Source organism: Phoenix dactylifera, chromosome 13 (assembly GCF_051530095.1).
Source record: "Phoenix dactylifera cultivar Ajwa chromosome 13, Ajwa_hap1_PhDact_Kaust_v1.1, whole genome shotgun sequence".
NCBI classification, from domain to species: Eukaryota; Viridiplantae; Streptophyta; class Magnoliopsida; order Arecales; family Arecaceae; genus Phoenix; species Phoenix dactylifera.
This window is the reverse complement of record NC_143202.1, coordinates 22,616,574-22,759,632: the sequence shown is the minus strand read 5'-3', so window position 1 is coordinate 22,759,632 and position 143,059 is coordinate 22,616,574. Positions and strand designations below refer to the sequence as shown.

General features: G+C 40.0%; 10 protein-coding genes across 17 annotated transcripts; 5 read left to right on the top strand and 5 right to left on the bottom strand.

Annotated features, from left to right (window-relative positions):
• The first annotated feature begins 3,802 nt into the window (after positions 1-3,802).
• LOC103714760 (inactive LRR receptor-like serine/threonine-protein kinase BIR2) lies at positions 3,803-6,305 on the top strand. Its single transcript, XM_008802150.5, has one exon. The coding sequence runs from the start codon at positions 3,989-3,991 to the stop codon at positions 5,843-5,845; it is 1,857 nt and encodes a 618-aa protein (XP_008800372.1). The 5' UTR covers positions 3,803-3,988; the 3' UTR covers positions 5,846-6,305.
• Positions 6,306-23,825: 17,520 nt separating this feature from the next.
• LOC103714759 (uncharacterized) lies at positions 23,826-27,958 on the bottom strand. Of its 3 annotated transcripts, XM_008802145.5 has the most exons (4): positions 27,871-27,958; positions 26,024-27,466; positions 24,945-25,026; positions 23,826-24,190 (listed from the first exon to the last, which is right to left on the bottom strand). In XM_008802145.5, the coding sequence occupies exons 2-4, from the start codon at positions 26,815-26,817 to the stop codon at positions 23,978-23,980; spliced, it is 1,089 nt and encodes a 362-aa protein (XP_008800367.2). In that variant the 5' UTR covers positions 26,818-27,466; positions 27,871-27,958; the 3' UTR covers positions 23,826-23,977. The 3 variants fall into 3 exon arrangements, with proteins under 3 accessions (XP_008800367.2, XP_088566078.1, XP_038986813.2); XM_088709952.1 differs by having other exon boundaries at positions 26,024-27,943; XM_039130885.2 differs by having other exon boundaries at positions 24,087-24,277; positions 26,024-27,944.
• Positions 27,959-35,109: 7,151 nt separating this feature from the next.
• LOC103714758 (succinate dehydrogenase subunit 5, mitochondrial-like) lies at positions 35,110-41,417 on the bottom strand. 2 transcript variants are annotated; one of them, XM_008802143.6, is made up of 4 exons: positions 41,141-41,417; positions 37,550-37,863; positions 37,239-37,424; positions 35,110-35,369 (listed from the first exon to the last, which is right to left on the bottom strand). In XM_008802143.6, the coding sequence occupies exons 1-4, from the start codon at positions 41,304-41,306 to the stop codon at positions 35,313-35,315; spliced, it is 723 nt and encodes a 240-aa protein (XP_008800365.2). In that variant the 5' UTR covers positions 41,307-41,417; the 3' UTR covers positions 35,110-35,312. The 2 variants fall into 2 exon arrangements, with proteins under 2 accessions (XP_008800365.2, XP_008800366.2); XM_008802144.6 differs by having other exon boundaries at positions 37,550-37,854; positions 41,141-41,415.
• A 3,297-nt stretch (positions 41,418-44,714) lies between these two features.
• Positions 44,715-65,011, bottom strand: LOC103714778 (DEAD/DEAH box RNA helicase family protein). Of its 2 annotated transcripts, XM_039130886.2 has the most exons (22): positions 64,033-65,011; positions 63,658-63,777; positions 63,519-63,572; positions 62,527-62,639; positions 62,108-62,320; positions 61,887-61,965; positions 58,848-58,901; positions 58,677-58,751; positions 58,448-58,501; positions 58,243-58,287; positions 58,049-58,143; positions 57,832-57,961; positions 54,961-55,059; positions 50,407-50,462; positions 50,194-50,296; positions 47,447-47,575; positions 47,015-47,193; positions 46,846-46,870; positions 46,605-46,720; positions 46,060-46,143; positions 45,047-45,256; positions 44,715-44,931 (listed from the first exon to the last, which is right to left on the bottom strand). In XM_039130886.2, the coding sequence occupies exons 1-21, from the start codon at positions 64,975-64,977 to the stop codon at positions 45,193-45,195; spliced, it is 2,832 nt and encodes a 943-aa protein (XP_038986814.2). In that variant the 5' UTR covers positions 64,978-65,011; the 3' UTR covers positions 44,715-44,931; positions 45,047-45,192. The 2 variants fall into 2 exon arrangements, with proteins under 2 accessions (XP_038986814.2, XP_038986815.2); XM_039130887.2 differs by lacking the exon at positions 44,715-44,931 and having other exon boundaries at positions 45,083-45,256; positions 46,067-46,143.
• Positions 65,012-72,390: 7,379 nt separating this feature from the next.
• On the bottom strand, positions 72,391-82,276 carry LOC103714757 (uncharacterized). 2 transcript variants are annotated; one of them, XM_008802141.4, is made up of 7 exons: positions 81,718-82,276; positions 80,918-81,261; positions 80,695-80,800; positions 80,202-80,325; positions 79,360-80,100; positions 74,382-76,350; positions 72,391-73,347 (listed from the first exon to the last, which is right to left on the bottom strand). In XM_008802141.4, exons 2-7 carry the CDS (start codon positions 81,114-81,116, stop codon positions 72,926-72,928), a joined length of 3,561 nt encoding a protein of 1,186 aa, XP_008800363.2. In that variant the 5' UTR covers positions 81,117-81,261; positions 81,718-82,276; the 3' UTR covers positions 72,391-72,925. The 2 variants fall into 2 exon arrangements, with proteins under 2 accessions (XP_008800363.2, XP_026663343.2); XM_026807542.3 differs by having other exon boundaries at positions 72,391-73,256; positions 81,718-82,190.
• A 6,467-nt stretch (positions 82,277-88,743) lies between these two features.
• LOC103714756 (Lojap-related protein) lies at positions 88,744-92,635 on the top strand. The gene is made up of 4 exons (XM_039130889.3): positions 88,744-89,168; positions 90,340-90,427; positions 90,687-90,784; positions 92,329-92,635. The coding sequence occupies exons 1-4, from the start codon at positions 88,866-88,868 to the stop codon at positions 92,398-92,400; spliced, it is 561 nt and encodes a 186-aa protein (XP_038986817.2). The 5' UTR covers positions 88,744-88,865; the 3' UTR covers positions 92,401-92,635.
• Positions 92,636-99,794: 7,159 nt separating this feature from the next.
• Positions 99,795-101,667, top strand: LOC103714755 (uncharacterized). The gene has a single exon (XM_008802139.5). The coding sequence runs from the start codon at positions 100,064-100,066 to the stop codon at positions 101,006-101,008; it is 945 nt and encodes a 314-aa protein (XP_008800361.2). The 5' UTR covers positions 99,795-100,063; the 3' UTR covers positions 101,009-101,667.
• An 11,177-nt stretch (positions 101,668-112,844) lies between these two features.
• Positions 112,845-122,766, top strand: LOC120112174 (3-oxoacyl-[acyl-carrier-protein] reductase 4-like). 2 transcript variants are annotated; one of them, XM_039130891.3, is made up of 11 exons: positions 112,847-113,233; positions 115,002-115,144; positions 115,473-115,526; positions 117,782-117,862; positions 117,963-118,008; positions 118,086-118,180; positions 118,268-118,300; positions 121,160-121,294; positions 121,374-121,467; positions 121,997-122,079; positions 122,287-122,766. In XM_039130891.3, exons 1-11 carry the CDS (start codon positions 113,071-113,073, stop codon positions 122,317-122,319), a joined length of 960 nt encoding a protein of 319 aa, XP_038986819.1. In that variant the 5' UTR covers positions 112,847-113,070; the 3' UTR covers positions 122,320-122,766. The 2 variants fall into 2 exon arrangements, with proteins under 2 accessions (XP_088566014.1, XP_038986819.1); XM_088709888.1 differs by lacking the exon at positions 115,473-115,526 and having other exon boundaries at positions 112,845-113,233.
• Positions 122,767-131,004: 8,238 nt separating this feature from the next.
• On the top strand, positions 131,005-133,789 carry LOC103723306 (TLC domain-containing protein At5g14285). Its single transcript, XM_008814187.6, has one exon. The coding sequence runs from the start codon at positions 131,388-131,390 to the stop codon at positions 132,129-132,131; it is 744 nt and encodes a 247-aa protein (XP_008812409.2). The 5' UTR covers positions 131,005-131,387; the 3' UTR covers positions 132,132-133,789.
• Positions 133,790-135,430: 1,641 nt separating this feature from the next.
• On the bottom strand, positions 135,431-141,891 carry LOC103723307 (uncharacterized). Of its 2 annotated transcripts, XM_039130892.3 has the most exons (4): positions 141,492-141,891; positions 140,430-141,250; positions 136,518-137,898; positions 135,431-135,879 (listed from the first exon to the last, which is right to left on the bottom strand). In XM_039130892.3, exons 2-3 carry the CDS (start codon positions 141,141-141,143, stop codon positions 136,564-136,566), a joined length of 2,049 nt encoding a protein of 682 aa, XP_038986820.2. In that variant the 5' UTR covers positions 141,144-141,250; positions 141,492-141,891; the 3' UTR covers positions 135,431-135,879; positions 136,518-136,563. The 2 variants fall into 2 exon arrangements, with proteins under 2 accessions (XP_038986820.2, XP_008812410.3); XM_008814188.6 differs by having other exon boundaries at positions 140,430-141,891.
• Between the last annotated feature and the right edge of the window lie 1,168 nt (positions 141,892-143,059).

Here is a 143,059-nt window from a genome sequence, read left to right as displayed (position 1 = left end):
AATCTCCGAATTGCAGAAAGCTCTCTTTTCATTGAAACAATCATTAATAGTGGGTTTAATTGCTCGAAAATTTCATGTTCATTATTATATTAGCCAAGAAAACAATAAAGGGGTCACCATCATCTCTCCATAGTAGAAAAGAGCTGCCTCATGGGATCCTCGTGCATGATAGCTTGCTGAAAGGATGCGGATGGAGTCTTAGCATCTAAGCACGCACGATCTAGGATCATATCTTTTTAATATCTTGAAGTGGTCCGGTTCGATAAAATATTTATGGGCAACAAGAATTTAATATAAAACTTGTTCTATTTATCCTACTCGGAGAGTTAGAGACAACAATGATAGTAGAGCTACATTTTAGTTGACTTATAAATACAGTAAAATCATCCTCAAAGTTAGGGTACATAATTTCCATAAAAATGAAAAGTTCTAATCATGATGGAGGTATTTGATAAAAGAGCAATCTTTAGGTTGGGCTTTTTTTTTTTTTCCTTTTAAAAGCTTTCCTCAATTCATTAACTATAGAAATCTAGAAATGCCAAGTAGAAACCAAAATAGCAGTTACTTTTCTTCATTATAATAGTTGCAACTTGTAAATAATTGTTTGTGAAATATAGCAGTTGTAACACGTAATTAAACCATCAAAAGAGAAGGGTAGGCTTGGCCGTATTCAAACCCGTTAAGTGTGAGCCGCCGTTGTACCAAAAAAAATAAATAAAAATAGAAAAAGATAGGAGTGGCATAGACACAGCTACCAATATAGGTATCAAAGAGTAAAAGCCGATTTTGGTTATCAAGCATGTTATTGTATTATAGCAGGTTATCAAATGAAGATGGCTAAGAAAGCAAATGAATTATAGTAAGTTAGCAAATCATAAAACCTACTTTTATAGTCCTTCATGAACTTCACATGCATGAAAGATGAAGCCAACCAAAATATGTCACACCAACGAGCGTAGTAGTTCGATAAGTGTACAGTAAAATATTTTTTTAAGACATTTCTAATCAAAATTTTAAATTTTGTAGGATGGAGCTGTTTCGATTTTTTTGTAGAACGGAACATGTCACGATCTCATCCTATCCTGACACTTGAGACAATGAATGTCCCATGATGTGCCGATCGGGATGCTGAACTGATAGAAGAAAAATCCTATTGTTGTGACGTATGGGATAGTACCTTGTTTCGGTTGAACCCTTGATCAATCATTTGGAAGCTCATCCTACAAGCACCACCATAGCCATTTAGCAACTGCGGATGAAAGATCCAAGAGATTCTCTTATCTTACCACAAAGAGAGCAATGTGCTGATAAACTTGATAAAACTGGCATTGTATTTCTCGAGATTTCGTTTATTGCATCTAAATTTTACTCATAGCTTGGTGGCTAAGACTGTGGTCACCTTCATCTAGAAGATGGTTTGGGGCTGTCTTCCAACCAAAAGTTTGTTAACTCGGCGTGGCATGCAGATCTCTCAATGTTGTGAGGCTTGTGCAGATATTGAGTAGACCACCGAGCATGTTCTTTTGCAGTGCCCGAGAGCCCGAGAGATATGGAGGAGGTCACCGGTTCCACTACCCGATGCGGTGGTTTCGGTGCATGACGTGACTCGCATGCCGAGAGATTTCATGCGGAGCCCTTGGTTTGCAGGGGCAGGGATTCTGATGGTATACTTGTCCTGCTACATTTTGTTGGACAGGAACGCTGGTCTGTTTGAGGGGAGGAGGATGTCTCCAAGGATGGTGGTGGATAGAGCGGTGATACATGCGAGGGAGGTTTTGGTGGTTGCCGATGTGTTTTCTTCTGGAATGGCTAAGAACACCTAGGGTACTTTTCACGCTGTTTCAGCACTCCGGTTTGTCCTTGTTTCTTGGGTACCCCCACCCCTTAGCTATCTCAAAGTAAACTTCGACGGCAGTAGGTCAGTGGATGGTGTGACTGGAGGGATTGGTTTTGTGATCAAGGACCATCTTGGTAGGATGATAGCAGGAGGAGGACGGCACACGCCAAGGCTTACAATAGTCGGGGCTGAGCTGCGGGTAGCCTGAGAGGATATATCCTATGCGAGGTTGGTACTTGGTGCCGAGCGGGTGTACCTCGAGGGAGACTCCTCCATGGTGATCGATTGGATCCGAGGGGCGGATAGGTTTGGTGATGGTCATCCCCTTATCCGGGAGACTCGCAGGATGGCTTAGATGTTGGGCGGCAAACAGGGCAGCAAACTGGGTCGCCTCCTATATCGCCCGGCACTCCGGGGATTTTCTTTGGACGTCTGCTTCAGATGTTCCCTTTCTTTTGTATTTCTTACTTTTCCGTGATTTGGTAAGATGTACTCACGTTAGAGTTATATGATATGAGTAGCCGCTTTTATCAAAAAAAAAGAAAAAAAAGAAAAAGGATGTGGATGGAGTCTTAGCATCTAACGCATGCATGATCTAGGATCATATCTTTTTCATATTTTGAAGTGGTCGGGTTCCATAAAATATTTATGGGCAACAAGAATTTAATATAAAACTTGTTCTATTTATCCTACTCGGAGAGATAGAGACAACTGCATTTTAGTTGATCTATAAATATAGTAAAATCATCCTTAAAGTTAGGGTACATAATTTCCATAAAAAAGAAAAGTTCTAATCATGATGGTGGTACTTGATAAAAGAGCAATCTTTAGGTTGGCCTTTTTTTTTTCCCCTTAAAAGCTTCCCTCAATCCATTAACTATAAAAATCTAGAAATGTCAAGTAGAAACCAAAGTAACAGCTACTTTTCTTCATTATAATAGTTGCAACTTGTAAATAATTGTTTGTGAAATATAGCAGTTGTAACATGTAATTAAACCATCAAAAAAGAATGATAGGCTTGGCCGTATTTACATCTGTCAAGTATGAACCGCCATTGTACCAACACAAAAAGAGAGAGAGAGAGAGAGAGAAGGGTAGGAGTGGTATAGACCCACACAGCTACCAATATAAGTATGAAAGAATAAAAGCCCATTTTGGTTATCAAGCATGTTATCCTATTATAGCAGGTTATCAAATGAAGATTGCTAAGGAAGCAAATGAATTATAGTAGGTTAGCAAATCATAAAACCTACTTTTATAGTCTTTCATGAACTTCACATGCATGAAAGATGAAGCCAACCAAAATATGTCACACCAACAAGCGTAGTAGTCCGATAAGTGTACAGTAAAATATTTTCTTAAGCTATTTTTAATCAAAATTTTAAATTTTGTAGGATGGAGCTGTTCCGATTTTTTCGTAGAACGGAACATGTCACGGTTTCATCCTATCCTGACACTTGAGACAATGGATGTCCCACGATATGCCGATCGGAATGCTGAAATGATGGAAGAAAAGTCTTGTTGCGATGTATGGGATAGTACCTTGTTTCAGTTGAACCCTTGATCAATCATTTGGAAGCTCATCCTCCAAGCACCACCATAGCCATTTAGCAACTGCAGATGAAAGATCCAGGAGATTCTCTTATTTTACCACAAAGAGAGCAATGTGCTGATAAACTTGATGAAACCGGCATTGTATTTCTCGAGATTTGGTTTATTGTATCTAAATTTTACTCATAGCTTGGGCCTTGGTGGCTGAGACTGTGGTCACTCTTAATCCAAGAAAACCACCATTACCATCCCTTCGCTCATACTTCATCTCTCTCTCTAAATTCATAAATTTCGCCATAGAGTGGATTCCTGGGTGCGACTTTCTTGGTCTTCCACCCTATTTCACGCAACTTATATTATAAATAAATAAATAAATAAATAAAAGCAGCAGTGGTTCTCCACCTCTCTCATTCTGCCATCAATCTTCCAGCCAGAGTCAAATTTGACCGCCGGCACGAATCGTAAAGCCCAGCTGTCTCCCCAGCCCCTTCACAGCGCCGGACGCCCTTTCTCCCAGGCTCCCAGCCCTTCTTCCAAGTTCCTGCCAGCGTTCGTCTTCTTCTCTTTTTCCGAGTCCAGCAGCCTCTCTCTCCAGCCTCCATGGCGATCCCTCGCCGCCGGGCCATCTCTTTCCTCCCGCTCCTCCTCCTCCCGCTCCTCCTCGTCCTCTCCGTCGCCACCGACGAGGACGACGTCCGCTGCCTCCGGGGAGTGCAGCAGGCCTTGTCGGCTCCCGACGGCGGGCTCAACTGGAACTTCTCCAACAAGACGGTGGGCTTCGTGTGCAACTTCGTCGGCGTCTCGTGCTGGAATCCGCAGGAGAATCGCGTCATCGCGCTCAGCCTCCCATCCATGTCCCTCTCCGGCACCATCCCCTCCGCTCTTCAGTACTGCCGCGCCGCCACCACCCTCGACCTCTCCTCCAACTCCCTCTCCGGTCTCATCCCCTCCGACCTCTGCGACTGGCTCCCCTTCCTCGTCACCCTCGACCTCTCCTCCAACTCCCTCTCCGGCCCCGTCCCTCCCGAACTATCCAAGTGCCGGTTCCTCAACGCCCTCCTCCTCTCCTCCAATTCCTTCTCCGGCCCCATCCCCGCGTCTCTCTCCCAGCTCAACCGCCTCAAGAAGCTCGATCTCTCCAGCAACCAGCTCTCCGGCCCCATCCCCAACCAGCTCTCCTCCTTCGATTCCTCCTCCTTCGCCAACAACCCCTCCCTCTGCGGCCACCCCGTCTCATCCGGCTGCGGCCGCCGCCTCACCCGCACGAGCCTCATCATAATCATCGCCGCCGGCGTCTTCGGCGCCGCCGTCTCCTTGATCCTCGCCTTTGCCATCTGGCGCTGGTGCTTCTCCGGCACGCCCTCCTCGAGGAGGAAAAAGAGTGACGGTCGTGATGCGGAGAGGCTTGATGGGAGCCGGTGGTGGGCGGAGCGGCTGCGGAGCTCGCACAACCGGCTGGTGCCGGTCTCGCTGTTCCAGAAGCCGATCGTGAAGGTCAAGCTGGCGGATCTGATGGCGGCGACGGCGGATTTCCACCCGGATCACATCGTCACCGCTGGGAGCGGCCGGACGGGGACCTCTTACGAAGCGGTGCTCCCCGACGGCTCGGCGCTGACGGTGAAGCGGCTCCATGGCTGTATCCTGCCGGAGAAGCTGTTCCGGGTGGAGATGGGCCGGATCGGACAGCTCCGGCACCCCAATCTGGTGCCCCTTCTTGGATTCTGCGTTGTGGAGGACGAAAGGCTTCTTGTCTACAAGCACATGTCTAACGGTGCCTTGTCGGTGGCTCTCCGGTCGGCCGGCGAGGAGATCGACTGGCCGGCGAGGCTCAGGATCGGGGTCGGAGCTGCCCGGGGTCTTGCCTGGCTTCATCATGGATTCCAGGTCCCCTTCCTCCACCAGAGCATGAGCTCCAGTGCTGTGCTTCTTGATGAGGATTATGAGGCCAGGATCACCGATTTTGGGTTGACGAGGCTTGTCAGGCCGTCATCCGGCGACGGCCACAACACGAGCCCCTTCATGAATGGGGATTTCGGGGAGTTCGGGTATGCGGCGCCGGAGTATTCCACCAATCCTCTGGCCACCACCAAGGGGGATGTGTATGGGTTTGGGCTTGTTCTACTGGAGCTCGCTACTGGGCAGAGGCCGACGGAGATCACCAGCAATGCGGCCGGGGAAGGGTTCAAGGGGAGCTTGGTGGATTGGGTTAATCAGCTCGCTGCTGCCGGTCGAATTGCCGATGCCATCGATAAATCAATCCGCGGGAGGGGACATGACGGTGAGATCGTGCAGTTCTTGAAGGTTGCTCTCGGGTGCGTCGTTGCCCAGCCCAACGAGAGGTCTTCCATGTATCAGGTGTACCAGTCTCTGAAGGCCATCGGAGAGGACCATGATCTCTCGGAGCAGTTTGACGAATTCCCTCTTGTTTATGGCAAGGACGATCCGGATACTATGTAGTTGCTGCTGCTGCTGCTGGTGTGTATTCACGTCCCTCTTGTGTTTCCTGGAAGCCATGAAAATGGTATCATTACGATTAACGAATGGATGGTAGGCTCTGTCTTGCTGTTGTTTAAAAGTCCTTATATAACTTTAATCCATATGTACTATTGCTGTTGTATGATCATATGCTACAACGCCCTTTAGCTTTCTCGATTCCTTGAACTGTAATCCTGGTGGAGGAGGAGGCTTCGGGTACGGCCCGGGGGGGGGGGGGGGGGGGGGGGGGGGGTGCTCCCTCGTTGATGTTGTGACATGCCCTTTGCCCTCATAGCGAGGGAATTCAAATTAGTTTTGTCAAGAATCTTGTGTTGAACAGTGCTCTCTCTGTAGCTTACTTTCTTGGTAGATAGCAGCACTCACTGCTAGTGCAGCATGTAACTTTTTTTTTCCGTGTGATAATATGCTACTTCTTTGTTAATTGGTTATCACAATCACCTGTTCATAGTCTTACTCATTATATCTGTCAGTTGCTGATTGTCTTGTCTTCTTTTTACAACAGACTGTTGCTATATAGACCACTGTTTGAATGCTTAAGTATCAACAACATGCACTATCTGCTTTCTAGGACTGCTTCAAGCAAGATTGGTGGATTTTAATGTCTTATACTAGTTATAAACTTTCCTGTTCTGTTGTTCCATTGATGCTTGCTTTTCTTGTTAAGCAATAAATCGAGTCTCAATGTCTTTTGTACTTTTCTTATCGATTATTGGCTTGTGAGTTGGGATTGTCTGGATAACAGCTTTTAATGTTAGTTTGTTTTCAATTTTTTCCTTTTTTTTTTTTTTAAAGTTTAGGCTATTTTTCCTTTTGTCACTTTGTGGGACAGCTTTTCTTGGCCTGACGTATCTTCTGCATTATGTTACTTCAACATGATGACATTGCTGAATCTGACATGTATTTGGTGTTATGTTACTTCGAAGTGACTGATAGGCAGGAGTTTTTTTTTTTGGTAAAAATAGGCAGGAGTTTATCAGTTACTGACTTATTACCATTTTCCTCATTTAGTGCGACTTCCATCTCTAACGTACTCGTTCCTCATGATTCTATGTTAATATTCTCATCTCTGCAACATTCATTTCTTTTGCTTGAATCCTCGTTATTGCTCAACATTTTGAGCCATATATTGTTGAGCCTTATTGTTACTTTATTAAATTTTCTCCTTAGTTGTCTTAGTTTGCATTGGTCATGTCACTACCTGAAAGCGCTTTGCAATTTCTTCAATCTATAGCTTTAATTCTACTACATGTGATTTCATTATCTCTCCACTCTGCTGTGCAAAAATAAAACTGTTCGCACTCTGCCATCTCTTGTCCATTAATCTTGATTGGTTCCTCATTTTCATTTTTTGTTGAAGTTGCGCTCGATACACTCAGCTTCCATTCTATTGATATTAGGCCCTTATTATCTAAAGCATATAATATGTTTTTCTAGTACAAGATGATGCTACTAATGATCCGAAGCTAAATCCCATGACATTCAAGATCCTAAGCACTCACTCAACCAATTAAGCAATGTATCGTGGACTCATATTCTCTTTAACAGTTCACCTTCAGTTCTACAGGTTACCATGCAAGTTTCTTTTAGCATGAGACACCCATACCTGGTGCTTGTGCTTTTAAGGTAAACAAGTTCTTGATTACCTGTATTCTTGACTTTCAACCACAACAGGATACGGACACACATTTCAGATTAAATAAACCTACTCTTGCTTAATTTTTAATATTTTGTAACATGAGAATCTTTGTTGGCCCAGAGATGCAACATTCAAATAGCAAAGGCTAGTGTCCTGACTTGGCTTAGTCAAAGGTTCTAACTTCCCTTCATCCACCAAGACATGAGTTTTGCACGATCCAATCAGTTTGAATTCAAAGTAGCGATCTCACATAAGTTCTCTTGTTCACTAGCTTGTTAGCTGACATATAACATTACTTTGTCAATGTATCAATTCCATTCACAAAGTTCTAATACCTGCTTCATCATCCATCACGAAATACATGTTTTCTTGATGGTTCATGCTCACTACCTTTCTACTTGATGTTTATTTCTTTATATGCATTCAATTGTGAGCGTTATTCATCTATTTGGTGTGCTATATTAATTTGTCCTAATCATTTAGTTCTCGCTTGTATGCTATTGTAACTCCCTCAACAGTGATTTTTGATGTCAGTTTGGATGTCCATTTTTATCGTATTATTCAGTTTATAATATTGGAATATTGATCTGCTATAATGGCATTGCAATATTAGCATTTAGAAATGTTGGACACATATATCTTCTATTTTTGTGTTTTTTGGTATTTTAGAATTTATCCATTGATAATATTGTGTCTTATCTGCTATTTTGGATCAGTTTTATCGCCGCACTGTCATAACAGAACAAGAAGGAAATATCCACATTATTTTTTTCCAAAAAAGAAACTGATAATGTTTATCGGCTTAGATCCTTTGACATAGAGTATGAAGCTAGATGCTAGGGATTGAGACTGTTACAGTCAAACCCACTCTAAGGCACAGAGACAAGTGCTGACAGAATTGAGTGCTTTCTATATTGCACAAGGTTTCTACAAAGTTAAACCATACTCTTATTGTTTATGAAATAAGTGGCTAAACTCATCTATACCGATCAACATAATATACTGTTTCCCTTATGTGCAAAGATCTGTCCAGAGAAATGTAGGGCTTTCTGTATTTTCTTTCAATTTTACTACAATTTCACAAATATTAGATTATTCCCTGCCCATCGTGAATCCCCTTAGTGAATTATAGAAACTCTAGGTTCTTTTGTCAGTTCACTTGGGATTTCAGAGCAAACTCATGCTCAGCTTACATTGTGATATAAGGGTTTAAATATATGTTCATTGCGGACTCTCCGAAACTCTTTAGTTGGTATCGGAAGTAATTCTAGGAGATCACAATGTCAAGAATTTAAGTTTTGGTTTAGTCCAAAGAACCAGCTTGTAACCAGTAATTAGATTTGTTAGCCGAAAAAAAAAAACTTGTGATTAGATGTTCAGACTACCATCAGGCCAACTTAAATTGGTATTGATATTTTCTTTCTATAAGTTTATTTCCCTGTTCTACCCTATTTTATATTGTTTATGGCTTAGTCCTCTAATACTTCTCTACTACCACAACTTGATGCCTGCAAAGAACAAGAAGAGAGACTCACTTTCAACATGAAATAATGAAGGGAAGCTCCTTTATGGCAGGTGGGATCAAACATGTAAATTTTGCCCTTGTTCAAACTGTGCTGATATCTCACATCTGTTTCTTAAAACAAAACTATCTGATAGACCATCCATTCAGGAGGTTCATTTTTCATGCTTCTGCCTCCTGTCACCATTCCATCATGATAGCTGCTTATTTGTTAAATCACTGTTAATTGAGTTTCCATCCTGAGAAAATAACCGAGGTAAGCAAGCTCACGAAACATTATCCTGTGTGACATATCAGGTTTTTTCCCCTGGTTATCCGTATTCTCTGAGAAATCCCATTGGCCTTTCCAGGGTGCATCCCGGATTTATGATAGGATATACTGCACACATGCTTTATAAAGTTTCGGTTTTAATAATTCCTTTCTGATTATATTAATAAATTTTCAGATTGCTCATGACTGTTGAGCAAGTTTGAAACTTTGGCTATTTGCCTTGTTGTATTTGTGTTCTCATGTTTCCTGGATGCGGACTGCAATGCTGGCCATATGGATGTGTAAGTTTGCCTCTAGAAATATGTTTGTGCAGCGAGTTAGTGGTCTGTGGTGACTGTTCCTACCAAATCTTCAATGCTACGTTGCAATCACAGTCATGACCCAAATAAACAAACTGTGTTCTGTCAATTAAACGTTCTTTAGCCTGTTCTCTAGTCTTTTGTTTTGCTTGCGCTGTGACTTTGAATTGGGACTTAAAAAATATTGGAGTCAGACGTGGAGGGAAGGAAAACCTTTTGGATTGTTAGAAGGGTACAGGGCAGCTAGCAAACATCAACCATCTTGAATCTGTGTTCCTAAACGCGGTCAAGAATAAGGACTTTTCTTTGCAGGGAATTTCAGAGAAATGACATGGTTGAACTGATCACAGGTTGACGATACGTAAGGCGCTTTCAGTCAGCTTTGAATATTCATAACCCATAAAAAGGGTTGGAATATGTAAACCGAATCGATTCGCACATTGTTTTCATGAGGAAAGTCTTTACAGTGGGCTCCACTGAATTTCTTCTTATATGAAAGCGGATGGTCTTATCGTCATTCTCTGATTCCAAATACTGATGCATAAAAGCTTCAGGCCTGGAGTGGAGGACCTGAGGTTCTCGAGTAGGGGCCTGATGGAGCAAGAATTATTGACTCTCTTTAAATTGTTATCCATATCACCGCTGTAGTCCGGTGCTTGTCATCATGTGTGGTGATGCATCCATCAAGATGGAAGGCAGAAATTTGTGGTGATATATATATATATATATATATATATATATATAACAGCATGGAGGGGAAAAGGAACAGACTCAGACTCTTTTAAAGAAATTTTTCTGAATGGTGTGCAGCATAGAAGTTAATCTAGTCAGCAGCACTGTTCGTCTTTTGATGGACATAAGTGGCCTGTAAGAAGCTAAAATCTCTTATGAGCCTACAGATATCTCGAAGCAGTGGATGCCGGCCAACATGGCTAGGTTTGGATCCTTTTGCCGGACTCGATATATGACCCTTTTCGGGATAGGTTTGGATATAGGGTTCTTTCAGTTTGGGTGGATGCTGGCGAGAGTTTTTGATCTAGAGTGGTCAGTCACTTTATCATTGGTTCTCTGGTTCTTTTGGTAGACACCAAGGTTTGTGCAGTCATTGGGGTATGAATGTAGGTTAGGTCAAGTTTGGTCATGTGAAAGTATGCTATGGTTAGGTCAGGTGGGGGCTTGGGATTTGACCTATTGGTGGCTCTGGGCCGACTTGACCCAATCAGATGAGTTAGCGGCCAGCACGGCATCTATTGTTGTTCTAACTTCAACCGGACCTGACTCATCATGATGGCAAAATTCTGTGATCATTCCATGCGATCGTTGGGTTCTGGAACCACAAAAAGGTCGCACCAATTAAGGGGTATTGGAGAAAAATGAAGATGTAGTAGTGGGGTTTTAACTCCCCTAGAATATTAAAGAGTTGTCTGCTGATTAAGACCGAAAAAACAGCTAATAATGAAGAAAGAAGTTGCGTTCAAGTTAGGTTTTGGAAGTTCCATGTCAGAATCACAGGATAAGATGAAAGTGATAGACAAGTAGTTTAATTGATATGGATGAAGATTGAGTAGGTAGTATACTTGAGGGAGGAAGGATCCGTGTGGTTCATGGGGTTGGCTGTGATTCACGAGGGGTGGGTTGGATCATGATGAGCCTGCCACCTTGGTGCTTCATCAGAAGAAATAACATTGTGTGCAACTAAACAATGACCCATAGCTTTTTTTCTTGAGGGAGTGGGTTCGTTAACTGTGCATGATACTTGTTAAAGCATGATACTTGTTAATTTACTTCGTGACATAGTCCTGAGTGGGTGGCCATGCATAGTGTTGGGGGGAAAAAGTGTCGCAACGCTTTGGTAAGCAGACCCCTCCGAGCAGAGGCCCACTGAGCAAACCTCCTCCGGCTTGGGGACACTCAGTCTTACCAACCTGAGGACGCCTGAGTTGCACACTGAGATTACGTCCACCCGCAGCACGGCCGTGCAGACAATTAATGTGTAAGGGTCGTGCAGACACCCGGTTCACTCAACAGTCAAAACGCATGGCCCTTGCAGGCCCCTGGGCTTACTCAACAATTAAAGCGTATGGTTTCCGTCGCCTACGGACATCGAGTCTCTCACGACAAATCCGCATGCCTACAAATGATGGCGACTCCGTGATGACAGGCTCCGGCCTAATCTCCTACCATGATAGCATTGACTTACATGATCAAGCATTAATGACCAATTGTACGACAACCAATTTGCTCTGTCACGTCACAGGTAGCCCGATCCTCCCTATAAAAGGGGAATTCCTCCACTTAGGGAGGGGGGTTCTTTCCGTCTCACTTTTTCTTTCCTCATACAGACCCATGACTGACTTAACCATCGGAGGGCCGGCGCCGGAGAGCCCGGCCACCGGCATCTTGTAGGTCTCCAGAAGGACGCCGCCCGCCGACGCGCCGCCACCCAGGCAGCGGAGCTCCTCTTCTCTAGCCGACGGCCGCCCCAGGTCCAATTTCCAGCAACAGTTGGCGCTAGAGGAAGGGCCCGAGTCGCGACCATGAAGCTGAGAAGCAAGGGAGCTTCCAATGCCTCCCGACGTCCTCCACCTAGCCCCGGACACTCTGTCCAGAACTCGGCACCTCCGGCCGATTCGACTCCCCAAGTTCGGTCGGAGCAGTTTGATGCCCTGGTGCAGCAGGTTCAGGCCTTGGCCGCCGCTGTCTAAGGCCTGCAACCTAGGGGCATCCCGGCGGCACCACACCCTCCGGCCTCAGTTCAGCCGGTGCCTCCTGTAAGCGGACTGCCCCTCCCAGGCCAAGATCCCTGTGCTCGGGCCTCCCCCTGGGGGGAACACCCGGTGAGGGGTCCTGGTGACTGGCCACAATCGTCAGAAGCCGAGTCAGTCCTAGGGCAACCTGCACCAGAGCGGACCGCTGCGGCGATCCCCCCGAGTGATGAGCTCGACAAGAAAGTCGAGAAGCTGGAGCGCCAGATTGAGGCGCTCCGCGGCAGGAAGTCGGGACGTGATGGTGACTTCGAGTTCACCACGAGGTCCCCCTTTTTCCAGCAAATTGAAGATGAGCCGGTCCCGCCAAGGTTCAAGATGCCTCAGGTGGAGCCTTACAACGGCAGGACCGACCCCCTTGACCACTTGAAAAGCTATCGGGCCTTAATGGCCCTGCAGGGAGCCTCGGAGGCTATGCTTTGCAGAGCTTTCCCAGCAACACTCCGAGGAGCAGCCCGGCTTTGGTTTACCGGGCTCCTTTGAACAGCTCGGCAGGCAGTTCGCCAGCAATTTTGCTGCCAGCCGACCCCAGCGGCGGACCTCCGACTCCCTCCTCGACATAAAACAAAAGGAGGGAGAGTCTCTCAGGGAATATTTGGACCGGTTCACCGTCGCAACATGGGAAGTCCGGGAGCTTGACCAGTCAATTGCCATGTCAGCGCTGAAGACGGGGGCCCGGTCTTATCGATTCCTCTTCTCCATCGAGAAGAATTTTCCTGCTGACCTCACTGAGATGCTGGTCCGGGCGCGGAAATACGCAAAGGCCGAGGAAGCTGTCGCTTCCAGGTGGGGCGGGGCCGAGCAGGCCTCCAAAAAGCAAAAGAGGCGCCAGAAGCGAGGCCATCCCAGAAGCCCGTCACTGCGCCGAGCCAAGAATCCGCCTCGTCTGAAGAGTCCGCCCCGATTGCGGGGACCACTTCGTCAGAGGTCTCCGCCTCGCCCAAGGTCTCCACCACGGTCCCGCATACCCAACGGGAGGTACGAAAATTACACTCCCCTTACTGCTCCTCGGACTGAGATCCTCATGGAGATCGAAGGCCGGGACTATTTCCGGCCCCCGCCCCCAAGACGGGATCCCGGGGCCTGGCGCAACTCCCGGAAGTACTGCCGCTTCCACCGGGACCACGACCATGATACGGAGGACTGCTTCCAGCTCCGGGACGAGATTGAAGCACTCATCTGTCGAGGAGTGCTTGACCGGTTCGTACGGAACCGGCCCGCAGGAAGGCCGGCGGAGAATCCCACACAGCCCGAAAATCCAAATGCCAACAGGCCCATCGCCGGCACCATCAACACTATCCAAGGCGGAGCCTCGGTTGGAGGAGCTCCAAAGGAAGGAACCACTCCGAAGCGCTTGCACGCCTCGGAAACTATCTCATTTTCGGATGAGGACTTAGAGGGAGTTGAAACTCCCCATGACGACGCTGTGGTCGTCTCTATGGTTGTGAATAGGTTTGATGTAAAACGTGTCTTAATTGATAATGGGAGCTCGGCGAATGTTTTGTACTTTGACGCCTACTCCAGAATGGGGATGGAACAGCAGCAATTGCGAAGGATGAACGTCCCGCTGGTCGGATTTACTGGAAACTCAGTCCTAGTGGAGGGCGAGGTTGATCTTCTGGTCAAAGTCGGGCTCGCCCCACGAGAAAGTACCGTGAGGATGGGTTTCCTCGTGGTGCGTCTGCCCTCGGCTTATAATGCCATCCTCGGACGACCAGGGCTCAATGCACTTCGAGCCGTGGTCTCGACCCGCCACCTACTCATGCGATTCCCCACCAGCCAAGGAATCGGCGAAGTCCGTGGGGACCAGGTGGTAGCAAGACGATGCTACATGGCGACCCATGAGGCGAAGCAACCAGCCAGGGAGCCAGTTCCGACAACGGACGACAAGCTCCCGGCCGAGACCTTAGAGGCGTGTGTCGGCCCTCAAAAGAATCGGGTGGAGGCCGGTGAGCTGCTCATTCAAATTCCCCTGCAAGAAAATTTTTCTGAGCTAACCGTGCAGGTCGGCTCCGGCCTCGACGCTCGCGAGAGGAATCGCCTCATCAGCTTCCTGCAGAACAATATGGATGTCTTCGCCTGGTCGCCCGCAGATATGCCAGGGATAGACCCGGAGGTCGCGGTCCACCGGCTCCAAGTAAAGCCCTGCAAACCCGTGCGGCAAAAGAAGCGAAGCGCCGCCCCAGAGCGACAACGGGCGATAGCTGAGGAAGTCGACAAACTCCTCAAGGCCGGCTTCATCCGGGAGATATCCTCTCCAGAGTGGCTCGCCAATGTGGTCCTTGTCAAAAAGGTCAGTGGAAAATGGTGCATGTGCGTGGACTACACCGACCTGAACAAGGCCTGCCCAAAGGACAGCTTCCCACTCCCTAGCATCGACCGGCTCGTGGACTCCACCTCGGGACACGAGCTACTGACATTTATGGACGCCTTCTCCGGGTACAACCAGATCCAGATGGCACCGGAGGATGAGAAAAAGACGGCCTTCATCACCGACGGGGGTACCTATTGCTACAAAGTAATGCCCTTCGGCTTAAAGAATGCTGGAGCAACTTATCAGAGGCTGGTCAGCCGGATCTTCAAAGACCAAATAGGCCGAAACATGGAGGTCTATGTTGATGACATGTTGGTAAAAAGCAAAATGGCGCAAGATCATATGACCGACCTCAGTGAAGCATTCTCCACACTACGAAGGTACCGAATGAAGCTCAATCCGGCCAAGTGTGCGTTCGGAGTCACCTCGGGCAAGTTCCTTTGCTTCGTAATTACACAGCGAGGAATCGAGGCCAATCCTGAGAAAATCCGAGCGCTCCAAGAAATGACGCCCCCGAGAACAGTCAAGGAAGTGCAACGGCTTACGGGCCGAGTTGCAGCTCTCGGAAGATTCGTCTCCCGATCGGCCGAGCGCTGCCTTCCGTTCTTTGCGGCTCTCAAGAAGCCAAAAGACTTTTTATGGTCGGCCGAATGTCAGCAAGCCTTCGAGGAGCTCAAGTGTCTTCTTGCCTCTCCTCCGCTGCTCACGAAGCCTCAGCAGGGTGAGCTCCTCTACTTGTACTTAGCTATTTCTCCTGTAGCGGTGAGCTCGGTCCTGGTCGGGAGGAGAGCAAGCTCCAGAAGCCGGTATATTACACAAGCCGGGTCTTGAGGGATGCCGAGACTCGATACTCCAAGCTGGAGAAGACCGCCTACGCCTTGGTTGTCTCAGCCCGGAGGCTCCGGCCCTATTTTCAAGCTCACACGGTGGCCGTGCTGACCGATCAACCGGTGAAGCAGATCCTGCAGCGATCAGATCATGCCGGTCGGGTTACCAAGTGGGCTATCGAGCTTGGGGAGTTCGACCTCGAGTATCGACCCAGGCCGGTGATCAAGGCACAGGCACTCGCCGACTTTATAGTCGAGTGCACCGTGCCGGACGAGCCCGAGCCCGGGCTAGCGCCAGTGGAGCAGACCCCGAGCCCGACTTGGACCCTGCATGTTGATGGTTCTTCGAACTCGAGGGGTAGCGGAGCGGGCCTCATCCTCACCAGTCCAGATGGAGTGGTCGCCGAGCAGGCCCTACGCTTCGAGTTCCCCGTCTCTAACAACGCGGCGGAGTACGAAGCACTCATCGCCGGGCTCAAGTTGGCTAGGGAGCTAGGAGTGAGGGACCTAAAGGCCTTCAGCGATTCCCAGCTGGTTGTGAACCAAATCTTGGGCGACTTCGAGGCCAGAGAACCCACGATGCAGGAGTATCTTCAGAAAGTGCGGGATCTTACTTCGACTCTGAGCTCCTTCCGCATCCAACACATCGCCAGGACGGGGAACCTCAGAGCAGACCAACTATCAAAGCTGGCGTCTTCTCGCATGAGCGAGCTTCCAAAAGCAGCGGCACTGGAGTACCTCCAAAGACCCAGCACAGAGGAGCCCGAGCCAGCCCTTTGCATTGAAGTTGAGCTGAGCTGGATGGACGAGCTCATTAGCTACTTGCGGGATGAGGTCCTCCCCGGCGATGAACGCGAGGCTCGTCGAGTCAAGCGTTTAGCTGCTCGGTACATACTATACGAAGGTAAGCTTTATCGAAGATCCTTTACCTCTCCCCTCCTCAGGTGCCTTCGTCCGACAGAGGCGGATTATACGATGCGCGAAGTCCATGAGGGGATTTGTGGAAATCATCTGTGGGGACGAGCGTTAGCGTACAAGATTTTGCGCCAAGGATACTACTGGCCGACACTCCAGAAGGATACCCTGGACTTCGTTCGGAGATGCGACCGATGCCAGAGGAACGCCAATATCCAACGACGGCCCTCGGCCCCGTTGACCTCGATCAGCTCCCCTTGGCCATTCGCCCAATGGGGAATTGACATCTTGGGACCGTTCTCTCTGGCGACCGGGCAAAGAAAATTCCTAGTTGTCTCCATCGACTATTTCACTAAATGGGTGGAGGCCGAGCCAGTTGCCCGGATCACCGAGGAGAAGATGCGAGACTTCATTTGGAAGTCGATAATTTGCAGATTCGGACTCCCCTGCGTCCTCATATCAGACAACGGTCGCCAGTTCGATAACACCCGTTTCAGAGAATTCTGCTCCGAGCTTGGCATCGATCACCGCTTCACCTCGGTCGCGCATCCCCAGACGAACGGAGAAATCGAGGGAACGAATCGTACTATTTTGTAGGGGCTCAAGGCCAGACTCAACCACTCCAAGGGACAGTGGGTCGAAGACCTGTACAACGTTCTGTGGGCTTATCGGACCACGTTCCGTGTGCCCACCGGCGAAATTCCTTTCAATCTGACGTACGGGACAGAAGCTGTCATCCCACTGGAGATCGAACTCCCTTCTCCATGGGTAGAGTATTTTGACGCCAGCACCAGCTCCTCACAGCTTAGAGGTAACCTGGACCTGATCGAGGAGACAAGGGAAGCCGCCCTAGTTCGTATGGCGAAATATCAGCAAAGGACGACGCGATACTACAACGCCAAAGTCAAAGTCAAATCCTTTAAAGTGGGGGACCTCGTCCTCAGAAGGGCAGAAGCCTCCCAACCGACCGAGCAAGGAAAGCTGGCCCCGAACTGGGAGGGGCCCTACCAGATCGCACGCGTCCAGCGGCCCGGGGCATACAAGCTGAAATCCCTTGACGGGACCCCCATTCCACGAACCTGAAATTCCGAAAATCTCCGAGTGTATTACCAATAAAGCCCCGAAGGGTCTCCGCTTCAATCATAAATCTCACCTTTCTACAATGACTTGCTCACAATTGCTTAATTGTGCTAAACTTCTCCTGATGTCTAAATGCTGACTCCCAGACGACCCGGCCCAGCTCGTATATACGACCCTGCTCGGATACAGCCTGAACCGAGAAGCTGGACGCCTCGGCAAAAATTTGGAGCGCCGATATCGAGCTCGGCTCGATCTCCACCGACCATCGAGCTCGGCTCGATCTCCATCTGTCGAGTTCGGCTCGATCTCCATCAAATGCCTCGACTATGGTCGGGATGCCCCGATCCCTCGGGATGACGGGAGTACCCTCGCGGTCTCCACCATCCATCGAGCTCGGCTCGATCTCCACCAACCATCGAGCTCGACTCGATCTCCATCGACCATCGAGCTCGGTTCGATCTCCATCAAATACCTCGACTACGGTCGGGATGCCCCGATCCCTCGGGATGACGGGAGTACCCTCGCGGTCTCCACCATCCATCGAGCTCGGCTCGATCTCCACCGACCATCGAGCTCGGCTCGATCTCCACAGACCATCGAGCTCGGCTCGATCTCCATCAAATACCTCGACTACGGTCGGGATGCCCCGATCCCTCGGGATGACGGGAGTACCCTCGCAGTCTCCACCATCCATCGAGCTCGGCTCGATCTCCACCAACCATCGAGCTCGGCTCGATCTCCATTGACTGTCGAGCTCGGCTCGATCTCCATCGATCATCGAGCTCGGCTCCATCTCCATCTATCGAGCTCGGCTCGATCTCAATCAAATACCTCGACTACGGTCGGGATGCCCCGATCACTCGGAATGACGGGAGTACCCTCGCGTTCTCCACCAGCTATCGAGCTCAGCTCGATCTCCACCAGCCATCGGGCTCGGCTCGATCCTCGCCGACCCTCGGTGCCTGGTTCCGATGTCAGACCCAGGTCGCGATTCGAGCGTCTCGAAGCCAGCGGTAGCTCCGTGTATGAGCTCAAAGGTCTACGACCCCATGCTTTGGATTAAGCTCGGGGCCGTCCTCCACGAAGAACAGTTCGCGGCACGGGGCATATAACCCCGAAAAGGTACGCTCTGATTGGCGTCTGTCTTGCTCGATACGCGTGTTCCATTCATTTTTACGTTGGATACTTTTAGCGGAAAGCACCCCGGCCAATATTGGGGTCCTCCGCCGAGCCGACTACGAACTGAAATCTAGCCGAACACGCCTACTTGAGCCCTAGGTCGGTTTTTCGGCCGCTCGGTAAAATTTAATCCCGAGCTCGGGGGGTGCGATTCAAGCTACAAGCTGGCTACCTAATACGATGATTAGAGCACGGCGCCCCGCAGCTGGGGCCCCGAGATCTGCGGCCGCGAAACTGCGACTCAAATCTAAGAGCTCGACAAGCTCGGGCATTTTTTCGGTCTGAAGCGCCTTAGCAACTCGGAAATCCGCACAGCAAAGCCTTGGAGAAACATTAGCTAGAAAATGAGCTAGAGTTGGAAAAGCGAAAATTAAAGAATATTCTCATTCAAAAAGCCCGAGGGCCAAGTACAAAATTAAGTCTCGACCGTGCGGTAGACACGGGCCGACCTCATGTTACAAAAGGAAAAGAAAAAGCACAAAGCTAAGAGGCGGCTGTTGCGGCGTCCCCGGCCGAGATCTCCCCGGGCTCGACTCCAACACCCTCGGCTTCGGCCCCCTCGGCTTTTGTCCCAGGCTCGCTGCCTTCAGTGCCTCTAGGCGCGACCTCGGGAGTGGCTCCCCGAGCGGCCTCTTCCGCGGAAGCCTTCGGAACTGCCTCTCCGGTCGCCTCGGCTGGCTCCGCCCCGAGGCCCTCGACTCCAGCTCCGGGCTGGAGTAGACTGAGATCAAAATCGGGGCAGAGCTGGCGTAGTTGGTTGCGGAAGTCGTTGAACCCCTGGATAAGGCCGTTCACGGCCTCCTCCTCGAGCAGCTCTCGAAACTCTTCCGATTCTCGGAAGAGTCGGACGGCATCCTGAGCCCGTTCTTGGGCCTCTTTTTCCCGAGCTTCAAGTCGCTCGGCCTTCTGCTCTGCTTCTTTTGCTCTCTGCTCGCGGATAGCGAGCAGAGACTGCGCCTCGGCCAGGCGAGCCTCGGCGGCCCGCAACTCTGATCTGGCCAGAGTATGAGCGGCCTTCTCCTCATCAAGCGCCATCGATAGGAGCTTGACTTCGTCCTCGGTGACGCCTACTCTGAGCAAGAGCTCCTTCTTGTGGAGCTCGAGCTCCGCCAGTTTCCGATCGGCCTCCTCCAGAGCCCGTGAACTCCGACGGGCCCGCTCTTTGTAATCCGCCCCAAGCGTGATCAGCGTCTCGACCTCGTGAAGATGCTGCGATCAAGGCAGAAATTAGGTCGAAAATAGAATGGGAGCACCAGAGTTAAAGACGTAGGGAATAAGTGACAGCAAAAAAAAAAAACTTAAAACTTACCCGAACAGCGGAGAGGCGAGCCGACTCCAGAAATTGGTTCAGGCTCATGGCCTGAATCTTCGCCCTATCGGCTGGAAGGAGTGCGACGCGGAAGAGTTGCCGCGCCGTCTCAATATTCTCGAGGGCTGAGTCGCCCTCGGACACCGTCCACTCCACAACATAGGACCGCTTTTCTTGTTGGCCCTCATTCTCCGGCGGGTCGGGGAGGCTGGGCCTCGTCGCCCCCGGGGAAGGCGGCCTCGCAGCCCCTTGGCTGCTGCCCGGCTCGGATGCCGAGCCCTCCGGTCGGATGGGAGGCCGACCAGGGATCTGTGAGAGCGGCGCCGGGCACGCGAGCGCCGTAGTCTCCCCCCCCCCCCCCCCCCCCCCGAGCTTCCGGGCTCCGAGCTCGGACCACCCCTCCTAGCAGCTTCAGAGGGGTCGGCTTGAGGAGCAGAAACCTTCGCCTTCTTCTTTGGTTCGAGCGGCTCCCCTCCGAGCCCGGCAGCTCTCTTCCGGAATCGGGCATACAGAGCTTCGCTTTTGGTTACCATCTTTGCGATGTCTGCGAGGACGAGCAGGATTAGAACGCAGAATGATAAAAAAAAAAGAAGGGGAGAGGGAAAAGAGGCTTCCTATTGTTCTTACCCTGAGGACGCGCCGAGCTCAGGCCTACATTCACTAGAGCGTCCTCGCTTATGAGGCCACTCAGAAGAATACCGTCCCCAAGGCTGCGAACGGCGTCGAGGACCCTCTGCTCGCGCGAAGAAAGCCTAGGGATTTTGTTGACAGCCCTGAGTCGGCTCGGCCTCCACCTAGGGTCAAACCCCTACGTCCGTTCGGAACTTAAAAAGAAAATTTTCTTTTTCCAGTCGTGAATGGACGACGGGGCGCCCTGAAAGAGTGACCGACCGCTCGAAGGGCAATATAAAGCCACTCTCCGTCTTCCGGGTTCGACTTCAACATAAAAAGTCGCCGGAAAACATTCACGGAGGTCGGAATCCCATACGCCAGGCACAGTGACAAGAATCCAACGATTGTCCTCTATGCGTTCGGAGCGAGTTGCGCCGGGACCAGCTGGTACTCCACAAGCAACTCGTTCACGAACCCATGGAAGGGAAACCGTAGGCCGGCCCAGAGTGCCTCCAGGTACACTCCGATCCGACCTAGGGGGGTTCGTTACCCGATCCCCCAACCCGGCGGGTTCCAAACGGAACCCCCGCCGAGGAAAGAACCACTCCTCGACCATCTCGACCTCTAACTCACTCATTGTGGACTCGATATCATTCGGACCGGGACCCATTAGGAGAGAAGGAAGCGGAGAGAAGGAAGAAGGGGTTCCGGGCGGATAAAAATGACACCTGTGGAGTTCGCCAGGGGTAATGGAGGATCGGCTGCTTCGGACTGGGAAGGAAATAGGAAGAAGATGAAGGCAGTAGGAGAAGACGAAGGATATATATATGAACCCCACTGACGGCCCAGATCTGCGAAACGGAGCGCTGCTCCCCGCTCGGATCACGACGCGCGTCAACCCTAAGAGTTAAGGGCGCCGCATTTAATCCGAACCGGCACTTCGAATACGGAAGCGTCGTGTCGGATCGTGTGGTCTCATCATGAGCCCACGACGCGAGGACGCTTCGAAAAACGAAAAGGGGATGATAAAACGTCTCTGGAGAAAGAGGCGCTGCCCATTAAAAGCGTCTCGAAACGCGCGATAATTCAAAATCCCCTAAACCACATTAATGCTACTTCCCGCGCTCGAACTTCCGAACAGCTCGAGCTCGGAAGTCGGGGGTAGTGTTGGGGGGAAAAAGTGTCGCCACGCTTTGGTAAGCAGACCCCTCCGAGCAGGGGCCGACCGAGCAGACCCCTCCGAGCAGGGGCCAGCCGAGCAGACCCCTCCGAGCAGGGGCCGACCGGACAGACCCCTCCGAGCAGGGGCCCACTGAGCAAACCTCCTCCGGCTTGGGGACACTCAGTCTTACCAACCTGAGGACGCCTGAGTTGCACACTGAGATTACGTCCATCCGCAGCACGGCCGTGCAGACAATTAATGTGTAAGGGTTGTGCAGACACCCGGTTCACTCAATAGTCAAAACGCATGGCCCTTGCAGGCCCCTGGGCTTACTCAACAATTAAAGCGTATGGTTTCCGTCGCCTACGGACATCGAGTCTCTCACGGCAAATCCGCATGCCTACAAATGATGGCGACTCCGTGATGACAGGCTCCGGCCTAATCTCCTACCATGATAGCATTGACTTACATGATCAAGCATTAATGACCAATTGTACGACAACCAATTTGCTCTATCACGTCACAGGTAGCCCGATCCTCCCTATAAAAGGGAAATTCCTCCACTTAGGGAGGGGGGTTCTTTCCGTCTCACTTTTTCTTTCCCCATACAGACCCCTGACTGACTTAACCATCGGAGGGCCGGCGCCGGAGAGCCCGGCCACCGGCTTCTTGCAGGTTTCCAGGAGGACGCCGCCCGCCGACGCGCCGCCACCCAGGCAGCGGAGCTCCTCTTCTTCCGCCGACGGCCGCCCTCGGGTCCAATTTCCAGCAACACATAGGATTTTGAGATGGTAAATACACCTACCTGAAGGACCTATCGCTTGTCATTTCATTTCCATATGCTTCAACGTTCAGTTCCAAGCACATATTTCGAGGAACCGGATTTTTCATAGGATGATGCACTGAACTACAGAGACAAGTGACAACCCATTTTTTATTTGTCTTTCCAAACTATTTAACTTAAAAAATATTTTTGGGTCTAAGAAAAATGTAGGTCAAATGGGAATAAGTCCTTGTCAAACGGTATAAAAACTATCCATCAAAGTCTGAAACTAATTTACATATATAAACTAATAAGAAAAACTTTTGTTTTTTTTTCCTTTTTATAAACAATTTTTTGGTGTAGCGGAAATGCATACAGAAATTTGAGTGCTAATGCAAGAGTACCATGCTATGGCAGACACTACTACAACAGGGGATCTTATTGATACGGCTACCTCTCTATATTGTGACAACTAGAGCAATATTCAAATAGCTAGCAATCCAGTATTTCATGAGTATACCAAACATATCTAGACTAATTATCATTTATATAGCATCATCACATTCCTTGGATGCTCTCTCAACCATTTTTCTCTTCTACGCAGTAGATTGCCATTTTCTTTACAAAGTAGCGACCAAGCAAAGATGATCTTTTCTCTTTAACAAACTCACGGCGTATAATCCACCATGAGATCGAAGGGGCTGTTAAATTGTATATGTAACCTGGTATTCTTACCATAGTGTTGACTATGTACCTTGTTGCATGTAGGGACCTCAACCCATAGCTTGACAATAATTGCAAATTTTACCACAACTTTTGGCACATTCTCTTTGAGCCTAACAGAGTCATGCATAATTCATTGGACTTTACTGAAAAGATAGCACAAGATTCTTTGTCATCCAATGGACTTTTTGAGTAGTTTTGTGAAAAATTTCGCATCAAATCAAGAGTGGTGTTTACAGCAATTGCTCTGCTTAAGAAGATTCAATTTCACCCTAGTTTTAAAAAAAATCATGAGGATCTGATCCTTCTGTAGCAGTAGCACTACCATAATCAAATTTTACATGTCTAGATTCACCAAGTTACCTATTGTTGACATCTTTTCCAACCGTTTTGTACTGCTATTTTTCTTCTTCTTGAGGCTCTTCCTCCCTGTAATCAAAAAAAGATAGAAACTTATCCAACCAAGATCCATAATTCAGTCTTCTGCCATGCAGCACACTGATGAATTCAGAAGTTAGTGCTTCAAGAAGCTGAAGAGAGCAATAAAAGCACATGAATCGGGAATGGAACGCAATACCAAACTAATCGATGCATTTCCATCTCAGAAGCATAATCGAAATGCTTACAATGGCACAACCTGAAAGAATTATAATAAAAGAAGATACAGCTTGAAGAAGACACGAGCATGTATTGTTCTTTAGTACATCACATTGTTCTCAACTACAGAGTGATGGCAGCTTGAAGGAGAAAAAGTAAGATGGCAAGTGCCCTGTCCTTCTAATGTAGTCTGCTTTCTCCGACGTTCTAGTAGTCCTCTCATTCAGTTTGGCCTCTGCATTAGCACGCTTCTCCTCCGATATTCTCCGTGTCGCGGCCAACTTGTTTGCTAGCTTTTCTTGAGCCCGAGATTTCATCCTTTCAGCCTTCAACTAGGAGCAGCAGCGTGGTTAGAATTAGCTTTAGCCCAGAGAAGAGGTCATAACATATAATGATGTCGAGCAGAATTGTAATATGATCTGTTGTTCGCATCAAAAGAACAGCTTACCATTATGATTTGCCAAAGCAGAGAGGTGAAGGCAATTAAATTCTTTTGCCTGTTCAGATATAAACACATACAGTTTCCTTTATTTACTTGGGCTTTAACTTGTTATGTAACTCATTATGGGTTTCCCAAGGCTAATAAGAAACAATAAAATTGTGATGATATGGAAAAATAATAGTCCAAATCTTAGAAAAAGATACTTGGCTAGCAATACTGATGACCATCATAATGGCGTAAGATTCCAATCTAAGTTTTTGTTTACGGAACGAAGATTTTTCATGACGACAAACAAAAGAAATTGTAACATTTTTCATGATTTTTTCAGCCACTTTGTTTGAGTGTCAGATAAGGGCAAACTTTGTTCATTAACTTGGAAGATTATATATGGTTATTTCTTGGCAGCTACTTGCAAGCATCAGAAATAATTGTCTGCTACCAATAGGACGTTTTTTGCTAGGAGAAGGCATCACTGTGATACCTTGAACTTTTAAAGTGTATACCAGTTTTTAGCTGTATCGGAGATTTGGCATACCAGTTATTGCAGGGAAATCTAAAATTCTATCAGAAGGATATACTAAACAATAACGAAAAAAAATCTTAAATAAATAAAAATAATAGACAAAAAGGTGGTGATTCAGTACCTCCATCCTCCTCATCTCCATTTCAGCTTTTCTTTTCTCATGATTCTCCCATGCTTGTATGTTCACTTCTTCCCGCTTGTATCTGACAATACATAGCCTAGATGTTTAGTGAAATTGATGTAGTGTAATTGCCATCACATATATATTTAAAACCTATGGAGATCAAAGTTACTGACAAATCAGAGGAACTTTTTACTTAACCAAGACAGTAGAGACTGGTATGCTACCATCCGATACTTCAGCTGTCAATGTTGTATGTTAAAAATGGAATTGTAGAAAGTAGAAGAGAACATCAGAAATGCTTGCTTGGTATAATTAGATATACAGTGAACGGTCTGTCTACCTCTGTATTATATAAAGATGCAGCATTCAACATATGATTCACCAATGAAGGTCGAAACATCTTCTTTCAATCATGTTTTCAGAGCTCTGGCAGCTAACTTCTTTAATATAGCTCAGGACATATCAGAAATGTATACTAAGGTGCATCACATCTACAGATCTTTCTTAGAATACTCCTTTCACCTTGTTGTATTAATTTGTCTATCTCGTCCTTTATTATATATATGTATATATATATATATTATCATGGATTTTAAGACCCTGATATGACATAAGCAAGGGAAAGCACCTTAAGATGATGCTTCAGACAAAGTTTTTACCACCAATGTTTTACTTAAATCCAGAGAAGGCCCTTAAGTGCTCCAAGGGTAAGGTATGTGAATGACTTGTCAGTTAAAAGAAGAGCCTGAGTATCCTTCAATCCTTCAATCCGCATTCATTTTTGGTCTACAAAAAATGACATGAATTCCACATTGAGGGCAGGTAAACTCTGAGAATCTCTTTATTTACAAAAAAAAAAAAAACTCTGAGGATCTCCTCCCAGAGAAAGCAAATTATAGAGATGATTAATGGCACAAGCTTATAGGCAAGCCACTGTCATTGAAATGCATTCAATTCATGCAACAAAATCTCTAGTCATGACGAGGAGTTCATTATAGAAATTGGAACAATAAACATGGCAAATCAGAAAAAAAAAGAAAGACTAATAGTATGAGGATGAAGACTCATAAAATTACCTTGCCTTGTACTTGGCGCATTCAGCCTCATCCCAAGCCATGGCTCGGGACTCGAGAGAGTCGAGGTTCCTAATTTGCTCTGCAACCTTGTTCTCAGATATCTTGCTGGCATCTAATTCACCACTTACCTTGCCAAAGAACACTGGCTCACCTTTCCTCTCCAAATTCTTGATACCTTCTTGGTAGCTCTCATGGGTTCGGGCGCCTTGCCGGCGCCTTGCCGGAGTGGATGGTCTCGAAGAAATGGGACTTCTCAATACAGGAGTTGCAGCTCCTAATGGTGTACCAGCCCTGGAGGGCTCCTTGCTAGCTATGGGGGTCATCTCCGTACCCATATCCCTCACACAAACTGACCTTACTTCCATAGCAGAATCCTCAACTGGCTTATCGATCCTCCAGAATGGCTCATGACATTCTATTTTCTTCATTTCTCCTTCATCTTGAACAGGGATTTCCAGTGCTGCATCAGCTTCTAATGCCCCATCTGCACTGCTGAAAGAATCCCTTCCCTTCGGAGGCATCGGAGCGAGCAGTCTCCTATCATCAGCATTAGAATTCCGGGGCTTGCTGTTGCTGTGACAGTGATACCCTCCACCAGATAATCCAACCAGCCACTTTTGGGCATCATCCCACTTCGAAGGGGTCGGCTTGGTACGAGAACCTACGACCTTGCGATGGCTGCGAGCCTTGTTCATGGCATTTCCATTCTGAAACTCCAAGTTATATGAATTACAGATGGGATTATCCTGAGCTGATCCATAGATGTAATGCGCCTTATCATCCACAGGCCTCATTCTGTCAGTATGATGAAATAGGCCTTCTGCTTTCCGTTTCTGAACAAATCAAGCTGAGATCTAAAGCTCCTGAGGTCCTTGAACTGATCTAATGAACAGTCCTTTAAAACTTACAATCTACAGGTGTTTCTGAGTGGCATAAACCACTAGAGTACTTGTAGGCCTGTTAGAAGATTGATGAAATGTATACAAAATGCAGCAGCAGCAGTCATAATATATCAAAGATAGTGAAATCTGAACGTATGAACCATAAGCTTTCTCATGTACTAGACATCAAAGAGAAGAAACCAAGGGAGAATCGTATCGCTTAAAGAAACTTTGCTAAACTAGATTCAAAAACCTTTCAATATAGGCATGGAACCATGGAAAAAGAACATCTAAACTTTCAAAAGAGAAGTGTTCTTCTCCCAAATAAATTCAGAACCAAATGTATCTCTTGTTTTCCTGTTTTGTTTCGTTCCCTCAGCCAAGATAGTTTGGTGAAGCTTACTCAGAGGTGCACTGGAAAGCAGATCCTTCTATTGCCGCAAGTCAACACTGGCGCAGACCCCAAAAACCTACAGTCGTGATCTCAACTTGGTATCCAAAAGCCAGCTGCAAGTCATCTGAAGCTGAAGGCACAAAATCCAGCTGGCTTTTTATCTTTTTTCTGACAAAAGAAAATCCCATGAAAGCCCCCCTCTCCTCAGTCAGAAAGAAGGAAAAAAAAAAAAAGACAGACAACTCCAGGTCTAAGATCAGTTTCAACAGTAGAATGCTTAACTCTCAGAGTATACAAGACTGCAAATCCACCAACCTAGTGTTTTTTTTTTTTTTAATGTTCTTTAGAGCCAAACAAGGAGAGAGAAGAATAGGTGGGAAGAAGGGACACGAGAGATGATGGCCAAGATCGATCTGGTGGTTTTAGAAAGGACGAAGTGTGCAGAGGAAAGAGTTATGGTAGTTTGTGTAGGAGAGAGAACACAGGGAATTGAAATGGCAGTGGCTCCGATGGATTGGTGTAAAGATGGAGTTATACTTTTCACCAAAAAAAAAAAGATGGAGTTATACCACCTTGGAAATGGTAGCCTTTCTTCCTTTTAAGAAAGCCGATGATGCAATGCAGCAGATATTCATGGGAGAAGGAGAATCACTGGGAATTGAGTTGCATCAAGACATAAAAAAATATTCTGGCTCTTTGAACCATGCACTTATGAGATCCATCAGCTGTGGACCACTCCAATCAGGAAGCAACACAGCCACACCTACATTACTGATTTATTTCCAATTTTTTTTCCTCCATGCTGCTGGTATTGCTTTATGATTGGACTGATCCACTGCTAAACTAGTGGATCCGATCCAACCAGTAATTCTTCCTACTGATAGAAAATTAGCTGCTGAGTTAGTAGAAGCTATTCCAATAGCTTTTTATAGCAGAGTTAGTAGAGAAAAAAAAAAAATTATAGTCACAAATTTGGCATTTGAAAATAATTCAGCTAGAAGTTTTGATGTTGGATGCAATTTGAAAAATCTTCAAAAATTAAAAAAATATATTTGAGAGAGAACAAAATATTATTAGAATACTTGTATGAGTGTTTATATCATGGTAAGCCATAAATAGGTAAAAAATAAAAAATGGTAAAATAAACCAACGGATTGTAGAATATAACATTACTAGTTTGCATTCATAAAAATTATCTTAGCCATAAAACATTTATGAACAATCAAAAAATCTTAAATTACACAAACAATAATTTAATATTTTTGGAAATTTGGTTATCAAAATTACTTTGAAACTATTTAGTTAAGAAAAATTAAAATTAGTAAAAAATTATAATCATTAAAGCACTAATTTGTTAATTAATGCGAACGTAGTAGCACAAATCAAATGGTCTCACAATGTAATATCTTTTGTTTTGTAATTCATAAAAGTGGTTTTTAATAAGTCATGAACAATTCATGAATGATTGTGGAGCCAATGTATAGATAAGGAATAGTTTAATAGTTCCAGATTAGTTTATTTATTAAGACTTTTGGAATTATTTTCATGCAGAATGAGAAATTTTCAAAATTCTGAGAATTATTTTTTTAGCTACTATATATAAAGAAAACCGCGAGTTCCGTGTTGTGGTAATTTTAAATTATGATTGGACTTTTTTAACGGCTACTGCCATCTTCAGTAATTTCCTTTGTAGCTGCCACTGAGCCTGGACACGTGGAAGGATGCAATTGGGAGGGTGGCGAAAACAGCCTCGTCAGTGAATCACGTGGAGACCATAAAGTTTTGGATGGTGGGCGGCACAAAAGATTCTGGGAATCTGAGGTGGCGAAAGCCATGGTATCATTTATTATATCATTATTCACTTCTCTTGTTATTTGTTGATTCTTCCTTTGTATTTATTTCTAGGGCTTGCTTTATTGAAAAATGAAATTATTATGATTACAAAAATGTTATTCAATTTCTTTTCTTTTCTTTTAATTCAATGTAAAGTGGTGGTGATTGACATAGTAGGACTGAATAAATCTGAAAAAAATAATTATTTTTCCTTTTATTTCAATTTATCATTCAACCAAACAAGAACTAAAGTTTTGAATTTTCTTCTTTTTTTGATAGTATTTTATTTTCCCTCCTTAGGCCTGTGAAAGTTTTTGGAAAAGATAAGAGTGGGATGTACCCTTATACAAAAACAAGCTCAATTTGCACAGATCATCTGGATTACTCAAATCTGATGAAGAATATAGTGCAATTGCACGTCCGATATTATCGAGTTAGGGTTTTCGCAACCGGTATGGATATGTCTATGGTGTAGAAATATATCGAGCATGTTCATCCTAGGTAGAACACCCAACTCCACACTCTTGGCATCGAATAAAGTGGCAGATGTGTGGGTTAGGCTTTATAAAAATAGGGGCAAATCAAATGTAAATTATGAGAGGAAAGCACATGCATGCACCATGGGTCATGCGCAATGGGCCCACATCACTCCTTTTATTGATCCACATAAGTGTAGATCTAACAACCCTTTTAATGTTGCTCCTTGATTTTTATATAATTTTAGTATCTATATGTACCAATGTTGAATGTTTATTTATGACCATGCCGACTTAACTAACAACAATGACTTTAAGTTTTGACATCCAAACTTCCTATAAGAATATCATTTTCCTGAAAGAATCTTAGCCTTTTTTCTTTAGGCCAGTCATGGAGAAATACAACATCCTTCAAGTAATATTAGACACTGTATATAACCAACAATAAAAGGCCACCCTGATAACATGAAAATCATTATTGTCACTGCTCGAACTAAAATTCGTCATCATCATTGATCGAATACATTCATAGTGCACTTGTGCAAACTCTATCACTAATGAGTTTTACAATTCATTTTATGAAGTTGATGTCCTACACATTGAAGGAAGAAAATTTTGTATCCCAGAAGTTCTAGCAATGGTATGCTCTTGCTAGGTAGGGACACCAGTGGGCTTTGGATGGTGATGGTTAGAGAGAGATGAAAGCAACTCTCCCTAAGAGCAGGCCATTACATGCAGCAGAAATGGCTTTATTTGTTGTGCTTTAGAGCAGGGCAATTCTCAAGAGATGGCCTGCAGGAACTCAAGGATAGGCAAAGTTACTATCTTGTCTTGCTTATTGGTTCTAGTACCCATATGCCTCCCATGTTCAATCTTACAATCTGCTTTACAATAAATAATAGTTCTGTTAAGATCCAAAAAAAGATTTTTTTAGGAGTTTGCGACTCTAACTAATTCGATCCATCCAACAAACGGGGATTCATAGTAAAATAAAAAAAATGGGGGTTATCGATAGATATAGAAATAACTTCTATTCTCTATTTTATATTTATTTATTTTTATTTTGATTTCGATATTTTTTTTTATTGTCTATATTAATACGTAAGAAGGCCAGAGAATTTTTTTTTTCCCTAATTCTAATTCTTCGGAGGGAAAAATTCACTTTTTTATCCTGTTGATATAAATATAGCACTAAATTCAGTTATTTGTAGCGAACAAGTATTTAGTTCATCGTAATCAAAAAAAAACTCAAAAGAATGGTGTTTTCTTTGATGACATAAGTTCTACTTGCAATAAGAGTTAGAAGTTTCGGATAATAACTTTTTATTTTTTTCCTCCAGATCTATTTTTTTATCCTACCTCTATTCATGATTAGTAATCACAAACCTTCTATCAACAGGATAAAAAAGTGAATTTTTCCCTCCGAAGAATTAGAATTAGGGAAAAAAAAATTCTCTGGCCTTCTTACGTATTAATATAGACTAGAGAGCCTTCATGGAGGTGACAAGTGTCATTCAATTGGATACATACAAGGACTCACAAGACTGACATCTAGACACATGGCAACTGACTTGGGAACTAAGGCAACCCTTGCCCTTGCCTAGGACATTTAAATGGATGGGCTCAAGAGTATATAAGTACCATAAAAATTCTTAATCTATATGATCTGGTATTGTTATTCCTCAACACCCCTTTTCATGTGCAAAGCCCAAGGGATGAAGCTCCGAACAAGGGTCAACACGTGGATTAGTAATGGGGACCATAGAGGTTTCAGTAGGCAAAAGAATCATTGGACTTTGATATCGTATTAAGATCCTATCTAAAAATTCGGACTTTAGATGGATGGGCAAAGAATATATAAGCACCACAAGAGTTCTTAACATATCTGATGTGGCACAATTATTCCTCAACAAGTTCTTTCCGGATGATCCAGATAATTACTTTTTAACACATAAGAGGACTAATCTCCATATAAGTTCTTAATAGTTTCCTTTCAAGTGATCGTTCCGGTCTAAGCAACTAAGAACGATTTTGGATACCACAACCCAGGATCTAATCAAAAAAGCTAGCCAGAAAATATTATTTGGATTCTGCATAAATGCTCAAGATCTATCCAGCGAATAACCAATGTAGAACTAAACACACATCCGCACGGGTCCTCACATACTCTCCCCAATTAAGCACTGACGTCCTCGTCAGAATAAGAGTTCAAATCTATTCAAATCTAATCACAAGTATCACGATTGGCCCGTGGTCAGTCCCAATAAATTCGGGCTGCAGTGTCTCCTAGTCTACATATGTTATGGGATAGGTTCGCTCTGATACCAATTGTCACAACGCAGGACCTCACCTAAAAAGACTAGCTGGAAGGTATTATTTGGTTCCTTGATTCTATATAAGTATGCAAGATCTACTCAACGAATAACCAATGTGAGACTAAACACAAACCCCCACAAGTCCTCACAGGATATGTTACAAGTCTAAGTTCAGTTGTCTATTTCATTGGTTTAATTTGATTGAGTAGAGGCGGGATTCAAATTTATTACATGTTCAACAGTACCAAAACCGATTCATGTTTAGCACACATTAACTGAATATAGATATCTGGTAAAATAGTATTTCAAAATAGCTCTTAAATCCAGAACCGAATCATATCTTCTAAGCGGGTATGTGCTCCACAAGCACCAGGACAGAACTCTATGTTGCATTATAATCACAGTTTTGCTCCACTTATTTAAACTTATTCATATTATTAAACAGATATTGTTATATTTTACATTTTAATAGCTAATTCTTTTGATAAACAAAAAATCAATCATGTTCCCTTTGATATTTTATAGTATGGTAATTAAATGAAGGTAGTTAATTCATAAATTCACATGTTTCCATTTATAGCCCGTCGTTTCTTTTTTTTTTTTAATGTAATGTTTATAACCATCTTTTGATGGGCAAAATATGTTAGAGTGAAACATAACGAGTAAATGCATTTTTTGTTCATTGGAACGAAGTTTGAGTATTAATTTCTTACCCTATATTACCAAAAAAACAAAAAACTAATTTTTCGCCAAAGGCAATGAACAAGAGCATGGAATGAGAAATGTAAATCAATAATTAAATAAAAATTCTATACCATGCACATTACTACACATCATGATTTCTTGATTGCTTGGTAGTTGATCTCACAATATAGATTAAATGCATTTTAGATTTTGCGTACCACAAGCACATGTTATCATAATTGTTGCTAAAGTCTCCTATAAATGATGCATGTGAGCTTTGTATATATTAGTTTGTTTGCTAGTCCCTGTGACATTCTGTAAGTAAATAAAGTTTCATCTATATGTCTACTTGCATTTATCTCTCTCTCTCTCTCTCTCTCTCTCTCTCTCTCTCTCTGTGTGTGTGTGTGTGTGTGTGTGTGTGTGTGTGTGTGTGTGTGAGAGAGAGAGAGAGAGAGAGAGAGGGGTGAAACCCCACCAAAGATATGTGCAAGTCCCTATGAGAGGGGAAGAAAAAAATGCCATATGATTTTGTTATCAACACTCATTAAATGTAGACCACCACAACTGTTTAAACTTATGTTCCACTCTACTATTTGTTGCACGCTTGTAATGTCCAAGGAAGATGAAAATAATGAACCCTTGGGAAGGATGATGGATGGCTTCAGAGGTTTCAAGGCATCAATTAGGCTTCCTAAGCTTGCTAATTAGCTGCTTGCTAAACTTGTTTCCCAAATTTATTTGTAGCTGGCTAGTATGAAATCCTCATTGGTGTAGAACTTGAAATGGTGGCTTTTGTTTCAGAATTCAGTTTTGTGGTTGGTGATGGATTGTATAGAAAGGAAGGCCCAAGACTTTTCCTCAGGGAGTAGGATAGCTGGTTAAAGCAAGCCTCATTTGATTAATTGGGAAAGTGGAGCTAAATATCAAATATAAGTAGATATAGGTGGAACATTCTTTATGGGCAATAGATCACAAGAAGTTTTTTTATTATTATTATTTTAAAGTAGATGCAGCAAGATATTTTAAACATGCAGTGATCTGGGATGATTAGCAGAGATAAACATCCTAGTGACTGTCAGAGGGATACAAGAAGGCATTCATAAATCTTCTAGTGCTTTGGAAGGATAACATATTCCAAACAGAGCTTAGCCTAAATATTTGGTACCTCTACTGCTTAGAGGAGGCCTTGTGCTCAAATCTTATTGAAGTGATCTAGGATTTTTATAGTGTTGTAGACTTGAAGGTGGAGTGGCCTATGTTAGGCTGGAGGTCCTTTGCATCCAATAACCTTCAAGCCTTGCTAAACGGAAAAAGGAAAAAAAGGAGTTTATTTAGTATCATGAGAGCGGAAAGGAAGATCAATCGGAGTGACCTAGTTATATCCAAATACTTGGGGATGCATCATTCAGGACAACTTTGAGTGTTCTAACTTCTAAAAGTGAGGACTTTCACATGTTTAAAGAGAAGAAATGTGATTTTAGATCATGTTGTTGAGTCCTTTGCATCAATCACCAAAACTAAGGATAGATATGGGTGTGTTAGCGAATTCGATGAGAGGCAACCGAATATATCCTATTTTTATCCTTGTATATTAGAGAATTTTCTATCATTATTTTCTTCTGGACTCACCTTAGGCCAGCCAGTTTATGCCCTAAGAACTGCGGCCAATTTTGCTTGCAGTTCTAATTACAAGATTTCGACTGTTTTTTGTGATACCTACAATTTGAGTGCAGCATTCACAATTACAAGCTGCTAAACAAACAGACCCTGCAAATTGATCATCTACTGCATTGGGTTTCTTGCCCTTGTCAAAAGATAATATGACTCAACCACCATGTTGCCCAAGTTGGAAAAAAGTGAAGAAAAAATTTCAAGAAATATTCCACACAGAACTAGCAAATTTTTTGTTTTTTGGTTGGATAGGAAATTGTAAGAGGTCTCTAAACAATAGTTGTAGCCCGTTCGCTAAGCTGGTAAAGACGTTTATTTAACTCATCAAAGTCCAATCCAGAATCCACACCTTCCAATATAAGTGTTTAAAGTTTCATTGAGAAACAGAAAAGGTGGCATGAAAGGAAAGAAGATTTCGCCAAATAGACCATGACTCCAAAGTCTCTGGAAGAAATTGATTGGAAGATTAACTTCAGACTCACCTGCTTAACATATATTCTACATCATGCAGTCTTGCTTTACAGAGTTGTGCCACTAAATAGGGCTCAAGGAAACGTTAAATTCCAAAATGTTGGTTAAAAGTAAGTACTTGTTATGACTCCCACTTTATCGACAGCATGCCTGCATTACCTTCAAATAAGAGTTATGCTCAAAATTAAGAGCATTCTGGTCAGCCCCAAACAAAGAGCTTGGAAAAATAATTCCAACCCAAATAGACAACGAAAAGAAACCATTATCTAATCTTTGGCAACAGAAGAAGATAAGTTGAAAAGCCTTATGTACCATCATTAGCATCGTGTATATACTCCATCACATGACAACAACAAAATAATGGAAGCCTCAAGCGATCGATTGAAATTATGGGTTCCAGAAGTAATGTCATTTCCATCCCAGAACTACAAAAAGCATATTTATTACTCGAAAATACATTTTCTGAACTTGTAAGCACAACTCAAGATGAACTGATCAATTGTCAGCATGGTTTATAGATATCCGTAAGCATCCAAGACAGCCACCCTCCCAGCATCTTTCTCATGATCTAAGCTCCACATAAGACCCGGAAAGCCCAGAAGTGCCGAGAAGTGTAACCTGAAAATCAAAATAGGTGAGCACGAGTTGACTGAGTAGGTAACATATCCATGTGCCAAGAAACATAGTAGACAAACATGCATGCTGATCATCCTGATCCTTATCTGAACAAGAATGTTGATTCAAAGTTTTAGAGCAGGAAAAAAAACAATTAAAGAAATCATCCAACTTTGACAGAGTCTGTTCATCATTGAAGTGTTTCCTATAACTAGGTCAAGGACTTCCATGATTTATCACAATCCATGATCATGTTTCTAAGGTTACAAAAATTCGAGCAGAAAAAGGAAAAAATAACTCAAAAGACGCAAGCAAAATTCATCATCTCGGTACTAGACCCTGTTCTCGGGACCATCCCATTACGATGTCCGTATGCTGTATGGTGCAAGACGGCAAGACATACCGAATGTCGGTATGGTACAAGACTGCATACCGGTTCAGTACCAGTACACTCAGTATGGTACGGTACCAAACAATACAACAAACATCAGTCGCAAGTATTATCGTATGCTCAGCCTTAAATAAGAATGTTCTCTTCAAGCCAATTTTAGAGCGGCAAATTCGTGACAAATTGGTTTAGAATCAAAGGTTTTACATCAGGGTACCTGGTCCCATGTTGGTGCCTTAATTGGTACTCTTTGGTATGGTATGACAAGCCTCCAATTGACACATGATAAATGTGCGAAGTTGGAACATTGAACCCATAGTGTGTTGGTACGGTACCATATTGAGTTACTTCGCTATGAAGACTTGTGCAGGTGTTTAGTCCCACATTGTTGTGTGCTGGGGATGTCCTAGGTATTTAAGCAAGGCCAAGGCCCCCAATTGTATATTTTGGGTATCACCAAGAGCCAATCGTGGTTGCTCCTGACAGGATTGTTTGTGGTTGGAGTGTTCATCCAGCAAAGATGCCAAGGCCTAAATGAGGGAGAGTGTACGAGGACCCATTCAGGTAAGTGTTTGGTCCCATACTGGTCATGCATTGAGGATATCTTGGGTATTTAAGCAGGGCTAAGGACCCCAACTACAACTTCTGCCTAGATTTTCCAGATAGATGTCTGGATATGGAGATCCTTTGAATTAATCTGGGGGTCCTGGTAAATGCATATCCTAGGTAACTTTATTATTTTACGACTATTTGCAGTCCCAGTTCCCACATCAAGAAAATAATCCAATATAAAGACAATAGTAAATTTCTTAGTTAGGGACTTATTTTGCATTAATACTGGATCTGAAAAATTCTGAAAATATGCTAAAACCTAGATCAAATATATTCCTGATGACCACTTCTTAAAAAGGCCCTAGTACTAAGCATTCCCTGTCCTCTGGAAAGAGAAGAATTGGTATTTATCAGCTGATGGTGTATTAGAAAGATAGAACTATAAGTAGCATAAGCAGTATCTTGCAAAATAAAGAACAAATGTCCACAGCAATGGAAGTTTCAAAGACCATGGAATTATGAACACTGGTTCTCTTCACAGATGTATAGGAAAGCCAATGCATTCAAACTGGAGTAGCGGCAAATGCGCTTCATGACAGGCACGCACTAGAATGAGGAATATGTAACAGAGAATTTTGTTAAACGGTATAACTAACCAACAATATCACAATCACACTACCAATGACAAGGAGCTTGCTTACTATTATTATCTTCATCCCAGAAGCATGGTGTCTGACGATTTTCCTTTTGGAGTTCTAAGTGGCAGTTTGATCCTTAAAAAGCATTTGCATTCAAAATACAATCACGAACTTAAAGCACAAACACAATACCATATACTATATATCATTCATTAACAAAAAAAGTTCAATTTAAAGCATAAAGTATAATATCTTAAATACTATCTATCATGCATTAACAAAAAGTAACTTTACCTTTCCCCACTCAGCACCAATGCCGCTGCATCTCATCTTCAAGTGTATCATTTTTGTTCCCAACTCTGTTTCAACCTTTTTCCGCACATAAGCCTCACCAGGGCCAAAAGAATCTAGATATGCCATGTAGCGTTTATATGCAGCTCTTATGGCATCTTCAATATAATCAGGTAAGCGTCGCACATTCTGCAAGACAACCCTGATCACAATATGGGAGGGCGAAACCCAAAAAGCAGGAAGATGAAAATTGACACTAGTAACTTATTTTTTCATACAAAGTGGCACAAATAATAGAGATAAAACGTACAGACCTCACCAGTTACCCCGTTCAGATCATCAAGCGCCATTCTGAGGGAAACTAGAACCCCACCAAACTCCACTGAAGCCTCAGCTGCACGAAAGACATTTGCTAGAGCCTCTTGGCCAGCCTTATCATCAGTAGCTTTAGATAGCGCCTTCTTTGTCTCATTGACAACAGAATCTGGAATTTCGTCCCAGTTCAGAGCCATTAAATCCTTGAATGCAGTTTCTATGTCAGCGTCAGATATGGCAGGCAACTGGCTTACATTTGAACAGAATGCACGGCTAAAGTTCAATGTGAGAGGAAGACTGCAATCTGAGAATCCTTGCACAGAAGGAAATCCAATATCCAGTTAAAACCAAAATTTGAATAGAAAATCAAAAGATTGAGGGACAATATAATACAACATGAGTGATGTTGCTTAGAATTTTATAAGCCATGTGCAAAATGATAGAGAGAGCAAGTTAAATGGAGGCTTGCTTCAGACTTAGTAGAATAAATGAATTGCACCATCAGAACTGGAACTATAAGATCACCAAAGATAACAGCAGGAAGATAAATCATTCTGCATTAAATAATTTTTCCAAGAATCAACTATGGACTAAAAAATAAACAGTGGTAGGTTATTTTCTTCCAAATGGTGGCAACGTTGTAAATTTTTAATTTATTCCTTTTCTGGGACTCTACCTAGACCTATCAGCAGCTATCTAAAAGATCTTGTGGTTAAATACAGAAATACGATCAGCGTAAGGTTATCTAGACATAACACCCAGGTTTAGCAGAAAAAAATGCCACTTTAAACCTTCCAGCCTCTGTGAGACAGCTAGGAATGTTTGTCATGATCAAGTGAAAGTCAAAGTAGACACAAGTTAATGGGGACTGAAATTTGTATGGTTAAATGTAGATAATGGTAAGATTTGTCAATGCCTAGCAGATGAGGACCATTTTCTTTTAAGCACCTAAAGAAAATTTGTTACTATCCAAAATCAAGAGCACAATTTATCAAAACAATAAAAGAAATAATAATAGCATCATAATAAAACCATACAATAAGTTTAATTATGAGGTTTGTTTTGTTCTAAGGAAACTGATGTAAAAGGAAAAGGAAAGGAACTTTGTTCAATTTGGGAAGGGAAGCTTTTTTTTCATTTGTTCAATTTGTTAGAAAAAAACTGACAATTTGTAAAATGAAAAAGATGCCATTGTACTCTGAAAACTAGTTGATCTTAACCATCAGGTACCTTCTTCTGGAAAACAAAATCAAGTTTTTCAGCAATTATGGAAACTGATTCCTCATAACTTAAGTTCTCTTGAAAAACAAACAATAGCAAAAAAGCCTTTCCATGCCTTTCCCTTGCAACCAAACAGACCCATAGACCATGGACCCATCTCTTATTCCTGCTTCTTGACTTCCTCCCTTAGGGTCGATCAAGTTGGTTACATATGTGCTATTAATAGGGTTCTTTCTCTAGGGAAAATCACCTTAAAAAGATTTTTTTTTTATGAATAGAATCCTCTCTATTTTTCTTACAAAAATTGACAAAAATAGTTGAACAAATTGGGCGGGGTTAGCAAAGATTGCTGCCTGACCCAACTTGTGTTTTGGAGTGGTTGGAACTATATCTTCAGCTTGAGTTGGACTTGGATCAAGATAAGGGCTCAAACAACCCAATCCAACTTGACTCTTTATGAGAGGACCTCAAAATGGTCCAACCTCAACCTAACCCATAGTTCTATAGAGGGCTTCAACCCAACCCACCATGTGGCCAAAATATATTCTAGAACTATGATCAAAACCATATTACAATATGTTTGAAATAACATTACCCTTCCTACCCTAACACCCAAGCATAATTCTATTTGGGTTGAAATTTTGGGAGGGAGACAAGACTTAGGCAAGGGATCCATACTTCAATGGCAAGTTGGCTAAGGCTGGTAATTAACCAAATCAACCTGCTCCATTTGCAAACATCGACAAAAATCTATATGAACTTCAAGCTTGATTACATGGCCTTGGGGGTCCAATCCATAATCATCTTCCTAGGATTCTCATTCTAAATAATATAACTAAACCTACTAGCTCTAAGGAACAACAAATGGAAAGACAAATTAAACTTGATATCTAGGCAGGCTTAGAGAAGGTTCATCATCCAATAAAAGAAAGACAAGAAGAACATGCTCTAAGTTTAAGAAAATTGTGCAAGATTAAAGAGGAAAAATAGAGGAATCAAGCAGGTTTTTCCTGCCAGCGGAGAAAGATTCAACTTGGCCTTATCAAACAGGTCTCATAGAAAGCAGGCCTTTCCTCTATAAGATTTTGCTAGAAAACAAACATGAACTTGGATGAATATATATATATATATATATATATATATATATATATATATATATATATATATATTCTTGTTGCAACTAGATGAGTTAACATTAACCATAGAACAAAAATTCTAGGACAATTAAATAGTACATCTAACATAATTTTAAACAGTGGTCCTCTTTACTTTCAGATCTTTCAATGGAATTCATCAACTAAAGTTCATAACAAAGATGACCAAACTGATCCATCGATATCCTAGTTGAGGCTTTAATGATAAAGGTCCAGAATATCTAAAATTTATATCCAAAGTACACCTTGAATCCCATATTAGATGCTTAAGGCACAATTTTTCCATTGCATGAGGGTTCAAAATCTACAACAGAACTTGTAACGCACCTCAGCCAGATGCAGATTAGCTTTCTTCAGGCCAAAATTTTCACTTCTTCAATAGTTGAAATTCCCCTACGTGAAGTAATTCTTTTCCCCGCCTGTCTTAATGTTTGACTGAAAGCACTTAAGCCTAACTCTAACAAAAATTTCTTCGCATGTATGTTGCTAACACTAAGCTGTCCATCCACTCATTTGGCATCCTTCTAGTCCTCAAGATCCGGCTGATTAGTTAAACTGGTCACACCAGCTCAGCGATACCATTATTCCCATCAAGTATCTCATCAATTCCAAATCTCTGACCTCCTCCCATCCTCAGCAAAAGCGACATCCACTTCCATAAACCTAACAACATAAGTTCTACAATCTACTAGCCCTAAAATGTTTATAATGTTGCTGGATAGTTCAGAAATCTGATCTCCCAAGTCTGCTACTCCTTCCATCATACAACCCCTCATCACCTCTGCATCAAAATTTTAGCCAAGAAATCAAACAGTGAAGCACTATACTTACAATCTTCTCTTATCAAATGCCAAATAGCCGAATTTCTCTTCTACGTATATTAATTTTTCTCCTTCCTCCAGAAACTGCAGGAACATAAAACCTCTTCCATGCTTCTTCCTGCAGCTTACCAAAAAAAAGAATCCAGTCCAAAAGAAAATCAATAAATAAACCACTTCTATCTGGAGATCCTACATCTGAGTGAAGTAAAGGTTTGCCATTTTTTTATCAAAAGAAAAAAAGAAAGAAAGAAGAAAGAAAGAAAGAAAGAAACTGTTCAAGATCAACACACTAGGGATTCCAAGAAGAAGTTCTATTTAATGGACTGTGAAGAAGTCAGAACCAATTCTTCAAATTAAAGAGGGGATGGAGAAGGTGGAGGAGGTGGATCACAACCTGATATCCGATTGACGGTGGTGGAGGACGGACGAAAGATGGCGGTGGTGGTGGTGCTGCGGGAAGCTGCAACGGCGGCGGCGGAGAGGGAGGAAAAGTTCGCCGTCGAGAGGAAGCGAAGCCTCCTGCCAGCGGCCGAGGATATAGACCGGAGAATCGTCGTCATCTTATTGCCCTGTCCAACACCGCCTCCAGAGAGAGATCAAGCAAAGATTGAGACCGAATGAGACACAGAGATCAACAGCTAGGGCTTGTCCACCCACACACACAAAAAAAAAAAAGGTTCAGGAAACGGGAAAGGATTCTTCAAGAAAAGCCTGGAATGCGGGAAACGAAGGAGAAACGTGGTGGTAAAATAAACAACTTATTTATTCTGTTTATTTGCATGCTTATATATTTTATTTTTTTGGCAGCTTTTCTATTTAAAAAAATAAATAGGTGAACATAAATCAGCAAATATAAGAGATTAATTTGAGAATAAATGGCTTTCTTTGCGCCGTATGAGTGTTGACAAAAATACTTACTTTTCAATTTAGACTGTTTTTTTTTTCGGGAACAAGGATCTTGAATTTTCTCATATAGCAAAGGTATTATTGACAAATTTGCTCCAAGAAAAAGAAACAAAAATGGAGATAGGAAGAGTTTCAATTGATATATTATGATATAAAGAAATAAGTCATCATGTTTCAATTGATAAAAAAAAAGAACAAATACATGTTATGAATCCTTTTCTTTTTCTAAATTATGTGTAAAATTTTTACAACTTTCAGCAGCAAAAAATTTTGGCTTTCATAAAAAATAAAAATAAAAGTAAGAAATGTCAAAAGCTCTATGCAAATGCTATCTCAAATATAAATTTCAATTTGATAATTCGTTTACTTGTTGACAAACAAAAACACAAAAATAACAATAATATAATACAGGCATAAAAAATGTGCGGAGATCAAAGAGCTAAAAATATCACGAAAAGAATAGAAATTTCGCAAATCGCATCAAGTAAAGTAAAAAGAACATTACTTGAAAGAGAAAAAAAAGGAACACATAAAAAAATATACTTAAATCTGCTCAATATTTTCATCTAAAAGTAAAAAAAAAAATACAAAAGATATTGCCAAGGCATGAATCACCAATAAGGAACAGAAACATTAAATTTGGGGATCGAATATATTTCAGTTTATATATCAAAAGGAAAAAAGAAAAAAAGAAAATTTAGGCAGAAAATTTAGTACTAAATCAAATAACGCATATGACTACATATTCATACAAATGCAAGATTATTCCAATGTTACATTCCACAAGAAACCAAACCATAGCCCACATGCAATTGACTCAGATCAACCTATGCATTTGTGGCAGTTTATGGCTTCATTGGGTCTGCGGGTGGTTGCTCCACTAGCTACTTGTTCATGAAGGCTAACGTGAAGTTAATTGCGCTGTCCTATGGCTGGGTTATGTTGCTTGGACCAATTCAGGTATCTTGGTATATTTCTTTCTTCTTTTTTTTTCTTTTCGTCCTGTTTTCTTGCTTGTTTGTATCCATTTCATTACCTGTCTTGTGGTTGGGTTATGCTGCTTGGGCTAATTTGGTTATCTGGTTATCTTTCTTTTTGTCCTGTTTTCTTTGGCGAGGACAAGACTGGTGCATTTCATGGAATGGTTGGGCCATTCGTGGAGTACCCCATAATCTGGGTATTGGATTGGGTAAATTGGTGGCTCTCCATAGCATCTCGCATATATAACTATTACCAAAATTTTAAGTAATGGTTGTTACAACATCCAAAACAGTGATAATAATATTATATGTGGAATGTTTAACCAATAACTGGAATCATGAGTGGATCTGGAAGGCACGCTTGGCGCCTAGGATTCGTTTCTCCTGGTGGAAGGTGAGTTGGAAGCACAGTAGAGGTCTTCTAGCCAAAACAACATCATTTGTGACTGCTGTTCTGATTCTCAACTGTGCATTTGGATCGCATTCTCCTCCAATGCTCGCAACACTTGGGAATGGCATTGCCCAGGAAAATCAACACATGCAGGTGCCAAATACTAATGGTCATCTTCTTCAGAGCATCATGTGTTATGTCGGGCGATCCATATGGAATTCTAGAATTAATGCTCGCCTATTCCAATCTACACCCAGGACCTCACCAAAAAAGACTAACCGAAAAGTATTATTTGGATATTTTGATCCTGTATAAATATCCAAAATTTACCTAACGAATAACCGATGTGGAACTAAATATACGTCCGGACGAGTCCTTATAACTATTTTTCAGGTTGAAGAGTTTCCTTGCACCTCATATGTTTTTATTTATTTATTTGGTAACCGTGATAAAAGAAAAAGAAACTTACCCAATTCGAATCCAAGTAGGTATGAAAGACTAGGAGTTGCAGGAGCCCCAGAGCCAGGAGTTGCTGAATTCTTGATATTCTGTCACCAGTCTAACAACTTGAAGTGCAATGGATTGAGGAACAGGATTACTTTGCTGAAAGACTTCTGCGTTCCAGGAAGACCGCAACAGCCAAGCAATATAAGCCACAGCTGCTTTAGCAGTGGGTTGAGATCCACCGAAAAACCAATTAACAAATCAGCAATTGATTGGAATGAGAGGTTCATCGCAGCGTAAATGGATAGAGAACTCCTACTCCGATCCACGACACAGCATCTGACCAGCTCGATATTTTCTTAACTCATCACGGACTCCACAAATGCCTACTTAGAAGGCATTCTAATGCATGAGGCTCCTGTTACAGCCAGATCTAGAAAGGGTAAGATATATAGTCTTGTTTCTGCCTGCTAAGAAACTATTTCTATATTCTGAACTTATGACATCCAGATCACAATAAAATAAACTTATTGTTGAGCTAAGGTCTATTCTCGTGGTTTGCTTCCCCATGTTTCATACAGGCTATGTTAATGCTCCAAGTTAACTTGTATTGGCCCATACTAGTTGGTTAATTGAGTAAAAATCACTACAGAAGCATATTTGCCGCCATTAGGAAAAGGTAAAAAAAAGGAATCTCACGAAGTCTTCACTAGTGGTGACGGACCTGTTGGAGAATGAAGACCGTAATATCACATATAAGAATTTCTTTTTTTTCTAAAGAAGGAACTTTGTTTTCTCTCTCCAGAGAAATGGGGAACTTCCTTTTTGCAGCATCTTCTTAGAGGATTTGAATCCCATAAGGTGCAGCTAAACATAGGACTCGCTCATATAATTCAATGAGTTAATAATCTCTTGCTGAATTCAAATTACAGTACTTAATAAAAGGACTAACGTTATTGTACTTGCAATTTTCCACAATTTGATGATTTTTGACACAGACCTTGGACATTTCTTGTACCATTCCAGATTTCAGACATCCTTGTTTCAATGTCTCTCGAATATTTGGAAGGTAACAACATAGTTGCATTTGATTTCCGGGATCTGCTACAAAATTTGAGACTATGATTGGTAACAGGTGCCATATCTCTGAATCGGTGATTCTGAAGCTTCTCTCGCTAGCTAAATGTGTTAGAATAATTTATGTTCATTTATGTTTCATTCATCTGATATTGCTCAAGAAAACAAGGTTGGTTGAAGTGGAAATTAAAATGATTCAGAATGCCATCTTAAATATACAGAGGACTTCTCTAATTTGTAAACGATACTGCCTTCCAAAATAGCAGTAGAGGTTGCAACATGTAAATATTGAGTTGACATTTTTTTATTCTCTTCTCAAGAAGTTGGATTCTGCTACATGCCTTTGTCGACAGGGTAGAAGCCCGAAATAAATTCTCTTCACATTGCCTGCAAAAAACAGCATAAAGAAAACATGAAATTTGTAATAAAGAGCATGCAGAATGAGCATAGCTATCTAACAATTATTTCTCAAAAATTAGCAACTAGTAAACAGAAATATTACCTTAACTTGTCTGTCGGATGATTGCAAACTGACTCATTCCTGATGATGGGTAATTGATTGCAAACAAAGAAACAAATTTAAGGCAATTGATGCATGGGTGTAGTGTGCTCAGGAACCTGCTTCATTTTGAAGAGCAGGCAAGCTAACTAGATGGTTTCTTGTACAGTCATCTTGCATCTCAGAGACATTTTATTGCCATTTTTATTAGATCTGCACAAAGAATGACTTGAAAATATAAGGAAATTAATATGAATATTTCTGTTCTACTACCTCCTAACCTTACTCCATAATGTAATTCAATTTTGTACTTAACTCATGAGTCAAAATAATTATCATATGCAATCACATAGAGTGGAGTTATGGAATAACACTTTGTATACTTAGGTATTTAGTATGAATGTGTAGTTATGAGATTTACTGTCCGTAAGAATGAAATGAAAATGGGCCCCAAACAAATTTATGGCCAACAGAAATGAAAATGCAAGCAGTCTCTTTACTTACAAGTAAATGGAGAGATAAGTGAAAGAATAACTATATTATGAGATCTAAAAGTTCAGATTGAGGTGTTGTGTCACTTTTATGTTTTGGCAACTAATAACAAGTCTTTAAGTAATAAGACAATGTGGCAGAGATTAGAATGTTGAGTGGACATGCGCTAAAACTAGGAAGAATGGGATGGGGATTATTATACTTAGGAGGAACTGCACTAGATGAGGACAAAGTGATGACCAGGCATTTTAAATGGTGTGGGCATGTACAATGAAAAGTGTGGGCATGTACAATGAAAACCTGAAGAGACCCCAGTGAGGAGAGTTGCTGGGATTTGTGTGAATAGAGAAGAAGGCCAAAACTAATCGAACAGAACCCAAAAGAGATTGACTCGATAAGGTTGCAATAATATAGGTGGTGGCCCATAATGGGAAAGACTTATGAATTCACAATACCAAAACAAACTACTCAAACAAGGCTTTGTAGTTATGGTTAATGCTAGCAGTGGGAATACTCATACTTACTCTCCACCTTTTCTGGCAAAGTTCAAGAGCTCCATTTTTGCAGCTTCCATAACAACTGGAAAATCAAATTCCATGTAGCGCCCCCTGTCAAATAATTTTAAGCAACTTAGCTAGTTTAGAAAGAAAAACAAGGCAAAAAAATTAGCTCTAATCATTTGCTGGCTTATAGAGTAACAAATTTTCTTTCTAAACCCATGCATTCTGCCAAGCAAGGTTTTTGACTTAGTAACAGAAGCCATCCGGTATCTTACTGGTACAGATCAAGTCAGTATGATATTGTCCCTGTACTGGTACTAAGTATGCTGATGGAGTCGGGGCAGCAGCTATACCATGTGTATAGGGGCATGCTAAGCCCCCATACCATACCCGATACTGTACTAGATCAGTATGGTATGCCCTATACTGGCTGGTATGGGTTGGTGCCTGAGCCACTGCTGGCAGGCATCTAGTTAACAAGATAATCAGTAATACTGGGTTGCATAACAAGACTATCAAAAAATTTTCAAGCTCCAGTGCCATTGAACAGAATTAAAGTTCCAGTGTACCAGAAATGGCTTTTTGACCAAGTTGCAGAGGGAAATGCTGGGCTGGGGATGCCATGCATAATTCTTGCAACAGCTCTTGGGGTAAATTTGGCATATGAATTACTCTGCAGGAACACCTGTGGTAAAAAAGGGAGCTCTTCAAATCATAAGAAAAATATCAACTACCGGAAAAATCAGACCAAGTGAATAACATCTATTGAAAAAAATCAGACCAAGTGAAAAATATGCATTCATACATCACCTTTATATCTGCATGCAGAAACGGGCTGGAAAATGTAAATGAAGATGGTATTAGTGCAATTACATGAATCCAAATTCAAAAATAGAGAAACTTGACGATCTTATCCTAGAGCAGGCTTATGAAATTTCATAAAGCAATGTATCACAAGGAACTTTAGAGTTTCTCAAACCTGCTTCGTTTCATCTTCATAGAGGAATCATCAGTGAAGGTGTGATGCCTCCCGCTGAAGTAGTCTAAAACCTTTTCTTGAATGCACTTTGTATGCAAGGATTGGGAGCAACCAACAATTCTTTTGCACTCTTTTACAGCGAAATTTGCAACATTGAACATTGCATCTAATTTTAGTACCTATTCAAATTAGGCAATGTGGTTGTAAAAACTGAATATGGATTCAGCTAAGCTGTTACCTACCAATAACAAAAGCGATGACAATGCTAACAAATTTCTCAACAGACTACCTAGAGGCTACATATGTATTTACCATAGTCAATAATGATGAGACAAAGGATATTTATACAAAGAATATGGTTTTGTAGCATGTTTTGATTAATAGATTGCAGCAGTACTTGATATATGGAATTAATGGCAAAAAATTATTCACCTTGCAGCTTTCAACCTCAGATAACCATGTCGTGAGATGGGTTGAGAGGGAGCATAAGTCATCTGGTTGCTTCACAACCGTATAGCAGAAAGCTGGATCCTTCAAATTATATGTTATTTCTCCTAAAGACTGAGATTGTCATAAGAGGAATTAAAAACATAGTTTCTCCACATAAATAAACAAACTGAAAAAAGAAAATTTGAAATATACTAGAATCACAGTTATTTATAATCTTTCATGGGAACAATAAAAGATAGACAATTATAAACTATCCGGCATGATAGTCATAACAAAATGAGATCAAAGATATTCATAATATCAAAATGTGTCAAATCATTTTACTGTAATACATGGTCCAACTTTGGGTACAAATATGCAGTGATGCAATGAATTCTGAAAACTGTAAATGGGATTGTGAGGACAAAAACACGACATACTTGCTAATACTACAACACACATGGAAGCCACCTTGCACACTGACAAGTGAAAATAGAAGGGGAATTAAATCATACATGCAATAACAATTGATGCCTATAACTCATTTCTCCAACTCACGATGGAAAACTACACCATGCATTTGCCTTGCAAATACTTGGAAATTCAAGAAATCAATAGATTGCTTGGTAGAGTAGAAATTCAATAGCAAGAGAGGTCCAAGGATATGAAGGCAAGCTTAGTGTAGATAATGTACTTTTCCTCTTGGAGGAAAGAGGAAAAGTGGACTACTTGAAATCAAAATGGCATCTGCCATTTGAATCATCATAAACTATGTGCCAAATTTAGAAGCTTACTTCCACTAAGGATAAGTTTGTACTTACGGTATATGCTGTATCAGGAGGATGAAGCAATCTTTTCTACTGATACATAATAACGAACATAAAAGATGGGCATGTGCAGCATAATGAAAAGCCAAGATATACTTTCTATTTTCTCAGCCTAAACCCACTATTTCCTTTTTTTACTTTAAAATTGTAATTTTGGAAACTAAATTTTTTGATGTCATCACCTTATAAAGCTCGGCTCATTACCCAAAACCTCTGGAAATTTTAGATGTTTACATGCAAGGAAATCTCACCTCTCATGTTAAAAGGCAACATCAATTTTCTTTCTCACAATCATGCTCCATACAATTTCATCAGCCTCATCAAAAGTTTTTTTCAGAAAAACTTTCCCAATCTTGATGCATAACAATTCAGAGAAACTTTCTTTTCTTTTTTTCTTTTCTATTCTTTTCCAGAAAAGTGAAGCACACCACCCATAACTTCACGAATTACAAATTAAGATGGCACAAATTAGGACATCAATCCAAATTCCCAACCCAAGAAAAGAAACCCAAGCTCCTCACAAATTTGACCTTCACCAAACAGGATACATCTGAGGCAACAGAAATGCCATAAAGAAGGAAGCATTAGAAACAAAGACAGCAGAATGAAGCACAACCTACCAAAGCTGAATACCAACCGAGCGACATAAAGGACAAAAGGAAAGAAGCACGAATTTATATCACTCCACCCAGAAGTATCATTAAATTTTACTTCAGTCAAAATCTCAGCCCACCACAAAGAGATTATACAAACCCATTAGAATAATTTTCAAGGGGTTGAATTCCTCTCCAATGTTTGCACATTAGGTTCAATTTCCCTCTTCCCAGGCAAAGTGGAAAACAATACAGCTGCATATTTGATGCATTAGTTTAAATGTGGTGCATGTGGCTGCATATGCATTTGCGGTCCCCTAACCGTATCGCTTTGCCTATATACAATTACTATGAAGTATGTACGGTTGTAACATACATAGGCCAAAAAAGTAGTCCAGTTAGCGCTATGCAGCCATATGCGTGGCTCAATTAGCATAGTATGACTACAAATGTGGCCAGCTTAGCATTATGAGTGCAACTATGCGTCCCAATCTTATGTGGGACTGTGCAGATGGAGCAGGTTCAAACTGAGGATAAGGGTGGATGTGGATTTCAATTATGCTATATATATTGTTATTTGTATCAAGTACAAAGCAAGAAGCACTAATTGTTAGTTGTTATTGTTATTTGTATTGATATTGTTTATACAAAAGATTATTACCATGATCAACTGTAATTCTTATTATATCTATTATATTTTTTTTATTCTATAATTAAAAAATACTAATTGCATATGCATCCTGCATCCTGCATATGCCCTCTGTGGTCCCTTGACCGCCTATCTCTTGCGGCTGCCTTGTAAGACACTGATTTGTGAGCTCTTTAGAGGCAGCAAAAAAATCCGTTTCCCAATTAGTCTCCCATTTCAGAGGAATTTCCCATATTGACAAGGAGGTTCACTGTAACATTTGTAAAACTCTCTAAAACCCATTCCAGCAAGAAACTTCATCCATGAAACATCAGCAACTGGGTAACCATAAATCAATGCTTTAGAAGTTTCCCCTTCAGAAAGCAAAGAAAGAAAACTTGATAACAATTATAGATCTCATGATTCTCATCTCCTTCATTGGAGCAAAAATAAGAATACTATCTGTGTATGCCAACAAATACAAAAACATTAGTTGGATGAGCATCATTTCCATAATATTTATGTGGGAATTCCTCAAACTACAATCAATGAAAATAAGTAAAAAGATTGAACTGAAATTTTGCCATTTCTAGAATGTCTGAACTTATTCAAGACCTTCCGACAACTCAGCAAGCTGACTAGATTATTCAGAACAAATTCAACGATAAGAATCAATCAGTTTAGTGGTGATTTTGTCCAAACCTTTAGGTCTTGCAACTGATTGAACAGGTCTTTGGTTGATATGCCAATGGTATTTGCTAGTGTTGGTATGTCAAACACATGATGCCCTTCCTTTATTTCTGAACTGCAAATGTCATGTTGTAATGCAGTAATCAATAACTCAATGTATCAATAGTACTGAAGAGAAAACAAAAACATAGAACAGCTGAGAAGTAAGAATAGATAGAAATATACATTTTCAGAATCGTTGCAACTACAATATCCTTGTCAGATAGCAACGCCGGGGCTGTCTGCAGTAATAGAAACTCAATGTTCAATAAATTAAGAAACAGATAAATCAAATTTTACTAAATATATTGTCAGTAATGATTCAAGTCTCTTTACAAGTATCGAAGCAAAGCTTAAAAATGTGAATAGCCTAATTAATGCTTGGATAATTCATGTCAAACAACCCAAAAGATTCTAGGAGCATTGGTTTTATGGTTTGCATAAAAGGCACCACCTTCCAAGTGTCAAGGCCTGATACACATTGTTGACCCTTTCCCTGATAGCTTGAGTTTTCATGTTCTGCTGGTTAATTGACATGGCATGAGAGCTGAAGGCCATGGGTTCAAATCTCCTTTAGGCCATTTTTTCCTTTGATTCAGCCATGCCTTTTATTCTCCTGACTCATTTCTGGTTCTCGTTCTTAACTTGTTTATGCCTTCACGTGCATATTCCAGGCCACACAAGGATGGGATGTCAAGGCCTGATATGTATTGTTGACCTCTTTCCTAACAGCTTAATCTTTTGGGTCTAACTATCAGTTAACACACAGAATCCCAATGATCAAATCATATTCCCATCAAACAGTATGTAGCAAGATTTTGTTATGCTTCAAAATATAATGAAAACTTCAGTAAGACCAATGTCATAGCACCGTATCCCTCATTTTGAGGTCCATCATAAGAATCAGCAAAAACCTTCAGGTGCTACCAAAAGGGATCAGTGGGGAAGAAAAGCAACGATGTTCAAATATCTAAGCAAGGATAAGATGGGATGGGATCTGCAGATAATGAAACTCATATGAGAAGAAGTGAGGTGAGTGGATAAAAAGCATCATATGCAAGAAGAGTGACATCAGCAGCCACAACCACAAGAAGAGTGGCATCAACAATCAAAAAAAGGGAATTATAATCAGATAGACAAGTGAATGGTGTCCACTCATCTGATGCTACCACACTTTCATCCAGTTTACTGGTTTCTCTAGTTTAGTTTCAAAGTCAGCAGGTAAATAGGTCATTTAGCAGAAAGAGCTTTATGAGCTTGAACATAAACTCGAAGTCTAGAGTTAGATAGCCAGCTTATATTTGCCATTTGAGTCCAAATTTTCCATGGTTCTGACACCATTATGTCACCATGTTCTGTTGTGGTCGACGCAGGTCAATAACCTCTAATTCCTAAGCATGTTTGGCCGGCCCAAACCATGCTGTCAGGATTAACTCAGATTTCATGTTCATTGAAGAGCATGAGTTCAGTTCAAAAGATACCAATAAGTCTTAAGATTGGTAGGAAAGCCATGGAAACTATAATATGCCTCCCTGCACATTAAACTTATGCATCATATTGATTTTTTTCAGTAGTCTGACTGTTGACTCCATGCATCATGCAGCACTGACACTCAACAACTTCCAGGAATCAACAAAGCTGGTTCCAAGCAATGAAATATGACTGTCCATTATGTTTTCAAGTTTCAACCTTATTTCTTTTCCATCAAACATGTACTCTGCTAGCCTTTCAGTCATTCCATTAAACTTTCAGATAATGCTTTCTTATATATTTTCCACTTCAAAAATATACAGAAAAAAGGGAGAAGAGCTAAAAAAGATCTTGGCTTATGTTTGGACCACCTGAGGAGCTATAACAGTGGTAGTGGAGTGTAAGGGTCCTGGGAGGACTACAGCTAAGCAAAGCAACTAATGATCTTAGCAGTAATGTTTAATGTCACAGAAAATGAGACACCACTAGAATGTTAAGTCATTGTTATAGAAAAAGACAAATAAAAATATACAATAGTAGAAGAGGAATGCTGGTAGTACTATCATTAATGCTTAGCAAGGGTAAATAGGACTTAGATCAAATACGTAAGGATCCTAAAATATTGACAAAAGGTCATGAAAGAAGAAGCCCTCAAGGAAAAGCAAGCTAAGGGCCTCAAGCAGAGGTCTAAGCTTCGAGGAGCAACAAGCACAACTAAGAGAAATGGAGCACCAAGACACAGGAATAAGAATAAGCACAGGTGAATCTCCTTGACAATTAATCCCAAAATTGGAGAAATATCCATATTAAACTACTTGAGGAAACAAAGAGCAAAAAATTGCAATTGTCAGTCCTGTAGTAATGTACCATAAGTTCCATATTAAGTACATAATAAGGCCAGATGAAAGCTCTTTCTATAAAGTCATTCAGAGGAGTAAAAAGCCACATATGCTCCAACCAAAATTTAAAGTGATATACCCATCCTAACTGAAACTGATACGCATGGTCTGGGACAGTCCAAACATGGACACCTTAGAATGGCTCTGCATAGTTTTCGAAGAAGAAAGTAGCATGCTACAGTAACAGGACCACTTCATGAACTGAATAACCATAACCAGCTAGCCTTTTCCCAGCTATTTGGGACCAGCTAATCTATGAACTGAATAAGAACAGAAAAGGCTTGGTAGGTGATAAGTCAATCATCATGCAAAACTTCAGTGGCCGCATAACTTTCAAGGAGCAGACACTTTCAAAGAGAGTTCCATCTCCCAAAAGAATCCCACATGTCCTCAAATCATGAGATTGCACCATCATGGACATTAACCAGATCAGCTACACAACCTGTCCAACTTCACACCAATCCCTCCAAAGAGGTCAAAGAATGTCACCAAATCCACCCATATGGTGCAAGCTAAATGGAAGGAATATAAATGAAAGAAAGCAAAAGTACAAGTATCCAAGCCTGCATAGTTGTTAGATTAGAGCTCTATAGAAGGATGAGACTGGAATATGAGAAAATAATAAAATATATGAAAAAGAAAATTAAGGGAAAAACAAAAAGAAAGGCTTGAAGAGGAAAAAGAGAGACTGGCAAGCTTCAAAGGGATGTCCAACCTCAATGTTATAAAAATTAGGAGAAGCTAGGTCTAGCTAGACCAATGTCAGTCTACTATACCAAAAGAGTAGTGCTAAGCTAAATGGTGCAGCATGAGCATAATCTAGAGGTGGCATATTAAAACCCTATTATCGGCATAAGGCCGTTTGCTATATATAAAGGGTTGCAGTGCTAATCTTAGAAACTAGAATATGTATTCTTAACAAGGTTCGCTATCTCAGTACCAGATCCCATACTGGTATCATCCTATTACAGTATCAATATGCGGTATGGTATGAGACGGCAAGGTGTACCAAATGTCGATACAATACAATATTGTGTACTGGTTCAGTATCTATACGGTACGGTAAGCTCGGTACAATACGATACCAACCAATACGGCGAATCTTGCTTATTAATTTAAACTCCTTTCAGAAGAAGGGTTGAGGTGGACTGAAAAACACAAGGGATAAAGTAATAAGGAATAACTTGATATCTCGGTGTCTTTCAGAAAGTAGACCCTAAACCGAGTAGATTGGAGGAAAAGGATTAATGCAGCCGACACAACTAGTTTGAGATTAAGGCATAGTTAAGTACTTTAAATTCCTTTCAGCAATCTAACAATAAGGCTGAGATCCCATGAAAAGAACAATAGAAGCCACAAATTCTTTATGTCAACAAGTTTACAAACATCAAATAGTGATCAACTCACCAAATTCTAGAGAGATGGTTGAGCAACTTTATGAGCATGAACTTGATGATTGGAACTTTGAATCCAACAGTCTAATTATCAAGATGTTCAAATAATTTCTTGCAAATTGCAATGTTATTTACAATTCTCAAACTGGGGTTTCAAACAATTTAAGTTTTTACTATCACAGTCAAGGCTTTAAATCCCATGGGATAGGGGTTGTCCTGATTTCTACATGGAATGGGATGCCCGCTATCCTGCCCCATCTCAATAATGGTCCCTGTAGATCGTCCCAATAGGTACCCTCGTCTCTCTCTCCTTCTTTCCTTTATTTCTTCTTTTGTTTGTTTGTTTGTTTTAATTCTTTCTTTCTTTTCTTCCTTCTTTTCTTTCCTTTTTCTTCTTCCTTCCTTTCTTTCTTTCCTTTTTCTTCTTCTTTCTTTCCTTGCTTCCTTTCTTTTCTTCTCCCTTCCTCTCTTTCCTTTTTCTTCTCCCTTCCTTTCTTTCCTTTTTCTTCTTCTTTCTTTCCTTTCTTTTCTTTCCTTTCTTATTTTTCTCCCTTCCTTTCTTTCTTTTCTTTTTCTCCTTTCTTTCCTTTCTTTTTTTTCCTTCTTCCCTTCCCTTCTTTCTTTCCTAGCTCTTCTTCTTTCCCCACATGGATGGGTTTCGGAGTCCCACCCCATCTCAATCCCATTTTCTTAGAAGAACAGGACCAGAGAGCCAGGACACTCTCCATCCTGTTAAGATTTAAAACATTGATGATAATTACTTTACAAGGAAAAAAAGCAAGTAGAGAAATGAAAAGCATAACTAAGTAGGAATCAACGAAAAATATATACACAAGAATACGAGGGGTTCTCCTCCTGGAACATGGTGAAACTATGACACGAGGCAGAAAAATAAAATACAAGTAGAAGATTGTAGCAAAACAATGTAAGAAATTTAAATGAAAAAGTAATATGAGCACATGTAATTTCCTCAGCACCTTGTGAAAATACAATGTACATGTCACATTAAGCTGTGGAAGTAGGCGCAAATATTGCTCATCGCCAATTTCCAGCTGAGTAAGGACTGTTAAAAGCACCTGCAATCAACAAAAACAATGGAAGAGTTCTTATGAGATCAAAAACTTTAAATTGGAGTATTTACAGAAAAGTTACAAACACATAAGAAATGTGCAAAAGGTTGTTTCAAGCTATGTAGGATGGGGAGAAAAATATTTTTATCTGAAAATAAGGAGATCCGGATGGGGGCATAACACTTAAATATATCAAAAGTTACCACCTTCAGTTCCAGTTATATCAGATAAATGGATATTCAGGGAAGTAATTGATGATGAATCATAAGGGGAGAAAGAAAAAAAAGAATGTCTGCAGGATGAAGCTGGACTGGAGTAGCAAAATAAAATCAATTTTAGTAATATGGGTTTAAAACATGGCTTGAGGAAAAATACATTAATTTCTTGACCAATTTGGTAATATGTAGTCTCACACATGGTCCTAAGGTACCAAAGTGTGACCTAACACCCATCCCCCCAACCCCAACACAACACAACACATTAGAAAAGTAACACCGACAACTTTTCCAACATCGAGCAGCAAATATCACTGGATTCTACCATTCTGGCAATATATGATAATAAAGGCACTACCTTGAAGGCGACATCAAGGAAGTGACAACAAATGCTGATGTTGATTGATTTCCAAGTAATTCTTCAAAGGTTTTGTGACAAGCTAAGAAAGATGATCATAGAGCCTTGATAACATGAAACTTGATAGGCAACTATTCAAGGGTTACAGTGATGAAATGAATATCACCAGAAACAGTTGTCCAATGGCCAAATTTCAACAAGCTGTGCCCCTCTTATATGACCTTTGAGAAATATATGCATGAGTAATAATTATTATTAAATATGTTTACAAACTAATGTAGATCTATCTCTAACAGCTAATTTCACTAAACTGTGAGAAAGTGCAAGTTGTCACGAAATGCTTTTATCCTTATGTTTGAACAAATTGAAACATAAGCAATAACCAGCATAAGAGTTTTCAAACAACCAATAAACTAAAATGACATATATATCAGGAAAACATCAAAATATGATATACTCAATTAAGACTTTTATTGATAAAAGAAAACATAGACCCTCTTTGCTCAATTTTTTTCTAATAACATATGCAACAGACAAGAAATAAGGAAAAGAAAAGAAAGCAAAAGGAAGGACAATAAAACTCATTTGTGAGGAAAACTGGCAACCATTTGTGAAGATAACAGCTGCCCAAATACTTCAAAAATGACATATAAGAAAGTTCTCAGGACTTTCTTATACAGTATTAATGCACAAACATCAAGACTAGGAACCCTGCAAAGAGTTGAATTATCTAAATCTCAAAAGTGGAAATAGTTCAATTATTAAATGGTAATATAGATTAGTTCCTATAAGAACAAGTTGATTCCACTTCTTAAGGCCATGCAACCTTCTCAGATGCCAATTCTTGAACCTCCTTTTACATTTTATCAGTGGTGCATTTTACTGAAGTACCTAAAAATCCAGGCATTAAATGAAACATTTTAGGCATTAGGTATCCGATCCATTCAATATATATATATATGATACGTATATATATATATATATATATATATATATATATATATAAAATATATAACATATATGATATATATCATATATATAATGTATATAATATATAAATATTATATACTATAAATATATAATAGAGAGAGAGAAAGAGAGTGAGGGAGGGAGGAGGGGGGGAGGCCTTTAAAGATGCTTACAGATGAATAAACAAGAAAGGATAATAAGTAGAGAATGACAATCTGAATTGGGATTTATAGATGAACTTCCATTATTGTTTGAGTATCTATGGAGGGGCCTCGTGACTATATTTCCTATTCTTAAACCTTCGCTCAATCTATGCGCGTTACATTCACAAGAATTGAGTATCTCAATATTCATCGGCCTCTCATAGAGAAATACAAAAAAAGAGATTGACCTAAGGGTGGACTTGACTATGAATTAGAAAGAGCCAGCACCCCTTTCTTTCAAGAAGATTCACGACATGTCAAGCCTTGATAAGGTTCTTTTCTTTGCATCAAATTAAACTACATGCTTTATCACTTGTCCAGGCCACCATCAATTCCTTTTTGAGTTTTATTCTTGTGAAGGTACTCCTGAGGTAGGATACTTGACATCACTTCGTGAGTCAAGACACACGGCACCCAGTGTCCATCGTTTACAATTAGGACTACCAGGATATCCAATTGCATTTGCTCCCCTAGCTTTCATCTGTGTTACCAGCAAAGTGCTTGCGCCATTTCAAACATAGGAAACCTTCTGACCAGTACTCTTTTATTGTGGGCAGGTATTTCCTTGGACATATAAAGAAATGCATGGACTCGAGTCCATTACTGGCAATTGATCCCAAAACACAAGCCATCAAAACAGCCATATAGACATTTCCATCAAGAGATTGAAGGACAAAAAATCGGAGGGGTCAACAAATGGCACTGACTTCATTGATGAAACATCCTAGTTGGATTGCCAATATAGTCCCTGATTGGAAGAAGAATGGTAAACTATTCATCTTTTTGATTTCCTCGAGTTAATAAAGCATGTCCAATAGATTTTTTTCCTTCTTCCCATATAGGATATATACACATATAGCAAGTTTGAAGTGCTCCAGTAATGCATAATGACACTTTATGGACTTATCAAATGAATGTATCACAAATGTAAAATTTAAAAAAAAAAGATAATTGAATCCAAAGTAAGACAAAATCAAAAATAAAATATGGTAAAGAGCTAACAAATATATGAATTCATGAAGTAAGAAAATACCTCCTCTTTCATATCAAATTTCCGGGATGCAGATTCTTTAACCAACGAGCAAATGTTCCCAGATAAGGGGACACCACTAGAAAATATTTGGGAAAGAAATTTGCTTATTGCATATTCATCTACCCCATCACTGTCATCATATTATGTAAGTAGATTAGTTATCTTAGAAGAATGGGAGCAATACATAGCATGTGAAAATAAAATTATATGTTGGTACCTGTAAGAAAGACTACGCAGCTTATAATAGGTAGTAACATCAAGAAGGAGATGACAATAGGATAGCCTTCCATCCCTTCCAGCACGGCCAGTTTCCTACAAAGGCAAGTATTCGTATGCCTGAACATTACTAGAGGAAAAATAAAAGAGAATATCTTGTAACTCTTCCTGGATTGAAGATATTCTAGTAGCCACCTGAATATATTCTTCCAAGCTTTCTGGCAAGCTATAATGGATCACCTGAAAAAAGGAAAAATTTCAAACAGAGATCCTTGGCAAGTTTCTAACATATGCATAATCCATAATTAATATAATACAGAGCAGTGTGAAACATGCAGACTGCACTGAGCCATGTTTCTAAAATAAAGTAACATCAGGTGATATGTTGGCATGTTCATACTGCTTGCACATCACTCTTGTCGAGGCCCATTCCAAATGCCACAGTTGCTACAACCTATCATCAAAAAACAGTAAACATAAACATCAATAAAGACAATATCCTTTTTCACCAAGCTTTTATCTGACCAATTGATTTAAAAAGCATTAACAAACAAAAAAAATAGCAAAGTCATCTTTATATATGTGTGCGTGTGTGCACATGTTTGTCTATGGCAATAATTATATCTTACCACTCTAAGTTTGTTAGAACAGAAAAGCTCCTGTACACGGCTTCTATTCTTTGTGGGTATGCCACTATGGTAAACCTACGATGCAACAATAATGGCATCATGAAATTAAGACTCAGCAATTATGTAAATCCAGTGCATGTGCATGCTATCCAATGGAAAATGACTTCTGACCTTGGCAGGGATATTATTATCACAGAGATACTTGCTCACTAATTCAGTTTCTACCTGCAAAAACGAAAAAAAGGGAAACAAATGCTTCCTTGAACATGTAAGGTGACATATATGCATGAAATCCATAATGAGACATGCAGAAAAGAATAGACAACTATGAACACTTCCAGGGGCCAATAAGAACTTAAATGATTTTTTACCTCGTTCAAACTTAAGACTGTTATGATCCATTCTATTCTACTTAAAGCCACATTTAGGATTCTTTCTTATTCATTCATATCAACTATTTAATTTTCTCAAATGATCTACGAGAATCGGTAAACCCATTGTGGACTTCTTTGGCCACCTCGAGTAAGTCTGGACAGAGTTCTAGAGAAAGATCCGCCATATCCAAGATGCAATCATGAACCGCAATCCCCAAAGGTCATAACTTTCTATCTGACATTCATTTTCAGTGTGCCAAGCGCTAAAATGAAGCTTTCAAGAAGTACTACCATGTTGCGCCGACCCCTAAAGGGTTTGATACAGATGGTAGATGGGGACCTACAACAATGTTTGGGCCTTGAAATGGTCTGGTCAACGTCAAAGTTTTCTTTCTAAGAAAGACCTTGATCGGCATAACTCACAATTTAGGAACAATTAGGCAAAGCTAACTGAAGACAAAATTCATACAGAAATTAAGATCTAGCTCAAAAGAGATTTTAGCCATAGTCTACCGTACCGCCCAATACCGAGCCGTCCGGTATGGGGCATACCAACCCATCCGGTACGGGGCGTATCGTACTGTATCGAGAAAAAACTGGTAGGAAACTTAACTTCAAGCGTATACAAGCCTCGTACCACCCATATTGAGGCATACCGCCTCGTACCGAGGCACGTCCCGGTCCGTACCGAGGCGTACCGACTTATACTGAGACATACAGAGATAAAAATTGAGAAAAATGATCAGAGAGCTATTTCGATATAGAAGTGTACCGTACCATACCGTACCCGAAACCGAGATTACGAACCTTCATTTTCGCTTTTCCATGATTATTTCAAATAATTATGGCTATTTTGGAAAAACTGTAACCTCTTCCAACTAGAAGAGAAATCCAACCCATGTTTTTGTAAAAGCAGACCTCACTAGTATAAATAGAGATTTTGTAATCAATTGTATAATTCTAATAAAAGAAAAGAGAGCTAAAACCTACTTTTGTAAAAAAAAAAAATTGAGAGGTCCAAGTTAAGCATGTTGAAGAAAATCCTTTCTCTCCCCAATCAGATCATCAAAGCCAGTCTTATCATCATAACTTCCATCAAATTTTTGGGTCTTAGCTTCAACCTTCCTTCTCTTTTCTTCTTCAAAACTTTAAGCATGCTCTTTTTCTTTTCTGAAGCAATCCTATCATGTAGTGATTTAAGTAGTGCATAATCTGCTCTTATCGGTTACAGGTTGGCACAGTAAAATGTTCCATACCATACCATGCCAAGTCATGATACAATTGCAGAAAATGTGCCATAGTGACAAATAATTGTTTTCAATATCCATAAAATGTTTGCCTTTTTAAACAAATGTTGTGGCTTAGTGTTACTTTAAAAATGTTAATGAAAAGCATGGCCGCACTTAATTATTCCATAAGCACAAGAGAGACAAACAAACATATAGAACCAATGTTTCAAACCCAACTGGCATGTTTGCAGTTGCTTTTCCATTTTCAAAAGTGCCTTGCCCGAAGCAAACCCATGAAAGTGCTACGAAGAGAAGCACTTCTTCCCTAGTTAGGCGTTTCGTGGACACAATGCAACCATCCAGGCTACAGTTTGAGGCTGAAAACTGAGTTAAATAGTTAAAATAGGAAATTAGCATGTCTTTTTGTAAAAAGCTGGTGATCTATATCCATTTCACCTTGAAAGGGATGAAGCCTGACACGGAATCCTATTGCTTTCCCTTGGAAGCAGACAAAAAGGTTCTTACATCCAGACGAAAAAATTGTAGCGAATTATTGAGGCTTCATAAGGAACCCATTGCTGTAATGAAAGAGAGCATCCTGTCATTGGCTTTCTCAAAGTTGATCTTGTACACTGCTTTCTCTTTTTTTATTTGGGTTCCCAAAGACTCAAGACACTCAGAATAGCAAGAAACCATCCATTATATACATTTTGTAGATATTGACTAATTTATATAAGCACTCCCATAGCCTAAATGCTATGTGACTAGTAAAGATTTACATGATACTAATTATAAGCCTATTATTTTGTGGATCAGCGTAACAAAGGTCAGGTCAAGCCTTGTGTATTCCTACAGAGATCACTGAATATGTTCAGCATGAAGCTCTTGACAATTACAATACTTTCAATACGAAAAAAAAAAGAGAAAACCCCTCAATCTCAGAGTTCATGTCAGCCCAAATTTTGCAGGAACATTTTTATAAAGATATAATTCATTTTGAGTCTATCTGTGATATTACCTTTAAGGAATCAGAAAAGAAACTAGTAATTTCCAACCAAGGGCCTCCTACTGACATTTCCATAATTCCTATTATGCATTCGTTGATCAAGATGTCCAATACTCGATCAAATTCTCTATCTTCTTCAACTTCTTATTTTAACGCTTCATAATTTTGTAGCACGGTTCGGGCTCCAATTTGCACAACCAACACTTACATCATTATATGCCATCTATCATTAACTATAGACAAAACAAGAAGCACCTCATTATTTTCTTGGTTCATACAGCATTCCTCCAAAAAAAGTAAGAACTCCTACAAGGTTAGAAAACTTACACATATATAATAATTAAATAAAAGGAATAGACCGTCACAAAATTACAGCTTCTATCACAAAAATAAATTCCCTCAGTTCCCTCTATCTCATGTAAACATAAAGTAATCCACTTTGCGAGGGCAAGCACTTCTCTAAATTTGATACAATCACCACCATAACAATATGCCAAACAAAATCATAAGAAATTCAAAACCAATAAATCTAATACAAGATGGCTGCATCAAGAAGCATATACATGATTTAATGGTATGAAGCAAAGTAAAGAAGCCTAACCTGAAATTTACAATACACAATAATGCTTTGCATGTCAATCAGAGGAGAGGACTTCATTAGCACCAACAAATCTTTCAATCTGCAATAACCTCAGGTAATAGTCATCCTAAATGAGCCAATTGCATTTACTACCAAGCTGAATATAAGTCGAATTTATGCAAGGTAAACTATTATAAGTCAAATTTATTCAAAGTAAACTGAGTTTAAAGAATGTCACTTGCCTATTGTCACTCAAGATTACAACAAGCTGGAGGTTTTCACGTATTTGGCATGCCTGAATAAGATTATTAGGTGGAATTTCTAGAGCATGCATAATATCATGCAATGTCTGAGTTGTTGCAGTTGCTGTCATTGCAAGGAGACACTTGACATTAAGCTTGCTCTGAAACAATGATGCCCTCAGCCTCAAATATGAAGGCCGAAAGTTATGAGACCTGTGAAATTGTTCAAGTCTGCAAATTATTTAAGGCAAAACTAGTTGTTAAGCAACCAAGGAAGTACTTAATTGACAATATGACAATCAACATTCCAAAGAATTTATGTACAGCAAACAAAGGTGTAACACATAAAGTTGCTCTTCAAAATCCAGGGATCAGAAAAGACAGTTATTACAATGTCAAAACACTCCCCAATCACTCACCATTCAGAAATGCAGTGAGCTTCATCAATCACTGCAAGCGATATAGACAGTGCATCCTCAAATATCGATAAGAAGTCCACATTTAGAAATCTTTCAGGCGAAACAAAAAGCACCTGAGGCAGGAAGCACAGATATTTCAGCAGTTTAGCACCACTGTTCCATAAACTTTATCTATTAAAATGTAGCAAAGGTGAAAATGGATGCAGAATGCATGCACATATATTTTTATCCGTCTGTGCATACATTAATGCCTACGAGCTTGTTTACATGCATGGTCTATAGCATCATGCATGCATGTTGTAGAATGATGTAAATAATCGTAACAATTGTGTCATCATTTAGCACATCTTTCACCTGCAAGCCTGTTTGCATGCATGCACTATAGCATCAACACATGCAATTTGTAAAATGTCATAAATGAGAGAGCGCATTCCAGTTCTGTGATCTTGAAAATTGCTTTCATAAATGGTCATAATATCAGATACATTTGTGAATTTCCTGAAATAATCTAAAAGATTAGCACAGTTCAGTACACTTGTTCTAGGGAAAAGCAAGCTGCAACTCATCATCATGATAGTTAAGCTAGAACCAAGAACAATAACATTTACAAGCAGCAGTACCTACTGGGAAATACATATCAATGTCAACCACGGACATGATAAATTCTAATGATGTTTAGTCTATAAACTGAATCATGGCAGTTATCCCACAATAGCCTAATATGTGTCCATAGGGCTCTGTGGGAACATGTGGCACCTGATCAGCACATTGGTTTGAAAAGTAAATACAATAAACTTTCTCATTCACAGGTGAGCGTTTCAATTAACTTTGAGAGGAAATAGGATTTCTCTTTCTCCCAATAATTTTGCTAGTTAGGATGACCAAAAGAGTTCCAATTTGCTTCTCAAACCACAACTTTAGAAAAAAAAAACTCCCATCAGATAGTATGATCACAGATAGTTCTTCTGAACAAAAGAACCATGAAATTTCACCTTGACATCTCCTCCAAGAAGCCTATCCATAGTTTCAGAAGCCTCTTCATGTGTCTGGAACAAGAAAACGAGATCAAAACAAAAATAGTGCCATTTGTAACCCAAACGAGCTTTGTGTGCGTGATAGTAATCTAATTACCTGACTGCTGGAAAGTAGACCACCAGGTATCACCGGAGGAAGTTTCCTTAGTTGATCAACCATTAAGGCCACTAAAGGACTCACAACCAATGTTATCCCAGGTAAAATCAGAGCTGGCAGCTGAAGGAACATCATTATCATCAGCAAAAGATTCTTGAAGACATGAAAAAGTGATTGTTCTTAACAGCATGATACATCCTAATTATATGCCATTGGAATAACAATATATGCATATTTTTGCCTTGATTTTCTTTAGGCAGCAGAATGGATACAATACATGCATCACCATAGGCATAATACGAAACAAGCCTTTTCTTACTTATTGAGTTCAGCATTCAAGGCCAGATTTTATTTCCTATCTAATTTGTCTTTTACCTGGTAGCATAGTGATTTTCCAGCACCAGTAGGCAGCACCAGCATCGTCGACTCCCCAGCAACCACTTTCTTGATCGCCTCCAGCTGCCCTTTACGAAACGAATCATACCCATGAGTCAGCTTCAGCAAATTCTTCAAATTTTCATCAGATAGGTCCTCTCGAGCGGCAACCACAGCCTCATCAATTGAATTATTGCGACAATTTGAGCCCTTCCTCTGCTCCCACGAGCTACCTGAAGCCAATTTATCCTCCTCGCAGCTGTATGTTTCCGCATCATTTCCAGATCCATGTTTCATGAACTTCCGGCGGTATCTCTGACCTCGCGAAGTTGTTGCAAACCTTCTCCGTCCATTCTTGTACGCATATTTCCTTCCGTAGCCATTGATGTTCAGCCGCACAAAATTGCCCTCGTTGCTGCATCTCGGCCTCTTCGGCAGCTCCGCGGGCACCTCAAATCCAATCGAGTTAGGGTGGATTCTTTTAAGTTTGGCATGAATCTCGGAAGGCCTCGGATCCTTCGGAGGACCTCCTTCCTTCGCGGAATTTCCCGCAGGGCCCCCACCGGCACCGACATTTTCTCCATTCTCGAACTCCGAGGGATCGAAGGAGGGCCTCCGGAACTTGACGAGGCGGGAGAAGGAGGCGGTGCGGTTGATGTCCGACGGCCGCTGGATCTTGACGGAGAGGCCGTGGGGGTTTAAGAGATCGGCGGAGGGGAAGGATGGCTCCGGCGTCTCCTGATTAGAGGATTTAGGGTTTGGTTTGGGAGTGATCTTGGGCTTGCATTTGGGCGGGGTACTTCGTCTGGATTTGGGGAGGGAGAAAACCCTAGACCTAGATTTGGAGGAAGGGAGAGGAGGTGGTGGAGGGCTAGGCTCAGGGTTTCGGGGAGGGGTGGCGGAGACGTGGGAGGCATCAGAGTCGGAGTCGGAGTCGAATTCCATGGCGAGAGAGCGAGAGAGCGAGCGAGCGAGAGAGCGAGCGAGCGAGCGGGAGGCGCCATGTTTATATCGCCGTGAGGGTTTTCCCGCCAAATGAAATGAGTACTTTTTTAAGATGGATTAGCAACCTATACATTTGGAATCTGGGTATTATTACCAGGAGGTAGCGTTTCACGGTGACAAATTAAAATTATTAAGTCAACTTGCTCAATGTGGGCTTGCTTCTCTTGGCAGCCTTTTTTTTTTTTTTTTTGCTAAAACCGATGATTCATACTATTCGGGTACGAATGCACCTAGAAGAGTCAGCATACAAAATCTCCCGGACAGGACCAGGTAAATCACCCTCACCGACCCATAGTGAGCCGCCTGAGTGGCACGCAACAAACGCCGCCACCCAGTCTGCCGCACCATTGGCCTCCCGATATACATGCCCAGCTCGAAAGAGTACCCCCTCCCTCACCATCAACCATATATCCCGGAGCAGTGGGTGAACTGTCCTATCGCTATACGGGCCCTTCCGGACCCAACTGATCACAGTGGCCGAGTCTCCCTCCAGGATGATGGAGCTCGCCCGCAAAACGGATCGCGCATATCGCAACCCCATCCAAGCTGCCCGCAGCTCTGCCCCTGGGCTGAGATGTCGAAGATCTGACAGCCTCCTGCTGCCACCAAGCAGGAATCCGGGCCCCTGATGACAAACCCAGCACCTCCCCTCCTGCCACCATCCTGGACTGAGGCATCAAAATTGACCTTGAGGAAGCTCGGGGGTGGGGGCTCCCAGGTGAAAAACACCACATGAGGAGCTGCCGAAGCAGAGTGGGGGCCCCAGATGTCCCGAGCTATCATAGGTCCAAAGTCTGAGTCTACATGGAGGAACTCCGCTGCCTGCGCCCGAGCCCGTTCCATCACAAACCACGGGGACAGACTGATATCACCAAAAATACGACCATTTCTGGCCAACCAAACCTGGTAAGCTGTACATGCCGCTCTAACGGCCAAACATCGCATCGGTGGGGAGCTAGACCAGCCCCGAACCTCCTCCAGGAAGCCGTCCCTCTGGCTCCAGACGCCCTCCGAGAACCCAGACAGCCTCCAAGTCCTCCTCGCCCAGCCACACTGGAAGAGTACATGATCCACTGACTCGTCCACCTCGCAGAGCGTGCACAAGGGGGAAATGCCGACCCCCCGTCGACTCAACTCTGAACTAGTCGGCAGGCGATCCCAGGCCACCTTCCAGAGGAACAGTGCCACCCTCTGGTGTAGGCCAAACCTCCATACCCAACCACAGTCCCTACCCGGCTCAGACTCCTGCAGAAGAATCCGAGAAACATCACCAACACTGACTCTGGTCCTACAAGTGGTACTCCAGACCCTGACATCCGGACCAGCTGACCCCGGGATGGGAAGCGCCCGAACGCGCTCCACTAGGTGCTCCCCAAATAACTGTCCCAGTCTGTCCTCATCCCACTCCCTCTCGCCTGGCACGAGGAGGTCACATACCCGGAGACCCCCAGCTAACTCAACTCCAATCATCGTCGGCCACAAGCTCAGCGGGAGAGCATCCACCCATGGGTCCTCCATAACGTCAATGGACCTGCCATCGCCAGTCAACCACCTGGAGTGTGCCTGGGCCATAGGCAGATACCTCCCAATCTCCCGCCACATAAAGGATCTCCTCCGGCTACCCATCACCTGGCCCACTAAGCCTGCTGGACCATATCTCGCTGTCATGACCTGACTCCATAGTCCATGTGGCTCCAGAACAAGCTGCACAGCACGCCTCGCCAAGAGTGCCTCACGCCTAGCCAGGAGGGACTGTACCCCCAGGCCACCCTCACTCAAAGGTGTGCAGACTCTCTCCCAGGCCACTAGATGAACTCCATGGCCCCTCCCCAAGGAGCCCCACAGGAAGCTCCGCATAAGCCGCTCAATCCCTACCAGCACTGTCTTCGGCACAACTGTGTGGGCCATAATGTAAACCGGCATGGAGCATAGCACTGACCTGACCAGCGTCAGCCTGCCCATCATAGAGAGGGATGAGGCCCTCCAACCCTCAAGCCTACTCTGAACTCTCTGCACCAGTGTGGAACACTCCGCCACCCGCAACCTCCTCCCAGTAATGGGGACTCCCAGGTAATCTAGTGCCCCCACCTGCTCCTGCATCCCCAAAATCACCCTGATCTCCCGTCGCACCCTCCGCTCCGTGCTCGGACTGAAGAATATGGCAGACTTTTGGAGATTAATCCTCTGGCCAGACGCCTCACAGTACTCCGTCAGCACTCTCTGGAAAGTACAGGCATCACTAGCTCTCGCCCTAGCAAGCAGGAGGCAATCGTCTGCAAACAACAAATGAGAAATGGGCCGGGCGCCAGGGGCTGGACTATAGGCAGCCAGCCCCTAGTCCTCACAAGCAACATGTAGCCAACGAGAGAGTACATCAGAGCAAATAATGAATAAATATGGGAAAAGAGGACATCCCTGGCGAAGCCCCATAGTAGCTCTGAAGAAGGGAGATGGCGTACCATTGACCAAGATGGAGAAACTAGGCCCTTGCACACAGCCCAGGACCCAGTCAATCCAGATCTGATGGAATCCAAAGCTCTCCAAAGCACACCTGAGGAAGTCCTAACGAATCCGGTCGTAAGCACGCTCCATATCCAGTTTCACAGCCATCAAACAACGCCTCCTCGAAGCTCGCTGTAGATCTCCCATCATCTCCTAGGCTAGCAGTATATTATCGGAAATGCTCCTCCCCCCCACAAACGCCCCCTGCTCCATACTAATCAAGCTAGGCAACAAGGCCCTCATTCTCCCAACCATGATCTTCGCTACTACCTTGTACAAAGAGGTGCACAAACTAATGGGCCTGTAATGACCCGGCTCCGCCGCATCCTGACGCTTCGGAACCAAGGTTATATAAGTAGCCTGCCAGGCATCCGCCATCACCGCCCGAGCGAAGTATAACTGCACAGCCTCCACAACTGACCTCCGAATGATGCTCCAATATCTACGAAAAAAGAACGGCGGAAATCCATCCGGACCTGGAGCCTTGTCCTCCCCCAGGGACCACACTGCCTCCTGCACTTCTTTATCTGAAACTGGCTGGATCAATGCTGCATTCTCTGACTCCTCAACACAGACTGCCGGCCTGGGGAGCTGATCCGATACATAGGGCCCATCTACCTCCGTCCACCTGGATCTGAAAAAATCTAACAACACCTGTCTCACTGCAGAGTCCTCCACCACCCACTGGCCCGTCCCAACCCTCAACGATCGAATCATATTCCTTTGCCTCCTGATGACCGTCGATCGATGGAAAAAGCTAGTGTTCCGATCCCCCTCCTTGACCCACTGGACCCTCGACTTCTGCCTCCAAATTGTCTCCTGTTGATGTAGCAAGGAATGATGGGATGCCAAGTAGCGTCGCAAATCCGACATCTCACCCTCCTCCAACTCCCCACCACAGTCCTCCCTCCCGTGAAGATCTGCAATCCTGCCCTCCACCTCCTCTAGTCTCCGGAATATGTTACCCACTACCTCCCAGTTCCATCTTCGAAGACGACGCTTGGTGAGCTCCAGCCTCCGCGACACCCTCTGCATGGCATCACCCTGAACTGGCATGCCCCAAGCCTCTCTGACTATTCCCCAAGATTGGGGGTAAGACAACCACAGCTTCTCAAAACGAAAAGGGCTGTGGTAGCTGGAGCTCGAAGCTGTAGAAATCAGAATAGGATAGTGATCTGAGGTAATCCGAGCAAGATGACTAACCTGATAGGAAGGGAACCGCTGAATCCAATCCGGGGAGGCGATGGCCCTATCAAGCCGCTCCCACACCCTCGAGCGACCAGACTGATTGTTGCACCAGGTGAAGCGCGGCCCAGTGAACCCAAGATCCACCAAGCCAGCCCCATTCATAAACTCCCGAAACTCCCTCCTTGGCAGCCTTCTTCAAGTAGGCTTCTTTCTTCGCTAACGCTTGGGAATTCCTAGAGACTGATGGTAAATCTTCTTCTTCTTTTTCGGGGGGGGGGGGGGGGGGGGGGGGGGGGGGGATGGATTCACATTTTGCTTGTGTTAGTAAAGTTATGTTGAGAAATTTTGTTCCTATTCTAAAAACTCAACTACATTTATCTTGAATTATCTTTATGGAGATTTCTCAAAGTTTTAAATAACTAATAATAACAAATATGCTTAGAATAAGAAGTGATTTTAAACAAAAAATTTATAATAGGTGTAAGATACCAAGTATGGATATTGTTAATAGCTCGAGGCTGCAATCAACTATCCCATTAATTCTACTTTTTGGGGGGTTTATTGCTAAATAAATATAATATAGCTATGTGAGAGCTCATCTCTACAATTATAAGAAAGGCTCTCGAAAATATATCTCCACCCTATAAGATCAATGTTTTTTTTTTTTTAAGAGTGGAGCAATAGACTCGATGCTACCATGTCTACTTTAGTAACCTTTATTTTATGAGCATCTCTAACTTCCAAATCTCAATCTCTTTCTTTACAGCTCTAGCTCGCTTTTTTTTCTACCCTTTTCTACCCTTGTCTTTAAAATCATATATATATATATATATATATATATATATATATATATATATATATATATATATATATATATATATATATATATATATATGAACTTAGACAAATGAGAAAACTAATAAAACAGAGTTCATAGGAAATACAATGGAAAAGCCAACAAGACTACTTGAGACGACGTGGATAATAATCAGATAAGAGATGTAAGGTGGATTGTAGTTGTGATGATCTAAAAGTTAGATGCATATGCTTGAGATTTCGGTGTAATGAGATAGAACTTAGATATGGATGGAAGCTGGGATGATCCAAAGGTTAGGTATTGATTTTGGAGGGATCGCCCAAACAAATAGAAATTCCTTTTTCTTATCAAAGCCGAGACATATATCAAACAGCTATAAGGAGAGAGAAGAGGGGGGTGTATTTGATATTTACTGCAGTGTCCTCAAAATGTTTAAGCTAATAAGAAGGTGAGGCAACGATTTATCAATTAGTGGTCCATAATGTTTATTTTTTTAGCATCGAGCATCATCAAAATATTCCTGAATTTGTATATGAGAAAATTCTTTGAGTTTAAAATAATTATAAAGGAGTTATTTTATAATTACATAAGTTCTAAAATTAAAACACAAGAAAAAGACTTGGAGACAGAGGATCTAATTGGATCTATTAGATGGGATTTAATTTGTTGAGAGTTTTATCGGTGTGAACACTTAAAGGGTATTTTAATTTCTCCCAAAAAATGGGAGTATTTTGGGAGAAATATATCATGGTTATTATAAAGGCATTGCAGGACAAATGTATTGGGAGAGCAAGAAAATTTTCCAATAGAAAATTAGTACACATATAAATTTACGTGAAAAAACTTAAAATATTATAGGACTATTTTTTATTCTTAAAAAAAAAAGCAGCATTTTGGTTGAAAATATATATTCTAATTATTATAGAGGCATTCCAGGTAAGAATATTTTAAGAGTGGGAAAGTTCGCATGAAACGTTAGCACACTTATGTAGTCTTTAGAATTGGAGTATTAATTTGCTTCTATGAGTGCATTATATACTATCTACATTTTCATGACAAATTAAAATCATTATTAAGAATGATAAATTTTACACATCATCTTTAAAAGCTTTAATGTGTCACTCTATTTTATGTTCCATTTGTTGTACGACATAGATGGAAAGAAATGTTAAGGTTCATGAAAAGTTAGCGCAATTCTAGAGGGGACATCCTATTTATTAGGTGATAAGTCATTGCACCCACAAAAACGGACAAAAAATAAAAAGAGCACGATACACAAGCATTTGTGTGTGTTGCTTCGTAGTTGGACTAGTTTACCAGCTTAGACGTGGATTTGGTCCAACTAAAATTTTTACCATTACATGCTTTATAAGGAATGAAGTGTTGTCTCAAACCTCCTCTATTTGAGTAATTTGTTGGGCTTATCTAGGTAAATTTTAGTGCTCACACATCTGCTGACGAGGTTATCAAGTTGCTATCGAATAATTTTTTTTAGTTTGATTCCAACCACATGGTGTTATTGAGCTTGTTTGCACCGCTAAGATCCAGACAAAGAAGTCTCCATCTCCAGATTAAAGTGTCATGACCATGACTATCATGGAGGCTTTTACTAGAAAGAAAATTAATGTACATATGACCATCAAGGCCATGGAGGAAGGAGAAGGAAAACATGCACTCGCATACAACGCATCAAGTTGTGATGCATGCACTTATGTCATGTTGATCCATTTTAGTGCACTTATGTCGTGTTAATCTATTTTAGACATAACCACCGAGGTGGTAGCACAGTTGGAACGGAGCTTTGTTTCCAACGAAGTGACCTAGGTTCGAAACACGTGGGCGTTGATTAACTGTGGGGACCAAATGCCCTCCGCGTGGTTTGCCCGTTGAAAGTGCTACTGGTCCTCACACGCGGTAGTACTGGGATGACGTACTCACACGCGGATTCGCCGCCCATGCTGGTGGGGAGGGTTTGAGAAATTTTCTACCAGTATCAAACATTCTCTGGTGGAAGGAGGGTCCAGTGGGGACTACTACATAAGTGGAGTTAATCCCTCCCCTCCTTTTTTTTGAAAAAAAATCTATTTTAATCATAAAATTAAAGAGCACCGATCCTCTACGGCTCACGAGCAGCACCGCAGATTGCTGTGCAATCATGGATGGCTACTATCAAACAAGACAATTCATAAGTTCATACATAATGCATGTTGCATGCTGGTTATCGATCTCTTGATGGCAGCCATCCAAAGATAGGTGAAAATTAAAAAGCTTCCTTACCTAGCAAGAGGTGCTATATCGGTTCATCCCATGCACAGCCATTATGTGCAATCATACACCTATAGAAATTTTGTTAATTAGCAGAAGATATTGTATTTATGCACATTAAAATGCATGGTTGCGCGCAATCACCTTTGCTTCCTACGTACTATTAGGTGGTGATCCATGAGAGATGCCATATTAACACATCCACTTGTAACGAAATTTTCTTATTTAGCTGAGAGATGTCAAATTTGCTCACGCTATGTACGTTTATACAAATGATACACCCCACACCTTTAGTGTACTGATGGCCAGCTGCACAGCAATCAGACGGCTATAAAGGCCAGTCCACCAACCTCAGCTGATGGTGTATTATTTTGTAGCCCCTTCCCCATTCTAATATCATACATACATGTCCCAAACACAGTTCCATTTGTAGTTGTGAGGAAAGAACGTAAGAAAATTTTTAACAACAACAACAAAAGCAGAGTACCTCAATCTAGTGTTACAAAGGAAACACTAAAGGGGTGTGTGTGTGTGTGTGAGAAAGAGAGAGAGAGAGAGAGAGTAATTCTTGCATGAAAGCATGAGACAGAAATATTGCATCAATAGGAAAACTAGAAAATTACAGACCGCATATATCTGAAATATTACATTTGGCCAATACCCTTTCAAAGAAATTCTTGAGATGAAAAGGGAACGGCATAAGACCACTCAAAGTCAAGATATGCAAACATTACATTATTTACCAAAAAGCAAACACTTAAGAATTTACAAAAGAATAGCTCGCACTGCAACCTTTCCAGAGAAGCAAAACAAAACAGACCATCAACACAAAGGGAGACTAACAAGAAAAACAGTGAGAGACAGTCTCAAACCTCTGATTCCTCTTGTGAACCGACCCCAAAAGGACAATAATTTTACAAGATTACGTACCAACTCGTGGCATGCTCTACAAACAAATCGGAATCCGAGCATATATGATGATGTTCCTCTGAAAATATAGAAATTTCATTCTTCAAAAAGATTATAGAAATCTCTGAGTATTGGACTAGAGGAAAGAGAATCCTGCAAACAATGGAGTTCTTGCCGAAGTATATGGACTGAATGAATTAGACCTGCCTACATCACTGTGCAGTTGCACTTTGATTCCAGCTTCGGGGGCTTTACACTGTCAATCGTGTTTGAGATCATAGGATTGGCAGGTGTAGACTCTGAGTTTTTCAAATTATTTCCCACTTCTCCAGAAGGTAATTTGAACTCAGTCTCCAGCTTTTTCCTTTTGACTTTTCGTGAATTTGGACTACGTTTATTGGACATCTTGCGCGAGTCTTTACGATCAGAAACAGATTTTCCTAATATTGTAACTGTCGGGTGGGGAACTTCATGTAGAACCAACTCCTTTTCCATCCCAATTGCTGCAGCCTTGTAGGCCAGATCATGAATGATAGAACTGCAGAAGAGTATGGTGTCAGTTGCTTCTTCCAGTGTTAAGCTTCTTGGCATTTGTCTATTTGGACCTTCAATCATTACATCTGGTTCTTCTGTCAAAGGCAAGCATCATTCAAAATAAAATCATCACTTTCCTCTTGATAAAACAGAATAAACTGATGGTGGATGAACCAACCATGATGCAGGAGATCTGAAACTCGGAATATCAAAACATGTTTCTTTTATTTTTTAGCGATTGGGCATGAATACAAAGTTTTATAAGTGGAACTTCACCCTGTAAGATTTATGTTGCCAGATTAATCTCAATGAAATTATAGACACCATGTCATTCAAAATATTTCACATTACCAAGTAATACCAGGTGCTTCAATGTACAGCAACGGTTATGTAATAGAAAAGCTAATTCCCCTTGCAATGGCATGCATCTCTATATGTAGGTATTTGGATCAATTGCTTATCTATAATATATGTAGGTATTTGTATCTTTTGCATTCATGAAATCCATGGTCCCATTGTGATGCTTAAAGATTAAATTTTGAAGGTAAAGCTTGTGCATTTTTACAACATGCAATCTTATTTATCAGACTAAATTATCATGCTGGTTGAGTGTTGTCAAGTATCAGCCAACTTGGAAACTTATAATAGACATTGCAAGAAAACACTTGTCATCAGTACAAATGAAAAATATAAGCAACACATGAAATCTCTCTACGAAAGGAATTTGCTTGTTGGAGGTCTACACACATTTGAAGGCCATGACGAGCAATAAATAATTGTGCACAGAAAGCATGCAAAGAAACAAAGCATTGCAGACCATAACAAAGTCTAAAACACTGGTTGGAAAAATAGCAGGACTGACAAAGATAAAATTACAATATCTGCATAATGGTAGCGTAATTGTACCGGTGATGCATAAAGACAATTTCAAAGCATAGGTCAATCCCCACAAAAAAATCATGTTACTCGATCAGAATAGCAAGATAACCTACGATAATAGATTCAGAATGAGAGGAGGATGAAGAATTCTACAGCATAATCCCAAAAACACAAGCTAATTGAAGAGAAAAAGTTGCTCAGCAGTATGATAACACAATAACATGACAAGGTTGGTAGCAAAGCCACATACCATGGATACAACAAGGATGTTCAGAAATGTTAGATTCAGATGCAGAAATCAACACATCCTTATCTGATGTTGTGGAGATACGACCTTCATGAATATCCTCAGTGTTACTTGACATTTGGGACACTGTGCACTCGGTTTGTGAGTCTTGAGAATTATAATGATCATTTTGCTGTCCTAGGGCCACAACAGAAGAGCTTCCTGTGGCTGCATCAGAGATGTCATCTCGACAGCTAGTACCATTTGGCATGTGATCTTTCACACAAATAGAGCAATCTGCAGTAGTAATTACTACTTCTGCATCTTGTATACTCCTTGCATTGTTTTGGCAGAGAACTCCATCCGCATTGTTGGAACAGGTGCATTCCTCCTCATTTAGGTTATCTACTGATGAAGTCTCGTGCATATTGATACTCCATGCATTACTCAAAAGTTGTGATTCAGATGCACTAAATGCCATGCAGCTATCAGCATAGGCAGATGCATCTCCATCAACAACAGCTTGTCCAATAGGTGAATGCTCCATGGCACTTAGCTCTGTATCTTTAGAAGAGTTGTCATGTTCTTCAGTGGTAAAAAGTATCTGTTGCTGGGCCTCATTTTCCATATCCCCAACAAAGCTATCAAAGCCAGTTCCAGTTTCACTTTTGGGGAGAACTAAAGCGTCAGAGGCATTAACTGAAATATCTGAATGCGAACCAATACTTCGAGTACTCGAGTTACAATCACTTCTTACATTATCCATCTCACCCCTTCTGCTGCTTAACTGGCGCTGAACACGGACCTCCAGGTGCCTAGATGATCCCAGATCGGCAGAAGATGAAGCCGAGGCACTATCCCTTCCAATGCTGCGCTTCATGGCAATCATATTATCTCTCACATATGAAGGCTCCGAGCAAAGTATATTTGTAGCAGAAAATGCTCTGCCCTGCACAACAGGCCATTTGCTGCTACTTGACCTTTGCAGTAGAAGTACCGAAATACCTGTTCCTTCAGGATTGTCAACCCTGAGACTCGGATGGCTAGTGGGTTGTGACTGTTGAGATGTATTTCCATTATCAGGTTCAGGAATACTCACTTCACTATGGCTGTTCATTTGCCGTTGAGAAAGGTCGAGCTCCTTCTGAACCTTTGCCAACTGAAATGGAGAACTATCTGGCAAGAAATCAGGCTCTGGCTCGCTGTTCCTTCCATGTTGACTAACCATAACTTTGTTGCCGCTCCTTTCAGGCATTTCAGGCACTCCTGTTTGAAGCTGCACTTCACCACACAATCTATCTTTACCAGTTGAGCTACCCTTTCCAGTTGAAATGTCAGGCTCAACCATTTTATCCTGAGTTACAAGAGCATTAGTTCCAGGTTCTGCAGAAGCTAAAAGCCTATCTATTGCAGCACATTCTTCACAAACATCCATGTCACCATCCACTTCCATGACATGGAAGCATTTACCACATTTAGAGCAAATTGCCGTCATTCCATGAAAATCAACCTCAGAATGTTCGTTGGCAACATTTGAAGTTTGAGAAGCAGCTGCAAAACTTGCTGCAACACCAGCATTACTCATGGAATTCTCTAACTCATGTGGATCAATCTTGTTAGTCGTAGCTTCATCAAAATTCTCATTGGCCATACGTTCATCAAAATTTTCATTACTGATTTGAAGCTTACAGGCATCAATATTATGACATGCATCTTCATTTATCTCGTCGACTTTATCAAACATAAATACTTCCTCTTGAGTATCGTGATCTTGTGACCTTTTCCAATCACCAGCCAGATAACCCTGCTCATGGTCACTATCCTCCATATCAGGAGCAACATGCTCGAAGCTTGCATTGCTGCTTGTTGTGAGTGAAGAATTTCTAGAGAACAATGGCCGGTGCATACTGTTTGCTTTCCCCAAATAAAACGTGGTTGTGGGGACACTTGATAAAAGTGGCCTGAACATATTTTGTGGAGTTTTCTGATGATCCTACAGAAATATAAAGCAACAAAAACTTAGTGCTAATGTAAGAGGCATACACTGATTAGATTGTTTGCTAAACTTATAATTGGACGATGAAAGCAAGAATAGAATAAATAAAATCACATAATGCAGTCGCTAAGACCTTGACATAATAAAACCAAAACTTGTGGACATCAAAATTTTAGACTGAACGAAAGAGCTATGGCAAAATGAGCAAATATATTTTCAAAAGTAATAAAGCAAGAGCATTTGAACAAGAAAGCTCTTTCTCCAAGCCTATATATGCATCTAGTCCTTTTATATATTAATATTTGTAAGACACGAGCATTAACATTTACAAGAGATACCATCATTAGTCAGTTCTAAAAGACATGAAAAGTATAATATAACTACAAATAGCAAAGGTGATTCATGATATATTGCAAGATTTTATGAAATTTTCATCTTCCAAACAGTGGCATTGCTATTTTCTCATGATAATATAATGGTGCTACCAGAACAACACCACCATACCATCATTCAGTAGAACTCTCTGGTTCTTTTCTCACTTCAATTTACTTATCTCACTACAATTCCTTGATCCCAATAAGAAACTTTATATAAGTCAAATTTGTGAGGTCTCCTTGGCAGACTTTTGCCATCAAAAAAGGTAAAATGTCCTCTTTTTTTCAGAGTAGTTTAATAGGTAGAGTTATTTGTGTGAATATTGGGCCAGACCAGGCTACTTTAACACAGCCTACTGTTGGGCTGGAACCATTGAGGTCCAATATCTAATATCCTAAAGAGTAAAATAAATTGTGAGGAGCCCAACTTAGTACCATTAGCTGTATGACCTTGATACATGTGTCCAACTCCAAAAATCCATGTTGGATACATATGGGTCACTCCATTAGATACTTATGGTTGGCAGAGAGTTGAAGTCTTCCAACAATGAGTCTAACCCTCCATTTTCATGTTAAAAGTGAGTATTCATTCTTCTTAATGATCGGCAAAGGATAAAAATATTGAAATAACGTTACAAAAATTTTTTTTACTTATATCCTAAAGTTAATTGGGAAGTTTGAAGAAGAAACAAGTATATTGAAACAATATTAAAAGTACAAATATATAATTTAGTTAAATTATAGTTTATCCCACATATCCCTTATCTCTTTTTTTCCCTCTTGTCAAGTCAGACATTTAGATACACTTCTGAATCCGGCTCTCATATTTGTGTCCACACAACACTGCCCATTAGTCTATTTGAAATTTCAGGAAATAAAAAAGCCACATTGCAAGAACCATAAGAGGAACCTAGATCTCTGCAAGAAATGTCTCTTTGCAATCATAGAATATGTAAATAGAAGAAAGGTAACAAAATAGAGAGTAATCAATCAGTATGTATCCAGGAGATTTAAGCAGTCTAGAAAATATAATATTAGGAAAAGTGATGCACAAATTGGAGCCCTAAACACAACATCACCATTTTAATGCTTCTTGTCTTTGGGAATCCAAATGATAATCAACAATATTTCATAAACCACAAAATGATTCCTCCCAAAGAAATCCATAATCTATTGAAAGTAAACTTCTCCCTTTCCATGGCAGACCTCTTTCTTTACATCTGACTTATCCAATCTCTTTTTTCTTGAAAAAAACAGAGATTAAGTAATTGGATTTCTATTATGCTCTGGATTTTCTTTCTATATTGATTGGAGGATAGCAAGACTAAAGAATGATGACATGGCATATATAGCAAACATTGTATACATGAAAATATTCAGGCGAGTGGTTTCAGGGGCAAATTGATTAGATATGGAAAGACTGAAAATTTTAAAAAGCTAAAACTTGGTTGAAAAGTAATATATCAAAAGAAGCTTACAGGTTCGAAGTATTGATGTGCAAATTTAAATGTTATAGGCATGGGAAATGAAGGTTAGTAACAGCACTCATACTGAAAGGGATTTGAATTTGTGTTTATGGGTTAAAGGAAGATCTAAAATTTAAAACCCTAACTGAAAATTGTGAGAAAGGACTTGAGAAATCGTAGTAATAGAGGACTATAGCTCCTGATAAGGACACATGAGAAGTACATTTTTTTTATTAAAAAAAAAAACAATTGGGAAATAACAAACTGAGGGGCTTGCTTCTATTAGCCTCACTAAGCCTAGGTTGCGCACGCAGTCACTAGGTTTAGATTTGGAAATAACAAGTCAGTACCAACCTAGTAATTTATTTGTCATACTCAGTGCAAACAACGGCCCAACCCCACTCCCAGCCGCCGCACCCTCCCATCCAATATCAGTTACAAGTCCAAGCGGATTCAAAAGCCCAATGAGCAGAGCTAGTCCTCATCTATGCACAATGTACAGTTCGACATCTCCATACAAAAATGAGATTAAGGCAGGTTCTAATGCAAGAAATTCTGTCGCAAATTAGTTGGCTATACCAAAATGAAACAAACATGTTCTCTATAATTATAATGCCCTCCCTTCAATTAATTTCTATTAGAAACTATTATCTGGGCTCTAATGATTAGAGGGGAGGTTAAAAAAGATTCGTACACGGGCACATGCAAAAGCAACTTTAAGAAAAAGAGATTCGAGGGGATTTTTTCCATTTAGGAATGGAATGTCCCACCAACCTTCATTCATTGAGAAGCTGGATGATAAAAGATTTGAGATGTATTAATAACCTAATGAGTTTGGAGGGATAGAGACCAGAAAGAGATAAGGTTGGTTAAAAAACAAGAATAGGAGATATTGTTAAGCAACTGAACATTATTTTTCTAATATTTACATAAATCTGCCATTAGAATTTTTTTGTTGAATAAAGGTTTACTTAAAAAGTAATGACAATTTCAGTAGAATAATTGACCAATCAGAGAACTCAACTCGTTCTTTTGAATATAGTGCAGCTATGAAGCTAATGCAGAATGCCAGAAACATAACAAGCAAAATAGTCAAGAGTCATATAACTGTTCTAGAATGTACTTCAAATGATAGTAATAATAAAATAGTTATGGATAAGACTTACCATCTGTCGAAATGCAGGATCTAAAGATTTTTTTGGGGCAGAACTTGCTGATGATATTCTGGATGGTTTCTTAGAAAATGACATAGCTCTGTTATTCACCAATGCTCCATTTTTTCTTGCTATGGAGTTGCCATATATTCCTCCAGTTACCGAGCGCACTGAGTTCACATCATCTTTGCCAAAAGAAGCCTTACTATAAGAGCTTAAGCAATCTCGCTCATGACTTTGTGATAAGCTGGTACTTCTCGATGCAGATGGTGATATCGACTGCCTACGAAATTTTGATGACAGATCCATTCCATTTTCAGATGCTGGAGACAAACCTCTCACATGTGATGTTGATCGATCCGAGATAGAAGTTCGGAGGTTAGGTGGAGTGTCTGAGGAGAAACCTGAGAGGTTCGATCGCCAACCTCGCAATTTTGGTGAGGCAGAATTACCACGAGGTGCCTTTATCGGGGAAGTTTTCCTTGTTCCAGAGTAGAATGATTGCCCACTTGAACCAGTGCTCATCCTCCGTAGTGTGGGAGTTGAAGACCTTGGAGTTGGTGTTGATGGCTTGGTTGGAGGAGTTGATGGTCTTCGTGAAGGTGTTGTTGGTCGTAAAACAGGATGTGAGGTAGAGCAAGGAGCTGAGGATGGCCTTACTCTTGACTGAACTGCACTATAACCAGATCGAGGGGATGGGCTTAGTCGTTGCGGACTAGCACTGCTTCTACTTGTCCTGTGCGCCTTCTCACCCTGTGATCATAGATAAAATATGAAGGACACTCCTAGAAAAGTATTAAACACTAAGGAATAACTGGAGGCACCACAAATAGATAGAGAAATATAATGCTTACCCTGGGCGATCTTGATATTGAAATGGGTTGACTTCGTGGCCTGCCCCTAGGGGCCAGGTTAACTGCCTGAGGCTCATCATTATCCAATGAAGGAAAAAGAGGAGTATCAGGAGGAGTTAACAGCCTGTTTCATCGCAATGACATAGCATCACATGGTTAACAACTACTAATAACATATAGAGAAACAAGAAGAAAATATGAAATCAAATATATTTCCAATTATACCATGAATATGTCAGATGCAAAACTTATTCAAAATGCCGTAAAGAATTGGACAATTGTAATGATTCCAAGAATTCACTGGCTAGCTGCTAACACTTCCCCTTTTACAGTTCGCAAATTTCCAACATCAACAAAAATACCGCATTAGCTGAGCTTATATCAGACATGTATCCAAGTTTTGTGCACAGGTGACCCAACATGAACATGATTTTTTTTTGTTCATAATATAAATGTGTAAAATGGTATAGCCTGTGTTATGAAGAGAACTCACCAATCATAGTCATTTTTCTCGCCGTCTGAATTCAGTAGATCACTGCTCTCTCCTCGTGCTGGAATGTTGATGTTGAGCTTGAAATCTGAGCAGTACCTCAATTTTGCTGATAACAACACAAAAAAGAAAAAGGTTAATGGCGAATACATGATACTTGCATATTTATCAGCAAAGAGGCAACAAAATCAACAGATATAAAAACAAGGGTGAATAAGAGCATTACAGATAGAGTCATCAAAATCATCTGAAATATGGAGCAAGAAGTTTTCTCTCTCACGACTCTGCATCTCATTGAAAAGTGCAAGATCATCGTCTTTGGCTTTTAGCATCAACCTGTTGTCACAACTCTGGCCCCTCCTGTGAGTATTCTCCATTCCATGGTCCCTACCAGGAGAGCACCTCAATGCAGGTGAAGGAGGCATTTTTTCCAACCGCAAGGTCCCCTCTCACTGGAGCTCCACCCCTCCCTCTTCCTCATGCACCAAACCGACCCCCATACAACCAAAAAACCCATGACATGCAATCTTCCATCCAGAATGAGGTGGCCAGCAGTTCTACCGCCATAGTCTGTGATAAAAAAACATAATTACTGTCCTAGACTGCAGAAAACAATAGAAAGAATGAAAAGGAGAAAGAAGAAGAAGAAGCAGGAAACTACAAAAAAAAAAGAGGAAAAGAACAGGAATCCACTAATGCAGGCAGAAAGACACTCCATTGTTATCTCAAAATTCACATAAATTTATGTGGTTATTGACTTGAATAAAAAATATGGTAATGCTGCATTATGATCAAAGCGAAGTTTTTGTTTTTGCTAAATTCAATAATTGAACCTAAAGATAGGAACTTGCGTTGCCCCATAAACAAGAAAAAGAAAAACTAAAATTTTGCAACAATCTAACAGAAAAAATCTCAAACTTTTCACGGCTCGGCACGCCTAGCAAGCAATCTCTGCAAACCTAAGCAGAAAAGGAAGCAAAAACATATAAAAATATAGAAATTACCAAACTAAGAGTCACGTCTTACCATTACCACAGCCCAATGGCCTCTGATCTCTTCCCCTCACGACCCGTCCAGCTAGGGGTTTTCTCCGCCATCCGCCAAATTTCCCAAAAATCTCTCTCCTTTATCTATCACCTCCACCCAGAGGGCGGCATTCGGCGCTTCGAGGGGGAAATCGAGTCGCGGATCGGGCGGCGAGGGTTTGTGGCAATGAAGCCCTAACTTTCCGGGAATCCGAATGCCAAAGCGAAGTGAAATTGGATCGAACTGCGAGGGCTTGGAAGGTAGAGGAATCGGGGAGACAACCGACCTCGCTAGGGTTTCTCTTTTCTTGTCTCTTTAACGAAGAATTCCTCGGCAGCCCTCGGAAGCAAGCTTTTTTGCTGTCCTTCTCCCTCTCGAGTGATTACAACTTCGCTCTCAGCTCCATCTGGAGTAGTTCACTTTGATTTTTTTCGTCTTTTTTTTGTATGGAATTGACTGGAATGACACTGGTTGGGACCGAAATGACAGAACCGGGAGGGAAAAGGGTGGTGGTCTAACTGCCCTCCAACGCCCGCTCTTCTTCTCCTCCTTGCACTGCGGATGCAAGTGGGTGGGTCCAGGAGACAAGATAATTTTGGTCTCGGCAGCCTCCATGATGCATGAAATTATTGCCGGTCTACAAGCGTCAACTATGAACCAGACCAATAATTAATCGCCACATCATCTATTTCCACCATCTCAGCTAATGCCTATTCTCCCTCTTTTTCCCACCAAACCTCAGCTCCGACCCTAACCCTAACCCTCAACCCCTCTCCTCCTCTTTCTCCTCCTCCCACCACCGTCTCTGCTGCTGCCGCCGCCGCCGCCACCTCCCTCAAAGGCTGCCTACTTCTATATTGGAGGAGTTGGCTTCGTGAGCAGTGTTTCCGTTAGCACATCCGTCATTCTTTTTGGCGAAAAAGAGGTTGGTGGTGTCTTTAGCATGGATCTTTTTTTTTTTTGTTTAAACAGACGATTCATACCACTTGGATACGAACTAATCCGATAAAATCAGAGAACAAAATATCACGGAGTGCCCTAAGCAACTCTCCCTCCCTAGTTCATAGCATATCCCCAGAGTGGCTTTGTCGTGTAAGCAGCCATCCAATCCGCGGTCCCGTTGGCCTCCCTAAATACATATTTGGCCTGAAAGGCCTCCACATTCTTACTCATAGTCCATATGTCTCGAATCACAAGTGAGTATGAGACAAGTGTCCAAGTTTCCTAAAACTTAGCAACAGGCTCAAGGATCTTGGTTTAGATAGCAATGATATCCTTGGGAGAAGAAGGAGTGGTGGCAATAGCAGCAATGGCAAAGGCAGAGAGAAGAAAGGAGAAGAGGGAGCAGCAAAAGGAGGTGAGCTAGTGGGCATAGGGAGGGAGACATCAAAGAGCTTGGTGATGAGTGAGGCCATTGGAGGGAGGAGGGCTTGGGCATGGGAGAGTGGGTGAAGGAGGGAGAGGAGGATAGAGGGGGTTGTGGTGGGTGGCGGTAGAGGCGGCAATGAATGAGGAGGAGGAGGGAGTTTAGGGTTTGGGCTGGGACAAGATTTGGGGGAAGGAATGAGGAGTGGGCAACTGGGCACTAGTTGAGATGGCAGGAATGAATAAGGATGACATAGCAGTCAATCATTAGCTTGGTCTACTGCTGAGATGGTAAAGTCGATTTAACTAATAATTTTTTTCTTGATGTAGGCCTATATTTTTCATTTAGGTTAAAGAAGAATAAGTTTTTATTATGTTTCATATTTTTTTAAAAAAAAATTAGGCCCTTTTTGAACCTTGTGTTGCTTTGGTGCTAGTTTGATGTGTGGAAGATTTTAGTTTGCATAAATTTTAAAACATGGTATGCACAAGCATATGGTAAAGTATCTCAAAGCCTATATGGAGTTTACTTTCTATTATTTATAAAGTGCTTTACAAAGCTTTTCATGCAAATTTTGCCTCCTCTTAGCTTGAAGGTTGGCAATATATATAGCAAATAGTAGACTAGAGTCAGTCTAGCTGAAAATAATTAAAAAAACTCTTAAAGTTAATCATTAGATGCACCACCAAGGAAACATCCATATCCTTGGCAATAGAGAGATTAATTTGTTATTCTTCAACTAAAAATAATAATTACCATTTAATTTTTAGTGATGCAATAATGATTTGATGATGAAGTTGTGATATTAAATTTGTCAAATCTGGGGCATAGTATAGGTAGTAATTCAAAGTCCATCTTTGTGAAGTACATGAATACTAAATGACTTAAAGCAAGTAAACCATATAAAGTTTAGGTAAAATAACAGAAAAAAACATATACAAGCAGTAGAAAAGTATACTTAAGATGATAAATATTATGGAAAATTTACTACCTTATAGAATGTGTTATTATTGATGGAACCTAACGTAAGATTACTTGTATTTATAAAAGAAACTATCCGGGCACCAAATTGATTATTGGCTTAAGCGAGGACTGGAAAAAAAGAAATCCTTCACTTTGAGATTTATCCAAAGGAAAAACCATGACACATCTATACTTATAATTCAGGGATTCTTGTGCCACTAAAAAGAGGAGAAAAATGATTTATTGTGTCCAAGAATACAAACAGGGTGCTAAATAACATCCAACAATTTGATAATATAGACTAAAACATCAGAAAATAATTAAATTTGAATTCTAAAACTATAACCACTGAGGCCATCTAATTTGATAGCTTGATAAAATAATTAAGTAACAATTTACAGGTATATTAATGTTGTTATAATGCTGTTTATTCTTGTACCATTGTTATTCAACTGTTGCCTGAATATATTTTTTTTCAGCTGGCACAAAAAATTGAAACTCCAAAATACTATTTTTATTAGAGAATAAAGCAATAGGTAAATAACATGCATTATCCATTATATTATCTATTATTAATATATATATATATATATATATATATATATATATATATATATATATATATATATATATATATATATATATATATATATATATATATATATATATATATATATATATATATATATATATATATATCATACTTAATCCCCTCCAAAACCGTCATATAAATAACATGCACGAGAGTTTAAAGCGAGTTTTGGTTGGCGTTGGAGAATCAAAAGCAGTACAAAGAGTGCCGGTGGTGAAGTTCAGTCGCACCATATCTGTAGAAGAGCTCTTGACAGTTCGGAATATCTGGAGTTTCCATTCTGCCTCAGCAGCATTTCGTACAGTATTTTTCACCTGGAAGCTCCAACTCCCAAGTTTCTTCAAGGTCAACTTCGATTGGTCTATCTTAAACGAAGGTACGAAGAGCGGTGCGAGTTTTATTATTCGGAACCCATCTGCTAGAGTCGTGGCTGCAGAGGGTAGTCAACTTTTCGACATATCGGTTTCGAGTGCAGAGCTAATGGCCGCTTGGGCGGGCCTTCGTCACACCCAGTGTGTTTTTCGCGCTAGTTTCATCGTCTTGGAGGAGGACTCGGCCACGATTATCAGCTGGATCCGAGGAAGTCTAAGGGGCAACAGTTGCATCCACCCTTTGCTCTGAGATATCTGGGCAATTGTGAGGGTTGGAGGGACTTTCCAAGCCAAGTATATCTTTCGTGAAGCTAATGGGGCCGTAGACTGGGTGGCTGCTTATATAGCCAGTTTCTCGGATAGTACCTTATGGGCTGGAGATGGGGAGTTGCCCTTGGCACTCCGAAGTATTTTGTTTTCTGATTTTATTGAATGTATCCGTACTCTGTGGTATGATCCATCCGCCTTAGTAAAAAAAAAAAAAAAAAAAAAGAAAAGAAGAAGCAGTACAAGGTGACGCGAAAAACGCTTCCATGCATGGGCGCATGGCAATCTCTTCTTGGCGTGGACCCAAACTTCTTCATCCCTGGTTAATGGACCCCACTTGGAAATTGATATTGGGTTCAAGACAACCCTCAAAAGAAGACATTGGGCTCATGATCTATAAGTCCTTTGTTGCTATTTGATCCGCTTGCATGGCAACAATGCTATGGTTGAGTCACTTCTTACTAAATATATTTATATTTAGAATAAATTACAACCCCTTCTCCTTTTAAGATTAAGATAAAATTACATTTACATTCAATAGTTTAAAAAATCTACTTTTACTTTCTTGAAGTTTATTTTTATTCAACATTTTAACTCATAACTTAACAGAGGATCAATCGTTAACCTTAAATGAGATATAAATACCATATCATAATTTTTTTTAAAAAAATAACCAAAATAATCTTAAGTAACATAATAACCACCCAACGACATAAAAAAAATATGTGCATCCCTCTTTTATCCGAGAGCAATTTCAACTTTTCATACAAGGTAAACGGTTTTACTAACATCATTAATTTAATTAGATGTATAGACTATTAGGTTTAAGCATAATAAACATAAATGTTAAGAAGATTTTTGTAATTTACTCTTATATATAAAAATGCAAGGCCTTGAAGAGGTAGTTTTGATGTTTCTTTTGATCCGAGGGGCAACCATATTTGAGTCTCAAAAAAGAGGCATGGAGATGGATGTGTTTGTTGGTGAATGGTGGAAACAAAAGTTCTCTAGATTTGATTAGTCCACACTCAACAACAGCCCCCACCCAAAACAATTCCTAGTCTCCCTTGGACTCTTCAGGATCCATTGGACAGTGCCAATTTTTTTTTTAAATCCACCCTGTTAACAACCTTTGGCACCATGCATCATTTATATGACACCTTTTTCTTTAATCAATACCAAAATGATTTGTTGATATTATATTGCATGCATAGCTTAAAACATACTAAGATCCCAACTAAAGCAATAGAAATAGCCATTATCTTATTGGTGGAGTGACCCTTGCATTAGAAGGACCACTTTGGAGTTGGTTGACATGCATGGATACAATTCTAAACTATGACTACTATTAGCCATTTAAAGATTCTGGTGCAGGTATTAGTTAGGTTGCTTTCATATCCATTGGCTTTTGGTACGCAGGATAAGACCTCCTCAGATTTGTTCCAAAACAGATGATGCTGCAATAAGAATATCCAGCCAAAAATGATTACTTTGTATTCTTTAACCTAAAGCAGGGGGTGGGGTGCAACCTTAAGCCTGGCTGCCCTTATATGACTTATATATTTATACATTTATATTCGATCCAAGAACTGTCGAAACTATATCGGATGCCGTACCAGTTGATGCTCGATCCGATTTGGTACCGGGCTCGTATCAAGAGAAAACTAACTAGAGCTGGAGAAAACGAAGAGAAACAGAGAGCGGGTGGGGGAGGGAGGGAGAAGGAGCTCCGTCGCCCCCTGTGACCCTCCCTCCCCCGCTTGCTCTCTCACTTCGTTTTCTTCAGCTCCAATAGTGAACTAGTTTGGAAGCTGAAATCGTACTGATAGGCTACCGACATGATTCGAAACCGGCAAAATCGTCCGATTCCACATTTCTTGATTTGACCCATCGTGAACCCGCTATATTAGATGGTCAAAATGATGAATGGAATGAAGACTTTGTTGATTATTTATTAGCAAAAAAGTAATTGTTCATGGAATTAACTATCATCAAGGGGGTTACTCGTGGAGAAGGGTATTATGACAATTTGCCGGCTGGTCCTACGTGGCATTCGAGGATTGGGCCACCAGGAAAATATGCAGAAGTTTGCAAGTTAGAACATAAAGGTCCCTTGAAGGCTTCATTTGATGTCAAAAATAGATTATATGAATTTTACGATGTAAGTATTATGATATAAATATTATAGCAGTGATATCATTTATCTTAAACAAATTCGCATGTACAGTATAAGTATTGCTCCCTATCTTTGACCTAGGTTAAAAGAAAATCAACTTATCCCACAGAAAAGAGAAGCAACTGAATCTAATCCTCATGCAACTACAATTTTTAAAAGATTTAATGAAACAACTTGGCTAAGACTTTATAATTATAAATCTCACTCGTGAATGCCACCCCTCCATGCACATGTGAAAATATATGCTTCTATTAGCTATCATATAGATGATTTTTCTTTGGTTTAATTATATTTATGATTTATATCTTTATCTGGTACTCTAGTAAATTAGAAGTGAAATTTGACAAAAAATTTTAGTAATATTTTTGAATTCGATAATTTTAACACGTAATCCTGTGATATCAATCCTAGTGCTAAAAAAAATTCTTGATAGTCAGCATGCCATATGACAAGAAAGGATTGGTGCAGCTCATGGATAGCATGATTTATGTTGTATTATGCTATTTTAACAATAAATAATTTCAAATCATATAGATTGGGAGAACAATCGCTATTATAACCAAAGAAGAAATTCATCAAAAATATAATTGTTATTCGCTAGCAAATTTTCTAAGCAACGAGGCTTATATGTTAACAGTATAGAAAAAATAAGAATCGGAGAAATTATGCCATGTGGCAAAGCTATTACATGCTTATGCCAAATTTTAAAGGAACCATCTAAAATGTTGATTAGTTGATAGAAGAAGGCAAAAAATTACAATAATATACAATATTTTATAATAATATAATACCAATAATATAAATATAACATTATAACATAATATTAATATTTTGTATCATGATATTTTATATGATAATATTAATATTAAGGAATTAACCTAAGCAATATAAAATTAAAAAAAATACATCTTTTTGTATATTAAGAATATCTAGAGGGAAATAATATATTTTATATGCTATATGAGATTTTTTTTTTTTTCTAGACCGGATGATTTATATAACACGTATATGGATGCACCCAGTAAAATCGAAAAACAAAATATCGCGGAGCTCCCGAGGCAGCTTCCCATCCTCCGCCCACAAGATGCATCCATATACTAGTTAGCTACGTACATAGCCACCCAATCCACGGGCTCGTTGGTTTATCTAACCACATGCTTTGCCTGAATAATCTTTTTTCTTCGTCTAGGTTTTTGAGTATGGACTGTGGAGTGGGGGCTAACCAAACCTCTCCAAAAACCTAATTGACTTTGGTCAGAATAAGCCGAACCTTATATGGGATTATTATTATTTTTTTCTTCTGAAAAAACGGGAACGAGAAGCGAGCGATTGCGATCGCGAGCTGAACCCCCTTTTTTTTCTCTTAATTATAAAAAAGGATTCCTCCTCTGTCCTCTGATCTCTAATCCTACGATGTTGGCGGCATTGCGATCGCGAGTAATCTCGGGCTCCCTCTTTCCTCCGTGCCCTCTCCATCGCCCATGGAGGCAGCTAGGGTTTCTCCTCCGCCAAGCGTCCACCTCCTCCTCCTCGGCCAACGGGAAACTAGGGATCCTCGATCTTGAGGAGGTCGAGAAGGTGCTGAGCGACGTCAAGGCCGATGATGTCCGGGTCATCCCTGTCCGGAACCAGTGCGACTGGACGGACTACATGGTCATCGCCACCGGCCGCTCCAACTGGCACGTCAGGAACATCGCGCAGGCCTTAATCCACAAGGCAGGTTCGATTCCATCTTCCCAATTAGATTAATTTCCCTCTCAGTTGGGCAAAATGTCAAATTTCTGATGGTAGGGTAGGGTATCCTGGGTTATGATCTTTCTTATTTATGACGGCTTCAGTTTCTTGAGAGCAAAGTGGACGAATAAGCTCTGCGGGTGTTTGAAATTATGGGTCCTGAGTGAGATGAACCAAAAGATATATATATATATATATATATATATATATATATATATATATATATATATATATATATATATATATATATATATATTGAAGATGAAATTTATATCTAGGTATCTATCCTCTTGTTAACTATGCGGCAGCGAAATAGGGCCTTAAACTGAAATTATTATCTAAAGTTTTCTACCTTTTGCTCCTACATTTTTTTTTCATAGTCCAAGCTTCAAATTCACCGTGTTGTGGAAGGTTCATGGATCAAGGCTTCTAGTTCCGCTTATGCTGATAAATTTTTGTAGCGAAAATTTTTATCCCAATAAATCCCAGGACATTTGAGTGATGATGTTGCTGCTCAAATTAATAATGAGTGTGACTGGATATGATATTGGTTGCTGACAATATGTAACATTCTTAGCTAGCTAACGTTCAACAAATGTTGCTTCAAAATATGTTGATCATTAGGTTATTTTTCTGTAATAAGTACACCGATATTCAATATATTCGTATCTCGTCTTTTGATATTTTATAGGAACTTCTTCATATAAGGCTCATTATGTTCTAAAGCCTTGTACCTTATGGCAAGGATTATACTTGTACCTGAGAAGGTTTTATTGCCAGACTGTATCAGCTAGTACAGGGTGTGTCATTATCAGTAGGGAACCAATACCCTGAACACCTCTCTGGCATTGGATATTTTAAAAGAGAGTTCTTTATGGTGACCTTGTAGATTGCTATAACTTCAAGTAGCTGCTTGGGCTTATTGGTCACTGGTATTGATAATTTTTCTCTTCCACACTGCGGTTATTTCCAGCTGAGCAGACAGTTATACACAATGACCAAAATTTCTTAGGTGCTTATATATTTTTGCTTCTTAAATAGTTTACTGATTTGTCACATATCTTGTAGCTACAATTTGTCCTCAGTCTTTGTCATTATCACAAAAGTTTTTTCTCATGCTATGTCTTTTGATTTGTTAATTTATGTTGAACAGGTAAAACAAAAGCAAAAGGGAGCTGAGCGAATGCTGCTTCCAAGTGTAGAAGGCCATGGAGGAGGAAAATGGATTGTCATTGATTCTGGTGAGTTCCTCATTTCTAGAACCACATTTGGGGCCGATATCCTTTAATCATTAAACATTTTCTGCAGCTGATCAAGCCTAAAAATAGTCTACCTTTCTACCATAGAGCTTTTAATTCTGTTTTTCTTTTCCAGTAAACGATTACCAAAATGTTTTTTTTTTGGGTTACATAAGGACTTCTGCTTAGTATAAAATTAATACTTTAGTCACCTGTTCTTAACTGACTAGGTTCTTTGGTTCATACTGTTTTCATTGCTCAGGTACTGTGATAGTTCATGCACTTGATGAGAAGGCAAGAGCATACTATAATTTGGAAAGCCTTTGGACAAAAGAGATTTCTCCCAAGGGACCCAGCCAGGTTGGCTTAGAAATCTATGCTTGTATTCAGAATACCCAAGCACAATGGATAATTTTAATTTGAAAGACTAATGCTGAGCTCATTGATTTTCTTCCTTTGTTTAGTTTCCCATATCTAAAATGAAATTATTAAATTACCGACTGAAGTACATGGTCCAAGCATATTAGCATTTTCACTTAGAAAAGAAAAAGGTGTTGACTTTGATGTTCATGCTGTTAGAAAATTGGTGAATGTCCCTAGTGTTTATCTGCTAGAGAGGAGAAGGCATTTTCATCTTCCACGGGACATCAAAATCAAACGATGCTAGTTTAAAACATTATAATGCAACATGACAAAAGGGGTTTCAGTCAACCACATTATTGGACAGATGGCTTGGCAGACGCCATTGGATTGCATGAAGGGGAGTTCGTTCATGCCTAAGGAGTTGGCAGACTTGAGTACAGGCCAAAGAGACTTGGGAGAAAAGCATCAACTATATGTGCTTGGGGAACTGACACATTGCAAGTCTCATAGTGGACTTTATGCTAGGGTGCAAGTACAAGAATTCCTGTTGAGACTAAGAAAACAGTGCATATCACTTGATTAATCAAAAAGAGTCGAGTTATGAGAGCTTGCTAAAAAATATTTGTTTCAACTTGCTGGCTTTAACACAAATTGTTGCACTATACATGTGCAGATTTGTCTATGCAAGCTATCAGATGTTCTTGATCATCTTACATCATATCACTGAGGGTGAAATATGCAATTCAAAGTTCCATAAAGTAGACTTGAAGATTAAAACATTTAAGAAATGAATCCTGGCTGTTAGACATCTGGCAACCAGAATACACATTTTCTTCATTTTGCAATTTTATTTTTGAAATTTGCTGTATGTTACTGGGTGGTGCACTTTCTTGTTTTCTGCCCTTAAAAAGAGTAAGAACTATACCAAAAAAAGTGTAATTATTAAATTTAAAACAATGTATAGAAAATGAGCAGGGCAAGAATATGTGAATTTGATTTGCAGGCTAAGGAATTTGTGTTTTAATAGTTGAGAAGTGGGTGTTTGTTGGCAGTCCCACATGTTAATTGTTAATCTGCATGATATGTAACTTGCGATACCTCCACTTTGGCTGTTGCAATTCTCTTGTACTCTGTAGAGTAAGAACTAGATTAACAAGGGTTGTTGTGAGATATTATGTGCTTCCAAAAGACATACTGTTTCAACGGTGACAAATTGAAAGACATTTTCTGGACTTTTAGGTTGTGGTGTCTGGCTGTCAACAATCTTCTCCCTTGCAGTGCTTTTTGTTCCTCTTTGTGGAAGGTGATTCGGTTGGAAGAATATCTGTTGAATGAGTTTACTTATACACTTAATCATCCACTTAATCATCCAATTGTTTGGTGTCCTCATTTTAGAAGAAACAAAGTGCAAAGCAACTAAGCCAAAGACATTAGTAATTTGTGTATGCTTATGTAATGATGCTACAACTTCACTTGCATATTCTATCCTGATTTAGTTTGGATCTCGAAGAACTAATGGGATATCCATTTCTTCTCTGCAGGATTTGGAGAAAGCCATTGTGAAAACTCGACGTAGGAACAACTCGAAAAAACCAATGAAGAGTGTTCACTGATCTACTCTATTTCAACGAACCAGTTGTGAATTCCAAGATGCCATCATTCCAGCGTCCTGGTTAACATCTCTGATTGGAAGTGTATTTAGTCAACCTTTTGCAATTGTTGTGCTTTGTTAATGAATATTTGGCAGTTTCTTGTCCAAGTTGCATTGGAACTATATTTTGGTGTATGATGACGTATAATTATCTCGTCTCCAAGCTGAAAAGAAGGATGAGTCAGTCTTGATTGGAAGGGAAAAGCCTGAAGTCAAGAAGTCCTGTGCTTCCTTGGTGGCTTTTAATGGTCATATCAACGATGCAACACCGCCTTCTTGCTAACCTACCTGAGCCCCACAGCAAGTGCAGCGGGGCCTCAAACAATCTAGTCACAAGTTAGGTTTGTTCCAACTATAGGGATTTGGCTTATACATGACTTGACCTCTTCCTCTGATATTCAGGACTCTTGGTGGGCTCAGTGGAAGGGAGCAGATTGTTTTCAGCTATTCTGTAGTTGTGCTTTTCACTTGTTGGAGTCCAACATCAAGGAAGAGGTTTGATTTTGTCACAATAAGGAGTACAACCACTATATGATGCCCTGTCGTGTTGATGACTATGATAATGATCAGAAAGCTTCATAATAGTTGCTTTAAACAGGAGACTTTGATGTCCATATTTTCTTAAGAAAGATAGCTCGTACATGTTCTGTTGTTCTTCTAGCATATAGATGATTAGGTGATTCTGGTTAAGGGCAGAGTATGTTGGGAAGAATTCTGATTGGTTCTTTTAGCTATTGTTGAATAAGCTGTTCAGGTACCCACCAAAGAAAGGAGCTGTGCAGGTACCCAGTCAGAAAAAGAGAAAAAAAAAAAGGAGGTAAAGGGTTGTGAGAAAGTCTTGTTCTTTTTGTGAGATGGGCAGTGATGGTGTGGAGTCGGAAAGTGAATAGACTGGGTTCACAAATCACAACGAGATATTGGTAGTTCAAGAGAGGTCTAAAAAAAGATGCTGCAGTAGTTGGGCTTTGCCAATCTCTCTATTTGTTGTGAAATGATATTAAATGCATTGGCTATGATCATTTACTATGATCGATGGTGTGCTACTTTTGTTGATAAGATTTTAAGATAAAGAGGAGGGGGGAAAAAATCTAGAGACACAAATTAATACTTGTATCTACTTCAATGGTGCAGCTTCAAGCCTTGAGCCAAGTTCAGGCATTAGCAAGCAACACTCTCATAACCACAGCTCATTATTTCATGATTGTGCAAGGTCTAGATAGGCTGCATCATGGGTTTTTGTTAACATTGGTGCAACTTCATTTTATGAAAGTTTTCTAGTCTTTCTATATTGATGCATGGTAGGCTAGGCACCTTGCCCCTAGTGGCCAACTGAAATACACAGACTAGGTCTGTTCAGCAGTGGAAACTTGGTTTCTCCTATTAGGGGATCTGATGGTGCATCGGAAGGCGATCGTGGAGCTGCGCACGAATCTACTCAAGCCTACGGTAAAAACCTATGCAGCTATCAAGCTGCCAATACAGATATTGTGCATCACAAACCTAGAAACATAAGCCCCATTGAACATTGACAACAGTTTGGATCACAGTATACTGCAATCACTATTGTTTTTCCAGTGAATGAAAATTGAAACAGTTTGGATCACAGTATGTTGCAATCATTGCTGTTTTTCCAATGACAGATGGAGAGCATATAATGAGCTCCAACATCCTTGATCACGCCAATGCTAGAGGGAGTTATGTTGGATATTAGCAGATACAACCAATCTGCCATTTAAGGCTGTTCTGCAATCGTAGTACATTTTGAGATCTAATTCCTTTTCATTGAAATCACAGTTCAAAGTCTGAAAGATTACCATGGTGAGTTACTTTTTTACCATTCATTTTTTGGTCACCTATTAAATGATCCGTGTTGGATGTGGTTAAACTGGGTAAAGGCTTAAAGGAACAAGCAATGATGGCTTCCCATTGGGTAAAGGCTTAAAGGAACAAATTTTCTATAAAACTAAAGGGAAGATCCTTGGGGAACAAAGGCTTCAAACGTCAAGGAGTTTGGGCAAAGGCATATTATTCTCTACCATACTATTCTTCGGCAGATAAGATAAGAATCTTGGAAATGAACATCAGAAAGAAGTAGGCCAACAACTCATGCATTTTTTGGCATGTTGGTTTAGCATCTGACTGCTGAAGTCGTAAAGGGGAGGCCATCTCTTTGATTCTAATATGAGCTGGTTTTGGAGAATTCTCCAACACCTTTAAGATAAGAGGAGCAATTGGCACTTTATAAGCATTGATGATGACATCAAGCTTGCAAGGGCTCAGATGCAATGTGCTCGAAGCCGGTATAACGGCACAATTTTGTCTGTCAATTAGAGCCTATTGGTGCTTAACCACACCAAGATATTGGTCAATGGTTAAGGCAATGTATCATGTTGGAGTATGCTTGATCCAATATACAACAACATATGAAAGAAAGAAAGAAATAAAAAGGTTGTACCTAATAGGATTAGCGAGATCAACTCCCATGCCTTTTTTTGATGACAAGTAAAGGATTGGTTGCTTAATACAAGAGAATCAAGAGGCAATATCTTTCCACAAGTCCAAGGAAAATTCTAATTCTAGTGGTATACATGATTGCAAGGGAAGGCCTCAAAGTAGGGAAGCAGGGAAAAAAAGAGACACTATTTACATTGCTAAAATGATAGCCTATAAAATAATTTCATAAGTGTTAAAAATTGGATTTTTTACATGTAAACCTATATAAATATTTAAGATTGCATGTATTCCCTCATATATTCACTATTTATTTACGTGCATACCTTTATAAAATATTTCTTATTATATGTCTACCCTCGATGTCATAGTTATATTAGTTTAACTAGCATTTAATTATCTTTTTTTGTATGTTTACCTTTAATAAATTTTTAAGTTTATGCATACACTCATAAATTTACTATTTAGATGTTTGCCTTATAAATTATTTCTTTTATACTTTTATCTTTATTAAGTTAAGGTTATTTAATTATTTCAATTTTAAATAGCTCATTACTTCATGGCACTAGAGAGCATATTGACCACTGGGTAGATACATTAAAGGAAGTAATAATATGTAAGAGCATATATGTAAACAATAGATATACAAGAGTATACATATATATAATTTCATATATTTATAAGGATATATATGTAAAAAAAAAATATTTATAAATTGGGAGCATAGAAATTTCATTATGAGACACATAGATGTGCCTATTTTAGCTATTTTACATGCAGTTTAACCATGATTGCATGGCATTATCCCCAAACAGCTGCTTTCATTTAAACAAGATAGACATGCCATGAATCTAATATGGTAGTATGATACTACTATTTTGGTTGTATACTTGTATTTAACCTTCTTCTTTGTTTATACCATACATTAAATTTGGAACTAAATCAAGCTAAGCCTAACTTGAATTGTTAAATGTTGGAAACTTGGTAGTCAGATTCCACATTCAATTCCAACCATATCCAATTTGGAATGATGACTGGGTTAGGCTGCAGATGATTTGTAAAGGCAAATTAGAAGGTGTTTTGACATTTACCGGCAGAATTCAACCGAACACCACCAGTAACCTTGTGCATGTCCACATAAAACCACTCTCTAAATTCATATTTTTGTATGAACTAATGAAAATAATTTCCTTTATTTACTTGAGGAACTCTATTATACAAATAATGCTATCAAATTTTTCCTATTATCTTTAGTTATTTTCTATTATATTGGCGAAAAATGATCAATAATATCATTGTAATAATTAAAAACAGTAAGAGTGGTCTGTGAGAACTCGTGCGGGTGTGTGTTTAGTTTCACATCAATTACTCGTTGGATAGATATTGGATACTTATATAGAATCAAGAGATCCAAATAATATCTTTCGACCAGTCTTTTTGAATGAGGTATTAGATTGTTATAAATGATATCTGAATGGATTCGGCCCACAATCTATGTAGATTAGGGAACATTGTAATATAAATTCATTAGAGCTGACTACGAACCGATCGTAGTACTTATAATTAAATTTAAATAAAATTAAATTTTTAGTTTAAATAAAAGAGTACGTGAAGACTAGTTCGTCATAATATGCTTCGTCTTAATATGCATGCAGCATGTCGCAAGTCTAAAATATGAGAGAAGTCTTCTCATGCATGGTGCATCTAACCATCCTAAGGTCTGCAGCCGGACGCACCCATGCACTGAATTTGGAGATGATTCTAACCAGACCTACCCTGATCTTTGGTGAACTAAAAAGTCTCCTTCGACTTTCAGTTCCAACTTTTTCCGGTCTGCATTTATGACTGGTCAAATTCCACATTCAATGCCAACCATATCCAATGAACGATGTTTGGGTTAGGCTGTAGATTATTTGTCTATATATATATATATATATATATATATATATATATATATATATATATATATATATATATATGGGGATTGATAACCTACTCTCTTTTATGGTAGGTTATCAATCTATCCATTTTTTCTAAAATAAAAAATATTCTTACTTTTTATAACTCTTAAGGGTATTTATGTCTTTTTACAATTTCACATTAATTCACCCTCTCAACCCTCCAATTAATACTCTCTCCCTCTTTCTCTTTCTCTCTCCGGTGTATATATGTGTGTGTATGTATGTATGTATGTATATATGTATACATGTACATTTATATATATATATATATATGCATATACGTACGTATATATACATACATATATCTATCTTTATATACATACATCTATATGTATATGTATATATATGTACATACATATACATCTATATATGTATGTATATACATACATATACATCTATATGTATGTATATGAGAGAGAGAGAATTAATTGGGGGGTTGAGAGGGTGAGTTAATATGAGATTGTAAAAAGACATAAAATACCCTTAAGAGTTATAAAAAGTAAGGGTATCTTTTGTCCAATGAAAAATGGATAGATTGATAACCTACCATAACAGAGAGTAGGTTATCAATCCCCTATATATATATATATATATATATATGTATGTATGTATGTATGTATGTATGTTTATATATAAGTAAATATATATATATATATATATATGTGTGTGTGTATATATATGTATATATATGTATACATATATATGTGTGTATATATATGTGTATACATATATATATATACATATACACACACACATATACATACATACATACATACATACATACATACATACATACATACCTACATACATATATAGACACACTTAGGTATTTGGATTTAAGATTTTTCCATCATGAGCTCTCTCATGGATAGGCCATGGTGCGCCATAGGCCAATCCAACTCTATAACACCTCATTGGAGGCAGCTCCTCCAATCACCCACCGATCAACCGTGCCAACCCTATTAAGTGGGACCCGCAGCTCCCCATCAATCATCATCTTGCGAATGGCTCCCACTTTTTCAATATCCCCGAACTATCCCTCCAACTAGCTTCCAAAGTTACAACAACTAGGACTCCTACCTCCTAAATCGTTATTAACTGTTACAACTGCTATGAAGAATATTATTTACTCAAACCTAGTTGAATTAATACTATTTTAGAAATAAAATGATGACAGTGCTATAGCTATTCTACTAAATAAAAAATATCCAATAATACAAAAATTTGATTTAAATATATTATTTTATCAAGGCAAATAGCTATAACCTATATTACTATAGTCATATGGTAATATATAATGGAAGTAATTCTCATTGATATTCATTGAATACTCCACTGCATCATGTGAAATATCATGCTACTAGGAATATCGAAAATCTATATTACTTGGGATAAATAAGAGTTAAAATTTAGAAATGCTTCCGCACATATATCATATGTGTTCAATATCGCACATAACCATCGAGATCTCAACTTGATAGATATATAGACAGACCTAGTTTCAAAAGTGGCACATTTTATTGAGTCAATGACTAAATTGGTTGTCTCTGTCCTACCAACTATAGCCTCAATAATTCTGTTGTCTTGTTGATGTAGACTTCATATTACTTGATAAGATCGTACCTTTATTGCAACTTTTTATTAATGGAAGAAGATCCAATGGTAGTTATCACTTGGTTAAAATATCCACTCGATGAAATGGTCAATCTCATTTTATCTCTTGGGACATGGTTTGTTAACCTAAACATAAAGAGGGTCTTGGCTTTCATTTTCTCCAAACCAGGCAAATAGCTCTTTCATGCGAACTAGCTGCCCGGGTTGTAGGAGTTGTGTATTTTAAGTATAAATTTTCACTCCCATCTTGCTTAAGATATGTAGGTATGGATCATACATACAAGATCTATTTCAATGGCAGGTTTATGTTAGATCATGAATTTCTACTCTTTCTTTTTTAAGCTATTGGCCTACTTGTTTTTTTCTTTTTTGGTACATCGGTTGCTTTTACTAATCTCGCATGAGCACAGCCAACTGAAGCCATAAAAATAAAACTACATAGTAGCTGAGGGACAGAAGCGTGCCGAGTCCAAAGAATCCTTCCAGAATATTGGGCAGCAAATGAGGCGACCAAATCAGCAGTTCTGTTTATCTTTTGAAATACATGCATGGCCCGGAAAGCACATCACTCCCTCAATATCAACTAAATATTGCCTAGAAGCAGGTGCTTTGCCTCCCCTCGCCTCCTTCCGTATGCGCTCAATCACCACAGCTGAGTCCCCTTCAAGGAGAATACACCCAACCTTTAGCACACGTCTCGTATAGGAGAGTCCCTTCCATGCAGCTCTGAGCTCCGCCCCCAAAGCAGAAATCTCAAAAGTACAACATCTCTTCCGTATTAATCAACCTGGAGGCTTGGTCCCTGATCACAAACGCCACTTCAGCACTACCACCATTAGCAAGCAGATTATCATTGAAATTTATTTTGAGATGGCCAGAAGGTAGGGGCTTCCAACATACAAGAGCATGTCTAGGCGCAACACAAGCAGAGAGGGGGGTGCCCACTTGTTTCAACAAGGTGGATCCTCGCTCATCTAATTTGTAATGTTGTATTTTATCTGTTTTTATTTTTTATTGTTAGGTTACTATTATTAGTCTGATTCCAAACAGTTATAACGGCCGTTAGCGGAGAACATCTTATCCAGGTGGGGGCATTTTGGTCCTTCGAAGAAAATATTTAAGCCCAATAAATCTGGTTGCAGGCCACGTCGCTGTCAAACCCTCAACGTGTCCCCTCTCCCCACTCCCCAATAATAGCAACCAACAGCACTGATCCATCTCTCATTCGTCCACGTGTCTTCATTCTCGAGACTCGCCCAAACTTTCTACTATGTAAGGCAAAAGGTCCACTGGCTCGACGCGTTTTTTTCGGGAGCCCTAGCCAAAGACACTCCTCGCCTTCCCATTGGCCCGTTCCCTCTATCCCCGACGCCGGCTCCTTCCTTCCCTCCAATCCCTATCTCCTAGCCTTCACGTGGCCACCTCCTCTCCTCCCGCCACGTGTTCTTCTGCCCACTCGCTGTGCCCGGTCGCTGTCTGCCACGTGTTGACGTGGACACGCGTCGCCCTTCTCCGACTACTTATGGCACCCCTTATCGGCTCCTAGCTGTGTCCTGAGGCGAGAAAGTAGAGCTTGGGAGGCGAGTTCTGAGGTGGGAGATGGAGAGGAGGGGAGGGTGTTGCATCGCAAGTTATGGAGGAGGAGGAGGGGGGGGAGGAGGGGATTGTGGTGCTGACGTTGCGTGGAAAGTTGGCCGGATTATGCTGAGGTTCCGGCCGATCGCGCCGAAGCCGGCGGCACCTCCGCCGCCGCCGGTGGCGGCCGGGACTGCGGCGGACGGGGTGACAGCCGGGAGGGCGAGAAGGAAGGCGAGCGGCGGGGGAGGGAAGGAGGGTAGAAGGGGAAGGAGAGCGAGAAATGTAGCTGCAGGGGGGTTTAAGGTAGGGGAGAGAAAAAGAAGATCGCCGTCGTCGTCGGTGGCGTTGTCGGTGTGGTCCGGGTCGATGGTGACGCTGCCGCTGATGCCGGAGACACCGGAGAGGAAGGGGGCTACGCCGCCGGAGGACGTTCCGTCGGCGCCTTACGTGACCCCGGCGTGGCTACGAGAACGGGAAGGAGGAGCGGATGGCGGCGGGGGAGGGGAGGTGGTGGCCCCGCGGCCGGTGAGGCCGGCGGGATCGTGGGTGACGGTGGAGTGCGTGACCGACACGTGGGCCGCTGCCGCCGGTGGCGGCGGCGACGAGGTCGTCAGAGCGGCGTTGGAAGCCGAGGACGTGTGCCCGGGTTTCATCTCCGACGCGTGGGACCGGGTGATGTGGACCAACGAGGCGTACCAGAGGATGGTGGTGGGGCCGGTGGCGGAGGACGCGAGGGAGGAGGTGGCGGATCAGGAGGAGGAGGTGAGGGTGGCGCTGTTGACGAGGGGGATGGTGCCTGGCGTTACGTGCCGGGCGTTCACTTGCAGGGTGCGTGTGCGTTACGCGAGCCGTCGGCGGGGACGGGGGTCGCTGACGGCGCCGTGCGACGTCTGGCGGCTGGATGACGGTGGTTACGCCTGGAGACTCGACATCAAGGCCGCCCTCAGTCTTAGCTTGGGGAGATAGATCTAAGAAAATAACAAAGGAGGAGGACTAAAAAGAAATGGCATATAGAAAGATGGCAGGGGGGTGGTTGTAAATATTTTTTGGCCGGAGTAGTCCTTAAGGTTTGATAGAGTCTCCGGCGAAGTGCAAAGCCGTCGACGGTGGGTGCGAGCTAGGATGGTGGAAGAGCGGAAGACGAGGACACGTAGGCATCAGGCGACAGAGGATTTGATGGGATGGAGCATGTAAGACGGTGATGAGTGCCATTCTATCAGCAGACTGAATGGTTTTATTTGCAGCATACTATTTTAATTTTTTTTTTTGTAGACCTAACAGTTTTTTGTTTCTTCTACTTTATATGGTTTTTTTACTGGTTGTGCTCATTTGGTGTGAGCAGTCGATGTAACAATTAAAAAAAAAAAATGATGAGAGAGAGAGTTTGTAAGCTGTCCTATCAATATTTGATGAGATGACAAGCGAAGCTAACTATATGTGCATGGTTTTGCTTTCGTTACCAGAAATAGCATAAAATGGTGTGTGCCTATTTGTGTGTCATGCACTTATTTATTTATTTATTTTTTCCTTTCTTGGGGTGGGAGCAGGTGCCATGTAAAGCAGTGTAATGCTGATTTCCTAAGGAAAGTAGAAGGTTGCGTGGAGTTCTACTTTTTCTTTTTCCATTTGCTGTCCTATGAGTGATTTTGACGAGATGACATGATGAGGCTAACGATACCTGAGATGGATTGGCCTTCCTTACTTAAAAAAGTGGCATAAAAAGATGTGCCCGGCTTTGTTTAGATTGTGGGTGAATCGCACCGGGTGGGTGCTCGTGCGTTGGTCCGACGTAATTGGATGAATGTGATGACTTGAATTAAGTGGCATAAAAAAAAAGAATAAGAGGACACAGTTTTCTAAAGATGGATCATAAGATCCGTGCGCATTTACTAGTATATACAAAATAAGACTTTCTATATTTATACACTTCCCAACCTTCTTATTCTTGACCGGTTCACCCACCTTAAGACATAGTTCTTATTTTATCATCTTATTCCATTGCCATAATATTTAGTTTCTTGACTGAATGGGCTAAGATTGTATTTTTTGTGCGATAGGATGATTTCTTTCTGCATAGATTTTGAAGCAGCTATTATATGATCCAATGGTATGCACAAGTTTTAGAAAAATTTTATAATTTATTCTCAATTTATTATTATTATTTTTAAGGTCTTCCCTCTTCAAAGTTCACATATAAGGTTCATATGGATGGTCTACAATGGGCATTGGATTTGATCAGCTTGAGATCCTAATCAATGATGCAGCTTGATTCTTGGATCTGGCTACAAATTGAATCTGATCATGATGATTTGGATGATAGTAATGTTAGCTCCTGCACCACTCATTCATATCATATGCTTGCCATGGAAATTGCCTATGAAGTAAGTAATGCTCAGAATGGTACACATCTTTATACCCACAGTGGGATTTTAATTAGATTTGCGTTTGGGACATGGTTAACATGTTCATGTACCTCTAAATATTCCTTCTAGGATGTAACACCCAACAGGAATCTAAAAGATCCGCACGTATCTAATCCAACGTCACAACAACAATAAAGAATCCATCATGTAGCAGAAGTAGCCATGTGTTTCTCCCAAGCTTTCTAGTTGCGAGTCCTACGTAACTTCTACGACCTGAATCATGTGGCCTCCCATGTGGTCTTGCCATGATTGGTCCACATAACGGGAAACATCTGGTCCAAATGAGACCAATAGAAGATCTAAACAAAGCAATGCTACGACTGACGTAAGTTTGAAGTAATGCTACAGGACTTGAATTTATTATCAAAAAATTTTCTTGTAATCCTGCCAAGTCTTCTCGTGGTTAGATGCGAGCAAAATTGATTGGAAATTAAATTCAAACTTGCGAATTGCAACCGAGCTTGCATGTTTGTTATCCGATCGAACCGAATTCAAGCACAGTTCTAGCCAAACTTAAGCTCTTTTAAGCTACTTGGAAAAGATTAACTAAACTGAAATCAGTTCAAGACTTTTAAGCATGGTATATGGTGCTCGTAACATTACTATTGTTTTGTGGAAGGTTTTTCTTAATTATAAACAATATCTCATATTTGTGACACGTTGCATTCCAGCTTCCTATGTTGATGAGTCATAAAAGTGACATTAGAGAAGGGTGGCGCATTAGGAAATAATATAGCCAATTGAATATTAAAGTTTTAATGGGAGATTCCACAGTAGAAAGGTGGTGGAATGCAAACAGAAGTGTCTACATCTAAGGGGGGCCGGATATCCGAATTATATTCTTAATAAAAATTTGTTGTTTCGGTATCAGATCTCGTATCGGTGTTACACTACTATAGTATCAATATGGTATGGTATTAGATTTTTTCGGCACATGTATGCTATCTATGTCAAATATTGATATCGAACTATTATAATTTGATTTGTTTCATACCGATTCACCCACTTCATGCACATTTCGGCTATGTTTGTTTTTGTATATTCTATATATAATATCTAGTTCGTCAAGTCACAACAAGTGTCCCATTAATTTACATGCAGATAGAGAGGCTCGTGCAGGTGGACAAGATTCCCAAAAAAGAGGCATCAAATATATTCCAAATTTTGGAGGCTCTCTTTTCAGGGTTCACATTTGGCATGACATAAAAAAGTCAGAGAGAATCGATATGGATATTAGAAAATTCACCAAAAAAATAAAAAAAAAAATATTGGATCAATCTCAAGAGTGCTAGTAGCTTAGATCGGCTCCAGGTTTAATCCATACCTGTTGGGATTTCAACTCTTAACTTTCCTGCATACCCTAGTATAGTTAAGGATGAGATCAGACGTGGGATTGAGTAATAAAAATATACATCAGGTTTAGATCAGGTGGAAAATAGGTCCGGATACCTATGAAGTATCAAGCATTATATCTTGAAGAACTAACCAAGCTAAAATAATCCATACTTTTTTTTAAGAAGCTTATCAATGGAAAATCCAATACATTCTACAAAAATTAAAACTTAGAATAGCAAATACTTGATGGTTCACTATATAACAACAGGTATCAAAACATTGAAAAGATATATTTTACTTAAACTTAAGTTAAGCACTGCTCCTCTAAACAATAGAAGAAACTTTCATGTACTAAGAGTTCAGAAATTAATTGGAGGATTTACAAACTAATATACATATATACATATGCACAAGCACAAACATACATATATGTATGTGTATAAACTAGGTAATTATGTAGGTTCCGGTAAGGTCAGGCCTAAAATTCCAAAATATAAATATGATTTGTAAGTTTTAGTATGTCAGATTTTGAACCCCTACCCAGTTTTTTCATCGTTGGTCTAGTACAAGACTAGGTCGAGTACTAGGTTTATAAGTTGAAGTGATAGCCCTATTGACATATTCATCAATAAACACATTTATAGAAAAGTCAATAGTACTGTAGACGGGATGGCGAGCTATGTGACCAATCATATTGGAATTTCATTTTGGAATTCTTCAACATATCTTCATCTTAATTTTTGAATATTTTGTTTTAGGATTTCCACAGATGTATCTATACTTGTATTAATTAATTTATCTAACTTACAAAAGAATAGTTGAGTCAAGTCTACCATAGGCGTAACCCTGGTAACCAAAATGGCCCTTCATAATTAAAATACCATGAGAGAAGAGACTCTCATATTCTTTTTTAGTACGAGGGTCGGCCATAATACCACTTTAGCTAGTCAAAACTTTAGATTGACTCGCCAAACATGACTTATAGCTACTTATAGTCACAAGTTGACTATGGACAAAAACAAAAATTCATAGTTAATTATCAAATTAGGGACTTGTGGGAGCAGAAATTTCCTCTTTAGATTTTACTGTGATAGAAGGACTGCTGGCTGGCGAAAAAAATGTATAAAGATGAAATAAAAAAATGATCGATCATGGGAGGATTTTGGATCTCAAAATTTCAAAATTAGGATTAGATAAATCATCTTTCTAATAGAATCTAGTGTTTAAAATTCAAAAACTGTGAATTTCCCTGTTTCTCTTATCTCTCTTCTCACTAACATGTATAATTTTAGATAAATAAATTAAACCATGATTCAAATAGGGTGCAGTAAAAAAAGGCAAAAATAACATATATTACTGTAGAAATAACTTTCTACCTTATCGTGGATTACATTTAATTTGGCTAGAGATTTGTACTTAGGAGATGATCAAACTTTTCATGTCCCAACAAACAAATCCCTGCCAGCACCTTAAAACCCAACATATCTCGAAGCTCAGCGTGGGTCCCACGAAATCTTGCAGCAGACAGACACAATCTAGTTTGAATTAGATTTTGTGAAAGCAAGACCGGATCTTCTACGACCTGAAACATGTGGCCTTACAATGATTGGTCCAAGTGTTGAGGAGGGACATGTGGTCCAAACAGAAGTAATCAATACTACCACCAACACCTGTCCTGGTTTGATGTAATTTTATAGTGTAGTCACCGTTTGGACCAAGTATCGACGCTCAGCACTCAGCAGCCACAGAATCTTAGGGTTTTTTTTTTTTTTTTTTTTTTTTTTTTTTTTTTTTTTTTTTTTTTTTCGCGCGCACACCAAAACGTGGGGAAATTAACCCCATCCGCATAGCAACCCCCACTGAGCTCCTTTTACCAGAAAATGTTCGATGCAGATAGAAAATTTCTCATATCATTTCTATCAGCACGGACGAACCCGCGTGTGAGCACGTCATCCCAGCACCATCTTAGTACTAGAGGACCAGTAGCACCCTCAACAGACAAACTAGGTGGGGGACATCCGATCTCCGCATTTAATCGACGCATGTGCGTTTCGAACTTGTGTCACTCCGTTGGAAACAAAGTTCCGTTCTAACTGTGCTACCACCTCGGTGGTTAAGATTTTTTTCAGGACATGCTTGCTTGGAAAAAGATGGAATCAAAAATAAAAAAAATAAATGGCTTCTATTCAATCTATTGTTTCAAAAAAAAATTATTTTTATTTTAATTTTGAAAAATAAAAAAATAGTTTAATTTTTAAAAAATTAATTTGAATTTTTATCTAGTTCTCAAATTTTATTTTGATTTCGGTTACTAATTAAATATATTTGAAAAAAAAATGATGCTTTCCATTTCAATTTTGATTTCGATTTCACTTATAATTCAAATACATCTTTTTATTTTATCTTAAGAATTATCCTATCCTAGCACAATTAATCAGTAGGTTGGCATGAGTGAAGCCTTCACATCAGGACTCAAACAATCATTGTGGTGCATGCTATCATGAGGTCTAATCATGTCCTTTTAGGAAGGAAGCTCCAAAACAAATGGACATCTGAATGAAGCAGGAAGTCTTTGCAAGTCTGTTCATGGTGGCGACATCTTCACCATAAACAAAGTTGTAGTGAGATTTATTAGTCTAGAGAGGAAAAAGTTGAATGCCACATTGAGATGATGGCTTTCCCAGTAATCTGAGAAGCTTGGACATTGGCTGGTAGAAGATCCCTTTCATGGTTATTATTGGCAAATCAAGCTTTGTTGCCAGGTATTCGCATAAATGGCTCTCCACTAATTAACTTAGCAGCAAATGCTTAAGGCTTTCTGAATTCTATAACTAATTCTTGAATTGTTCATTGATGCAAAAATTAAAATTTAATTAATTAATCTATGTCTTTGGTAGAAGATCCCTTTCATGGTTATTATTGGCAAATCAAGCTTCGTGGCAAGGTATTTGCATAAATGGCTCTCCACTAATTAACTTAGCAGCAAATGCTTAGGGCTTTCTGAATTCTATAACTAATTCCTGAATTGTTCATTGAGCACTTAAAAACTAAAATTTAATTAATTAATCTATGTCTTATTATTGACAGCAGCAGTATTGCTGTTGGTCATTGTTGTTTCCTAATGCTTATTTTAGAATTTAGAAAAAAAATGCATTAATGAACAAATCATAATTTTTAAACCTATCACTAATTGGTATCTACTATTACCTAATTTCTTTCAAACGCTTGGTAAATACTTTATCAAATTTCAAATATTTTCTCCTAGGACATGTTGTTCCCAGATGCCAAAATTGTGACTGTTGTCTTAACCACCTTAAATTTTCCCTTGTAACTTAAAAAGTTTAACTGATTTAAATTCCAAAAAAAATGCATGAATATATATGGTTTTGAACGGTTCAATTCCATCGATGATGTTTAAGTGGTGGAAAACAATTTACTTCATGATGCAAAAGACTTTCTAAGTAGTGGTTTACTAATGCGTCATACATCCCATTTTGGATGGTCATCAAGTGCTACGCAAGCAAAATCACCTGAACCATCTGCTAAATTGCTGCGAAGTTAGAATATGGTGATGTAGACCAAGTGACCGACATAAAATTACATGTAATAAGACTGCTCCATTACATCTTGTTGGGGGGCGGATGAGGGACCTGGAACTTTAGTCCCACGTCGCAAGACTAGCGGAAAGGATTGTGTCTTATAAGAAAGGGCTACCCCTTCCCTTGCAAGGCACCTTTTGTGGGACAAAACTGTAAGGGTAGTGCGCGTGACGTGCTCGGAGAGTAGTACCTACGCGGACCCTCCGAGGGCAGCACGCGACGCGCCCAAAGCGGACAATACTTTGCGCTGGAATGCAGTCACTTTTCTATTCTAATAGATGGCGCTAGAAGGAGGGCCCCGCCGAAACTTCTCTACATGAATTCTTCCCGCTTGGGGGGTAGTGTTGGGGGGTGGATGGAGGATCCGGAACTTTAGTTCCACAATGGAAGAGTAGTGGAAAGGATTGTGCCTTATAAGGATGGGCTATCCGTTTCCTCGCAAGGCGCCTTTTATGGGACAAAACCGTGAAAGTAGCGCGCGTGACGTGCTCGAGAAGCAGTATCTATGCGGACCCCCCGAGGGCAGTGCGCGACGGGCCTAAAGCGGACAATACCTTGCGCTGGGACGCAGTCATTTTGCCGCTCTAACACATCTAATCATCCATGTTTGGTTTTAAAGATACAAAAATCATGATGCTACTCATAATTGCTAAGTTTTCCACTGATACACTATATAAAATTCCCATCCCAACAAATAAGGACCTCTCAATTATTTATGAGAGTAACCTGATGTTGAAGGTGAGAGATCATCAGTGAGATGCAAAACATTTCGCAAAGACTCAATCATAACCAAGGAATTCTAAATATATAGATCAAATATCAAAAGATAAGAAAAAGAAAAAGATGACAAACAACTCAAGATGAGTGTCTTGCCAATTATTTATTCGTAGTTTGTCAATCAATAAACCCAGGACTTATGGATGATACACCCAACTTCTCTTGTTTTTCTTTCTATAAAATAAAATAAAAAGAGCAAAGAGAGGCGAATTCGATGAAGGAGAGTGCATAAACATAAGGTAAGCATTACAGCATCGATCATATGCAAATATAGAATACACTAAGCACTGTTATGTGATAAATTTTGATCATGTTAAGAGAAACAAAAAGAAAGCAAAAAATAGTCAGGGCCAGCTGCCCCAAGATTACAAAAAGCATCATAAATTCGATTGTTTTAAAACCTGTTTTTGACCCTTTAGATTGTAAGCTAACAGTAGTAATCTTGTTATAAGATCTTGCAGCTGAAATGCAACAACAAAAGCTGAGCCACAGCTAAAAGATACAAACTGTAAGCCATCCAAACCTTTCAGGCCTACCGTCTAGGCCCAAGTTGGCTTTCGGTTTTGGATCTAATTTCAGATTTCATGGCTATTTTTTATTTTTTTAAATATAAAAAAATTAAATTAACTTTTTAAAAAACTAAATATGAATAATTAGATATTTGTCAATAATCTACATATGTCTATTGTCCCATTAAATTTACATGTTAATAATAATTGTCCAACATAAGCAAATAATACCAAGGCCATGTTTGGATGCAATAAGGATTTAGACCAATTCTATAGGATTTAACAATTCCAAGGATAATAAATATTCAATACATTCACTACAGAAATAGTATCTTTTACCAGCATTTTTTATAACCTTTACCGATAATTATTAGCATCGGTACATTTCCGGCCGACGCTAGAAAAAGTGTCGCAAATGCGTCGGCGATACCTGAGTAGAAAATTTTTTTACTGATTCTACATAAAAGCTGTCACGCCCCCGGCTTGAGATCGCGAGTTGGGGTTTGTGCCAACCGACGTACACCCGTAGGAAACTCTTCCTACGAGCATGCAGGGCATCTTAACCAAACATTTCAATTATATAAATCCAAAATAATTCATCTAAATAAAAATGCAATCTTATTTCAATGACTAACTCAAGTTATAAAGTCTCACAGTTTTTAAATATACAGTAGAACAATAAACTGCTAACATGCATAAACTTATTTCCTTAACTAACAAAATTTTGCAATGTCTCACACTTCTAATAATAGTTTAAGATAAAACATCAATTTAAATAAATCATAATCTAAGATAACTTGTGCTTCAGTTCTTCTAGTCGCTCTCCTATTTTGAAACCCCGATAGGTTAGTTCTCGGAATCTGTAAAAAAACAATAAATTGTATAATGAGCTAGACAACCTAGTAAATAATAAATATCTTAACTAGTAAATTCATATAATAACATAAAATATGAATACAAATTATGATGAATCAGCATAATGACATAATCAATTCTTTTTCAAACACTAATCCATTGAAATCCGTATCTTTCAAATATACATAATTATAAATCCAATTCGAAACAAATCACATTCAACTCAACAGCCTTTAACTACAACCACACTTATACCCTATGGCTAGGCCAGAAACAGAACCATACTTATACCCTGCGGAGTGGGCCGGAATACCGCACTTATACCCTGCGAAGTGGGCCAGAATACCGCATTTATACCCTGCGAAGTCGGCCAGAATACCGCACTTATACCTTGTGGTGGGGCCAGAGTTACCAATACATAACCCCCAATTGGCAGGGTGTAGAACATAGCCAGGCCGAGAGTTCCAAATCTGATGCACATCAAAATTCTTTTGGTAACATAATAGGCATATCATAATTCGATCTAATTATGCATATATGATGCAAGAACAGTAAATATAATAATAGTCCAAAAAATATTATTCCAATTCACATATCTATTTTTCATTCAAATCATCATTTCGTAAAATTCATAAATCACATATAAATTCATTAACAATTTATTCGATGCAAAAATAATATTATATAAATGAAGAGTCTAGAAAAGACAGTTTATTACTTACATCAAACGCGGTCTACAACAAATCCAATTAATCTCACAAATTCCTCGCAGAACCTAATATCCAAAAATCATATATTTTTCTTTTAAAATTTTTCACAATATATATAAAACTTAAATTTTAACATTCTCCCAAGACCGACCCTGCGGAAGTGTCTAGCACCCTGGGTTCGGGTTCGGATTCAGGTTCATACCCGTAAACCATCCTCTCCCTTTATTTATTTATTTATTTTTCTTTCTTTCTTTCTTTCTTTTCTTTTTCTTTTTTTTCTTTTCTTTTTCTTTTCTTTTCTTTTCTTTTCTTTTCCTTTTCTTTTCTTTCGTTCCCTTCCCTTTTCCTTTTCTTTTCTTTTTTTCTCTTCTTCTCAGGAATCTTCTGCCCCCGACTTCTTTCTTCCTTCCCTCCTTTCGTTCTTCTTTCTTTTCTTCCTCCTCCTCCTTTTCTCTTGACTTCTTCTCCTTCCCCCTCTTTCTTTCTTCTTCTTTCTTCTCCCGCGAAGGGAGTTCGGCGAGCTCGAGAGAGGTCAAGTCGAGGCCGACGGCGCCCAAGACGGCCAGCCCTCTCCTTCTTCCCGCAGAGGAGGCATGCGGGCGGGAGAAGAAGAAGAGCCCGCGACGGTCAGCCTTCTCCTTCTTCCCTCTCTTCTTCTTTCTTTCTCTTTTTTTTTCCAAATGGTATAACAAAGAAATGAAGGGTAGAAATCCTGGCGAAGATCCGGCGACAATGGAGAAAGAGGAAGACCCGTACCATGGCTTCTCGACTCTCTCTCTCTCTCCCTTTTGGGCGGCTGCACGAGGAAGAAGATCGCCCAAGGAAGGAGGTCTAGCGGCTCCTCTTCCAGTGGTCTCAAAGGGAAGGATGGAGCCCTAAAAACAAGGGAGCTGGCTTCTTTGGGATGGCTCCCCCCTCATCACACGCCCTCACGTGAGCCGCAACGTGAGGCTGAAATCCTTGGGCTAGGCCGGTCAATGGACCGGGCCTAGTTTCAGAGTCTCACAAAAGTGTTGGCAAAACTAAGAAATAAGTGTTTGAATGATTAATTCTAAGGATAGTTTCTCTATGGAAATATGTTTATCCTATAGGATAAAAATAAAGTCCTCAAAAGCATATTATTTTAATCCTGTGATTATCGGGCTCCTCTTCTCAATACCCCCCTCTCTCGTGAATAACTTGAGATGATGTGCCCGATCCTTTGTTCACTCTTTAGTCAGGTCCTCTTCCTCCAAAGGCGCTTGTCCTCCTTCGGTTTTATCTCTGCCGCTGCCATTCCCTGTGGTGGGCCAGCCTAAGACGAACTTACTAAAAAAAGGCCTTTTTCTTTTTTGTTTGTCTTTGAGGTCTTTTCTGCGGTTGACCTTCTTTGGGCTTGGGCCTTAAGTGACCGCCTCAGTTATCTTAAGGATTAGACCGGCCTTGGCCTTAGCCGTTCGTGACGTGTTGGGCGGTGCCATGACCTCCTCCTCCTCATTCCATGTTGACTATCTCGAGTCTAGGAAATGGTCTGCTGGATGATGAAAGAAGGCATCTTGTCGGGCGTTTCCACCTTTAATTTCCTCCTAGAGGTTTTTAAGCTATTCTACAGTGTAATAGACGATGGGCACAAGCACTTCCCAACTGGATTAAAGAAGGGGGGAGAGAGGGGATCCAAATAGAATCAGTTATATATAGCGCTTTTCTCCCAATAGGAGGATTTCCTGCATAAAACTCGTATGGGATCAGACCCTAAGGTCTTGTTTGATAGAGCTGTTGGCATTAAAATTTTTGGAAATAGAGCTTTTTAAAGTAAAAGTTTTTTAAAAAGCTATTTGCTATTTGATAACTATATTTTTAAAGTGATATGAAATTTTAATATATATTTAGTAAATAAACTGAGAAAATATTTTTGATATAACAAAATGACTATAAAGAACGTAACATAGTATTATATAACAGGGCATAATAAAATATAATATATATTAATATATAAATATATGATATAGTATAATACTATTGTAATATAATATAATATTATTATAATATCGTAATATAATATTGTATACTATAGCATAATAATATAATATAATTTGATATTATATAACATAACATATCAATATAATATGATATAATGTAATATAATATTATATTTATAGTATAATATAATAAAGGTATAAAAATTATAATAATAATTATTATATATTAATATTTTTATTATTGGTATTTTGGACTAAAAAGAAAAAAATTATAAATCAAAACAGTTTTCCGATGCATGCTAAAAGTGCTTTTTTGAAGAAGCTCCATTTTAGAACTTTTTCCAAGAAGCTGTTTTAGCTTTCTGATTTTTACCAAATACTCTTATTCTATCCAAAAGTATCTTGGGACAGTCAAAATGTATTTTCTGGCCTACCAAAAGCTTTGCCAAATGGGGTCTAATGCGATGCATCATAAGTACCCAAACGGGCTTTAAATGGGCCTATTTTTCTGGCCTTGTGATCCGAGGCGACCTTAAGCGTGAACAGGTCTACTGATCAAATCCACAGATTACAGCAGTGGACGTCCATCTCAAAGCAAAATCCCTCCTCCCCCGGCGTTTCCGCCCGCTTTTCAAAACAAAATGCCCGAGTGACCGGACCCACTCCGCAACCCCAAACTTCGGTCCTTCCGCCGTGCCGCCTCTCTCTCTCTCTCTCTCTCTCTCTCCGGAGCTTCGAAAGACTCCTACCTCCCACCCACTCTCTTGTATACTCTCTTCTCTCTTCTCTGGCGATCCTCCGAAACTATTACTCCAAGCTCTCCTCCTCCTCCCTCCTCCTCCGCCTCTCCCGATCTCCTCCCATGGCCGCCTCCATCGCCTTCAACCCCCCCGTCATCCGAGCGAGATCCGTCGCCCCAAGGAGGATTGCGCCATTCCAGACCCTCTTTGCCGCCCCTGGCCTCGCCGCCCGGTCCCTTCGCCTCAATTCCAGGCTCGTTTCGGATGGGCCCGCTGCCTTCTCCGGTAACCGTTTCTCTCCTATTCGCACTCGTGTTTGATTAATTGCGTCCGTGTGATAGAGAGATCGGCTTTTAAAAAGTCATGTTTTTGGGTTGTGGGTTTATTGAGAGGAACTCGGGTGGTTGGTTGGGCAAAAGTAGCGATTTTTGGAAGAATTCAACTCATACTGAGAAGAGCGGTGAAAAAAGATGCTGTTTTGATGCATGGGTCTTGTAATTTTTCAGAACTGGGATGATTTGATTCTTTCATTCATTCTTGTTGTTGCATTGGGTTGATCGGTTAAGCACATTGTAATAGATTATTCAAGTTTAGTCAGCTGGAATGCTTGATTTGTAAATTGGAGCATAATATGTAATTTTTTTTGCTCTGTCTCATTTCAAAAATTCATGATTGATTATTGGATACATGAATACCCAGCAAATGTTTAGGTTGAGATATGTGTGAATGTGTTTTTTGCTTAGAAATTAAGTTTCTATGATTGTGAGATCATTTGTGATCCCGTGTTTCTTTTTGAGTTGTTCTGCATGGTGCAGTTTTCTGTTATGACTTTCTGGCCAGTTCCATTTGTCACTGAGAGGTGCCTGTAAAATCAGAAATGGGCCTAAAAGACATAAATCCTCTTGCTCCTCGACCTTTCTATATAACGTGATTACTTGAATTCTTTAAATGGCAGAGACAGTACTTCTTGACTCTAATCTTTGGATATGTAAGTATAGCTGTCTGCATAAAGGCTTTCACTTTAATGGGAAAATTGAAGTTCATGTCAACTGATATCCCAAAAGTTGTAATTTTAGTCCATTATTTTTCAAAGTTGGGCTGGATATTTACCTGGAAAGCAGAGGACATCGACATTAGGTTGAGGCTCAAGAGAATCAAAGACAAAGATATAGAGAAAACAAGGGTCCACTGTGATGATTTTCTACTCCCAACTTTCTACTGGAAAAATGAAGCTCTTTCTTTTCTTGACTGTATAATCAAGATGCAGGGGATTAAGCTATGGTCAAGTTTATACTGAAATTCTGGGCAATCGATTGTTTTATGGCTGTTATCATTCATTTCATGTGCACCTGAAAATTCAGCTAAGTTGTGTGGGCTAGTGCGAATGAGAACATACTTACTGGAGTTATTGCCTTTATTGATATTTTATAGTAGTAGTTTTGATTGTCTTCTTGTGGACACTATTAGAAAGACATTAACAATTCCAATTTAATATTGTTTACGTTCTCAGTAGTAGCTTAGAAATAGGTTGTTCTTATTCAACAAGCTGGAAATGTTTATGATCCCCTTTGAGTGAAATATTTGACGTGATATGGCTGTTTTCTTGTTACAAAGGAGAATTCTGGTGATATAGGAGCTTGCAACTGTTCAGTATCTTGTATCATGTATATCAGCATCTTTTATTATAGAGTCTTTTGTACATTATAATTTCTATGATTAATGAAGTACTGTATCATATTTGAACATCATAAAACATCCAAGTTTCATTATTTTCTGCCCTTGTACTTACTCTTAGTGAGTAGTTTAATTAGGGTGAGCCTTGGTGCAGTGATAAGTTGCTCAATTATGAGTTGGAGGTCATGAGTTTGAAACACAGAAATAACCTCTCCATATGCAGGTTAAGGCTGTGTACAACTGACCTCCCCAGACCCTACGATGACAGCACCGAGCCACGCCCTTTTTTAATCAAGTCTTTAGTTCTAAATATCCGTTTCCTATGACATTAACCTAAACATGTTCATAATTATGTCCTATTCACTAATGGCCCAAACAGGTGTAAGAACTCAGGTTGCAGTTGTTGAACGAGCAAGCATCAATGAGGCTCAAAAAGTTGAAGCTCCTGTTGCTATCGTTACTGGAGCTTCTAGGGGAATTGGAAAAGCGATAGCGTTGGCCTTGGGCCAAGCTGGTTGCAAGGTCGGTAGGTTAATATCACATTGTGATTCTCTTACTATAATTAAGATTAAGCATTTGGCATGTGGAATCTCAGCAAGTTTACAAAAATGCGAATGAGATATGAGCCGGAAATAGGGGATTCATCTTCTAGGGGGTTGTTTAGGGCTTTAATTAACTTTTTCTAAGAGTTCTTGTGTCTTTTGGTTAGGTTAAAAGAAAACTTTAAGTTGTTCCTTCTAATTTGATCCATATGGGGCTGCTGAGTTGCGAATTAAATCAAAATCATTGCCAAGTGCTGCATTTGTTTTGCCAGTTTTGCCTAAGTTAAAGTTTTTTAAATTCTATTCAGGTCCTTGTAAATTATGCCAGGTCTGAAAAGGAAGCTAAAGAAGTCTCCAAAGAAGTAATTCTACTTGTCTCCTTATATATTTGTAAAAATATCTTATCTACTTTTTATCTAATGCTGCAAGTAGTTTATCTACTTTTCTTGTTACCATTCATATTTGATGCAATTACTTTCTTATAATTAGAATGACCTTATGAAATGTTTAAGAAGCCTTGAGAATATTTGCTTGTGTTGGATAAGTTATCATGGATTTAATTTATTCTTTTTTTTCCTTGAAGATATTGTTGCTTTAAATCATACAATTTTCGTGCATGCTAGATCTGTAGTTGCATCAGGTGTACAGGTAGCACGATAAACTGTGTTGTCGCCGTCACCATCACCTTTATGTTTTTCTCTTGTGGTGGTTGGATACTCTCTGTAAAAACTATTTAAAATGTCTGATCCATGAAAGCTGGTCAAAAATTCGAATTACCGGATTTCTTATTCACCCTTTATTCGGAGCCAATATGTACAGATTCTTTTGTTGCTTAATTATTTAACTGAGGTAACCTTTCTTGGCTTATCGATGATATGACTCACCTAGCTACTGCAAATTAATCTGTCCAACATAATGAAAGTTTTCTAATTTTATAATTTAAAAGACTTTGCTCTGAGGAGATAGCAACTCTCAAATTTGAATTTTTCATTAGTTTGTCTCATGGTTTACAATTCTTGTGCCTGAAGTTTGTGTCAAAATATGGACATTTTCCTGAGAACTGCCATAATATAGGCCTGCATAGGGCACATAGTAAATATTTTTCTCTCAAGTAATATGCTATAGAGGAACTTTTTTGAAGTTTTTGTCATGTGCCAAACTTATACAACATACTTTCCTGCTGTAAGATTCTCTTCATACTCCCCACATATTTACTATGATCATAAACATGGTTTGCCATACCGTTCTGTACCGCTCGGTATGAGGTGTGCTGTACTAGGAGAAAATCGATACGAAATTTAACTTCAAGTCGGTACAAGTCCCATACCATCTGTACCGAGGTGTACCGATCCGTACTAAGGCATACCGACTTGTACCAAGGCGCACCGAGATAAAAATTGAGAAAAATGATTAGAGAGCTATTTTGGTACAAGGGTGTATTGTATCGTACTGAACCGATAAGTACTGATACGGTATCTGGTACCGAGATTGTGGACCTTGACCATCAAGCTATGTGCTTATAGGCAGGATTTGTTATGTACCATTTTAAATTTTGAAACTGAAAAATTTTGACACATAAATTTGTCAAAAATACTGGTAACATAGACAAAGATATGTCTAGAGTATCTTGCAGTGGCCAATAAAAAAATTGAAATGCAGAACTACTTTTTTTTTTTTTTTTTGGGGGGGGGGGGATTTTAGACTAACTCTACCAAAACCAAAAAATTGGACTAACAATATTCCTGTTACAAGTATTGCTATTTTTTGTGGCTAAGCCAAAAAAAGAATTGCTACTTTTTGAGAACTATATTCTGGCACATGCAGTGCTAGAGGATAGTTTTGTGGGCCGTGTGTACGCATGTCTTTGGAACTTCTTGGAATTCATAAGTGATTAATAACAATGACGGTTTATTACGATCTAATAAAGTTTTTTTTTAGTTTATCAGAATTAGTTGGAACTCTAGATGCAAAAGTTTTTTCTTATTGGTAATATCAAAATGATATTTTTTTGAATATTTGTTTTTGAATGTGGGAGATCATTCATAATCACAAGAGATAAATATCCAGAGGCAACATTAAAGTTGTCTCGATCTTTATATTTTAATGGAAACATTGCTATTATTTTGAAAAAATGTATTTCATTCTTGGTGTTATTAGAATGTAGATAAAGATATGCATTTTTACAATCTATCTAGAATGTTAGAGCAATCATATGTTTTTTTGGGAACTTATATATATCAATTTGAAGACTTAAAATTGGTACAAATGGTTCTCATTGCTTGAGATCTTGGATTTACGCCAATAGATCTGTCAAAATTTAAGCCATGTTGTTTAAATTTTATTTATACTAATCGTTAAAGTGGTCTTCATGCAAAAAGAGGGATAATGGCACATGCATTGGCATGGAAGGCACAGCAAGTGCCAGTCCGGCTGCTGTCTGGCAGCACCAATGCTTGAAACCTTGTCGAATAGTGACTATACAGGGTAGCCAACTATTTAGTTCACAAATATTTTTCTCCTGTTCTGTTATGTTCTCATCACTTTGGGGGCCTGCTCATTATTTGTTATCAGATACAGAACATTAGATCATGAAGTTTCATGTCTATCTCAACTGCAGATTGAGGCATCTGGTGGTCAAGCCATTACATTTGCGGGAGATGTTTCAAAAGAGGCTGATGTGGAATCTATGATCAAAACAGTGAGTCAGATAAACCACATGCATCTAATGATGCACTTAGGAGTTGTTTGATATCCTCTTATTTTTTTCTAAGCTAATGTGGCACATGTGATGCTTCTAGGCAGTAAATACATGGGGAACAGTTGACATATTGGTAAACAATGCAGGTCCTTGGGATTTCACCTCTCTGTACTTGCTACTATCACCTTTTTCTTCCTATAAGTGAAACTACTGATGCTTTCAGGAATTACACGAGACACATTATTGATGAGGATGAAGAAATCACAGTGGCAAGAAGTACTTGACCTGAATTTAACTGGTGTCTTTCTTTGTACACAGGTATTGCTCTCCTACCTCGCATTTCATTCTCGCAATTGTTAGGAAATGAATCAGTTTATTCATAAGTGCAATCTATTCTTTTTTCAGGCTGCAGCAAAACTTATGATGAAGAAGAAAAAGGTAACTGAAAGTCCATGTTCTATTTTTGTTTCATCTAGAGTTACTGGCAAGCCTTTTTTGGAATTTGTGACTTAGTGAGAGTAGTACTTAAGTGGCCTGACAACTCTTGTGTTCATGTCTTACATTACTCTGATTGACCTGTGGCTGGCAATCTAAAGAAATCATGACTAATGATAAATATGTTGTTGGCATGGTTCTGTTAATGTACTCACGAAAGCATGTTGTACATGGAAGAACTAGAAAAAGAAATTACTGCTGGGGTTTTGTGGTTGTCTGAAAGATGTTAGTCTTTTTTGGTAAACAAACGATGGTAATCTTTTGTACACGATGAAATAAGCTTGTGTATATTCTGCATAAAAGCATATTATATGAATAGGAGAGAAGGTTGAATAGAGGGCTGGGGGTTGAAATAGTTTTATCTTTAATGTATCATATTCCACATCTACAACTTCACATTGATCCCATTTCCAGAAATTATGATGTATAACCGTTACAATTACTTCATTCTTCTAAATGGTCTGACAACATTTGAGGAGGAAGTGGTACGTGAGATAGGCATATCACTTTAAAGTAATTATTGTCTTTCACTAGGTGGAAGAACACGGATAGGTTGGGTTTTTGCTTTTCTGAACCACAATCAGGCAAAGATGTTTTGCACATAGAAGCATTAAGATGCAGAAGAATTGATTTTGTGACCTTTGTATATCAATGTTGTTAGAAACGGCTGCTGAGGCACTTAATTTGGGCAGGTTGCCTAGGCCAAGCCTGCTTAAATCCTTTTTCTTTAAGAGCTTTTATCCCATTTCCTTCTCCTATCTGAGCTCCATATGGAACATGTGGGAGGGCAGCGAAGGCTATCTAGTCACAGCCAGTTGGCTGATCAACGGCTACCGACAAGTCAGCCAGCAATGGCGAGTGGCAGTGGCAGCTATAGTGGCTAGCACTAGTTCCAGGTTTGTCTATATTTTTTCTTTCTTCTTCTTCTTCTTTTTCTAGATGTATCTTCATTTTCTTCTTCTCCTTCCTCTGATTTTTTTTCCTCATTTCTTATACTTCTACCTCTTCTTCAGCTAACCATTCTTCCATTTCTTGTTGCCCCTTCTGTTCTACTTTCTAGATTCTATTCTTCTAGCCTTCGCCTTCTTGGCGGTTGATGACCATGGCTCTGTAGCCTACCGCCTTTTGGTTCCTACCCACCTCCTCCTCTTACTTCTGCTAGGTGCTGGTTGCTTGGCTATATCTTACAGCTTGTGGACTGTTACACTGGCAGCAATACTGTTGCTTCTCTCCTTGTGGAATTTGATCTCTAGACTTTTTAAGTGTGAAAATTAGTTTTCATGATGCCATACATGGTAAAATTGTACACATGCATATTTATGCATCTGATTAAAGATATGCATATTAAAAACCTGGAGGGCTTTCTTCCCTAGGGAACAGCTAAGCGCCTAGGCAACTACCTAGGTCATATAGGGGGTCAGCCGCTTTGCCTCGCCTAGACAGTTTGACAATCTTGGTATATATGGAATGGAGTGGGAAGACTACCTTTCCTGGGGCATCCACTTTGTGCAAAATACCAAAGGTTTGATCTGTTCCCAATCCACTCCTCCCAGAACCCTGGATAGTCAGGACCATAACTGGGTGGTGGCCCTTTATGGGGAAGACTACCTTGCAAGCTGGTACTTTAGGCGAGTTTTGTATCTTAAAGAAGTTATGTCTGGTTTTGTTGGTAGGGATAAGTGGAGGGCAAGGGCAGACTATTGCTTGGAAGAGCATAGATCCAGTTATTCAAGGATTCTAAGCCATAAAACAATGCCAATCAGAAAATAAAGTAATAAACCAAGATGTCTTTCATCAAAAGTAAAGTATCAAGGTTGCTAATTTTGGGCGCATAGATAAAAAGGCAAAAAGAAGATAACTTTTGAATGGAGCATTTGCAGTCCATGCAGACTCAAATTTTCAATTCATAGCAGAATTTGTTATATTTACATATTTCTTATGCATCCTCCCTCCCAAAACATAAAAAGGTTATGCCCTTGCCATCCAGAATCATGCAGGCTGCATTTTGAAGTCTTCTTTTGGAAGAATCCAAGAAGAGGCGGTATCTGAACTACACGTTCTCCATGACTACATAAGCAGAAATTTTCAGGAGATTATAGGTTACAAGCTGGTTAAGAGGATCTGATTTTTCTAGTTTGATAGTGGATTATTGAAAACAACATGAATTGAGAACTTTTCTCCTTCAGTACTCCAACTCTGGCTGTTTTTCCCCTTTTATTTGTCTCTTATTCTTTCACGTCTGTCACTCCTGCTTCTTCTTTTGCTATCTAAGTTGCTCTCTCTCTCTCTTTTTCCCCTAAGAGAAGGATAAGTGGTACATCCTTTCTTGTTTCCTTAATTTCTCAAGCTATACTTTTTTTTTTTTGGGTAAATGCAAGATATAGTTTCAACTCTCTTTTCATATCAAAAAAAGGATACTTGGAGACATTTAATAATGTTTCAAGATGCATTTTTCTTCTCTTTTTCTGGCCATGGATTCCCCAATACCACCTCAACTGTGGCCCATTGAAATTACTTTATTTCCGTTATGGAAGATTTGGCCTGGATAGGACCTAGAGCAAAGTAGGAACCATAAAAATGATCAAACTGAAATAGATAAGGTATGCTATGTCTATGACTACCAGTCTACAATACCTTTATGAGACGCTACAGAGTGATAGCTTCTTAACTGCTGTATTATTTGATTGTTTAGGCACATCAGATTTGAATTTTATGCCACCAGGTGACCAGTTTTACAGAAGTCTTTGACATGTAAATATTCTTCTTTTACTGCTGGATTCTTATGTGTTCATCTCTATGCAGGGAAGGATCATCAATATAGCGTCTGTTGTTGGTCTTACTGGCAACATAGGTCAAGCTAATTATAGCGCTGCAAAGGCAGGGGTGATTGGTTTTACCAAAACTGTTGCAAGGGAATATGCAAGCAGAAATATCAATGTCAGCTTATGCTTCTATTAAGGTCCAAAATAATTTAGCCTAGCTCTTGGAATTTGATTATTAACTACCTTTGCTTTAGGTAAATGCTGTTGCCCCTGGGTTCATTGCATCCGATATGACTGCCAAACTTGGAGAAGCCATTGAGGCGAAAGTCTTGCAGACCATCCCACTAGGTAAGCACGAACCACCATGTGTCTTTGTCCTGGCTTGCTAGTCGAGTCATTTATATTAATGAGCAAAAACTGACAAGGTCCTGTAAGATCCTTTGGAAGTTTGATGGATTATTTGGATGCATACTATCTTGTTAAAATGTCTAGAAGCAATACGTGAGAATAGGTCTAAATATCCTTGTTTATGTGTCAACTTAAAGACAGATCTAGTACTATGTTCTATGTAACTTGGTCATGTTGCCTTGCCAAGACCCTGAACACAAATTGATAGTTTGAGGCCCTCAGAATTTCCCTTCCTACGTAGCCCCTGATACAGGTACTTCTTCTTTAGGTTGCCTCTACAGACTGAACCTGCACAGCTTCCTGTAGTGGATGATATTGTTTCCACAGCTGCATCTTTTCTACCAAGCTTTATATTTTGCTTTCGTATCAAATGATATAAGATTCTTAATTATTCAAGTGTAAACCTTACAAGATGGGGTAAACACACTGATAGATGAAAATCTTGTTATTTTTTGATACAACTTTTCAGGGAGGTATGGGCAACCAGAAGAAGTTGCTGGGTTGGTGGAGTTCTTGGCCCTCAATCCTGCTGCCAATTACATTACTGGGCAGGTGAAATAACTAATTTAGATTTCCAATTTAAGTGCTGATTTGATGATTCTGAGACTACCTTCTTCAACCAAATGAATAACCGTCATTTCCAATCTTAGATTACCGCATATCTTCTTTGCATGAACTTTGATTTGCAAGGTGTTGTGCATAACCCTATACATCTTCTTTTCGCGAGTATCAAAAATAATTCTAAATATTATGATGCAGGTTTTTACCATTGACGGCGGGATGGTAATGTAAGCTCGAGTGGATTTTTTTTTTTTTTTTTTTTGATGCAATGGCGGTTCACACAGGTGTGAATGCGGCCAACAAAATCAGAAAATAAAATACTACGTAATGGCTCTGGAACAGATCTACTCCCAACCCAAACAAAACCACCAGAGTGGTGGGCGGCATAGGGAGTGGATGTTTCAATCAAGTTTTCCTGTGTGTTAAGCCCCCACCTGGCAGATCAGAGTTTCCCCACTCTTGTTAGGTGATTATGGACATGTTGGTAATGTACTCTGGCTTCTCTGTGGTCAGGCTTTTTTTTCCTTCCCATGTTCTGAACCTCCATGTGGTAGTTCAGAGCTTCCCCACTCTTGTTAGGTGGTTAAGTGACAAGAACAAGAAAATTCAATTTCATTTTTGCTGTTGGTGTACCTTCTTGCAACTGATGTTTATTTTGATGGGTCAGATTTATATTCATTGTTTGTGTTTCTCTACCAGATTAGACTAAACTTCATGATTAAAAGAGGAATTCATTCTATTATGTAAAATCCATGGATGCATCCAAGATGGCCAAGGTCAAATTGGTACTAAAATCTGATGAAGTACAGACATCTGACTCTTCGGTAATTAGCATCGGAAGCTCAATAATGTAGTTTTTTTTATTTTTATTTTTATTGAAAGATGGTTAACAAAAACTGGCCAACAGCCACATTAGAAGCATCAGTCTTTCATATTAATATATATGCAAGTTTGTAGGTAGTAAGGACATCTCTGTTGCCCATAGTTGGTTCTCGAGCAGCTTATTGTCCCTGCTGCCCAGGCCATAGGGGCAAAAGCCATCATCCCTGTGTCTCACATGAGCACGAGTCAACCCCACCACCATGTAGGGATGGCCATGAGGTTGGGTCGGACAAGATATGGATCGGGTCAGGGACATGATATATCAAAAAATCTGCCAATTAGAATCCAATCTATCTATTAATGGATCAAGAATACATATTCAAATTTGATTATTTTATTAAACAGGTAATCTAGCTCAATCTACAATAGATTGAAACAAATTAAACATGTTAAATAGTTAAGCATTGCAACCTCTACCAGCTTTATTGCAATTCTGCAGCGTAGCGAGGACATGTTTCCTTTTGTTTTGGTGAACCGGCTTCTCATTACACACGATGGTGAGAAAGCCCAGAGCAATCACAAGATAAAACACGATCTAATGTCTGCGACACATGATTGGAAATGCCTCATAATACAAATCCGAAATGGTGGGTTGTATAAGAGACGATCCAGTTCGCAGTACTGTTCGCCTCTCAAAATACATGCGAAATCCGAAATAAATCTAACTCCACCATGCTCCAAATATTTCGGAGTAGTGGGTGTATATTTGGCCTAGCCTATCGGCACCGGATCCAGCTGACCACTGTGGGCGAGTCGCCCTCTAGAAATATCCGCCAGTACTTAGGTGCACTCTAGTATAGACGAGACCCTCCCACGCCGCATGCAACTCCGCCACAGGAACGGATCCATCAAATGTGTGCCAACCTCCGGCCATAATCAGTTTGGAGTCCTGGTCTTTGATCACAAAGCCCACGCTACATCTGGTGTCGCCCTCCGATACACTGCCGTCGAAATTGATCTTGAGAAAACCAAAACGTGGGGGCTCTCAGGATACCATCGGTATCATCGCATACCTAGACGCTGCAGGAGCCAAAGAGGAACCCCAAGTGTCTCTGTCATCTCCAGGTAAAATGTCAGCTATAGCGCTCACCAGCTCGGCTACATGTGCAAAAGCGATAGACATGTTTAAGGGGCAGAGAATGCTTCACCATTTTAAGATCTCTAATAGCCAACCCGTCCCATTGCTTGGGCAACATTAGGGTATCCCAACTAACATAATCTAATCCCATGCCATGCCCTTTAACCCAGATAAAACCATGAACAAGCATAGCAGATAGCCTCAGGAATAGAGTCAGAGACCCAAGTCATGGCCAACCAATAGTTGGAAAGAGGAGCAAGAACACAACTCCACCAGACATGGATAAAGAATCCCACTTCCAGCCCGCCACCAGGAATTGTGGAAGCACATCCAAGTAAAAGAAAGGGCAAGAACCTTCCTGCAAGAGCTTGCTATTATTTTGATCACCATCCTTGACCTAGTTGAGCCAAGCCTTTTGTTGCCATTTTCCTCTGATGAAGCAATGCCCGCTTTGTAGAGGTGAATCCCCGAGATTGGCATCTCTCTCCTCTAGCTCCATAGTCTCATCATCTAACTGTTTAATTCGATGCCCCAAGTTTCCAACTCATCCCTGCTCGATGCGAGATGATCCGTCTCGTATGATGAACCATGCTATTTACCTTGCATATTTGAGACCTAGAAACTTGGAGAGGATGCTCCTTTTTGAAATCTTCAAACCTGGACACTGTGAGCAGTACCGGAGCATGGTCCGATGCAGTCGACTCAAGTGCAAATATATGTATCGAAGAGCGTCACAATAGCAAAAGCCCAAATTAATCACACACATTAGTATTAGGGAGTGTGCGGTTGATTGGATGATATCATATGTCGCCAACTATGCAGGCTTAGTAATCTACGAGCCTCGTGCTTCCATCTTTACACAATTTCGTGATATGTTGTTCTTTGATTCTGCTAGTTGTATTTACTCCAGCACTGTACAATTTTGCCACTATAGTAGAAAAAAAAATTCAAAATCAACCGGTACATTACTATCAACACAATCATAAAAGTGCCGGATGGATTTAGAAACATGGAATGGTTTACCTCTCTTTTGTGGTAAAAGAAAGTATCTTCAAGAATTTTATAAAAATTATTTTATTTTATTTTTATTTTACAAAAATGAGTCAAGTGAATCGATTTGTTTTAGTGTTGGTGTAACAACCCATGACCTCACCCAAAATGGTTAGCCGGAAGGTATTATTTGGGTTTCTTGATCCTGTATAAGTACCCAAGATCTACCCAGTGAATAACCGATATGGGACTAAACACACGCCCGCACGGGTTCTCACGTACTCCCCCCGTTCAAGCCTTGATGTCATCGTCAGGCTAAGGGTTCATATCTATTCAAATCTAATCACAAACACCACGATTGGCCCGTGGTCAGTCCCAATAGATCTGTGCTGCAGTGTCCCTAGTCCACATAGGTTATGGGCCGGATCCGCTCTGATACCATTTGTATGGACCCAGGACCTCACCCAAAATGGCTAGCCAGAAGGTATTATTTGGGTTCTATTGATCCTGTATAAGTACCCAAGATCTATCCAGCGAATAACTGATGTGGGACTAAATACATGCCTGCACGGATTCTCACAGTTGGTTTGCCTGTTGTGCGAAAATAATTAATTCCGAACATAGCCAAACAGTTAGCCTTGATCCACAAACAAATGTGCACGTTATATTAATTGAGGCAAATATAACACATAATGAGGCATATGAAATGCTGAGTTCTCCACAATGGCTACTATTTTTATGAGAGAAGTCCAAGTGACTAGGCTTTTTAACTTGTAGCTCAATGTCTTTTTATAACTAGATTTCTAGAACTGGATTTTCTTCATAAATGGATATTTAGAGTACCAATGCCACTGAAAAATTAAAAAAAAATAGTTCACTGCAATCTTCTTTCCTTTTCCGTGTACCATATGCTACCTGGATTCCACATCTTCCTCATATTTTGCTTTCATTTCTTTCATTTATTGCATGCTTCCCGCATGTCTTTTTAGTGTTTTAACGAGCCCTAGAAGTTTTTATGATTGGATTTTTGGCATTACAAAGAGACAGGCTCAAGATACAAAAGAACAGACTCAACTGAAAGGAACAAAAGATTGGATTTTTCTTTGATAATTGAAATACCTGCTATAATACTCTGACTCCACTTGTCATTTTCTTTCTTTCTTTTTTTTTTTTGTTTTTGCTCATCCAACCTTTTTTCTTCTAATTCCACTATCTTCACCTTTTTTTATTTGTTTTTATTTTTTGTACTCATCCGCTGTAAATCAAAATAAATATAACAAATTCTCCTAAATCATTATAATGGTCGTACTCGTTAAAGGTATATTTGGTTGGAGGGAATTGGATTTCGAAATGAAAATAGAAATAAGCCATTTGGTTGGAAGGAGTCATATTTTTACTTTGATTCAAGAGGAAAATGGAAATGCTCCAATCCTCTAAAATCTAATTCCTACTTTTTTTTTTTTTAGTATTCAAATCATATTCTTATTCGTATTCTAGTATGACTAATGTCAATTTCTATTCCAATCTATTCCGATTCTATGGTGGACAAATCAAGATCAAGTGGCGTGCAAAAAGTCTCTTCCGGCCGTACCCTAGTTAAGAAAGGCCATGTATCTAGAACTCCCTTTCCTACCTAACTACTTGTCCCTCACGACGCTACTAGCTTATCCCTTGAGAAAAAGAGACTTTTAGCTTGAGTATATCAGGCTACTAATCAATTCCAGCGTTATAACGTCTTCTAACAGATAGAATTCTAGCTTGTGACACTATGGTCAGAAACTATAAGACGCTAAGAGCATGACTAAAGAACAGGACCACCAAGGCTGGAGCCCGATTTCTCCTCATCTTGATGCCACAAAATATGAAGTATTATTGGGCCCACAAAATGCTAATGGTGGGTCTTAATGTGGACTCCTTTTAGGGTGCACATTAGACGGGTCAATTACTTATAGATATTGATGTAGATAGCCAGGGCAAAGTAATGGGCAGTATCAATAATTTAAGCCTCCTAGATTTAACAAATTGTATAAGAAAGTTAATCCCAGCACTCAACATGGCATTCTATGGTCTCAAGCAGGGCAGGTAGGTTAGATGTAGGAATAATTGTATACTTTATTATCTATAAATGATAAATCCAACCCATGCCTTAAAAGCAACCATTAAAATGGTTGTCTTCGCCATTAACTAATGATGACATATGTTTTAATTTTCCTTTCATTTGCCATCTCACTTCTAGAGGTGCCAATGAAGATGGATAACTCGCTAATTCAATCCAAAAACAATCTAGAACATAGAACTTAGATTAAGAAATAAACTTAATAAGTTATTGTATTGGGTATGAATTCCAAAATTAGACCCAAAGTCTTCTTAAGCTAGGTTTGGATTAGAGACCGAAACCCGAAAACCAGCCTGATATATGCATGGATATACAAATATATGTTATACATGTTTGCACATAGAAATGCAAGTGCATTCACGCATGTGTGTACGCAAACACACATATATACATATATGTATGCATATATTCGTACATACATATGCATGTATCTATGTTTATATTTTTTTTCCCTTTTAATCATTGAAAAGATCAAGTATATTTGTTGATTTAATGTTTCTACTGAGCTCGACATTTATAATATTTTTTATAATTCTGTTCTTGCACCTTCATTATCCTATAAAACCATACAACGACCTAAAAATGCATGGGTCATATTAAAAATTGCTACGTAATCAAAACGATTTTTCGAATATTCCTGAAATATAATTATCAAATTGATATTCTTTGTTAATATTACAATATTACTTGAACAATGTTATTTACATATTCTAAGGTATTACATGTCAACTATAACATGTAATAATGGCTATGACGAACCAACAATAGTATAACTTATAAAGAAGCTTTTAGAAGTTCTTTCGCAAAAAAATTAATTTAATAATAGTGCCATGCATGTTCAAGTGGCACATTTGCTTGGATTTATTATCGATACTGATCATCACAAAGTCATATTTTAAGAGTAGAGAGCTATAAACACATTCTTCTTATTACACATGTTTTCATAGAAAAATAGATAGATAAACAGATAGACAGACAGAAAGAGAGAGCAGAAGTGCAAAACACGAAATAAGAAAAGTGTTATTATGTTCGATAGAGTATGACAACTACAAAGCATCTCACGAACATCGCAAATAGAGAAGGAGATCAAGCTATAAAGTAAAAATAAATAATGTTTTATGCACAAGCTTTAGGTAAATAGTGATATAGATGGTGTAGGATCATTATTGGTATACAACATAAAACAAATACAATGCTACATATCAGTGCATGAAATAAGTGCAGAGGACCAACTTGGAAGGCTGATGAGACACCCATATCTAAATTGGGTCTGAATTTTTGATTATTTTTCCACCCACATTACTAGTGGTATTTTTAGTGCACGTAGATAGGAATTTATATGGATAAACATGATTGATTAATGGCACATCCCATGATGTAATTATCCCTAAACATGATTGGTAGTTGGTAGGAGAAGTAAGGATAGTTTCCAAAAGAAAGATGTATGGGAAATCCAATAAAAACTTGCACACCTAAACCAAGAAAACGATATAATTTTCCTAGTCTTCGTTTGAGGATAAGAAGAGATTGGATGTGTTACTCCATCAAAAAAATATCGCCATAAAATATTGTGCATGAGATACCAAACATCCAAACATCAACATTACGATTTTATTATGCAATCTTGACTTCAAAACAAATTTCAACTACTTGTCCTTATAAAAATCCACCATCTTTATTAAATTTTTATGAGATTTGAAGCCTGTGATATACTCCCTGAAAAAGAGCTTCTCGACTTGAGACTTACGACCTGAATGCTTTTAAAACTGAAGCCTCATTTTATTCTGTGAAATATAAAATGGGGGCTTGCTGCTTGGAGTTTTCAACAGAATTCCTTTTTTTATGGAAATTCTTAACATTTTTTTGTAACAACCCAGAATCTTACTCAAAATGGCTAGCCGAAAAATATTATTTGGATTTCTTGATCCTGTATAAGTACTTGAGAACTATCCAGCGAATAACCAATACACATCCGCACGGATCCTCACATACTTACTCCGTTTAAGCCCTGACGTCCTCATCAAGCTAAGAGTTCAAATTCATTCAAACCTAATCACAAACACTACGATCGGCCCGTGGTCAACCTTAATGGATCCGTGCTGCAGTGTCTCTAGTCCATATAGATTATGGGCCGGGTCTGCTCTGATACTATTTGCAACAACCTAGGATCTCACCCAAAATAGCTAGCCGGAAGGTATTATTTGGGTTACTTATTCCTGTATAAGTACTTAACAACTATCCAGCGAATAACCGATGTGGGACTAAACACACGCCCGCACGGGTCCTTATATTTTTTGTTTCTGGTTTAAAACCTAAACCTAAAACCGAGGTACTTGGTGCTTGGCATCTGAATCCTGGGATTCTTGTTCTCCAAAATCTGAAATTGGATTTTTCTGGTATATATGATATGATCGTTGGGATCCTAAAATACATGGCAGAAATTTTGACCAAAAAAAAAAAAAAACATGGCAGAAATCATATTTCTGTGTCGTGTCATATAACTCCGGGTCCAAACACATCTTCTGGTGTTTAGAAATTAGAAAACTGACCGTCTAAAAACCTGATACTAGGAGATGAATGCTTGCAGTTTGCAACCCACAGAAATCCATAGATTCGGACGTGACCTCTATTTCATTATTTGCTTTGACAAATTTCAATCTCTATTTTTTCTGTTAGGATTTTCACTGCCAAAGACTTCAGCGGCACAATGGGCTTAGTTAATAAAGCCAGAGTTTTCAGTATTTTAAGACTTTTCTTGAGTACTACAAGCTTCAGCCCCTCTTGGGTTAAGGGCTAACAATGAGACTTGGTCCCCTTATGTTAGTAATTTTAGGCCACTTCTAATGCAACTAACATCAAAATTTTTTCTTAAAGAGTTCTCTTAATCAACTCTTACTTCAAACTGTAACAATCCAAGACCTCATCTAAAAATGACTAGCCAGAAGGTATTATTTGGCTTTCTTGATCCTGTATAAGTACCAAAAGTCTACCAAGTAAATAACCAATATGGGATTAAACACCGTCTGCACAGTCCTTATATACTCTCCCCGTTTAAGCTCTGACGTTCTCGTCAGACTAAGTGTCCAAATCCATTTAAATCCAATTACAAGCACCACAATTGATCCGTGGTTAGCTTCAATGAGCCCATACTGGGATGTTTTCTAGTCTACATGGGCCATAAATCGGGTCACTCTGATACTATTTATAACAATCGAAGACCTCACCCAAAAACTTTGAGAATTCCAAATTTTGCAAAGCCTCATGCAATGCACATAGATCTTTTCCATAGAATACTTTACTTTCTGAGGTGGAGAAGAAAGCTTGGATATACGATCAATTTTGTGATTTATTGTTCATTACGTGCGCTGATAGAATTTTTAGTTTCTAATTGCTATCATATTTCTTTTGATCGGGCATGGAAGAACTGCTACGCTCTTATAATGAATAGTGCTTTGACAACCAAAGGTGGAAGAGAGAAAGAGAGGAGGAGATGGGAGAGGGAGAAGAGGCGGAGGGCATAGCCGACAGCTAAGGTGGTCGGGGGGTTGCCAACGTAGGTTGCGTGGTCGGGAGGAGGATTGGGGAAGGAGATGAGTTTATGGTTAGAATTTAGAGGTGGATTTTGTGTATTGGGATGATGGTGGCGACAGATCTAATTATTATTTAATTATCTTCATGTCAGCCAACAAGTAGGCACTTTTAGCCGAGGACTTCCACATCAGCTCACAAGTAAATTCTATTTTTAACTAAAAAAAGAATGGGCAATATTGTAATAATTTGAAAAATATAAGGTTAATATTAGCGCAATCTAAGGCTAATTTTTCTTTTTAGTTTTTTTTCCTCTCAAAATTCTTAAAGGCCTCACGAGTAGTTGGAGGTCGGGCGCTTTCAGCTATATATTTTGGCTGCCGGTACTCTCGGTGGGTGGCTCTTGAAACCCTAACCCTATTCATCATCTCGACGATTCGGATCTGGTGTTTGGAAGGATCCCGTGTCCGAAAGTTTGTGTCTTTACGGGTCTGATTTTCGGAAAGGAAACCCTAGCTTTGGTTTTCCGGGAAACAGTAGGAGAAGGGATTGATTGCTGGAAAAAAAATCTCCACTTGAAGGTGTATATATTGATTTTATTCGCAAAATTCGACTTTGGGCTATCGGGAACTCTTTGAAGAAGAAAAGCTCTGATTTTTATAGTATTTGTTTGGTTCAAAGTTTCAATTTTTCATAAATTTTACAATGGAGGTTGTGATTCCTGATTACTCGCTGTTCCCTTCCTTCTTCGCAATGTTCTGTCTCATATATCTGCTTGGACGCTTGGTAGTTTTCCGGAAGTGGAGTCCAAAGAACCGCCTGGATGCATCGAGCTGTTTCATCTCCTTGTTCCACGGAACGCCGGCTGTCTTCTTGGCTCTCTCTGCAATTCTATCACAACCTATTCGAGGATTTGCCTCTCCCAACACCAATTTCCAGAACCTGGTTCTTGACTTCAGCATTGCCTACTTCACAACTGATCTACTCCACTACCTAATTTTTATCCCTGGAGACTATCTTTTCATTGCCCACCACCTTGCGACGCTCTTTGTGTTCGTCACCTGTCGCTACCTTGTTCTTCGTGGTGCTTTTGCAATACTGGTCCTCCTGGTGTTTGCAGAGGTTACCAGTTTTTGCCAGAATGCATGGACGCTGGCCGGACTCCGGAAAGAAGAATTGCCTACTGCAGCAAGAATATATATGTTCTTATCTCCTCCTTTCTATGCTTTGTATAGTGCCATGAGGGGATTTGCAGGGCCGGTGTTCTTCTATAAGATGAGTGCTTTTTATTTGAGTGGGAAGGCCAGTGATGTGATTCCGATGTGGGTTTCTGTCTCATGGATTGTCGTGGTTGGTGCGGCAATTGCGGTCAGTATCCTGTGGATTTCAAATCATTGGATGGAGCTGTTCAGAGAGATGAATCAGAAGGAAGAGAAGAAAGGGAGGTAGTTGCTGGCTGGGGAACGGTTCATTAGCGGTTTGGTGGATAAGCTGTATCCAGTCCTCATGATTCAATGAAGTTCTTCATTGGCAAAGCTTGTGCTTAGCTGAAGGTATTTAGGAGTCAATTGGGCTTTTGAAAGTAGGAGATATAGTGGGGTAGTTGTCAAATTATATGCTTTGCTTATTAATCTTCTTAACAAAGATTTATTTTTTCGAATGGCATTTTGTGGTTTGCTGTATTGGATGGAATGATTTGAAATTCTTTTATGAAGATGCCTAATTGATTTTCGTCGGGATAAACCACTTTCATCTGTTGGCCAGTTATCTCTTTATTCTACTTAAAATGGTCAGAGAACCTTAATTTACTTTTGGAAGAAAGATCAACAGGGAGAGTACTCTATTATATGGATGGGAGGAAAAGAAGAGGGAGCGACCTTGATCTTAGAGCTTAGGTAGGAAGAGAATGATCAACTGGTATATTTATTCTCTGAGAACCTTCTCCTTTATTATATCATCAGTTAAGTAATCTTCCTTAAAGCAATGATTAAGATTCTACTAGGAAGCAAAAAAAAAATGTCACTTTGACTTTTATTAGAATTTTATATGTTTTGTTGGGATTTATATTAGAATCCAAACAAACTTGCTTTCTACCCCAAATCCTTTTGTTCACGTGGGCACTCACAACCTTTGCACAAAGGCTCTTCTTAATTTGATTCTTTAGTAAGAAGGCCTAGAGAGTACCTTGATGATGTCAAACAAATTATAGAACCAGAAACCATGGCTGATCTTCAGATTTATAACTGAAGTTTCATGCGATAAGGCAATCACCTTCACACCTCTTTACCATGTGCCACCAGTTCCATACGTAGTTGTGTCCAAGAATCCAGAGTCATGAAGAAAGCTATCTTTTCCTCTGTATACATTTTTGTAAGATTTAAAGGTTTGTTCTCTCTTGCGAGTGTTGAGACTTCTGCAAATAGTTTTAAGCCAGAAGTTTGCTTGCTTATTCTCTTCTTGAACCATACCCACTTCCTGCTGCTTTGAACAAACCTCGTTAAAGCCAGGAGATAAAATAGCATACATCTATTTGCATGCTCACTGTTAATTTGGATCAAACACCAAGAATCACGGATCACTCGGTACTTCGCTTTTTATAGGAATGCTAATTCTTGGTGAATATATGCCACAAATTTAGTTGCACATATATGTTTGAAATAGTTACCTAATTCTGTTCTTTCATATCCTCTGTAAGTTACATAATATGATTCTTCAAGTTAATTGCTTTGTCAGGCGATGTTGTTCTGCTATGAACACAGCTTTGTTGGCATTCTTCACCAAAAGTGCTTTAAAGTAGTAAAGTTAGTGTCTGATGACTTTTCGTGTGAAAAGCATTGTGCTGTTTATTATGGTATTCTAGTATTTATCAAGTTAAAGAAGGTTTAAGGATTAAGGAATCTTCAACTTGTGCTAATGTTAGTGGCATTGTATTGGATTGGCTTTATCAAGATTTCATCTGTTGGCATCCAGTATGTTGGATGTTTGGTATGGTGCTCAAATTTGTTGGCCTGCGGTAATTTGATGTAATTCCTAGTGGGGGTTTGTACAGCTGTAATTTGTAGGTAGCTACTGCCAGAATGGAAAAAAAGAAACTATTGGTTCTTGTCTTCTTGATGCTTCTCTATTTGATATCGCTTTCTGCGCATTGTATGGTTCTAATGATATCTTTTTTGAGGAGCATTTACTTTTCTAGTTCTGTTGCAGCATTGATGTTCCATTTTTTGGCAGAATATGAAGAGTAACATTAATGTTCCTTCTAAAGCAATCCCCCAATTAAAACTTTATGCAAACAAACATGCCATATGTTCTCTCGTTACTTGTAAGGAGCAGGGTATTTTCCAATAGCTTCCCTTGTACCATAACAGCTTGTGCGCTGTCTTGGCTGAGCTATTTGCAGCTTGTGCCTTTTAAATTAGTGCAGGTATATGTTAACAAGAGAGGGAAAGAAAAAAAGGGCTGGTCATTCCCAGTCTTTAAAATAGATTTGTTCCTTGCACTTGGCTGGACATATTTCATATACCTTAAAGCATTTAAAGGGTTAGTGATATCATTTAAGGTTGTTATTGTTTGAAATTCGATGAATGTGCTTATGCATACATGGTAGTAATTAGTTGATGACACAATGCATACCAAGTACAGAATTTCTGCATTCTGAGAAGCCACTTGTTGTCCTCTTTGTTTGTGCTAGAGCTCCATTAATGTTGGCGGAAAATGCTATGGGGCTCCCACCATATGTGCACATAAAATTAAGGTTTGCCAAACCGGGCCGAACTGCCCAGGTCAGGCAATACCGAACCGGGTTGGTTTGTCATGCATATGCAGTCTCGGCTCCCACCGCCTGGAACAGATATTGGACGGGCTGGAACTGGCCGGTTCGTACTGAGTTAACCCAGTTTCAAATCGGGTTAGGTATGGGCTACTTGCACTGTCCTACTGGTTTGGTTCGGTACTGAATCGTTTCGGATGCTGGCCGGTATGGATCTTGGTATCGACAGACTTTGCATGAAATATTCGTCAGGCTTGTTAATGCTGGCTTGGCAGCTCCGATTCCAATTACCTTCATGTATTGTGTCTTGATCAATGCCTTCGCACTAGGATGATGCTTTATATGCAGGAAAAGAAGTAGGACTCCATTTTGTTAGATTCCTTGTTGGAATGTATGTCGAGATCTTTAGCTTTTATTTTATATCTTGAGCAACTGCAATCCAAAGTTTTCTTTTCATGGAAAATAGCAGGAGTGCTGCAAATCATTTCATATGAAAAAATGCAAAATTACATGGGTCGCGTACTTGAGAACAATTCCCCAGCATAAGCTAGCCGATATCAAATATGGTAGAGAAGCAACTTTGATAATGCTCTCCAAGTTGGAACCAAAGTCTCAAATTTTCATCAGCTTGGAACAAGCTGAGCTTGAAAGAATATGCATAAGACAAGGAAATTGATAAGACTGGGTTACTTGTTGCAGAGTTAAAATTTTTTCCCTCAAAAGGGTACTGTCCCAATTGGTAGAATTTGACTTCCATACTCATGTTTCAATGAATCAGATTTAGTGATTCATCAGATGTCCATGCAGCATGCCATTCTTCAAAAACTAAAAGACCAGCCTCATCATAAGTTTGTGTGAAGAGAAGAGTATGTGGCTTTTGAGACCTTGCAGTAAATGATTTCCAAACAACAAAGGTGGAAGAAAGATCTCTTCATTTCATGCTGACTCTATCCAAGAAGTCACAACAACGCAACAAAGGATATTGGTTATAAAAAATTCTAGCGAGTGAACTCAGGATGTTACTACCAGAACTTATCATGTATGTGCAAACTGTGTTTTTGGTTCCGGAGGCCAGCTTGTTGATGAAATCCAAATGGAACACGATAGGCTTAATGGAGAGAAAGTGAAACGTCATGAAGTTGGTATACTGCACGACCAGGTTGTTTCTCGTGGAAACACTGGTAGAAACCAGGGTCTTCCAACTCACGGATGCTTAAATGCATCAGATACCAAAACATTGTATTTCCTCATTTTAAGTTTTTCCTGTCATGATCCAATAACTTCAAGCCTGCTCCATGACAAATCATCTGTCCCCCTACTTTATATTCATGCGTATATATCAAATTATCAAATATATATAATGAGAGGATTCCATGCGTTCCATCAGCTAGTGTTGCCATTGGGTGAAATATGTAAACAATACAGCCAGTCCTGCAGGTAAAAACAAATAACGAGGAGTTACAGCATTTTTCATTCATAGAAAGCCTATGATATGAAACAAGCATTAACAGCTTCAAAAGATAGCTTCTGGTTGAAAACAATTTCTTTGTGTCACATTCAATTATGTTTTTCCCAGAAGATCGTAATATTCCAGCTAATACTGCTATGCTAATGGGAGTTAACCATATCAGTTACCAAGTCAGCCTTTAAGGCATCAGCTAAGCTAGAAAGCTACTAAAATCAATGTGGGTTTTGCTGTGAAACTCCCTACCATGGACAACAGAAGATTGTCCATGTGGAATTTCTTCGGATTCCCTGCAGTAATAGTTTAGCTTAAGGTTCTTTGATGCATTACATTTGTGAGGCGACTGCTTAGAGAACACATGCAAATCTGAGTAATCAATCGACAATGGTTATCTTGGTAATACGAAGTCTATGGTTGAATGCATGCAATTTTGTAATCAGATTAATACTGATAATTTCACATTAAGTCAGGCATTGTTCAGGCAGAAAGCTACATCCATTCTAGACATAACTAGAAGCAAACATAAAATAAAAATGCTCTCAGGAAAACTACTACGTCTTGCTCACAAATCACACTTAGCAATACTGGTGAACGGAGCAATTACCGTGTTAATTACATCGCCACGAGCTCCAGATCTTTCAACAGGTCTATCAAGCCACTGGTAGAACTGAATGTTTGAATGTCCGAGCTGATAGCTGTCCACTGACTGAATTCTCCAGAGTCAGACCTTGTGTGCCAAAACAAAAATACCGATTCATCATTCTAGTATTCACAAAATCAGATTTCTGTGATACATTCTCCATTATGCCACCAGCAGTGACCGATGAAATCGAGCAGGAGGCACCAACACGGGGTTCATTCTGCGAACAGATGCCTTTCTTTTTGTCTGATGTAGGGGATGACATTGATGACTTCGAGGAAGAACCAGATGGAGACCAAGTTGGAGGAGCCAGATGTGGCATGGCTTGAATGACCCCATGCATCAAACCTGCAGCAAATTTCTTCTTCGTGGCTGGACTTGGCATGGAACTCCTAACAGAGAGAGTTCGCTTGTTGTTCAGAAGCGATGTTCCCCTGGAGAATCGCTGTCGGAGAGGTGTTGGGGTCTCCTCACGCTCGCTCCATTTCTTGAATGAGTCCATTGAGTCGTCGTCTCCCAACTTCTTTGGTGTATCAGTTTTCTTCTCCTTCTGACAATGCCAACTGAGTAGAATCTTGAGCCGCTTTGCTGCATTGCTGACAGAGTTTTGTTTCTTCTTGTCTGAGGACTCTTGCTTCTTCGCACCAATGGTGCCAAAATTTGGTAGTTCACTCCTGCTAGCACTTGAGCATGAGCTAGGCCTTCCACTTGTTTCTGATGCTTCAATACCTGTGTACAAGAATATCTCTGCATCGGAAACTCTGAAAGAAGTACCTGGGCTGGTTCCGATACCTTGCATCTTTACCTGGGAAGCAATGGCTGATCTTGCCATGTAGGCCTTTGAATTTGAGATTCCTCCAGCACAAATCAATTGTTTGATCAGTATTTCAGATGATGCTGATCGCGGGTGCCGTCGGAGTAGATCCAATGGGGTCATACCATCAGCATCTCGAATGTTTAGATTGATTGATTGTACAGTCATCAACAGTTCAACAAGGCCAGAGTGCATGTTACCAATCACAGCCATGTGAAGGGCTGTCCTTCCATCATCATTCCTGAGATTGATGATCTCTTGAACATTTACAATAGTTCCACAAACCAGCTGCTTCATGAGCTCCATTTGTTGGTCAAGCCTTCGGAAACCAGGAGTTCTGAAACCTGCCACAGCCATATGAAGAAAAGTATCTCCAGCATTGTTTGTCAAAGGAGAGGATGATGGAGATGCAGTAATTAAGGCTTTGACAACTGACAAATGTCCTCGAAAGGCTGCCACATGCAGTGCTGTGTTCCCTTGATTATCTCGAGTATTGATTATATCAAAACATGCCACTAGATCCTTAACTACCTGCATTATTAGTTCGGATTGATTGAAGTTAGTAGGAAATTAATTCCAAATGGAAATTTCACTGCAGATGTTTCTTCATATATTTGCACTCAAATGAGTTTGTTTGAAAATTTAACTTTCTAAACTTACTTCACATAAGGAAATCTTCCATATAATACAGAAAGTGCAATGGTGAAGAATTCCCATAAATAATAAGGAGTGCAAAAGTGTAGAGGCTCTTCAATTAATGCAAAGTAGTGTATGTAAAAGAAAGACAAAATGCCTGATATTATGAGAGCTCAAGAATCTCCCTCAGTTTGCGACATAGAAATTCATTAGTAGGGCAAGCAAATTACATTTTTTTTTGGTAGAAAAATTACCTTTCATACGAGGATGTAGAATCCTATCGCATTTTCTTTGAAGAAACATAATTGTCGCACCATCGTGCAATTTCATGCAAGCATGGCACATGATCTGATTTACAGAAACAATATATTCGAAACAAAAAATATTGTTAATTAGAGCTTGATGTCCACACCCCCTCCTCTTAGTAACTCCAAAATGATGAACTGTTGAGATTTTGCAAAATTGTTTGAGCAGTGAACTTCCATAGCCATTTTCTTCACCCCCCGAATCCTCGGTGTCAGGGGGGAACATCCTCCTTAGGAGTTTAAATAGGCTTCATGGTTCATAATAAACTATTCAGAAGCACAGGTATTGAATTAATTACGATCTGATCAATTGCAGAACTAAAAAGTGAAAATGACATGCAAGAGTAGTTAAATGCACATATTAACCTCTCTGCTTAGATCTCGGTGTTCACCAATAATTTGTATGTTCATTTAGTTCTTCTTGATATCGACACAACATTCCATTTGTAGACTTGTACATATTCTTAGTAAGTACCATGGTACAAATAGCCAACCATACTGCAGAGTTCCAATATGATCCTAAAGGCTGCAAATTTTTCTCATCTGTTTCATTTGTTTTTAATTTTGACATCTCCATATAATCACTTTATCCAGAAAAGACAGAGAAAAGGGAAAAGGACAAGAAAGAAATCATGAGTGGGCACTTAAATTAAGCCTAACCATTAGCTCACTATTCATCAATTCATGCTAAAAATATACCGAACTCCTGCTGTTGGATTCCTAACCTTGCGTTTCTAAGAAGAAACTTATAGTCTATAGGGTCATTCAAGCAATATCCCCAAACCATGTTCTTTTATCCCTCTTTGTATAGACATGCTGAGAACAAGCTTCTCCTTTAATGCTCTAGAGACTATGAGGTAATAGAATGATAAAAACTAATACTACTAGATTGCAACTCATACAGCTAAGATACTCACTTCACCTGATTCATTATATAATTGGTTCTTCCATCAGCTTAATTTGTCTAAATCCTGGTCGTGTTGGATAACAAACAGAAAAATGCATACTAAGTTTAAAGAGTGATATATCACCATAATTACATTTTCTCAGGAGATGGCTTTCTCGATTAGATCCACAGGTATAGAAATTACACATTCATTTATAAATTTTTATTCTGTCTATCATGTTTACAAGTGAGACTCCGTCTTCTACATCAGATAACATCAACAGTTCAATGCTTGATTTCTCAGAAGCATCACCACAAGGTTTCTTGATGATGCATCTACAGTTACAGATGTTTTAAGAGAATGTTTCAGGCAAATGGTTCGCGAATTGATTTCCTGGCAGGCACACATACAGGGAATTTAACACCTTCAGTATCAAAATCAATAATTAATAATCAGTAAAAGGCCACAAAATGATAAAACAAAAGCATAATCAATAATGTGGTAGGGTCCAAAATGACAACATGGATGAAAAATTTCCATGACAATTACCTGCTATTCAGAAATGAAGTCTATATCAATTGACTTTAGGGAGAAAAAATATGTATGACCGACAAAAAAGGACATTCTAGAATTGATAGTAAACAACTTGGTAATTTAGTTGAAAGGAAGGGCAGAATATGTATTTATCTAACATAATCATACATGGAGCATATACCAACAAGCAGTCAGCATGATATAAAATCCTCAATGATTCTTCATATCAAGTTTGACATATTTGATTTTTTTTCATCAACAATAACACTTCGCAGTTATAAACGCATCATCATATTACGGCATATAAGGTTCATGGTTTACATAAAAATATGAAGGAATTAACAAAGTTACTTCCACAAGATCGTATAATGACTAAAGGGCTATATCTCCAATCAAAGTCAATAGACTAAAACCCACAATTAGGATAATGCAAGTCTGTTGCTTTTGAACTGCTGTTCTTCGCACAAGTGGAAAGTAAACACTTATTGCATATCAGAATTCTTTTTTTTAAAAAAAAAAAAACAAACTGTTTTCTTCAACATATGAAAAACAATACAGAGAATGCTAAATTCACTATGACAGCTGAAAATTACTGAGAAACCACAACTTCAAGCAAACTTCAAGAATGAAATATGAATCAAGAGGAACTTCACTCAATTAGATAATCCAAATTTGAAATCTAAAGTGGAAGCAGTCTCACCTCAACTTGTCCTCTGCCAGCAGCAGCATGCAAGATGGTAGATCCTTGAACATCTCTATAAGCTAAGACATCAGAGCATCCCTGAAGAAGCTCTTTCAGGATATCCAAGTTCCCTCCTCTAGCAGCAGCATGAACAGCCCTGTTCACCATCTCCCACCTAAAGATCGAAACACCAGCACCCGACCTGTTCGCTGCCTTTCTGCCGCCGCCGCCGCCTGCGAAGCACCTTGGTGGCACGGCGAAATCAAACAGAAGCCTAAAAACCACAGAATTCTTGCTCCTCGCCGCAGCGTAGAATATATCAGTCACACCATACTCCCCTTCTCCAAAGACTAGAACTGGGTCTCTCTGAAGCAACTCCTGAACAAAGCTAATATCCCCTGCTGAGGCTGCAGTGTAGAGCAGCCAACCACCATAGCCAGCTCGAATCAGTGTATTCTTTCGGTTCTTCTTCTCGCACTCGAGGAGGAGGTTTCGGGCGACAAAGGACCGGCATTTAGCAGCATCCACGAAGCGGGCATCGTCGTCCCAGACGGTTTCGAGCCGCCGGATCCGGCGGAGGGAGGTGAGCTTGATGAGGAGGTTAGCATCAAGGTGGAGGAGCTCCCGGACGAGGTCGTAGTGGCCATTGGCCGCAGCCCAATCGATGGGAGAGGCATACCACCACTGGTCCCCAGTGCTCTCCCACCGAAGAGGGAAGTAAGATTGCGGCATTGGAAAGAGAAAATAAAGAAGCAGAATGACGTAGATAGAAGAAGCCAAGATGAACACAATAGAGAAGAAGATGAGATGCCTTTTAGAGGTCTAATGAAGAAGCATTCCTGAAGACAGCATTAAGCAAGCATAGAAGAGCAGGGATTTCATCAAACAGAGCGTAGAAGAACACAGTGTAGTGCACTCATGCGAGAAGTAGAAAACTTCAGATAAAATAAATATGACTCATGCGAGTTTAAAGCAACATAGAGCCCAAGAGCCAGCAAGCTTCAGTTAAGGTTTAGCATAGAGAGAGAAGATCCAAAGAAGTGAAGAAGATGAAGAAAGAGAGAGAAAGAGAGCACAGACCTCAAAGGAGCCAAAAGCCATGAAGGTGGTAGAGAATATGGGGAGGTGGCTGTGGTCCTCTCCAACAATCCAACAACATGGTAGAAGAGGAGAAGAGAGGGGAGGTTAACAATGGTTTGAGGGAGGAAAGGTATGCAGTGATGCAGAGGGGTAAAGATTCTTCTGGTGTTACCTGTGGAAAAAGAGGTTGGCGGAAAGCTGGCAGTGGGGGGTCTGCAGATGATGATGGAGACTTCTCTATATATAAAAATCTATATAAAATCTGCATGAACCACCCTAAAGGAAGGGGTACCATGGCTGTTCTCAGATGAGTTGGCTGTGGGGATTTTGCAGAGCTTTTATCTCTGCCACTTGGTTGAGTACACTTGGTATTATTAGACATGGGGTGGAGTGGTATTGGAGGTTTGTGGACCTCATTAGAGTCATTTGGATATTAGTAGATGGAATCCTGTGCAGAGTTTGTCTCTGATTTCTCTAAATTCAGGTCATGTGAACTTTGTAAAAAAATTGGAATCTAGGAAGATGAAGTACATGTTAATGAAAGTTGGTACTTTTGCCAGTGTAAGTGCTTCCATTATGAATTTGTAAGCACCATTTAATCTGCATCCTTCGTGGCCAACGAACTTATCTCGGTTGGTTGGAATTATCTCAGTCTGAGATTGGATAATGGAAAAATTTTAAGAAATTGAGACTTCTTGAGATCTCAGTCAAGATATTCGGATTGAGGTATTGAAATCTTTATCCTTAAATTCCATTTGAAATTAATAATTATTTTTAAATGTAAAGATTTATTAATTAAAGAATCTATTTGGGGAGGTAGTTGGAAAATATTGTCTGATATGTTCTCTTCATATCTTGATGTTTGTGAATTATTATTTTACTAGCACTACGATGCATATTTGAAAAAAATAAAATTTTAAATTATGATACGTAAATTATAAAAATGTTTAAAATATATTTTTCTATTTGTGTTTTTACTTTTTCCATGTTTATCTACTCTGACTAGTATAATAGTTTAATATTTTCTTATCTACTTACAATGGTTCTTTCTAGGTTTTTAATTTATATACTATTGTAAATTTTAATTATGGTATTTTCTTTATTTAATTTTTAATTATTTATCATTTTACTTCTTTATTTGCAAAAAATTGTGGTTAGAGACTGATAGAGAGAGAATAATTTTTTTGGATATGGTTTTACTAAATTGAACATATTTTATTTCCAGCGGAGTGCTGGAAGTGTGGGAGACTGCCACCCTTTGCTTGGAGATATCCGAGCCATGATCTGCAGTGAGGTGGCCTTTTAGACTAAGTATGTGTACAGAAAGGCTAATGGGATTGCAGATTGGGTGGCTTCGTACGTGGCCAAGCACTCTAGGTATACTCTTTAGGTTGGTAAGAAGGAGTTACCTAGTGCACTATGGGGTCTATTATTTTTCGACTTTTTTAAATGTATTCATACTCGAACGGTATGAATCATCCGTTTCAGCAAAAAAAAATTATTACAGTTTTTTTATTTGTTTATAGTTGGCATTTTTGTTTTATTCTTATATGTTTATAATAGATTTT

Coding starts and splice junctions, on each gene's coding strand:
- LOC103714778 (XM_039130886.2), bottom strand. CDS start 64,977: ATGGAATTCGACTCCGACTCCGACTCTGATGCCTCCCACGTCTCCGCC. Junction 63,573..63,657: donor GTCTACTTTCCAGCAGTCAG/GTAATTAGATTA, acceptor TTCTTGTTCCAG/ACACATGAAGAGGCTTCTGA. Junction 61,966..62,107: donor GTAATCTTGAGTGACAATAG/GCAAGTGACATT, acceptor AGGTTATTGCAG/ATTGAAAGATTTGTTGGTGC.
- LOC103723307 (XM_008814188.6), bottom strand. CDS start 141,143: ATGCCGCAATCTTACTTCCCTCTTCGGTGGGAGAGCACTGGGGACCAG. Junction 137,899..140,429: donor CTGGCAGAGGACAAGTTGAG/GTGAGACTGCTT, acceptor CTAATAATGCAG/GTAGTTAAGGATCTAGTGGC.
- LOC103714759 (XM_008802145.5), bottom strand. CDS start 26,817: ATGAGGCCTGTGGATGATAAGGCGCATTACATCTATGGATCAGCTCAG. Junction 25,027..26,023: donor TGCGCCAAGTACAAGGCAAG/GTAATTTTATGA, acceptor ATGTATTGTCAG/ATACAAGCGGGAAGAAGTGA. Junction 24,191..24,944: donor TGGAGATGAGGAGGATGGAG/GTACTGAATCAC, acceptor TGCTGCTCCTAG/TTGAAGGCTGAAAGGATGAA.
- LOC103714757 (XM_008802141.4), bottom strand. CDS start 81,116: ATGCCTCCTTCACCTGCATTGAGGTGCTCTCCTGGTAGGGACCATGGA. Junction 80,326..80,694: donor GAGAAAAATGACTATGATTG/GTGAGTTCTCTT, acceptor GCGATGAAACAG/GCTGTTAACTCCTCCTGATA. Junction 73,348..74,381: donor ACATCCTTGTTGTATCCATG/GTATGTGGCTTT, acceptor TGCCTTTGACAG/AAGAACCAGATGTAATGATT.
- LOC103714758 (XM_008802143.6), bottom strand. CDS start 41,306: ATGACGACGATTCTCCGGTCTATATCCTCGGCCGCTGGCAGGAGGCTT. Junction 37,425..37,549: donor TGAACGGGGTAACTGGTGAG/GTCTGTACGTTT, acceptor GTTGTCTTGCAG/AATGTGCGACGCTTACCTGA. Junction 35,370..37,238: donor TTGGTGCTGAGTGGGGAAAG/GTAAAGTTACTT, acceptor TTTGATTTTCAG/GTTACACTTCTCGGCACTTC.
- LOC103723306 (XM_008814187.6), top strand. CDS start 131,388: ATGGAGGTTGTGATTCCTGATTACTCGCTGTTCCCTTCCTTCTTCGCA.
- LOC103714760 (XM_008802150.5), top strand. CDS start 3,989: ATGGCGATCCCTCGCCGCCGGGCCATCTCTTTCCTCCCGCTCCTCCTC.
- LOC103714755 (XM_008802139.5), top strand. CDS start 100,064: ATGGAGAGGAGGGGAGGGTGTTGCATCGCAAGTTATGGAGGAGGAGGA.
- LOC120112174 (XM_039130891.3), top strand. CDS start 113,071: ATGGCCGCCTCCATCGCCTTCAACCCCCCCGTCATCCGAGCGAGATCC. Junction 118,301..121,159: donor TTATGATGAAGAAGAAAAAG/GTAACTGAAAGT, acceptor ATCTCTATGCAG/GGAAGGATCATCAATATAGC. Junction 122,080..122,286: donor CCAATTACATTACTGGGCAG/GTGAAATAACTA, acceptor ATTATGATGCAG/GTTTTTACCATTGACGGCGG.
- LOC103714756 (XM_039130889.3), top strand. CDS start 88,866: ATGTTGGCGGCATTGCGATCGCGAGTAATCTCGGGCTCCCTCTTTCCT. Junction 89,169..90,339: donor CGCAGGCCTTAATCCACAAG/GCAGGTTCGATT, acceptor TATGTTGAACAG/GTAAAACAAAAGCAAAAGGG. Junction 90,428..90,686: donor ATGGATTGTCATTGATTCTG/GTGAGTTCCTCA, acceptor TTCATTGCTCAG/GTACTGTGATAGTTCATGCA.